General features: G+C 32.6%; 13 protein-coding genes across 25 annotated transcripts in view; 10 read left to right on the forward strand and 3 right to left on the reverse strand.

The window, feature by feature from the left end:
- Nucleotides 1-3,372: 3,372 nt before the first annotated feature.
- LOC105789666 (uncharacterized) lies at nucleotides 3,373-9,929 on the forward strand. The gene is made up of 13 exons (XM_052622964.1): nucleotides 3,373-3,512; nucleotides 3,870-3,912; nucleotides 4,282-4,378; nucleotides 4,780-4,810; nucleotides 5,808-5,897; nucleotides 6,861-7,044; nucleotides 7,163-7,218; nucleotides 7,327-7,416; nucleotides 7,498-7,646; nucleotides 7,849-7,931; nucleotides 8,027-8,155; nucleotides 9,095-9,233; nucleotides 9,355-9,929. The coding sequence occupies exons 1-12, from the start codon at nucleotides 3,373-3,375 to the stop codon at nucleotides 9,110-9,112; spliced, it is 1,110 nt and encodes a 369-aa protein (XP_052478924.1). The 3' UTR covers nucleotides 9,113-9,233; nucleotides 9,355-9,929.
- On the forward strand, nucleotides 5,037-5,727 carry LOC105788647 (KH domain-containing protein At1g09660/At1g09670-like). The gene is made up of 2 exons (XM_052627469.1): nucleotides 5,037-5,326; nucleotides 5,421-5,727. Exons 1-2 carry the CDS (start codon nucleotides 5,132-5,134, stop codon nucleotides 5,592-5,594), a joined length of 369 nt encoding a protein of 122 aa, XP_052483429.1. The 5' UTR covers nucleotides 5,037-5,131; the 3' UTR covers nucleotides 5,595-5,727.
- Nucleotides 9,930-23,147: 13,218 nt separating the features above from the next.
- LOC105789862 (uncharacterized) lies at nucleotides 23,148-24,795 on the reverse strand. Its single transcript, XM_012617183.2, has 4 exons — nucleotides 24,701-24,795; nucleotides 24,374-24,632; nucleotides 24,107-24,301; nucleotides 23,148-23,640 (listed from the first exon to the last, which is right to left on the reverse strand). The coding sequence occupies exons 1-4, from the start codon at nucleotides 24,793-24,795 to the stop codon at nucleotides 23,245-23,247; spliced, it is 945 nt and encodes a 314-aa protein (XP_012472637.1). The 3' UTR covers nucleotides 23,148-23,244.
- Nucleotides 24,796-53,564: 28,769 nt separating this feature from the next.
- LOC105788649 (calcium-dependent mitochondrial ATP-magnesium/phosphate carrier protein 2) lies at nucleotides 53,565-58,187 on the forward strand. The gene is made up of 4 exons (XM_012615614.2): nucleotides 53,565-54,741; nucleotides 56,617-57,402; nucleotides 57,483-57,573; nucleotides 57,719-58,187. The coding sequence occupies exons 1-4, from the start codon at nucleotides 54,294-54,296 to the stop codon at nucleotides 57,909-57,911; spliced, it is 1,518 nt and encodes a 505-aa protein (XP_012471068.1). The 5' UTR covers nucleotides 53,565-54,293; the 3' UTR covers nucleotides 57,912-58,187.
- A 3,030-nt stretch (nucleotides 58,188-61,217) lies between these two features.
- On the forward strand, nucleotides 61,218-62,047 carry LOC105788650 (uncharacterized). The gene is made up of 2 exons (XM_012615615.2): nucleotides 61,218-61,378; nucleotides 61,458-62,047. Exons 1-2 carry the CDS (start codon nucleotides 61,361-61,363, stop codon nucleotides 61,923-61,925), a joined length of 486 nt encoding a protein of 161 aa, XP_012471069.1. The 5' UTR covers nucleotides 61,218-61,360; the 3' UTR covers nucleotides 61,926-62,047.
- Nucleotides 62,048-68,362: 6,315 nt separating this feature from the next.
- Nucleotides 68,363-73,557, forward strand: LOC105788651 (ribonuclease TUDOR 1). Its single transcript, XM_012615616.2, has 16 exons — nucleotides 68,363-68,645; nucleotides 68,862-68,936; nucleotides 69,040-69,153; nucleotides 69,228-69,332; nucleotides 69,417-69,623; nucleotides 69,714-69,932; nucleotides 70,012-70,119; nucleotides 70,422-70,592; nucleotides 70,697-70,894; nucleotides 70,988-71,359; nucleotides 71,458-71,688; nucleotides 71,767-71,955; nucleotides 72,046-72,126; nucleotides 72,204-72,398; nucleotides 72,634-73,008; nucleotides 73,091-73,557. Exons 1-16 carry the CDS (start codon nucleotides 68,487-68,489, stop codon nucleotides 73,289-73,291), a joined length of 3,000 nt encoding a protein of 999 aa, XP_012471070.1. The 5' UTR covers nucleotides 68,363-68,486; the 3' UTR covers nucleotides 73,292-73,557.
- Nucleotides 73,558-74,643: 1,086 nt separating this feature from the next.
- On the forward strand, nucleotides 74,644-75,999 carry LOC105788652 (inositol polyphosphate multikinase beta). The gene has a single exon (XM_012615617.2). The coding sequence runs from the start codon at nucleotides 74,895-74,897 to the stop codon at nucleotides 75,750-75,752; it is 858 nt and encodes a 285-aa protein (XP_012471071.1). The 5' UTR covers nucleotides 74,644-74,894; the 3' UTR covers nucleotides 75,753-75,999.
- Nucleotides 76,000-92,838: 16,839 nt separating this feature from the next.
- On the reverse strand, nucleotides 92,839-100,125 carry LOC105788653 (respiratory burst oxidase homolog protein C). 2 transcript variants are annotated; one of them, XM_012615618.2, is made up of 12 exons: nucleotides 99,295-100,120; nucleotides 99,049-99,205; nucleotides 98,922-98,970; nucleotides 98,731-98,844; nucleotides 98,230-98,655; nucleotides 97,777-98,160; nucleotides 97,590-97,685; nucleotides 97,383-97,498; nucleotides 97,213-97,315; nucleotides 96,986-97,059; nucleotides 93,241-93,803; nucleotides 92,839-93,154 (listed from the first exon to the last, which is right to left on the reverse strand). In XM_012615618.2, exons 1-12 carry the CDS (start codon nucleotides 99,860-99,862, stop codon nucleotides 93,045-93,047), a joined length of 2,760 nt encoding a protein of 919 aa, XP_012471072.1. In that variant the 5' UTR covers nucleotides 99,863-100,120; the 3' UTR covers nucleotides 92,839-93,044. The 2 variants fall into 2 exon arrangements, with proteins under 2 accessions (XP_012471072.1, XP_052483432.1); XM_052627472.1 differs by lacking the exons at nucleotides 92,839-93,154; nucleotides 96,986-97,059 and having other exon boundaries at nucleotides 93,604-93,803; nucleotides 99,295-100,125.
- Nucleotides 100,126-106,212: 6,087 nt separating this feature from the next.
- Nucleotides 106,213-109,431, forward strand: LOC105788655 (protein FRIGIDA). The gene is made up of 3 exons (XM_012615619.2): nucleotides 106,213-107,281; nucleotides 108,189-108,364; nucleotides 108,447-109,431. Exons 1-3 carry the CDS (start codon nucleotides 106,309-106,311, stop codon nucleotides 109,266-109,268), a joined length of 1,971 nt encoding a protein of 656 aa, XP_012471073.1. The 5' UTR covers nucleotides 106,213-106,308; the 3' UTR covers nucleotides 109,269-109,431.
- On the forward strand, nucleotides 109,383-110,610 carry LOC105788656 (uncharacterized). The gene is made up of 3 exons (XM_012615620.2): nucleotides 109,383-109,541; nucleotides 109,701-110,282; nucleotides 110,381-110,610. The coding sequence occupies exons 2-3, from the start codon at nucleotides 109,842-109,844 to the stop codon at nucleotides 110,471-110,473; spliced, it is 534 nt and encodes a 177-aa protein (XP_012471074.2). The 5' UTR covers nucleotides 109,383-109,541; nucleotides 109,701-109,841; the 3' UTR covers nucleotides 110,474-110,610.
- A 13,712-nt stretch (nucleotides 110,611-124,322) lies between these two features.
- On the forward strand, nucleotides 124,323-126,545 carry LOC105788657 (uncharacterized). Of its 5 annotated transcripts, XR_001132116.2 has the most exons (4): nucleotides 124,323-125,348; nucleotides 125,487-125,517; nucleotides 126,084-126,182; nucleotides 126,293-126,545. XR_001132116.2 is itself a non-coding variant. In XM_012615625.2 (2 exons), the coding sequence occupies exon 1, from the start codon at nucleotides 124,468-124,470 to the stop codon at nucleotides 125,326-125,328; it is 861 nt and encodes a 286-aa protein (XP_012471079.1). In that variant the 5' UTR covers nucleotides 124,323-124,467; the 3' UTR covers nucleotides 125,329-125,348; nucleotides 126,293-126,545. The 5 variants fall into 5 exon arrangements, 2 of the variants coding, with proteins under 2 accessions (XP_012471079.1, XP_012471078.1); XR_008193702.1 differs by lacking the exon at nucleotides 125,487-125,517 and having other exon boundaries at nucleotides 126,068-126,182; XR_001132115.2 differs by lacking the exon at nucleotides 125,487-125,517.
- Nucleotides 126,546-128,104: 1,559 nt separating this feature from the next.
- LOC105788658 (uncharacterized) lies at nucleotides 128,105-132,385 on the reverse strand. Of its 8 annotated transcripts, XM_052627474.1 has the most exons (8): nucleotides 131,976-132,382; nucleotides 131,482-131,529; nucleotides 131,255-131,368; nucleotides 129,709-131,069; nucleotides 129,351-129,602; nucleotides 129,055-129,135; nucleotides 128,455-128,940; nucleotides 128,105-128,327 (listed from the first exon to the last, which is right to left on the reverse strand). In XM_052627474.1, exons 4-8 carry the CDS (start codon nucleotides 130,966-130,968, stop codon nucleotides 128,271-128,273), a joined length of 2,136 nt encoding a protein of 711 aa, XP_052483434.1. In that variant the 5' UTR covers nucleotides 130,969-131,069; nucleotides 131,255-131,368; nucleotides 131,482-131,529; nucleotides 131,976-132,382; the 3' UTR covers nucleotides 128,105-128,270. The 8 variants fall into 8 exon arrangements, with proteins under 8 accessions (XP_052483434.1, XP_052483435.1, XP_012471091.1 ...); XM_052627475.1 differs by lacking the exon at nucleotides 131,482-131,529 and having other exon boundaries at nucleotides 128,455-128,604; nucleotides 128,716-128,940; nucleotides 129,709-131,368; nucleotides 131,976-132,385; XM_012615637.2 differs by lacking the exon at nucleotides 131,482-131,529.
- Nucleotides 132,386-141,142: 8,757 nt separating this feature from the next.
- Nucleotides 141,143-144,179, forward strand: part of LOC105788660 (probable serine/threonine-protein kinase At1g54610) — a 4,788-nt gene continuing 1,751 nt past the window's right edge. Inside the window, 4 exon segments of the mRNA XM_012615638.2 lie at nucleotides 141,143-141,779; nucleotides 141,867-142,151; nucleotides 143,321-143,638; nucleotides 143,977-144,179. The exon segment at nucleotides 143,977-144,179 is cut by the window's right edge and continues 25 nt beyond it. Coding sequence (XP_012471092.2) covers nucleotides 141,408-141,779; nucleotides 141,867-142,151; nucleotides 143,321-143,638; nucleotides 143,977-144,179 — 1,178 coding nt within the window. The 5' untranslated portion in view covers nucleotides 141,143-141,407.

Raw genomic sequence — 144,179 nt, forward strand, 5'->3', positions numbered from 1 at the left:
AGTTCATAATCTTGATTTTTGAAGGCAACTCCAATATAGATGGCCCTCTTCGACTTACCTTTGCCCCTTTTATGACTCCCTGAATTGCAAGCCTCATAAGAGAAAAAAGTCATTCACTACAAATAAAAAATAAGTAGGGGCTTAACGGGTCACATTGACGTAATCCCGTTTTGGTTTAAACCTTTCCTTCATTTCCCTATTTAGGCATACTAAATAAGAGACTAAGCTTAAACAATGCATTATAAAATCCATAAACGAACTAGAAAACCCCATGTTTAACATCATCTGTTCCAAAAAACCCACTCTACCCTATCATAAGCTTTGCTCAAGTCAAGCTTAAGAGCTAAATTACCTTTTTGACCTAATCTTCTTTGCTTGAACGTATGCAAGAGTTCATGTAAAACTAAACTTCGATAATGGAAATATAGAATGATCGCAAAATAATAAGAAAGATAAATAAAACACACAGATTTTACTTGGAAACCCTTTCGGGAAAAAACCACGGGAAGAGGAGAAGAAAATTCACTAATGTTGAAAATTGAATGATACAAGAGGAGTTTCTACTACATCTATTTAAAGGTTGAAAAACATTATTCTAATCAAAGTCAAATAGAGGAAGTATAGTTCTATACAGATTCTACTTGTGCTGCATGGTTTCTTTAATAGTAAATTGGGTCACACAACTCTAACAGTTCATAAGCAAGAAGAATATTATTAGTGATCAGTCTTCCTAGGACAAAGGCACTTTGAGATTCATCAGTACAATTCTCTAATACTTTTTGAAATTGATTTGCCACTATCTTCTAAATTATTTTATAGAAAATCGTGCATAAACTGATCGATCGAAAATTTTTAAGGTTTATTGGATGAGCCACTTTAGGTATAAGAACAATATTCGTCATATTTAAACCATCTAGTGAACACCCTCTATTCAAAATATCCAAACAGAACGTACCTACCTCCTGCCCCAGAATGTGCTAATACTTTTGGAAGAACATAGGAAGCCGTCATCCCTTGAAGCTTTTATTGGCACCATCTTTTTTAAAAGTCGTAACTATCTCCTCTCTAGTGTAATAGACAATCAAAGCTTGATTCATATGTCAGAAATACCCTTTCAACCCCCGAAAGAATATGATCGAGATTACCAACTCCCTTATATGAAAAAATATCTCCAAAATACTTTTTGGTAATCTCAATCATTACACTTGTGGTACTTATAAATTAATGATTAATGATGAAATTTGTTTGTAATCAATCGTGGTTGCTTTAGCAACGAATGTGACATCCTAAAGCTCGAACCCGAAGATCGAGTCGGGTATAGGGTGTTACAAGTGGTGTGATATGTGTTTGGATCTAAACGCAACTATAACGATGAGGTGAGAATGAAAAATGATTATTAAAGACATTAAGTTAATATATATAATAAATGCTTAAAATATATATTTTAAAAATAAAATATGTTAAATAATTAAAATTATTAAAAATAATTAATTTTATATTTTATATTAAATTATAAAATACATTTTAAAATTGTATTTATTTCAAATAATAATTTTATTAATAATTAATTAAAATTTTATAAAAAATCATAAATTATATTTGTATTTAATTTTAATTATATTAAATTTTTGTAAAAAGATATTATTCATATTTGTATTATTCATATAAAATTATTTAATTATAAAAAATATTTTTATCAATTTTATAATAATAAATTTTATATATTTATTAAACTAGTATGTATTAGAGGTGCTCATGGGCCAGGCAGCCCGGCCCGGCCCGACGGCCCGCCCGAAATATGGGAGGGTTTGGGTAAAAATATAGGCCCGAAATATGGGCTTGGGCAAAAAAATGATGCCCGTTTAGAAAACGGGCCGAGCATCGGGCACCACTTTTTTGGCCCGAGCCCGGCCCGATATAATAAATATATTTATTTTTTAAAATTTTTTAATTTTAAAATAATTTTAAAATACTTTTTTTATTATTTTTTAATTTTAAAATATTTTTAAAATACTTTTTTTAATTTTTAAAATAAATTTTTGGTATTTATTAAAAAAATGGGCCAGGCCGGGCCAGGCCCGGGCTTATGATTTTTTTCCCAGGTTGGGCTTAGGCAAAATTTCAGGCCCATATTTCAGGCTGGGTCGGAATTTTTTTATGGGCCCAGCCCGTACCCGGCCCGGCCCGGCCCATGAGCACCTCTAGTATGTATACAACTATATATAAAAGGAAGGCCTTTAACACTTGTCCATTTTTTTCGTTTCTCTTTTTCTTACATGAGAACAATATGGGTAAATTTCAATTCCAATTTTTCTACTTTTTAGATTATAAGAATGATTAAATTTTAATTTGATCCTTATATTTTGCTTAAATTTGAGATTTAATCTATATGCTTTAATTTTGACATAATTTGATGTCTTAACTTTTATAATGCCATTAATTAATCTAAATGATTTATTCTAATTAAAATGATGTAAATTTTAAGAACATTACCCTTTCGTTAAAATTCTTTATTAAATTGATTCGTTACAATATTATTTTTTGTTACGTGGATATCAAGTTTATTTTACTTTTTATTTTCAAAATACCACACCAACATAAAATAATTCTAAAAAGTGTCAATAAATAGACCTAAATTTTAAATTTGAAAAGTGGAGAGATTAAATTTCAAATATATGAAGAGTACAAAAACTTTGAGCAAATTATAACCTTTAAATTTTTACACTATATTTTAGTCAATAAATAATTAAGCCAACAGAGTGGAAATTTAATACAAATAAAAAATATATATTTTATATAATGAAAATAAAATGAAAAGGAAAAAGTTCTAGCAAATATTATATAGAAGCAGAATAGGAGTCAAAAGTAAAAAGAAAACCTCGGCGGCATTGCTGTTACCAACCGAAAGGGCCCGTTCTTTTCCCCGTTTCAGAATCACTTTTTCACCCAAACGGCCGTTTCTCTTAAAAGGAGCAAAGAACAGCCTCCTTTTCTCTTCAAATTTTTCCATCAGAAAAGTGCTTCTCTTTAGATGGAGAAGCTAAAAAAATCTCCTTTTCCTTCTGCTGAACTGCTTTTTGATGAAAATTGACCAAATTAACCTATATTCTCCCCCAAACGTTTTTCCCCTCTGCTGGTTCTCTTTCCCCTCTGCTGGTGAGCCGGAGCTTTATACCCAATTTCTTTTCCTCATTTTCGGCTTTCAAAGCTCTATTTTCTGTTATTTGTTCCTCTTCCACTGCAGGTTAGAGTTTCTTTTATACTTCTTCTTCTGTTTAATTAGTTCCTCTTCTGTTTAATATTTTCTTTTTCCTCTGCCGGTTCTTTGTTCCTCTCCTCCACTGAAGAAGTCTCTGGTTCTTTGTTGAATGAATGAAGGTTGAAGAATCAGTGAAGCTGTTGAATATGATGGGAGAAAGAATCTTACCAGGGAGTTATTTTCAATACCCTCCACCTGGTTTTCCTTCTGTTTCTCCTCATAGACCTTCATCTATTCCTACAGATCTTGAAAGGTCAAATTTTTATCACTTTAATCAATCCAATACCATGTTTTTATTGATGGGTTTTTTGTTTTCTTTGTAGGTTTTGCTGGTTTCATATATTATATATGTTTAATGATTGTTTTAAAATCAAGTAAACAATAGCAGATACTTAGCTGAATTATTAACAGAGAAAGAGAAGCTGGGACCTTTCACACAAGTTCTTCCTCAGTGCACCGGGCTTTTTAATCAAGGTTATTGAATCTTCTGTTTTCCTTTTCTTTATCCTGCAATATAAAGATTCAATCACATGTATACAAGTATGAAACACTAATGATTTAAACTAGTAAGGGTTCAATTGATTATCGAGTAATTCTTGACTGAGTGTAGGGTGTACATAAGAGGCAAAGGTTCTGTCAAGGATTCTGTTAAGGTAAAGTCAACTGTAAATTCTTTTATGATATTCATTTTTTCATCTCTCCTCCCAATACAAGGCCATATTGGACTGCAGGTGATGTGAAAATTGCTCGGCTAATCTTATATATACTCTGATCATATGCATCTCCATTTGCATTTCACATGTTTTATGAAGAACTTTCAGTATTATGATCAATGAAATCATCACTTTTACTAAGAAAAGTACCTTGTGAAAAAACAGTTATGCAAAATCAAGGTCTGACCTAATTAAAGACGAGAGTTGGCTTTTTTGTGCGTTTTCTTCTTGAATATAAGAAGACTGAGTTCTCCTTTGATGTTGCTTCACTTGTTATTCATTGACTGCTTACCCATTTTTAACATGTAGGAAGAGAAACTAAAAGATAAACCTGGATTCGAACACCTTAATGAGCCATTGCATGTGTTGGTGGAGGCTGAACTTCCCAAAGATGTGATAAATTCTCGTTTGGACTACGTTGTTGCCATACTAGAAAATCTTCTGAAACCTGTGGTATGAACAAAAGCAAAATTTTATTGTTGTTTTTAAAGTTAGTCTTTCCTTTTTTTTTGTATATGTTTCATATATTATATATGTTTAATGATTGTTTTAAAATCAAGTAAACAATAGCAGATACTTAGCTGAATTATTAACAGAGAAAGAGAAGCTGGGACCTTTCACACAAGTTCTTCCTCAGTGCACCGGGCTTTTTAATCAAGGTTATTGAATCTTCTGTTTTCCTTTTCTTTATCCTGCAATATAAAGATTCAATCACATGTATACAAGTATGAAACACTAATGATTTAAACTAGTAAGGGTTCAATTGATTATCGAGTAATTCTTGACTGAGTGTAGGGTGTACATAAGAGGCAAAGGTTCTGTCAAGGATTCTGTTAAGGTAAAGTCAACTGTAAATTCTTTTATGATATTCATTTTTTCATCTCTCCTCCCAATACAAGGCCATATTGGACTGCAGGTGATGTGAAAATTGCTCGGCTAATCTTATATATACTCTGATCATATGCATCTCCATTTGCATTTCACATGCTTTATGAAGAACTTTCAGTATTATGATCAATGAAATGATCACTTTTACTAAGAAAAGTACCTTGTGAAAAAAACAGTTATGCAAAATCAAGGTCTGACCTAATTAAAGACGAGAGTTGGCTTCTTTTTGTGCGTTTTCTTCTTGAATATAAGAAGACTGAGTTCTCCTTTGATGTTGCTTCACTTGTTATTCATTGACTGCTTACCCATTTTTAACATGTGGGAAGAGAAACTAAAAGATAAACCTGGATTCGAACACCTTAATGAGCCATTGCATGTGTTGGTGGAGGCTGAACTTCCCAAAGATGTGATAAATTCTCGTTTGGACTACGTTGTTGCCATACTAGAAAATCTTCTGAAACCTGTGGTATGAACAAAAGCAAAATTTTATTGTTGTTTTTAAAGTTAGTCTTTCCTTTTTTTGTATATGTTTCAGCTCCTCGATCTCTACCATTCTTCAGGATGAATCTTTGGATAACTATAAGAAACAACAGTTTAGGGAGTTGGCTTTACTAAATGGTACATTAAGGGAAGAGAGTCCGAGAATGAGCCCGACTATGAGCCCTAGTATGTCACCCTTTAACGGTACTGGAATGAAACGAGCCAATTATTTTAGCCAAAAACCTCTAATATAGTTGGAAGATTCTTCTTACTTACAAACATACATATGCAGCATTCTCTCTTGGTGATAATTACTATTATTATTTATTATAAGATAAATTCATTGTATTGTATTTTGACTTAATAATAAGTATTTTTTTTTTCGAAGTCTCATCGTGTCGTTGAGATAGTTTAGATGGATGAACTTTTTTATACTTCTATTCATGAAAATGAAATGGCTATGACAGATGCTTGAAAGAATTTGGTTTTGTGGTGTGGGGGTTGAAGGGCTTGAGTAGTAGAAGAGTCAAACCAAAAGTTACTTTCAAGTCGAGATGGTATATCAGCACATTTTTTTCTTTCCCGAAAGACATGCTTATGCATACTTTATTTTCTTCCCAAAAGACATGCTTAAGTGATGAAAGTCATACAGTGGAGAAGAAGCTACCTTTTGGTTCAAATAACACTCCAATTTCACTTTCTTTTTGTTGATATTCCAAGGTTTTAATGAAGAAGAAATTTATTTCAACGTTTAATTACAAATATACAAACCTAAGGTTGAGAAGTTATTGCCATTTTAGCCTTAATCCTTAAATTTGGTAATTTTTTTAATTTAGCTTCAAAAAAAATTGATCCTTTTAAAACTTTAATCTAAATATATGTAATATTTTAATTTGTTAGGTTTATATTTTCTATGTTATGTTAATATATAATATGAATTATATATTCAAATACATTTTAAAATAAAATAATACAAATGTGTTAAAAGCATTAATTAAAAATAAAAATAATTTTTATAATAATATAATTGTGTCAATATCTAATTACAAATATTTAATTTTTATATTTAAATATAATTTGTATATTCTAATTAAATTTAATAAATAATTAATATTAATTACTTAGAAATATTTAAAATTAATATTATATATTAAAATGTTAACAATAAGTTATAATAAATTATTTTTTTATATTTTTATTAAAATATCATAATATTAACTAATTTGAATATTATTTAAATACATATTTGTTACTTTATTATACCATATCTAAAATGGACATTTTATTTTTTAAAAGCACTTTTTCACAGCAATGCCAAACACTCAAAATTTTCAAAAGTACTTCTCAAAAGTAATGAAGAACTGGCTGTGTTCTTCTGCGCGTTTAAGAAGGACTTTTTCAATAAAAAGTCCTTTTCTTTTAAAAGGAATGAAGAACGGGTTCCTTTTACTTAAACATTTCACCAGCAGAGAAGGGCTTTTCTCAAGATGGAGAAGCTAATTTTTTCTCCTTTTTTTCAGCCTCAAGTGCTTTTGGAGGATAATTGACCAAATTATCCTGTCTTCTCCCCCAAATGTTCTTTCCCCTCTGCCGGTTCCCCAAACGTTCTTTTCCCTCTGCTGGTTTTTTGGAGTTGTATACCCAATTTTTTTCCCCATTTTCGGCTTTCAAAGCTCTTTCCTAATCTTTGTTCCTCTTCCGCAGGTGAGAGTTTCTTTTCTTCTTCTTCTGTTTAATCTAATCATCCTGCAATAAATGTTAGGTTCTATTTTTATCAGTCCAGTTTCTATTTTTCTTAATTTAGTTTGTGTAAATTTTGCAGTCACAGTCTGTTGATGTATTCCCAAAGAAGGCTTTGGAAAGTTTGAGGGATATCAAGTAACTCCTTGTTTCTTTGAACATTGTTTAGAAATTTAATGCAGTACTGCAAGTCTTTTGTCACCAGGTTCAATTGTAATTTACTAGGTTTTTTGCATGCTTTGAAAGGGATATTGGTGCTGTTCTTCTGGAACTATCCAAGGAATTTAACATCGATAGATTCCTTGCCATACAGTTGGAAGCTCTGGTTGATCAAAGGTGTGAAGCTGATTAGTTTTTGCTACTTGTCCTACTTTTTTGCATACTTGCCGCTTCTAAACTGATTTTTGTTTATTGCAGTTCTTATGATGACTCATATCATCTTGCTTTAATATCAGTAATAGATTCAGTTCCTCTGAGGAATTTAGTGGATCCTATTGTCTCGAAGATTCTACTAACCTGCATGAAATTATCTGAGAGGGATGGAAAATTGGTATCTTCTGAATCAAGTATGTCTTATACTTTATCAACATTTTTCTTTCACTTTAAATTTTGTTTCACAGGTGCTCAGGGTGCTATTTATTTACTTTGATATCTTTATTTTTATTACTTTTGGTCTTCATTGGCTAACTGTCTATTGTAGGCATACTTTCTTTTTCCACTGATGCTAATGATGTCATATTTCTTGATCATCTGTGAAATATTTTTCAGTAACCTGGGCCAAGAATGTTTTAGCTACTATTAATAAGAATTATCCATCGCAATTTCATGGAGCTGCTCACGAGTTCCTAGAGGTTAGTTTGACTATCACTCCATATCTTTGCTTGTTTTTATCTTTTTCATGCTTTTGGTCTTATGTTTTTTTTTTGGTCTTTACTTATTCTAATAGGATGCCAAAGTACAATCCAAGAAAGAAGACACTGTGTGTGAGTTCTTGAGTAAAATATTGGACGGGAATTTAAATTTATCAATAGCCTTCTCAGAGTCCAAAATCTGGTTTGCATCACACCATCCTAAGGTATTATTTAGCATCACATTATTAGGACTTTTTGAATTAGTGGAGTTAAGAAATATATATATCACTGAAATATGCAAAAGATATTCATCTGAAATCTTATAGTTCTGTTTACACTATAGTGCATCCAAGCAGACACTCTATGTATGATCTTATTAAGAGTTTGAAGCTGTTGATTTAAGCTAGTAATTCTTGAGACAAATGATTTCAACTATGGCTTCTTTTCTTGTTTCAATCTTCCTTTTTCTCCTTGTCTTATTTTGCTCCCCTTCTGTTTGTTGAACTTTCCCAATCAATTCCATTTCTTGCTTCTTCTTTTTTCTTAAGATGCCCCCCGTCCTTGCTTTCTTCCCATTTTTGAATTTTAAATATGCCATTTTTCTTAACAGTTCCATATTTACAAGTTTGTAAATATGAAACATCCAGCCTGCATTATCCTTCCATTTTTAAAGCAAAGATATTCAAGGTTAATTTAACTGTTCCATTTGGTGATCTAGAGCAGGATATAAGTTAGAAGCTACTATAGAACAGCTCGGTGTTGATGTTGTTGTTCCATTTTTAAATATGCTATATGATTTATTTGCTCTATTGTTCATCTGAATTATAAAACTGCTTGGTAACTGTTAATAAAATTGCCATGTTAAATATGCCGTTTGTTATTATTGCCCCATGCTCCAGCCTTAATGTGGCATGCTGTTTTAAGTAATCAATAGATGGAAATGGTTGTAATAATCCTGGATAGCACCAGATTTATATATTGATTATCAAAAAATTATTCTATGAGCCCAGAGTCATAAGTAATGCAAATGTTCAAGCAAGCAAAATAATCATGTTGCTTACCTCAAGATCTCTTTGTTTCATATTTCATTTGTGGTGCTTTCCACCACCATATAGTTGCTAAGAAGTAGGCTCTGATTATTTTTTGAATTTGTTTAAATGTAGCGTTACATTTCAGCATGAAAAAGAGTCAAACATAGAGCAGGTGGAGCAAATGCAAGCTATGGAGAAGAATCTAATCCGGATGGCAAAAAAGTTGAAAAGCTACGCGCTGAAGTCTTGAGTGCTGAGAAGAAAATGCATGGTAACTTTCTTTTCCTATATAAATGGTACTTGGGACATAATCTGGTTGCTTCTTTTCTTTTTCTGCCACCTTTTCCCTCTGCTAACACTTGCACTGATGTTGTGTTCTTTAACAAAAATAGGAACGGTACCATATGCTAGTGGCTACATGAATCCTGATCCTTCATATGCACCACCTTTTCAAGGTGGCACCACCTATTCTGATGGCTACAGTCGGCCTATAATGCAGACGGATCTTGGGCCAGTAGAGGGCTTAATCCCTTTTGGTAATAGTACCAATGTTCCAGCTGCTATTGCTACAACCGGTAGTAAAACTGTCCCTAGCTTAGTTTGGGGAGCACCCTACGATCCATCATTTGCTCAGAGGTAAACTAGGGGAAGCTGCCTTGAAAGCCTCGCCTTGACCCTGGATTGTTAGCTTTATGCTATTAAAGATATCAGCAGTTAATAAAGCACCACAGATTACAATATGGGCATTCCATATTTTACCCTCAAATTAGCATCTTAGTATCCATTGCACACTAAACTGTTCAATTGAAAACTATGTTTGCTTTTAGAATAGGAGAAAGGTGAAAGAATTAGATCTTCCTTGCATTTGAAGCAATTACAAGATGAATGGCATAGTAGTCTCCAACTTTTGCGCCTGTATATATGATTTCTGGATATAATATTTAATAATTCTAAGTATTTTATTTTATATTCTCAAACATTTAATCTAAGGGGTGATGAAATAGTCAGTTCGATCCATTGTTAATTGAACTATAATTAACTAAACCGTTAGTTAAATTGAGCTTTTTTCTGTTAAAATAATTAATCGAATCGAACTAACTTCAATTAATTTTGTCGGCTTTCTATTTAATTGTTGTTTATATAACTTTTTTTTTCTTTTGGTCCAAAGTTCATACCATTTTGAAACAATTATTGGCAAACATTACACTAAAATGGTAGTGTGCATTAAATCGGAACAAAAATATGACAAACAATGTGCATTGTCATATATTAGAACAAAAACATTATAACATTACATTACAATGACAGTTGGAACGAAATTGATAGGTGTTTAATTAATATATGTTTTAGAGTTAAATTCACACTTAGTTTTAAGCTCTTTTTAAGTGAATTACTAAGTTTAATATTGGGTTTTAGTAATTAGGTTTTAGATTTTAGTTAGATAGTATTATGTTTGTTTAATTTTAGTGTTACATCAAATATTCAAAACTTGGTTTTTCTTCTTTGGTCATTGCTTGGATCAGTCCTGGCACATGCGGTAACCTATATTATTGATTCAGAAAATGTGCATGGTCGAGAAAGTGATGATGACGACGACGACGATGGTGATGATGACGGTGAATCAAACAATTCAAGTGGTTTTGAAATGGAATTAACAAGAGATGCTATAGTTTCTAGTTTAATGAATTCACTTTAAATTGTAAATACTATTGTAAAATTTTTAGTATTTATATTTGGTATATAAATATTATCCCTTTTTAAAACTTTAATCCAAACATATGTAATATTTTAATTTGTTAGGTTTATGTTTTCTATGTTAGGTTTATATATAATATGAGTTATATATTCAAATACATTTTAAAATAAAATAATACAAATGTGTTAAAAGTATTAATTAAAAATAAAAATAATTTTATAATAATATAATTGTGTCAATATCTAATTACAAATATTTAATTTTTATATTTAAATATTTAAATATAGTTTATATATTCTAATTAAATTTTATAAATAATTAATATTAATTACTTAAAATATTTAAAATTAATATTATATATTAAAATATTAACAATAAGTTATAATAAATTATTTTTATATTTTGCTAAAATATCATAAATATTAACTAATTTGAACATTATTTAAATACATATTTGCTACTTTATAATATCATGTCTAAAATGGACATTTTATTCTTCAAAAGCACTTTTTGACAACAGTACAAAACACTCAAATTTTTCAAAAGCACTTTTCAAAAGCACTCTTAAAAGCACTTCTTAAAAGCACTTCTCAAAAGCAATGAAGAACTGGCCCTAAGAGTTGTGGCGAGTTTGGTTCATCTCACCACTAGTTATCCAAAGGGTGTTTTTGTTTAAAAATAATTCCATCTCCCCATTGTTTAAAAAATAATCTATTATATTCCATTATGTTTTATTTTTGGTTTATAAGGTAAACAGTCACAATTATGAAAATTAAAATTAAAATTATTTTATTTTAATTTAATATTTTATAATAAATAGATACTATTATATTTCTAAACTGATGAAAATAATTATTCATTTATAAAAAGATAATAATCGAAAAGTTATTCTTCAAAAATCTTGAAATATAAAAAAATTAAAAAAAAAACCAAATTTATCCTTGATTGGATTTTTTTTATCATTCACAAATTGAGGAAGAGAATGAGTTACCTAACTTTGCATAATAAAGGAAAAAATGATAGAAAAATAAAGTAAAAAAATTAAGATTAAGGGAAATAAATCACATATATATAATACAAAAGAAGGTAAGGGAGCATATGGAAATATTGAGTTCTGGGTTAGTTTTTTGAGTTTCAAAACATTGACTACCGGGTTGTTACAATTGATTTCTCGTTAAAGGCGATAGTTATTCTCGATTTTTTATGCAAAGTTATTATGTATGCTATTACGGGTTCATTTATGCAGGTTTTGTGGAATGGGATCCCATCATAGAAATTCAAGTCAGTTCGAGGTATCCGCTAAGGGTGTCCCTTGTCACCTTACTTGTTTGTTCTCAGTATGAAATGGCTTGGCTACAGTATTCAGTCAGCTGTCAATTCTGGGATTTGGTGACCCATCAAATTAACCAGGTCAGGTCCAAACTAATCTCATTTATTTTTTGCTGATGATTTGGTTATTGCCGAACATGCGGAAATTGAATAGGCTAGAAGAATTAAAAGTATCTTGGAGTAGTTTTGTATCTCATCTGGACATAAAATTAATGTGAGGAAGACAAATGGTTTCTTTTCGAGTGGGGTAGAGGACGAACTAAATGATTCTATCAGTAATGCTCTTGGTTTTCAAAGAGTAGAAAATCTTAGAACTTACTCGGGGTGCATCTTTTTCACAAGAGAGTAACAAACAGTTCTTTGAGGTTTGTGGTTGAGAATGTCAGAGCTAAGCTGTAATGTTGGGACGTTAAACAATTATCGATGGCCAGAAGAGTTACTCTTGCTCAGTCGATTTTGCTCTCAATCCCTAGCTATTTTATGTAATCTATGATGATTCTGCAAGGCATTTGTGATGAAATTGAAGGTATGGTGAGGAAGTTTATTTAAGGAAGTTCGAGTGAGGGAAAGAAGATGACTTTGGTTAGTTGGAAGTCAGTTTGTCAACTTAGGTCTTGTAAGGGCCTTGGGTTAAGGCAAATGAGGGCTCATAATACCTCTTTCTTACTTAAATTGGCGTTTTATTTGGCATCTAATTCTTCTACTCTGTGGGTCCAAGTTCTAAGGTTTAAATATGGGATGAAGGAGAATGTACCAGAGTCTATTGATAGGGGTAGATGCTTCTTTTTTTGGAGGGTTCTATCTAAAATCTGGCTTCTACTGCGTGAGAACATCTTCTGGTTTGTGGGGGACAACAATATGATTAAATGTTGGAAAGATAATTGAATCCGAAGAGTTGGACCTTTGGTTAATCACATTCCTTCACATGGTAACCTTGATCTAGTGTCACGGGGCTAGACCTTTCATCTCGCAAACTGTGCGGCCTTAGGCGATCCGTTTGCTCCAAACTCGCCTAAGTCAGCCTTTACGCCCAAAAGTGAGGATTCCTTAGAATTCCTCCAAGGCACCAACTTGTATAGCGGAAGCGATTGTGCCAAAAGAAGCTAAGCCAAAGAACAATGAAAGAGCGCATAAAGTGTTTGAGTAAATGCTCTCAATTCTTATTCACAAAGAATAATGAAACAATTCAGAGTGAGTACAAATGAGGGGAGGCTCTCTATTTATAGTTGAGCTCCCCAAAACCGACAGTCAAGATACAATTACATCGACGGATGAGATTTAACCATATCCCTTAATTTTAGAGATTTACAAGATAAGCCTTATCAAATCTAATCTAATCTTTACAAGATATGATTCCCTCTATCTTCTAAGATTAGTTACCATATTAGCCTAAGTTGCCATCTCTTCGCTATCGGGCCAACCAGCTTTAATCGACAGAGCTTCTCAATATCTCTTTGAATCGGGCGTTCTTGTGGGCCAAATGATCCCCATCCGAGCAAGACCTCCATTGGATGCATTTGGTGCTCTGGTCACGGGCTTTGAACTGCGGCCCGTGACATTCTCCCCCACCCATTCTCGCAACGTCCTCGTTGCGACTTCCGAATGGCACTAACTTGATTCGCCTCGGTCTCGTCTCGGCGCCTTAGCCTTTCCTTTCCTTTGGGACTTTTGCCTCGACTTACGTCGCTTCTTAACTCGAGCTGTCCTACTCCCTGCATTTACTCTGGTCAACTGTCCCACATGCATCGCTTCCTTTTTCTTGAAGTCTGATGCACCACCCACCTCTCCCATAGGTGGAAGCCTTGTCGATGACTCGGCCAACTCTGACGCTTCACTCAACTTGAGCCTCATTGGTCCCAACTTCACTGTTTTCATCGTAACTCTTTCCTCTAAGTCCGATGACAAACTCACCTCTTCATTGGGTGGAAGCCCCTCCGATGACTCACCAAGCTCAGACGTTGCCTTTCTTTTAACTCCGGCTTGCTTTGGACAGTTCCGCAACTCATGCGGACCACGGCACAAGAAGCACTTAACTCGCTTTTTTTGGCTCCTCTTTGCCCTCTTGGCTTCGGCTTTTCCCTTGCTCGAACCAAGCTTCTTGGGCTCCTTATCTGCTCCATCGTTCCCCTCGATGACAGACTTCCTCGGACACTTCCGTAACCTATGCGGACCATGACACAAAAAGCACTCCACTGGCTTCTTCTCGCTTTTGGCCTCCTTGGCTTCGACACCCTTTGCGCTCGAACCAAGTACCAAGGCCTTACCCACCGGCTTCTCCTTAAGCGCGGATTTCCTCGGACATTTCTTTAACATGTGTGGACCGTCGCAGAGAAAGCATTTCAGCTTGTCCCTTTTCCTCTTGGGTTTCTTCTTCCCAACTCGTGGTTTCCAATTACCACCATTGTCGTCGTTGCCATTGCCATTAACTCTATCTTCCTTGTGATCTATTTCACCTACGCCCCTTTTCTCGGACTTGGAAGATCTAAGCTTATCTTTCCCTAGACCAAGCTTGACCACGGCCTCAACTACCGTCATGGCTTCCGACAGCTTTTGGACACCTCTTTGTTCCACCTCCTGTCTGACCCACGGCTTCAATCCCTTTTGAAAAGCAAGCAATGCTTCTTCATCGGTCACATCTAAAATTTGGAGCATGAGTTCCTTGAACTCTCGAACATACTCCCCCACTGTGCCCTATTGCGTTATTCCTTGCAACTTTGCCCGAGCTTCTTCCTCGGCAAACTCTGTGTAAAACTGTCTCTTCAACTCGCATTGGAACTCTTGCCACGTCCCAATCTCACATTGCCTTTTATCTGTGGTCCTACCTCGCCACCATAAAAGCGCAATGTCAGTAAGAAACATTGAAGCAGTGTTTACCTTAACCGCATCCTCCATGATGCCTTTGGCACGGAAGTAGTTTTCCATCCTCCACAAGAAATTATCCACATCACATGCAGACCTTGTCCCCACAAACTCTTTCGGCTTTGGGACATCCTCGTTATTGAGTGTTGCATTTGCCACTCCTTTTCCCACGGCTGCTCGACACAAGGCCAGCTCTCCCTCGAGCTCCTCTATTCTTGTGCTCAAAGCCCTCGTCGTGGCCATTGTTTCCTCCTTCAAAGCCATCATCATGGCCTCGAGAGCATCGTTCCTATCCGATAGCTTATCCCTGTGTGAATTAAACAACTCGTTTACCTTATCCATGGTGGAACCAAGAGACATCTTTACATAGTCTCTAGACTGCTCCTTCCAGTTTGCTATGCGATCCTCGACCCCATCGAGTGCCTCCTTTACTCTTCCATGGATCCCTCGAGTTTTCCCATATGTTCCTCTACTGCCGATAATGTCTCTCTCAAAGACTTCCTCGCCCACCTTTGTTCGAACTCTTCTTTTGACATCCCAACGGTGCCTTTGAACCAACAACTCGAATATTACTTGGTTCAAACCTTGGCTCTGATACCTCTTGTCACGGGGCTAGACCTTTCGTCTCGCAAACCGTGTGGCCTTAGGCGATCCGTTTGCTCCAAACTCGCCTAAGTCAGCCTTTACGCCCAAAAGTGATGATTCCTTAGAATTCCTCTAAGGCACCAACTTGTATAGCAGAAGCGATTGTGCCAAAAGAAGCTAAGCCAAATAACAACAGAAAGAGGGCTCGCAAAGTGTTTGAGTAAATGCTCTCAATTCTTATTCACAAAGAATAATGAAACAATTCAGGAGTGAGTACAAATGAGGGGGAGGCTCTCTATTTATAGTTGAGCTCCCCCAAAACCGACGGTCAAGATACAATTACATCGACGGATGAGATTTAACCATATCCCTTAATTTTAGGGATTTACAAGATAAGCCTTATCAAATCTAATCTAATCTTTACAAGATATGATTCCCTCTATCTTCTAAGATTAGTTACCATATTAGCCTAAGTTGTCATCTCTTCGCTATCGAGCCAACCAGGCTTTAATCTGACAGGCTTCTCCAATATCTCTTTGAATCAGGCCAGTTTTTGTGGGCCAAATGATCCCCATCTGAGCAACAGACCTCCATTAGATGCATTTGGTGCGCTGGTCACGGGCTTTGAACTGCGGCCCGTGACACTAGAGTGTACTCTCAAGGATCTGGTGAGGGTAGATGGCTCTAGGAATTTGGACATATTCCGAATATGAATTCCAGAAGGCATTATTAATCATATTGTTAGTATACCCCTTCAGCTAGGGGTGAGCAAAACTCGATTCGACTCGAAAAAATCGAAAAAAATTTGAATTTCGAGTTAAACGAATTGATTTATTCGAGTTAATCGAGTTATTCGAATCAACTCAATTTTTTTTTCAACTTTTGAGTTCGAATCGAGTTGAATTTTCGAATTCGAATAACTCGAATAATTCGAATAGTTCGAATATCAAACTATAATATTTTACATTTTTACCCCAAACTCCCAAACCTTTTTACTTTTCCCTCAAAACTTTTACTCCTTTCCACTTTCCCCCCAAAACTTTTACTCTCTTCCCCTCCCAACCCCCCAATCTACCCAAACTCCATTTCCCACCAAAATTTTACTCTCCCATTTTCTTTTTCTCAAAATTTTACTCCAAAAACCCTCAAAACCTTTTATTTCCCCCCCAAATTTTTACTCCCTCCCACTTTTTCCCTAAAACTTTTATTCCCTTCCCATCCCACCTCTCATCTACCCCAAACCCTCCCCTCCAATTTTTTTAATATTTTCCTCCAAAATTTTACTCCCCTATTTACTTTCCTCAAACTTTTATTCCCTAAAACTTTTATTTTCCCCTAAACTTTACTTCTCACCTTTACTCTCAAATAAAAAATCAAAATTATCCAAAAATCACTAAACATAAATAGTAATAATTTTATTTATATCTACTATTTATATTATTAAATTAAATTTCACATTTTATATTATTTATATTATTGAATTGTTTGGTCATATTGAATATTTATATTAAAACTGAATTATTAATTATGTCATAAAATTTTCGTGTTAAAATTTTATATTGTTATCAATTTCACATTTTATTTTTAAAATAACTTTTATTAAAAATCATATTTTTACATTTAATATATGTTTTAATTCCAAAATACATAGTGACAAGAATCTGAAGATAATTGAAACAACTAAGCAAGCAAAGAAGCTAACCAGTATATAAAAAATTAATAAATAAATTACAAGGTGATGAAAGTTAATAAAAAAATTGATTAAGGTGGACAAATTTTATTACGATGGGTGACAGTGGTTACAAGGACCCAAAATTATTTTTTAAAATTTAACTCGAACAAATATATTCGATTCGATTCGAATTCCATCTCAATCGACTCGATTTGAGAAAACTTCAAATAAAGTTAGGATGATAAAATGAGATTCGAAAACTCGATTAACTCGAAAATTTTTTATTCAATTCGATCGAATGCTCACCCCTACCTTCAGCATCTTTTGGCAGGACCAAATAGAATTGGCTAGATGGGTACCTTAACAGGATCCTTTTCTATTAAAAATGCTTATCGGAATGTGTATGAACAGACATAGGACCCAAAGGTTATTTATTGGAATATCCCATAGAAGTACAAAGGGTTCCAAAGAGTTAGGTTCTTCATTTGTCTAGTCTTTAAACAAAGGCTTCTCACAAACATAGAACGAGTGAGACATGGGATCAGGATAGATAGTTCGTGAGCAATATGTGAGCGTGGCTCAGAGGATATTCTTCAAGCCATCAGAGATTGTCCAAGGGTAAAAGATATTTGGAGCCAGATAATTTCGACAAATAGGAGGAGCATTTTTTTTATGGTAGCCTGAAGGAATGACTCATAGATAATTTTCTGAATCATCGTTGTATGGTCATAAGGGATGTGGAGTGGTCTAGCCTTTTTGGATTGATTGCATGACGTATCTAGAAGAACATGAATCTCTTTATATTTTAGGGCATACAGTAGAATGCTAGTGATGTAACACCCCAAAATAAGGCCTAGGAGTTTTAAGGGTATTTTAGGAATTTTAGCCTTAAAGTGTTCAAAATTTTGTGACATGATTTATCAGTAATGTTTTTACTATGATTTTTAGAAAATTAAATCAATTTTTGAAAAACATTTTTAAATACCTTTAATTTTGAAAATAGGACTAATTTGTAAAAGAGTCAAAACTTAGAGTTTTTAAGTGGAAAATAAACCAAATTTCAAAAATCAACTTATGTTCCCTCCATCTTTATAAAACCCACAATAGTTCCTCTCACCCTTTATGCTTTGCCATCCTTTGCTCTTCCACACCCTAACCCCTCAATTTTGATTACTAAACTCTATTCTTTTGATTTCTATCATCGTCCTAGTCATAAACCTCCATAGAAGTTAAGAGAAACACCCAAAAACACCATAGTTTCCTCAATTGTCAAGCTTTCGAATTTTTCAGGTTTTGATCAAACACTCAGTTTTTCATCGTCTAAGGTAACGATTCAACTCCTAAATTGTTTTAAATGTTATTTAGTCTTTAAAACCAAGTTTTTAGCCATTAAATCGCATGTTTTGAATAAAGCCAAAAATTGAGTCATTAATGGTGAAATTCAGGATTTTGCATAAAAATGACGTTTTAAAGTGTTTTTCAATTAGTTTTAACATTAGAAGGTTTCTAAACTTACTTTGAAGTTTCATTAAAAATTTCTTGAGTTTCAATGAATTTTCGAAAAATAGTCATAAAACATGTCGAAAAAGTCGATACCATGAATTAAGTATTTTATTGTAGTTTAACGGTTGGGAATTAGTCGTAGGTGAATTATAAGATGAACAAAATTGATTTTATGTGAAAATATTGAGTATAGATCAAGATATTCGAATTTAAAGTTTGTTATGTTAAAGTTTTCGGTTACAATAGAACATAGCTTAGGCTTATGTTTTGATTGTTTGTGGTGAGTTCTTAGCTGATTTATGAATGTATTGTTGTGTGAATTTATTGTGTTGAAGTTTCAGATTTTATAGGACCTTCTACGAGTAGAGATAAAGGCAAGGAAAAGCTAGTTTGAGCTTTAGGCTTTTCGGCGAAAGCGTAATTGGTGAGTGTTTGGAATAATTGCTTGTGGGCATAATTCAATGTGTTATTTGCGAATTTAGTAGTAGCCTAAACCCCTACTGTAAATTCTGAGTGTAAGCTTTCTCATACCTATGTTTATCTTGTGAATTATATACTTGTGTGAATGTGAATATGTGAATTGGGACGAGATGTTATAACATGATATATGTGGTTATGATAACTGTTGCGAAAATGCAAATGTGTACATGTTATGTATATGTTAAATGTTAGTGGCAATGTTTTGCTAAAAATGCAAATATGTAGTGATAGTGCACGGATAATAGGTAAGTGATATGTGTTTATTTCAGATATTTTGGCCTTGTGATCTTGAAACCGTTAGATATAGTTGGCATGTCATAGGTTTGTTAGTACTCACCTATATGTACAATGATTTTGGGCGTTGAGGCCCTGGGACATGTTGGAGGGATAGGGGAATGTGAGTTAAGCTCCATTCAATGGGACATGTGAGGGGAAATGGGGAGAGTGTTAGCTTTATGCTTCACTTTTTGGATATGTTTGACTTTATGTGTCTATGTGGTGTGTTGGAGATCTGTGGATCCGATGAGTGATGGTAGAGCTCACTTTTATGTTTCATAGCTCAAGTGTCAAATTATCTTAAATTATGAATATATGTGTTTTGTGATAAGTGTTTAAATGACATGTGACCATTATGCAATTTGTCTATAAAGATGTTTTTGAGTATTGTGGTATGTGTTTAAAAGTGAATATGTTTACCATGTAAAAGAACTAGAAAATAATGCACGAGTAAGTATAATATGGCATTAGAGTTGGAACTGTTGAAGTTATGCTATATGGTTGTTTCGTTGATGCTTGATGAATTGTTTTCATGGTAGTTGTTCTAGGCATTCACTGAGGTTGTTAATCTCACCCATTCCCTCCTTAAACCATTGCAGAGTAGTAAAGTGCTGGTGTGAGCGGTGTGGCTTCCGAGAGGTGATCCAAGTAAGTCTATTTGTTATTTTGTATATGTTCTATATTTATTTACATTTTGGGGAATGGGGCAATGTGGTAGACTTGTTTATAGCCATGTTAACTTCTAGACATTTTTCTGGTTTTTGGTTTAGTTTATAAGGATTACATGTAATTGTTATGCTTTGGTTCATGAACATGAGGATGGATTGACGTTACTTTCTCGAACATGATTTTACGACATTGAACTGTTAAGTAGGTCGTTGAATGATTATTTTTCGAACTAATTGGTGTATGATGTTTAAGAACTAAGTTGGAATGGATTAATTACTTATGTGTGCTGCATTTTTTAGGTCTAGGGCAGAGGTATCGATAATCGGATTTTAAAATCTATACCTCTGTGATTTTGAAACGTGCAGGGAGTCAGAATAGAGATTTGGTATCGATACCTTTGCTTGAGTATCGATACTCAAGGTTAAAATATCAATATTTCATGGTAGGTACTGATAATTTTCGAGACTTTAGCTTTTAATTAAGAAACAAAATGCAATTTTGGAATCGTTTTTCCAGGTGGTATCGATACCACTTAAAGAAACTATTGATACCCTAGTGTTAGTATTGATACCTATGGACCTGGTTTGAGAATTTTGTTGAACAGACCTTATGCATGTTTTAATATGTTTATAAGACTAATCAATGTAAGTTTAGCACATGATAATGATAACTAACTAGTATGATTGACTTAAGACCTATGCGAATAATAAACTAATGGATGTTTTGTTAGAATGAGCTTTTACTTGTTGGTTATGACATGAAACAGTGATGTAGCGTCTTGAAATTCAGGCTTAGCGACTAGGCCGAGTATAGGGTGTTACAATTGAGGTCATCAAAATTTCGCAGAGTTTGACCAAATAGTATGTTTCTTATCATAAAGAAGGTTCGACTAAGTGGCAATAGGTTAGGAAGGTAATCCCTTGGACAAATGATTGAGTTTAGTTAAATTATGATGGTGCGGTTAGAATAGATTATGGTAAAGGTGCTTCAGGAGCTGTCTTGCGAGATCGGGAGGGTAACTGGATCTCTGGTTATAATAAATGTTTGGGTTAGTGCTCAGTTTTTTATGTTGAATTATGGGGGATTCTGGATGGTTTGAATATTATGAGGAGTAGGAACTTTGAGAATGTTTTGATTCAAACTAATAGTACAGAAGCACCAAAGGCTATTCATGATTGTTTCATGTCATCCTCGAATTCCTCATTGATTAGGCGAATACATCAATTGTTGAAGGAGGTTGGGAATTGGTTTTTACAATATATTCTTAAAGAGAATAATAAAGATGTTGATTGTATAGTTAAGATGGCCTTTGATAGAGGAAAAGACTTGGTAATTCTTGGGGAGCCACCTAGGGGGATTTCTAATGTCTCGATGTAATGTAAGCTCAGTTTTGTTTTTTCACCAAAAAAGTAAAAGTAAAACCTTGCTGGCATTGCTTTTATAGGTGAGAATTAAGGGTTGTGGTTCATCTCACCACTAGTTATCCAAAGGGTGTTTTTGTTTGAAAAATAATTCCATCTCCCTATTGTGGTGATGAGATTCAAAGGGAGCTTTTGTTTTAAAAATAATCTATTATACTCGATTATGTTTTATTTTTGGTTTATAAGGTAAAAAGTCACAATTATTAAAATTAAAATTAATTTAATATTTTATAATAAATAGATACTATTATATTTCTAAACCGATGAAAAATATACATTTATGAAAAAATAAATAATAAAAAAATTCATTTTTCAAAAATATTAAAATATAAAAGAAAATACCAAATCTATTTTTTATCATTTACAAATTTGGAATGAGTTACTTAAGTTTGCATAATAAAGGAAAAATGATAAAAATAAAGTAAATAAATAAAGAAATAAATAATATATATAATATAAAAGAAGGTATGAGAGCATATGAAAACATTAAGTTATGGGTTAGTTTTTGAACTTTAAAATATATTTTAGTTATATTTAAAGTAGGTCCTCTCTTTATAATTAAGTTTTAAATATGATTTTATTAATTTTAATTAAAATTTATTTTCAACTTTTAGTGATGTATGAGACATTTATACATATATATATATTAAACCTATAATTATATTTGCTCTATTAATGATGTATTAATGCATCAAACGACACATCAATCGATAATGATAATTGCATTTGCTTTATTGAAAATATAAGAAATCCTATATTAATATTATAATTACTTTTTAAAAATGTTCTCCAATATGATAATCGTGATGTATAAAGGGTTCAAAATTATAACTAATACAATATATCATTATTGATTAATTATTACCGATTTTATATTTCTTAAACTGCAATTATAATTACAAGATCTTTTCAAAAAATATAATCATATATATATATGATTACAAAAGAAGGTATAGAAGCAAAACGGAAAATTGAGTTTTAAATACTTTCTTTCTTCTTTTTAATTATATTTAAAATGAGCTTCATTTTTAAATTAAGTTTTAAATATGATCTTCTTGCCATTAACAATAATAATAAATTTTTCAATAATACACAACTTTATATGAGTAATTTTTATTTTTAATTTCTAATATCAAGCTTTTATGAAATTACATGATAGTTTTAAATTTTAAAAATAAAAATAAAAATTTTAAAATGATTTAAAAAGCATATTTTAATATAAAGTATTTAAGGTTTTAAATTTTATAAAAGTTTACATAAATATTAAAAAGAGAGTAAAATATGTTAAATTAATTAAACATATATACCAATAAATATATTTTATTGTACTTTAATTAAATAAAATTTTATTTAAAACTTAAAATTTGAAGTTTTCTAGAAATTTTATTCATATAAAAATTTCACCATTATTAAATATATTTTAATTTATAAACACAAAATCAATCCTTTCAAATAAAAGTAAACTGCTTTTAATAATATTTGTTTTAGTAGTTTTAATGTAGCAATGGTTTTTTGTTTACTTTCCTTTTCCTTCTCTAAACACGAAGCTAGTGTTGATAACAAATTTGCAACTCAAACTATAAGTATATGAGTGAATTGGGTAGGGTAGGGTTTTGTTCAGTTAAAGCTCAACTCATTCAAAAAGTAGCATTATGGGTATAAAAATACTAGAAGGTTGAAGCAAATATGGCACAATCCAGTTTCCATGAATAAAAGCAAAAGCTTTCACAAACTTTTTAAACTCAACAAATCTTCTTCAAACCCTACAATATGTAACCTTTTTTTCATTGTCTCACACTTTCAATTCCCGTCTCTCAGCAAAAAGTTTCCCTGTGACGGCCTCGTTGGGAAGCAAAGCAAGCCAGACGCCGGTATCCGCGGCATGCTCTGCCGAGACATTGCCGGACCAACTTGTCATAGCAGTTCTGACCCATCCCGGACAATAACAATTTATATATATCTTTTCACCTTCTGGTCGTTCAGAGAGTTGTTTAGCCATTAGCATACTGTAAAGATTAACAGCAAGCTTAGATACAGCGTAGTCGGTAAATTTCTGAGGCCATCCACCTGATTGCCATGTATCAGCTTCAACTTGTTGTAGAAATGTCGACACCATGTTGTCAATTAGATCCTCAGATAGAGTTTCTAAATTGCTTAGCTTTTCCCTCAAAGCTTCATCTTCAATCCTCTATCACACACACCAAAAATATGCGTATATATATAAATATTTAGTTTGCATGCCAAATAATGCTAATAGAAATGGACATGTACAAGTTGTGAGAACCTAACAGCTGATTTGCAATAGGTGATCTTCAGTCATGTATTGATAAAAGAATATGAACATTCATTTTCATATTTTACATTAAACACCTTTTAGGAGTCGAAACTTTATTGGTGTGACATTTTGTTAAATTCTAATCTAATCTGTTTTAAATATGAGTAAGATTTCAAGTTTGGATGAATAATCCGATCCTTAAATAATTCTATTTATAGATTTTAAAGACGTATTATCTTTTATATAAGAAAAATTGACAATGCACAAGAAATAAAACATCTTATTAACTGAAATATGTAATATATAATCAAATAATATTGATAATAATAAAACTATTTACTTAAAAAAAAACCAAAACAAAGAGAGATGATTTACTTACACTGCGGCGGCCGTTTAGTTTACCTAGGCGTGAGCTAACATTAACAATACGAGCCCCAGCAGCGGAAGGTCTCATCAATGGAATCATTGCTTTAATCATATTTTTGGTGCCAAAATAATTGGTCTCAATCATCTGCTTCGCGTACTCCATTGAATTTCCAGACACAAGATTGTAGTTAACACCTGCGTTATTTACCTGCCATAATACAAATACATACTTATAAACCAACATTAAAAGAAACCAATCCAAAGTTATATATGTATATACCAGAATATCAACGCCATCATATTTTTCTTTTATCCATTTAGTAAATTCAGAGATGGATTCCTCGTGCAAGATGTCGAGCTGATGGACATCCACATTGAAACCTCCTTCTTGTAACACCTTGGCTGCTTCAATGCCCACACTTGTGTCCCTTGATGTTAGTATTACAGTCAATCCATGCCCCGCTAGTTGTTTTGCAATCTCAAATCCAATCCCTCTATTTGCACCCGTTACTACAGCAATTGTTTCTTCTGACCACCACCTGTACATACATACATAAACTTACAAAGGAAACTAAATATGTTGCAAATAACCAAAGTACGTACGTACCTTTGATGATCAGAATAAGGAATGGTCCTAAGAAGGGAAATCTCTTGGAGTCTCTTTTCCCTTTTCTCACTGGCCTTTTCCTTTTTCCCTGTCATCTCCTTTGCCTCGTTGATTAACTTCAGGTATTATTCAGGAAGACATTAATTAAATAAAAGAAAAAGAAACAAGTAAATATCTATACCTATGTATGTAATAATAGATTAGAGGCACAACAACATGAAGGTTTTCCAACAGCAGATTTGAAATCCGGTATATCTCATCTTAACTTTGTTGGAGAAGTTTAAGGTCAATTCTTGGGAGCTGCTTATTTTTAGGTCCAATCTTCCATCTTTTATGCCTTTAGAAACGCAAGATGCCGTTGCTCATTACTTGATTTCTTTTGCACCACTAATGCGTTCCTGCTTCAATATCAACCAACCAATTTTTTATTCAAAAACTACAAATACTGAATTGATGGTTGGTTTTCTTTTCTTCATAAGTTAAAGGTGTTACAATAGAATTAATTCTTGCGCATGAGAGGGGGGTTGGGAGTTATATAGACGTCAAAAAGGTGTCTACTTAGGAAAAATCTTGTTGGATAAAAATTTATAATAAAGGGAAAAGAATACAACGTGTTTTAGACTCCTACTAATGGTAACATCACAGTACATTTTAAGGTCGACGCATTTTAATCTTGTATACTAATCTTTCAAACGTTGTGGTCGGCAATGCCTTGGTAAAAAGATCAGCCAAATTATCACTAGAACGAATTTGTTGAACTTCTGTATCACCTTTTTTCTTAAGATCATGAGTGAAGAATAATTTTTATAAAATATATTTCATTTTATCACCTTTGATGTAACCATCCTTTAGTTGAGTTATACATATTGCATTATCTTCGTATAAGATAGTTGACATTTTTTCCTACAGAGGCAAATCACATATCTTCTGGATATGTTGGGTTAATAACCTTAACTAAATATACTCTCGGTTTGTCTCATGCAGTGCAATTATTTCAACATGATTTGAAGAGGCAAGAGTTAATGTTTGATTTGTTGAATGCCATGATATGGTTGTACCTCTATATGTAAGTAAATATCCCATTTGAGATCAACATTTATGTGAATCGGAAAAATATCCAGCATCAGCATAGCTTATTATTAGAGATCTTGAATCACTTGAGTAAAATAAACTCATACAAATGGTTCCTCCTAGATATCTAAATACATGCTTAATTTCATTCCAATGCCTACGTGTTGGAAAATTAAATTTTGCTAACAAGCTTACATTGAATGCTAGATTAGATCGTGTGTTGTTTGTAAGATACATTAATATCTTTATGGCGCTTAGATATGCTACTTCAGGACCAAGAAACTCTTCATCATTTTCACAAGGACAAAATAAGTCTTTATTCACATATAATGATGTTACAACCATTGGGATACTCAATGAATTTGTTTTATCCAGGTAAAATGCGTTTAAGATATATTCGGTAGAAGTTGACTGATGAACTTAAATTTCATTTTTTAAATGATCCAATATGTATGTCGAGACAAAACGTTGTTTTTTTTTCAAGAGCTTTCATCTCAAATTCTTTCTTTAAACAATTTATTGTATTTTGAAACTCTTTAACTATTCCAATAATATTTAAATCGTCAATATAAACAACAATTATTACAAAATTTAATCCATACTTTTTATAAAAACAAATAGACAATTTGGATAATTTTATAACTTTCTTTCAAAAATACTCACCAAGACGATTGTAATACATAAGTATAGGTTATTTTAATCTATATAATGACTTATTTAATCGATCAAGAGAGTGAATTCAATTATACTTGAATTGCGTTTTTCAATTTGGTCAATCTTTTCTATTTCACATTCTTCAATAAATTTAGGTTCAAAATCCTCATTTTCTTTTGCTATTTAATAGCAATATTATAAGCAAAAATGTTGTTAACAACTATATTTTTTCGATTCCATTTTTTTCCGGAAGTAACATAGCTTATCAAGACCTCTTCATTATCATTTATTTTCAGTTACCTAAACCTCTTATGGGGGTTTTTTTTTATTAGTTATGTTATCAACCTCTTCTTGGGCACTTGCCTCTACATTATGATAGACTTGTCCATGGATTGAACCACCTGGCCCAGCCCAAAGGCTTGCTCGAAAAGTGGGAGGATTTTGGTAAAAATATAGGCCCGAAAAATGGGCTTGGGCAAAAAATAAGGCTCGTTTAGAAAATGGGTTGAGCCTCGAGTAAGGCTTTTTTGACCCAAGTTTGGCCCGACCCGAATATGCAAAAAAAATGTTTTTTAATTGTTTTCTTGCCTCTTTTTTTTTATGTTTTGTTGCTATTTTCTTGTTGTTTTTTTCACTATTTTGCTACCATTTCATTATAATGTTGCTACAAATTTGTTGTTATTGTTTGGATATTGTATAACTCTTGTTTTATTGTTAATTTTGTTACTATTTTAGAGGCATTTGCTTGTTAAGTTGCATCTATCTTAGTATTATTTAAGTATACGTATTTTTTTAAAATTTATTTTCAATTTTTTAGGAAAAATTTATTTTAATGTTTTTAGTATTTTTGATGTATTATATTTTTTAAAAATTATATTAAAAAATAATATAAAAATTTAATACGGGTGGGTCGGGTTTGGGTTTTAACATTTTTATCTGAGCTGGGCTTGGGCAAAATCTTAGGCCCATTTTTCGAGTCAGGCCAACCCTAGCAAATAGGCCTAAAATTTTGGTTGGGCTCAGCCCGGTCTAGCCCACGGATACCTCTACATTATGATCATATTGAATGTTTGCTCCTCTCTTTTTACGAGAATTTTTATCTTTGGAACCGATTGGTCTTCCATACTTCAGGTGTGAATTACTTTCTTTGGCATTCATAGTTTGTCCTACTAGGACATCAATTCATATTGAAGTATTTTCAGCTAGTACAAGAGATTTTGCAACTCTCTTTAGCTCAATAAATGCATCTGACTGTTGATTAACAATGTTTTGCAAATATATTATCCTTTGAACTTTATGTTCATTTTGACTAGCACAAGAATCTAATTGAGATAATGATAACTCATTCCATGTAATTTTTTTTACCAGTTGTTTTTTTTCTCCCCCTAATGTTGGAAATTTTGTTTCATTAAAGTGACAATCAACAAATCAAGCAATAAATAAATTTTCAGTTAATGGTTCGAGATAATTATAGAAGGAGATTCATAACCAACATATATTCTCAACCTTCTTTGGGGCCTCATCTTTGTGCGTTGTAGTGGAGTAATTGAAATATATACCGCATATTTAAAAATTTTAAGATGGAAAATATTTGGCTCCTAACCAAAAACCAGTTGTAATGAAGAGTATTTATTATAACTTGTTGACATGATGCACACAAGTGTTGTTGCATGCAAAATAGCATATCCCCATATTGTAATAGAGAGTTTTGTTCTTATAAAGGTTGACCTAGCTATTAATTGGAGGCATTTGATAACAAATTTAGAAAAATAATTTTGTGTATGAATATGAGCTACAGGATATTCAAATTTTATCCCAATTGACATACAATAATCATTGAAAACTTGGGATATAAACCCACCAGCATTATCAAGATGGATAATTTAGATTGCATAATCTGGAAATTGTGCTCTTAATTGAATTATTTGAGCAAATAGTCTTGCAACGTAGGTTGTGAGTTGATAATAAACATACATGTGACCACCTAGTATATGTATTTATTAAAACCATAAAATATCTAAATGTTCCACATGGTGTATGAATAGGTCCAAATATACCATCTTGAAATCATTCCAGAAATGCGAGAAATTCAATCCCAACTTTAGTTGGTACTGGTCTAATAATCAATTATCCTTTAGAATATGCAACATATGAGAATTTCTTGAATTTAATAATCTTCTGGTTTTTTAATGATTGTCCAATTGAATTCTTAATTATTCTTTGCATCACAATAGATTCGAGATGGCCTAGCAAATTATGCCAAATAATAGAAGTATATGGTTCTACAAAATTTTGGTTTGTAGTAACATGTGTCTCAGTTGCACTAATATGTGTATAGTTTAAACCTGATGAAATAGAAAATAGTCTTTCCAAAAGACATTTCTTTCCACATTTAGCAATCGTGATATATAAGTACTTAATAGTTTTCTTATTCATAGTCTCAATATGATATCCATTAAGACGAATATCTTTAAAACTCAATATATATCTTTGAGACTTAGTGTAAAATAAAGTATCATCAATGAAAATTTGTATCCCTTTAGGTAATAATATAATAGTTCTTCCGGAGCATTCGATAAGTTTTGAACTACCCGATATGCTATCACTACACCAAAACAGGCTTTTAGCGGCATCTTTTGTGGCGTTTGATAAACAAACGCTGCTAAAAATCGACCATTAGCGGCGCTAATCCTAAAACGCCGTAAAAACCTGAACATTTAGTGGCGTTTTTTAAAAAACGCCGTAAAAGAACATCATTAGTGGTGTTTATATGTAAGCGCCGCAAAATACCTTAACCAAAATGCAGCGTTTGGTTTTGAGGTATATTAGTATTAATGGCGTTTACGAGAAAACGCTGCTAAAGAATAGTATTAGCGCGTATTACAAAAGCGCCAAATATCTTAACCAAAACGCACTGCTTGGTCTTGAGGTAGATTAGAGTTAGTGGCGCTTATTAAAAACGCCGCAAAATATTAGATATAGCGCGTTTTGAGAGAAACGCCGGTAGAGGTAAGTAATCGAGGAAAAAATTCAGCAAACTGCATGCGTTTTATTTTTCCTATTATTGCTTTAGTGGCGCTCAGTAAAAAACGCCACAAAAGATACGGATTTCGCGCCTGTAGTTAACTATAAGTAACTAATTTGCGGCGTTTCCTTTATAAACGCCGGAACAAAAATAAGCAAAACGGCTTCGTTTTGTTTCATTATATTGCTTTAGTGGTGCTTGGAAGTAAAAGACGCAAGTATTTCGGCAAGATGCTTTTCTTGTGTGGTGGAATGTTCGTTAAAACGACGCCACTTTTGATTTCCTGTATTGGTATTAGTGGCGTTTTTGGCAAAACCGCAGCAAAAATAGCCAAATAAAATTTTAGGTTTTACGGTTTAATATTTAAGTTTTATCGTATACGGTTTAGCGTTAATGATTTAAGGGTTACGATGCAAAGTTTTAGCGTTTCGGGTTTATGGTTTATACGAGTTTAATATATATATGCGCTATCACTACTATTCTCGTATTTGATCATAGTTTAAAAGAAGCAGGCGCATGAAATTCAATTTCACTAAATTTCAACTGCAGGAGACAATATTTCAAACATTAAAATTAATAATTAAGGTGATTGTTGCTAAAATCAATGGATACAATGTCGTTTATCATTCTTTCCATTGAAACGCCTTTCAAACTCCGAGTAAATGCAATTTGCCTTTTCTTCGACTATAAAGTTATAATTTATATTTTGAGTTTTAAAATTTGGTTTAATATTCAAAAATTTCGGGATCGATTGGATATTGAATTGATTTATAATATTCAAAGTAAAAACAACGCATAATTAGTAATGTATTGATTTCCGGACATCTCAAGGGTACTAAAATTTTCTATGTATAACTTAGAGCATAAAATTAAAATTGTAAGACATTATTGGAATAGTGTCAATAATTTATAAATTGGAATGCCGATAGTAGTTAAATAATACATATATACTTACATATATAAAATGTAATTTTTTTAAAGATTTGTACAAAAAAAATGTTAGATCTGTGTCATAATTTTAAACTATTTTAATTGAAATGAAATTAATAATTTCATATTAATGCATCAATTTAAAATAATGTCATAACATTTATCCAATTTGAAAATCCACTAAAAAAAGGAATAGTTATAAATATAGACATATAAAATATTATTAAAATTGAATAACTAGTGGCGTTTTAACACAAAACGCCGCAATAGGTAGGCTTTAGCGGCGTTTCTTTTAAAAACGCCGCAAATAAATTTGCAAAACGGCTTCGTTCTGCTTTCACTATATTCCTTTACTGGCATTTTCTGATAAAACGCCGCAAATATGTCTGCAATACGACGACAAAACGACGCCGCTTTTGATTGGATCTAGTGGTATTAGCGGCGTTTTTGAAAAAGCGCCGCAAAAAAGAAATAATATATTGCGATTTCCGTATTAATATTTATAAATAATTGTATGTGGTTTGGGGTTTTAGGGTTCGTTACACAATGTTTATTATTTTAGGATTACAGTTTTGACGATATGGGTTTAGAGTTTAGGTTTACAGCTCGGGGATTTGTGTTCAAGGTTTAGAGTTTACATTTCAGTGTTAATATCAGGTTAGGCAATTTCCGGCTTATAAGATAATGAAATTTAATGTTTTAGGGCTTCATGTTTATGGTTTATGATTTAGCGGTAATTATTTATGGGTTATGATGTTGATTATTGCGTTTTAGATTTAGGGTTTGTACGATTTACAGTTTAGGGTTTAATGTTGTTGCAGTTTTAGGGTTTTTACTATTTTGATACAAAAGTGAAAAAAAATTCGAATACCATGTTTTTTACTTCTTATTATGTCATTATTAGGTTCAGAACCGATAGGGTTTAGGGAAATATATATATATATATATATATGCATGGCACGATATCATGTATGATGAAACATTTTAATATTGTGTACGAGGTAGCGTACGTTATCAAAATTTCCATAATCGAGAGCATAAAATTAAAATTGTAAGACATTATTGGAATGGTGTCAATAATTTATAAATTGGAATGTTGATAGTATTTAAATCATACATATATACTTACATATATAAAATGGAAATTTTTTAAAAATTTGTACAAAAAAAGAATATGTTAAATCTGAGTCATAATTTTAAACTATTTTAATTGAAATGAAATTAATAATTTCATATTAATGCATCAATTTAAAAAATGTCATAACATTTATCCAATTTTAAAATCCATTAAAAGAAGAAATAGTTATAAATATAGACATATAAAATATTATTAAAATTGAGTAATTAGTGGCGTTTTCAATCAAAACGACGCAATAGGTAGGCTTTAGCGGCGTTTATTTTAGAAACGCCGCAAATAAATTTGCAAAATGGCTTCGTTCTGCTTTAACTATATTCCTTTACTGGCGTTTTCTAATAAAACGCCGCAAACTTATTTATCAATTTCAATATTGATAGTATTTAAATTAAGAGTATTTATAAATTTGAATATTTATTAAATATGTATAATTGAAAAACATGTATTCAATCTGTGCCATATTTTAAAATAATAGTATTGAAAAAAATTAATAATTTCATATTAATGTTTCAATTTAAAAGAATGTCCAAACATTTAACCAATTTAAAAATCAATTAAAATTCAAAATGCTTAAAAATAAGGTGAATATTTAGTGGCGTTTTTAACTAAAATGCCGCAAACGGTAATTAATTATTGAACGACACGTGGCCTTTTCACTGACGCGTTTAGGGTTCAGTGGCGTTTTTGCTCAACGCGCCGCAAACCCGTAAGATTAGTGGCGTTTTTTTTAAGCACCACAAAAAAAAATTAATTAAAACGGTGTCGTTTTGAGGGGATATTAGATTTGGGGTATACCCTCGCAGCCAGCCCCAAATCCCTTTTCAGCCAAATCCCTAAGTTTTTTTGCGATTTCCCCTCATCCTTTCCGATTTCCCCTCATCCTTTCTTCATCTCTTTCACACTTCTGTTATTAAGTTTCGATTCCTAGCAAAAAAACCATTAAAAAGGGTCATTACATCGTATTTGTTGAAATCATTTAACATTATTTGCGGCAAAGAGGAGGGAGAACGTGGAGGAACATCATTTAAGGTTTGAATGTCTGATTGTGGTCTTTATACATTGGGTTTTGTCTTATTTTTTACTTTTATTTTGCTTTTTATTGTTTGGGGATACTGGAATTTAAAAAATTGTATTTTTCGTGTTTAGGGCTTTCGGTCTTCGACTGTTTCGTTCATCTTCCTGGAGGTACATTACTGCTTCGATTGTTTAGATCTGGTGTGAACGGTTTCATTGGTTTCATCGGTCTTCAACGGTTTCACTTTTCTTCATCCTGCTGAAGGTACAGAATTCATGGTTTTTTTTTAATTTGAGATGCTTTCATTATCAGTGTAACGAGTTAAATGGGTTGGACTAAATGTCAATATTCCATTTCTTCTCTGTTGGTTTCGGTGAAATAATTTGGTGCTATTTTTTTAGTATGAAATTTTGATGTCTACTTTAGGGTTTACTTTAATAATTTATAAAATTGTTCTGTTAAATGTGATGCAGCCGATTACATTCCCAGGTAATGAATTGGATATATATTGTTAAATTTTTTTAGGTCATGTTGTTATTTAGTATGATGAAACAGTAGTGTTCCATGTACAATGATTTCATTTGTTTGTTATACTTGTGTTTCATCCATTTTCTTAATGTCTTGTTGGAATATATATATAAAGTATACATTGGATTGGGAATCTGTCATTTACCTTCTTATACATATATATACATATATATATATATAAGTGACGAAATGAGATAATATCAAAGTGATACATTAGTAAAGATAATACTCATTTCTCTCTAAGTATAATTTAATTTGCGAATGAAAATATATATTCTGTTCTAGAATCGGTGTTATGATTTACTACCTATTCTTGTTTTAAATTGTAATCCATCCATACTATGTTGCTATGGTATTGTATCCCATTGTGTTGATTTAACATGTTCAATTTCAAAATTAGGCCAGATGGAACGCATAATTTTGAATTATTGTTTTGAGTTATTATGATGGTTTTTTATCTTAATTTTCATATGGATTAAATCCAACCTCTAATATGATTTTAATATTTTACTTAATTGTCTATTTTCATATGTTTTCTCGATTACTTACTATGACTATTTATTAATTTAATAATGTGTGTTAGAATATAATGTTGGGTTACTGATTTCATTTTGTGGTTTGTAAACTAGTAATTCCGTTTTAAACTTTCGATTTATGGTTTGTAAGTGATTCATAATCATCCGTTTCTGCTTGCTTAAATCGCAAGATGTACCTCATGTGTTAGGTTTTATTTTCCATGTTAATATTTTCCAGTGACAACTTAGAAAGGAATATGTAATATGTTCGTAAAAACGCAATCATTTGTGCAAGTAACGTAAAAAATTTGGACGGAAATATATATATATCATAAATACGATAATTTATATTCTTTTACATATTACATATATTAATATGGACATGTAACCTGTATTTAAATTTTGACATAATAATAACATTTTAAATTTTCTATTAAAACCAATAATTATAAGTATTGTTTTATTTTCTATATAAGTTTTCTAAATTTATAAGTTTTGTAAATAATTATTCTAAATTTATTAGTATAAAAATTTAGTAGTATTAAATTTATAAGTTTTCTAAAAAGTGTTCTAGATTTATTATTAATAAAATTTATAAGTATCAATTTTACACGTTTGTAAATAATTATATTTTAAAAAATTTAAATATTTTATTTCTATAAGATATATATTGTTTTAATATACATAACCAAAATAACTCCAATTTAACAATCATACGATAACTTATAAATAATTTTACAGCATACATAACTCTTTGACAATCATTTGCTTACTTAATACATAATAACACAATGCATAATTGGTATATAAGCTTGCATAACTTACATAATAACTTCCATAACGTATATATAATAACATAATAAATTACATAATACATAATAACATAATACATAACTTATATATAAGCTTGTATAACTTACATAATAACTTTCATAACTTACATATAATCGATAATACATTACATAATACATATTAACATAATACATAACTTATATTATAATCTTGCATAACTTACATAATAACTTCCATAACTTAATACACCACTTAAATAACTTACATGGGTTATACACGACTCACATAATTAATATTATACACAACTTACATAATAACTTTCTTACATAACTTACATTACTTACAGTACTTACATAATACATAATACATAACTTACATAACTTACATAATACATAAAAATATATCATATCACAAATTTTCGTAATTCATTTATGGTTATAACTAGCGTTTTAACTTACCCGTGCAAATTATTGTCAACGTCAGACTTCAAGAATTAAGAAATGGACCGGTCTTGGATGAATTTGTCAAGGGTTAGCAACGATTATCGAAATGGAGTACGGTATTTTCTAAATTTTGCATTTCAATATGCAAGCCAAGAGAACATGATTCTTTGGCCCTGTAAGAAGTGTGTCAACATAAACTGGCATTATCGTGAGGTTGTATACGAGCATCTAATTGTTGATGGGTTTGTTCGGGGTTATAAACAATGGTTATTTCATGGAGAATGCCCGCCTAGTACTTCCTCTTCAACGATGGATGTATCTTATTCTGGTACTGCTTACCATCAGTCTGATAGAGGGGATGACATGGAAGGTATGTTGCGGGATGCATTTAATATGCACAATCATGGTGTCCAGTCGTTCCTAGCGGACTTTGTGCCTTCTGATGATTGTAATATTGGGAGAAATGCTTTTACCGAACCGGGAAGTAGTGTACCTCATGAAGAGCCGAATGAAGAAGCGGCAAAGTTCTACGCGCTACTTAATGACATGAACGAAGAACTGTATGAAGGATCAAAATTTTCAAAAATGTCTTTCTGTGTTCGTCTTTTTCAGTTAAAATGTTTGGGAGGGTGGACCGGGAACTCATTAACAATGCTGTTAGAGTTTTTAAGAGAAATGTTTTCGTTTGCAAAAATCCCTCAATCATGTAAAGATATGAAGAAAATGATAAAAGATTTAGGCCTTGGGTACAACAAAATCCATAGTTGCCCAAATGACTGTATGTTGTATTGGGGCGATCGAAAAAACCAACAGTGCTATCATGTATGCGGCCAATCCCGATTGGTTAGTAGAAACACAGAAGATGAGAAGGACGATGAAAATGGTGCACAGTCGAGAAAGAAGCCAGTCAAGATTTTGCGGTATTTTCCGTTGATACCGAGGCTTCAAAGGCTTTTCATGTCGTCGAAGACAGCGGAGTCTATGACGTGGCACCATGATGGACGAATCGATGATGGATTATTAAGGCATCCAACAAATTCTTTATCTTGGAAATCATTTGACAATAAATTTTCAGGCTTTGCAAGCGATCCTAGGAGTGTGAGGCTTGGGCTAGCATTTGATGGATTTAATCCTTTCAAGATCATGAGCACTGCGTACAATACTTGGCCAGTAGTGCTTGTTCCTTACAATCTGCCTCCGTGGATTTGCATTAAGCAATCTTCCCTTATCTTATCTATGATTATCCCTGGTGAGAAAGGGCCCGGAAATGATATCGATATTTATTTACAGCCACTTATTGAAGAGTTAAAACAATTATGGGCTGGTGTCGAGACATACGATGTGCTGAGGAAGGAGAACTTTAATTTACGTACGGCTTTGATGTAGACCATTAATGACTTTCCCGCTCATGCCAATTTATCCGGTTGGAGTACCAAGGGTCGTTATGCGTGTCCTTGTTGTGCTGCACAAACATGTTCGCAATGGTTGTACAATGGGAAGAAGTTTTCTTACATGGGGCATCGTCGGTGGTTACCGGAAAATCATAGATTTAGATTTCAGAGTTCTGTATTTGACGGCACTGAAGAGTTCAGAGAAGCTCCTTCCCAGACCAGTGGCTCTGAAATCTTGTTGATGTTGGAATATATGAATTTCATTTATGGGAAGATGAACCAACCGCCAAACACGCAAAGAAACAGAAGATCAAATGATGAAGCTGATGAAGACTCCAACGAAGAGGACGATCCTAATGAGGCGGACTTGTGGAAAAAAAGAAGTATTTTTTTTAGTTGCCTTATTAGGAGCATCACCTTTTACGACACAATCTTGATGTTATGCATATTGAGAAAAATGTCTGCGAGAACATTGTGGGTACAATTTTGAATGTCGACGGAAAATCAAAAGACAATCTTTAGAGTCGACTTGATTTAGTCCAAATGGGAATTCGGCCTGATCTTCATCCCAATCCATTTCTGAATGGGAAATATCGGTTGCCGCCTTCTATTTTCTAAATGTCCAAGACGGAGAAAGAACTGTTTTGTATGGTGCTGAAGGATATGAAGGTTCCAGATGCGTATGCATCAAATATATCTCGATGTGTTAGTGTTAAAGATCGAAGATTATATTCGCTAAAATCACATGACTATCACATCTTGATGCAAGATTTATCGTCGTTGTTTCTACGATGTTGTATGTCAAGAAGGTGACGTCTTGTATCATTGAACTATCCAACATAATGAAAGCCATTTGTGGCAAAGTTTTGGATGTTCAAGAACTTCAGAAGGTACAGGATCGAGCCGCTTTGACTTTATGCAGCATGGAGAAAATCTTCCCACCTTCCTTCTTCACCATTATGGTTCACTTGATAATCCATCTCCCGCAGGAAGCAATTCTTGGCGGACCCATTTTCTATCGATGGATGTATCCCATTGAAAGGTGTTAATTAAAATTTTTAATTTTTTCCTTTATTCACCTCTATGCCTTTAGTTACAACTTTTGATAATATTGTATATTGTGTTTAGGTTCCTATCCAAATTAAAGTCTTACTGCCGCAACAAGCGATATCCAGAACGATCGATTGCTGAAGGCTACTTGGAAGAGGAATGTATGACCTTCTGCTCAAGATATTTGGAAGATGTCGAAACAAGGTTGAACAGAACAAATAGGAATGCTGGACTCACGGACTATAACTTAGCCGATACTTATTTGTTCCAAAGTTTTGGAGAACCAATCGGCAAAGTTGAAATTGCAGAATTAGATCATTTATCGTGGGTACAAGCACATCGATATGTTCTGTTTCACCACGAATCATTGGAACCTTTACGGAAGTAAGTTCTACAAATTTTATAAATATTTATCAAACTAAAAATTGTTTATCTTCTAACAAAGTGAACATTTTTTTTAACATAGTGTGTACAAACAAATATTGAGATCTCGTTCGCGCTCCCGAAGAACACAACATCGAGATATCAATAAGTTGTTTACAGAATTTTTTTATGAATACAGAATCTTTTTATGAATGGTTAAGCCAAACGGTATGCAGTTGGAGCTTCCGCTTACAAATAATAATGCTTTCTCATAACATTTTTAATTACTCAGTTTACTTTCCATTCAATAGGTTTGGAGTGGGAAGAACGTAAACGACGAAGTTAAATGGCTTTCCCAAGATCCAAATCGAGTGGTTAAAAGATATAGTGCGTTCCTCATAAACGGATTCAGATTTCATACAAAATATAGCGAGAGGTTGAGGAGAACGCAAAATTGTGGAATAGTTGTCAATTCTGCAATTACAAGTTATACTAGTGCTAGGGACAATAATCCTGTCGAGGGAAATATGGAATATTTCGGACATCTTACTGACATAATTGAGTTGGATTATTACGGCAAATGGAATGTTGCCTTATTTCAAGGTGATTGGGCCGATGTTAATACAGCTCGTGGAATTAAGCAAGATCAATTTGATTTTACCATGGTGAACTTTGACCGATTGATTCACACAGGACAACAACTAATAGATGAGCCGTATGTATTCTCATCTCAAGTCAAACAAGTTTTTTACTCAAGAGATCCAACTGATGAGGGTTTGTACGTTGTACTCCGTAACATCCCTAGAGACTTGTTTGACATGGGCAGTGGAAGTAAAGATAACATCGACGACAGATCAAAAACTTTGCCCTTTCCAGAACAAAACTTAAACGATAATATCCCTAGTACTAGTGCACAATTTCAATGGGTTCGTCAGGATACCGATGATATTTACGAATAATGATGTAGTAAGATTTTACGATTGTTTAATTATATGTAATATCATAATTTAAATCTTGGTCTTATTATATATTTCAGCTGTTTTATATGTGCTGTTATTGTTGTAATTAGTTATTAAGTTGTGAACTATTTTATGTATATTGCGATAAAATGCCTAGAAGAAAAATTCTAAGGAAGCATTGTTCAAAATGATCCAAACTTGATGAAACAAATAGTATTGAACAATGACATCAATTGGATCTTGAATGTTCGATTACAATTGAGGATCCAATGAAGTTCAAAGTAATTTTACATTTAATTTACATGCGTGTTGACTTATAGTTGATTTATTTTTCAAATTCTTATATTATAATATACCATTTGTAGCTGAAAATGGTGGGACGCGCAGAGGTCGAGGACGTACGCTACTTAGAGAGTTATACGAGTTAGATCCAGTCGAGCGTGTCAAAGTTGGACGAAACAGTTTTGGTCAGCCTGTTGGATCAGAAGCTCGACTTTTAGCAGGATACGTGAGCATTTTAGCATGAAATCCGAATATGTTGCCTATCAACTATGAGTCATGGCATCAAATGCCCGATAGCAACAAAAACCAAGCCCTCGATAATATTAAGGTAACACAAAATGTTAATGTTATCTGTAATGCTTGGGAAGTAGTTTCATTTATATTTACTTTATTAACTTATGTTTTTTGTTTTTTGTAGGCGAGGTTTGCTTTAGAGGTCTCGGATGCTTATGTAAAGAAGGCATTGGGAAAAAGATGGAGAGACAATAAAAGTACTTTGAAGAAAAATTATTATAAGACAAAACAACCTCGATGAGAAATTGCAAAATGTCCCAGGGTATGTTGAGGTACCAATGGGAAGATGCGGTTAGATTTTGGCATTCAAGAAATGCAAGTATGACGACTTCCAAACTATTGTAATTATTTTGGTTTACAGTATTTTCTATTTACGTACTAAAAATTGCATAACGTAGGATCGTGAACAAGTTGGAAAAAGCAGCAGGCAGAAACAAAAATTCACCCACACAGCCGGGTCGAGAAGTTTTGCATGTGTAGCTGAGGCGGAGGTATTTTTAATTTTTTAATATTGTCAAATATGTATAACTTTCTATTAAATAATATTTTTACTACTATATTGTAAGAACTGTCGTCCGGTCAAAAAGTTGGACGCCTTCAACTTTTTGAAATTACACATAGGAAGAAAGATAGATCTCCCATGACTCCCAAAGCTACTGAAATAATGGTACGTTTACTTAATACGATTTGACTTGTTTTAGTTATTTATAGTGTTTATTTTCTAATGGTTTAATTCATTGCTTGTAATGCGACTATTGTTATGTTGCATATGTTTTTTAATATATAATATTGCGTTCCTAACTATGTGATTTATTTATTACAAAAAACTAAAGGATAAAAAGGCGGAGTACGAAGCGATTGCTTCTAGTGATAGTTCTGTTCATCTTGAAGACATTGATAACCGGATTATTACTAAAGTTTTGGGTCCTGAAAGGTATGGTCGGGTTCGATTTCAAGGATCTTTTGTTAGCCCAACCCAATATTTTGGATCCAGCTCGCACCAATACATGGCTTCTGGGAGTCAGGCTCAAGCTGAAGTTCAGAGGTTAAAAGACCAGATGGCTCGGATGCAAGCGACCACGCTTGAGGTTCAAAGGAAATATGAAGAACTCAGCTACAACTTAAAGAAGAGGCGGAATGAGGGAAGCAAATGCATGCAGTGAGGGAAGCAGAGAGGCTGCAATGAGAGAAGCAGAGCAGAGCAAAAGTACTGACGAAAAGAAGCAGCTTCAGATTATGATGAAGATGTTTCAATGTAACTTCCGTCATAGTGTATGGCATAAATATTTTATCATTTTAACATTTAAGATTTTTACAAAATAATATGAATTCACTTTTATTTATTGATATTAATATTATTTTATTCGTTTAATTTGAAATATTATATAAATTTATTGCTTTTGGCTGGTTTAGATCTGGTTGCTTTTGATTTGTTGCTACAGGAGGGCTGAAAAATGAAAATTTTAATATAATCCCCAAAATAGTGACGTTTTTGTAAAAAAACGCTGCTAAAGAACATGTTCTTTAGCGGCGCTTAGAAAAAAACGCTGCTAAAGAACATGTTCTTTAGAGGCGCTTAGAAAAAACGCCGCTAAAAACCATGTTCTTTAGCGGCGCTTAATAAAAAACGCCGCTAAAGACCATGTTTTTTAGCGGCGCTTAGAGAAAAACGCCGCTAAAGAACATGTTCTTTAGCGGCGTTTTTGTTTGTAAACGCTGCAAACGTTTGCGACGTTTTCGTTAGAAGCGCCGCAAATACATTTAGTGGCGTTAAAAAGCGCCGCTAAAGGCCTAAAAAAACACCGCTAAAGACCTGTTTTGGTGTAGTGTATTAACATGGGCATCACTTATTGTTAAATGAGAAAAAAAATTATCTTCCAATATAGTATGTGTTGTGTTAGTACCGGCAAGACACGCGTCTTCATCGATATTAGGTCTAACAAAGTTATAGTGAATATCTATGTTCTTCATTAAAACAAAAAAAATGAAAATAATCATAGAAAAAATATATAAAACTAAGAAGGAAAAATAAAAGTATACTTAAAATATAAAAACAACAACATAACTTTAAGATAATATCAAATTTTCTAATTTTTGGCATTATGCTTCTCAAAGAAATCTGCCACACCCAAACGGGTTAGATCATTCATGTATAAGGGAATAAGAGTTTCTAAGATTGCTCCAAGTGAATCTTGGTCTAACAAAACTAAGATCTGTTAAATGAAAAGTATCAACAAAGTTAAGAAAAATATTTTGTCTATGATTATCAAGGGGCCTACCTTCTTTTTTTTATCATATTGAGATAAAACTTTACTAAAGTCTCCAGCAAGTAGCCAATGAAGATTACGAAGAGGAGCAACAAGTTTACGATAATTCCAAAGAAGTTTTCTTTCATTTGAACAATGGTTAGCATCAATGGTTGAAGTTAACCAACTGAGGTTGTTGAAATGTAACTTGATAGAGGCATGGATCTCTTGCTCCATATTACATACATAGTTGATGGTGACGTTGCAAGTGACCCATGGCATCCATATGCCTTTTTTTTTATCCAATAATTTTAGTGTCTTTCTAAGAATTAAAGGTGTTAGGGATCAACCCAATTAAGCAACAAGTAACAAAAATAGCGGAATAAATTGAGAAATTGAACACACAAATTTAACGTGGAAAAATCCCTCCAAAGAGGATAAAAAACCACGGCAAATATAATTTTACAATAATGGCAAAAGAACAAAGAGTACAAAAGATGGAGATAAAACTAAACCCCAAAAACTCAAAAATAAAGAACCCTCAAAACGTAAACACAAAATTCTCTAAATGTGTTATGAGTTCTAATCTCTAATGGGTGTATTTTCTAAGGTTATAAAAGAGCCTATTTATAGGCTAAATTCATATGTCAAATAATAATAAAATAATCTAAACTAATCATTGTTTGATTGAAACAAATAAACAGAGTTTAACTAGAAGATTATTTCTCAAATTTGACTGAAATAGAAGTCATACTTAACAAATCTCCACCTTGAATCATATTTCTACAACGCCATCTTTGCCAAAGCTCGCCACGAGCCTATCTTGAACTATGCATGGAATTAACTTACTCGAATCTGTGCTTAGAAACTGGAAGACTTCTAACCCGAGTCTGATTTTCACGAACACAGTGCCCTAACTTTTCAAAACTTGCATCCAAAGAGAACCTCTCTTCAAAGAAATGGTCATACATTTTTCCCTCCTATGACCAAGTTGCCTCTGCTCCAAATGAGTTGACTTTGACTCTATAACAAACGAGGGACGTTCGATTTCAGTAGTCACTATAGAACTTTCCGGAATATAAAGGATACCAGTTCTTTTACCTTTTAACAAAATGAGAGCTCCACGAGATACTTTAATGCCGCTCGACTCGATGTTAATTCTACATCCTTTCAAGTCTAAAATACTCAAGGAGATGGGATTATTTCGTAAATCAGGTACATACCTGACATCTGAGAGTGTCCTAATCGTCCCATCGTGTATCCTAATTTTAACAGTACCAATACCAATTACCTTACTAGATGAATCATTTCCCATGCGCACAACTCCACCTTCAACCGAACTATATGTAGAGAACCATTCTCTATTGGGACACATGTGGAAAGAACATCCCGAATCTAGGATCCACTCGGACGTAAGTTTGGAGTTATTGCTCGTTGACACTAACAAGAAATCATCACCACTTTTATCGGCCAAATTAGCACCATCTACATCTTCCTCGTTACTCTTAGCAACTCTTTTATTTCGCAGTTTATAACAATTTGCTTTGACGTGACCTAACTTTTTACAATAGCGACACCTTTTGTCTCGTTTCTTTGATGTTATCAAAAATGAAGTTTTCCTATCTGCTTTGCTATCCAAAAGAAGCTCATTGTTGAGTTTGTCTCTATTCAACAAATGACCCTTCACATCTTCAAACGAGAGTTTGTCTCTGCCATAAATCAGGGTCTCCCTAAAAGACTTATATGAAAGGGGTAAAGAGCACAATAATAGCATAGCTTAATCTTCATCATCAATATGAACCTCAACGTTCTTTAAATCATTTAAAAGAGTAATGAATTGACTGATGTGATCTCTAAGAAGCTCACATTCGTTCATGCGAAACGTAAATAGACGTTGTTTCAACACTAAACGGATAGCTAGAGACTTAGTTGCATAAAGAGTTTCTAACATTTTCCACAAGGCAGATGAGGTCTTCTCCATCAAAACCTCCTACAATACCGTATTCGTGAGGCACAACTGGATTGCAGACAAAGTCTTTTCATCAAGCTCTTCCCATTCTGTTTTATTGATTCTCAGGCTTTTTCCTGGTAACAACCTTTTTCAAACCGGATTGAATTAGAATTGCCATCATCCGAACTTGCCACAGATTGAAATTTGTCTCACTATTGAACTTCTCAATTTCAAACCTTGTTGCTGTCATATCTGAATGGGTTGATTTATGAAAATTGAACTAGCTCTAATACCACTTGTTAGAGTTTGACCCGATTAAGCAAGGAACAAGTAAAAATAGCAGAAGAAATTTAGAAATTGAACACACAAATTTAATGTAGAAAAACTCCTCCAAAGAGGATAAAAAACCACGGGTAAAGATAATTTTACTATAATGGCAAAAGAAACGAAGAGTAAAAAAAGATGGAGATAAAAACTAAACCCCGAAAACCCGAAAACAAAGAACCCTCAAAACGTAAACACAAAATTCTCTAAATGTGTTATGAGTTCTAATATCTAATGGGTGTATTTTCTAAGGTTGTAAAAAAGCCTATTTATAGGCTAAATTCATATGTCAAATAATAATAAAATAATCTAAACTAATCACTGTTTGATTGAAACAAATAAATAGAGTTTAACTAGAAGATTATTTCTCAAATTTGACTAAAATAGGAGTCATACTTAACAGAAGGGAAGACAATTAACAATATGAGGAACCTTACTAGCTCGAACATTAGTCTCAATGATAATCAAGACATCTGGATGGTGGATTCTCACTAGATCGTGAATCGTGGCAATAATACTTGGGTGCTTAGCACCTCTACAATTCCAAAAAAGCACTGACATTGGAGCAGTTCAAGGGTTAACAATCACATGCTCAAACTGATGGGGTTTGGAACTCTTTCAACATTGGGTAGAGTTCCATTGTATACAGTAGATTCTTTGTTTCGTGGAAGAAGATAAAACTTAGGATACTCTTTATTCTGTTACGACCACCTCCACTATTAATTTGAAAATATGGGGTTGATTGCCCACAAAATGTATCTCCATTTAGTACATGTCTAGAAAGAAAACTCAAATGTGGAATTGCCATTGAGAGCCTTGCAAGTTTTGCATTGGAAATATGAAGATAAGAGCGGTAAGATCAATCTCGTTATACGCATTTTTGGCAACCACCTCCAAGTTTAGTGTATTTGAGGCTTGGCCTTCCAGGCCTTGGTGAGACTGATCTCTTTTATTCCCTTCTGAGTCTAATTCATTCAGGGTAGTCCTTAAGGAATCCTACGGAGTTCCCACAAAGAGAAAAGGATGGAAGAAAGGTGGCACTTCAGGAGTGCTGAACATTTCCCTAAATCGTTCCCTCATTTGCCTCATTTCCATGCATGCTCTCATACACCGACTTGCATTATTAAACGTTTTTCATACACTGATTTGTGTGATATGACCCCGTTTTTATTGGTGGAATTGATTTAGTCTCAAAACCAAACTAGTTTTCTCTTTCCGTCAGGACGAATAGAATTTCAGAAGAAAAATTGGCCTTGTCTTGGAATAGATGAAGTGGTCTAATGTTTGTTTTTTTAGCCAAAAGTCTAAATTGAGGTTTTTGGATCAAGCATTTTCTTATTATTAATAATCATCCAAGTACCATACCTACTCTTTTTTTTTTTGACAAAGAAGCATCGCTAACCTCCTTAGCATTGGCAACAACAACATATGAGGAATTGGATTTTCCAAAGCAATTAAAAGAGTGGACTTAAAGGAATTCAAATGGGGATGAGACTAAGGGAGAAGTTGTAATTTGATTGTCAATACGCCCACAAGAACATAGAATATTTATTCTTTCATAAACAATTTTCTTCGTATAACCCTCAACGGTAACAATTTTGGGGAGTACATCTGTCCAATAGTTTTTTAAGATTTCAACATCGAACTACTCAATTGTAAGTTCTAGAAGTCTTAACCAATCAACCACTGGAGATACAGAAGCTTTGGAAGGCTTAAAATCAGGTTCCAATATTTTCACAATAAGAAAATGCCCCACAATAAGCCAAGTATCATATTTTAAAACATTTAAGTAATCATTCCCATTTTGGGATTTAACTATAAAGAAGTCGAAACGTAGACCAACAAGGTTAATACCTCATTCAGGTTTCCAGATAGTATTGAGTTTGTAAATAAGGAAACAGTACCCATAGTTTTTCCATGAACTTTGACTATAAGTATTATTGCCCATTTATTTCTAATCACAAAGGGAATTTTAATATTTTTGGGGTTTTCATACGAATGGCTATTTTCATCGAGCAGAGCTAAACTTGAAAAGAGGGAGCAACGATTTTGAAAGAATCTATAAGAAATACCTACATTTGGGAGAAGGAAGGGAGAGACTCCATTACCCTTCTCCAAATTATCTTTTTCTTCAATAGAAATGGGATACTAAGAGGCAAAAAAGAGCCAGAGAGCCCCATTTCAAATTGTTCTAATTTGTAATCTTTAAAAAGAAAAGAAAAATAATTTGTTGCTATATAAGTATAGAATTTACTATAAAAACATCATTGCAGTTCTCGTACTATATCTTAGATTACATTTTAGTCTCTTAATTGAAAAAAAATGGGTAAATTAATCCTTCTATTAAAATTATGTTGCTAAATGCTTATCTTGGTGTCATATATATGAGATAATAAGAAATTTGGCCATTCAACTTTACACATTTATTTAATTTGATCATTACTTTTTTTATTTGGAGCAAATTAGCCTTCCACTTTTCATTGCTAGCATGATATTATTTTATTTTACACGTTTCAAAAACAAATGTTTAAAATTATAAAAAAATTTAAGATATTTTTAAAAGTTCAAAAATCATAAATTAAAAATTATATTTTCAAAAATCATGAAAAATGCTTCTCAAAATAAAAAAAATTCTATTTCTTAAAAAATAAAATGCAAAAGAATTTAAAGATATTAAAAATATTTAAAATTCAAACTAAATAAAATAAAATTATTCACCTATATTATACAGCTTAGGAGAATATATAGAAGAAAGATATCAATCCTTTTACTATAATCGGGGAATAAAAAAGACAAATTTGAACTAAATAATTAGCAAACCGGTAGCAATATACTTGTCGGGTGTCTCGGCTTAAAGACCATCTGAAAAGTGGAAGAGTTTGAACAAAAATATAGGCCTTAAAATTGGGCTTCGATAAAAAACACGTTTTCTAAATGGGTCGAGCCTCAAGTAAGTTTTTTTGGCCCAATCTCAACCCGAATTTGCAAAAAAAAAAAATTGTTACTATTTTTTTACTGTTTTGCCACTATTTTTCATTATTTTGCTATCATTTTACGATTACATTGCTACTATTTTATTAGTATTGTTTCGATATTGTATAACTCTTGTTTTGTTATTAATTTTATTACTATTTTAGAGATATTTGATTACTAAGTTGCACTTATTCTAGTATTATTTAAGTATATATTTTTTCATTTGTTGGAAAAAATTTATTTTAATATTTTTAGTGTTAATTTATTTTTATATAAAAAGTAATATAACAAACTTTAATATGGTTGGGTCAATCCGGGCTCGAGTTTTAGTATTTTTATCTAAACTGGGTTTGGACAAAATTTTGAGCCCATTTTTCGAGTCGAGTCCGAACTTAGAAAATGGCCTAATTTTTTTACTTGACCCGACTCGATACATAAGTATAACTTGTGAATGTTGTAACTTTAGATTACCTTCGGTTGGGATTTTATTTGCCCAATAACTTTAGATATGCCAAGGTCTGCCAAAATTGTCCAAACTTCTGGCAATAACTAATATTTTTTTATAAAAAAAGTTATCAAAGTTTTTCAATTAAGTTAAATTCGATTTTGCTAGCTCCTATGATCACTCTTTTAGAAGGAAAAAGAAAAGGTATATAACTCTATAAATTATAAAAAGAAAAAATATTATAAAATAAAAAGACAAAAGTAAAGAACAAAGAAAATATGAGAGCAAAAGAGAAAGTATATTTTATTGATCAATTGGAATATTTACAAAACTTCTCTAAAGCCTCTATTTATATGCATAAGAAGTATAAATAAAGTAGAGATCTAATTCTAATCACCATCAGAATTCAAAGTACATCAAAACTTATCTTCATCTTCATGGACATCCACTTAATAAGATATTCATAATACTCTCCTTTGAATATTTATTGGTAGATAATGTTCCTCGTTAAAACCTTACTAAGATAAAAACCCTGTGGGGAAAAAATTCCTAGTGGAGGAAAAAGAGTGCACATATCTATAATACGCATAATATGTTGCCTCATTAAAAACCTTACCAGGAAAACCCAATGGGACAAAAAATCAATTAAGGGAAAAAGAGGACTGCGTGTATTTACTCCCTATCATGAAAACATCGCATAATATCGCATATTCTATGTATTCAATCTTGAATACTAGCTTTTCAATTGACCATTTGAACGTATTTGCTAAGCATTTATATCAACATTCTTTTGAAAGTCACGAGTGAGAGAAAAATTTCGGAGAAATATATTTTTATCTCTTCATGAGTTTCAACAATAATCACAACAAACTTTAATCATGATCCCTCTATAAAAATACAAATAGGTATTTTGGATCATTTTATAATTCTCTTTTGACTATTATTGACTAAATCAAATTTACCACATATGTTCAAATTATTTTAATTCATATAAATGAACAATTTCTCGATATTTTTAATATGCTTCTAGCATTCTAAATCCAAGAATTTTAATGTAAATTTTACATTATATAGTGATTCATAAAAGGTTGTAACAACAACTATTAGACGCAAGTTAAATCTTTTATGAACTATCGGTTTAATAATATATCTAAATGTTATTTTATCCACCACAAAAGAATATTATATATTTTCATAATCAATGCCAGGGCTTAGCGAAAAACTTCATATTTTTATTCTGCTTTTGCAAAACTACTTCATTTGTACCCTTATTGGCTTTATACCTTTAAATATTTGGACTAGTTCCAAAAACTCCACAAATTTAATTGTACTTGAGTTGCGTCTTTCTATTTTGACTAATCTATTTCATATCTATATTTCTCAATAGATTTATTCAAGATCCTCCATTTATTTCATTATTTCAACAATAATATTGCATGCAAAATCATTGTCGACCAGTTTTATTATTCGGTTCCGCGTTTTCTCAAATTGACATAACTTATCGAGATTTCTTTATTCTCATTACTTTAATCTTCAGTTTCAGTTACCTAAATCTCTTTTGGAGTTTTACTTATTAGTTATGTCTTAGATCTCTTCTGGGGCACCCACCTTCACTATATGACCATCTAGAAGAATTTTCATCTTTGGAATCGATCAATCTATTATTTATTCTAACTGATTGTTCTATTGGGACTTTAATTCAAATTAAAATATTAGATGGTATATAACACTTGGTTATTCTCATTAAGTTTGTAAATACATCTGACAATTAACTTATAATGAGTCGGAAAACTATCGAATAAAATAGTACTCACAAATCATGTCATAATTGAATCTCAAATACATTTAAAACATATAATAATACATGGAGACTCGTAATTAATATATATTCCCAACTTTATTTGAGGATTCACTCATCTTTGTGCGTTGTGGTGGAACAATTAGAATATACACGCACATACAAAAATTCAAAGATGAGAAATATTTAGCTCTTTACCAAAAACCAATTGTAATGGAGAGTATTTATAACTTATTGGCTTGATGTGTACAACACATAAATGAACATAATCTCATGTTGAAAAGAGGAAGTTTAGTTCTCATAAGTAATGGTTTAGACATTAATCGTATGCGTTCAATCAATAATTTCTCTAAATCATTATGTGCATAAATAACAAATTTTACAAAAGTTTTTCAAACTCAATCAATAAAAGACTAAGATATAAACCCATCAAGATTAGTAAGATGAATTGTCTTAATTGCATGATCTGAAATTAATTACTTAAATAAATAGTCTTACAAATGGTAGGTTGCAAGTTGATAACACATACCGATTATTTTGTAGATACATCTACCAAAATCATATGATATCAAAACCATCCACATGGTGGATGAATGAACCTATATTCATTTAAAAATGTAAGACCTTAAATCTCAACTTTAGTTAGTGAGTTTCTAAGAATCAATTTTCATTGAGAACAAGCAACAAATGATAATTCTTTAAATTAAAGAATCTTCTAGTTGTTTAATAAATGTCCATGTGAATTCTCAATTAATTTTCGCATCATATATGATTCAAGATGGTCTAACTAGTCACGCCAAGTAGTAAATGCATTTGTATCTATAAACTTCGGTTTACTTTAACATGCATTTTAATTGTATTAATAATTTCAATATAAATTGTGACAAATTAATAATTTTACTGTCATTACTTTTATTTTGTATTCACATATAAGTACTATTATAACATTAACTACTGAAAATGTCTAAATAATATGAAGTTTATAATACCACTAAATCAACAAAATAAATATAATTTCCAAATAAGTATATGCAATAGTCGCCTGGAATATGGCAAAATCTTCAAATATCCAAAAAGAAATTATTATAAAATTTATTATATTTATTGCAGACATTCACTTCAAGGAATGTACAAAAGTAATTTAGACAATAATGTAAGCATATATCATATTTCTTACCAATAAGATTATATAGATATCATCCGCTTCACTAAGAATAAACATTTGACAATATTTTGAATCATCCATCTTCTTATCACTTTGTCAATAATGACAATAAGTTAAATTTTCATAATTGCTATGAATTGCTACATTCACTTCGTGGAATTGGGCAAAACGGTAGAACAAGTAACTCGTTATTTTGTTTAGCCATAATGAGATATAAGATAAATTCAAAATACTTTTAAAACCCTTTTAACAAGAGTTTTGCATAATCAATAATTAACTACCAAGAATAATTATCTAGGTCATGTAAAGAAACAAGCCTAAATTAAATATATCAATAAAAATCATGTTTCAAATATAAAATATGACATAATGAAAAACTATCAATTTTTTTCCTTTCATAACCATCATCATAAACATGCATGAAATTTAATTTAAAATCTAACCATTCATGCTCATAGAACTTTTCATTTACAATTGCTCATGTCATTTCTCTAAATAATTAACACATGGAATAAAATGTATGAACTACTATCTTTAACAATTCTTTGAACTAAATCAAATTGAATAACCATAAAATTCATTGGTTTATTAACACACATTTGCATACTAGATATGTTTTAATCAAATATATTATTTAATTATAAAATTTACTATAGCGACATAAATAAATCAGTTAATATTCATTTTCATGAATAATGAGATGTTTAAAACAATATGTAACCCATGATATCAAAACTTAAAAGAAGGTCATCTCAAATATTTAAATCATATATCAAGTTGATTTTAAGATGTAACTTTTTTTTCTGCGTTGAGTCTTGACGATTTTATCAAGAAGTAAGCAAATTAAACTCTAATAGTAGACTTTGAATCCAACCAGAATATATTAATAGCAAACTTTGAGAGTGAATCTTATTTTCCAGGTGTATAAGAAGTACATAACCAATGACTTTTCATACATAAGTTTTCTCCCTTACAAGTTCTCATCTGTAATATTTTTCCACGCAATTTTAATTGAGAAATTATTCTGGATATTGTAGAGTTATACTCACAATTTTTTTTTTAAAAACTTACAACTTTAGGTGCATCCAACCATAACACGTTTTAGATAGAATTACCATATTTTATTGCTCACATTTTTCTTTTAAATTATTCTAAAATTTAAGTAGATCTTTCACAGTAAAATATTTTACTTTCAACCTCTTAGTGAGGATGATGACAAAAGAAGATCATAAAGATAGTCACAATCAATTCAATTTATAAGAAGAGTATTAAATATAAACCAATAACCCAATCCTCTTTTGATTCATATGAAATATAATCTTTTCTCATTTACAATATCAATATGAGATTCATTATAAATATATTTTAAAACCGTGGATTAATCATAACAAGATATTAATATATTAACTCTTCTAGAGCGACTAATTTTGTATTACCAAATATTAGAATAATATTGGTTTATATTTTCTTTTACGCTCATTTCAGAGAATGCAATAGATTTACCATGACAAACTTATAAACATCCCAAAAATTCTTTATTTCTTAATCACCATCGCAAACATGCATGATTTTAAATCAAAATCTATCTATTTATGTTGTTATGATTAGTATCCAATTATAATAAACATGATATAATAAATAAATCATAGTAAAATATAGCTAAGATTCTTTAACATCATCGTTATCACCTTGGCTATTATCATGAGCACTATTACAAGTAGTAAAAAATTTTGTTTCCGTAATAACATTTATAATCTAATAGTAAAAAATCATTTAATAAACAAAACTAAAATTTTCGTGTACGATGCTTGAAAGTTTTTCGATATACATTGTACCAAATTTAAATACCACATATATGTTATAAAATCTTATGATGCTCTAATAAAATATTTATAAATTTAATTTAAAAGATATAATATAATCATTCAACAATAACAAATTAATGAGTTAATTAGATCCTATTGAATTTCCTTTTTCCCTCTAAAGCATATTTAATAACAATAATTTAATTATCAAAACATTTTAATCATCCAAATATCATACATACTATAATTTAATAAAAGAATCTTAAAGTAATAATATTTTTTCATAAAATAATTTTACAAAAAACCAATCAACAAAGGAGAAAAACATACCATATAAGGATTATATAAATTTCTTTGCGTAAAAGGGCATAAAAAATTTAGAGATTTATGTGTACCTGAGTGGTTAAAAGTTCTAATGATTACCCATAGTGCGCAAGTCTCAATTGAAATAGCAACAGCTCTAGGAGGCAATCGACAACAGTAAATTTTGGGGTATTTTGTGACTTATAGAGAAAAACAATTAAAAGAGAATCGTGCTGATAACATGTTATAAAATAGGAGAGCAAAAGAGAGAATATATTTTATTGATCAATCGGAATATTTACAAAACTTTTTCAAACTCTCTATTTATAGGCATAAGAAGTTTAAATGAAGTAGAGATCTAATTCTAATCACTATTAGAATTTAAAATACACCAAAACTTATCTTGATTTTGATGAACATCCACTTAATAAGATATTCATAACAAAAGATTTTTTTAATAATTTTCAATTTTTTAAAATTTGTAAACTTTTTTAAAAATTTAAAAAATTTTGTATTTATTTTTAACTTTTATAGAAATTTGAAAAAATGTATTTTTTATTTTTTAATCTTTTTTTCTCATTTTGAAGAGCCTTTTTCATATTTTTTGAATTATAATTTTATTTATAATTATCCGAATATTTTAAAAAATAATTTTTTATAATTTTAAAATTATTTACTAATGTGATTTATGAGACAAAATAATACCAGATAAATAATAGAATGCAAAAGACCAATTTGCTTCAACGGAAAAAGTAAGAGCCAAATTGAAATAAATGTATAATGACGGATAATTAAATTTGTTATTATGAATTACATGTATAATATTAAAATAAATATTTAACAACATAAGTTTAATAGAGGGATTATTTTGCATCTCAATCTAACGTAAAATGATTAGTTTGCCTATTTTTGCAATAAAGGGACCAAAATGTAATCTAAGTTATAGTATGGAGATTGTTATGATACTTTTACCATAGATTTATATGAACAGGAAAGAATATGTTCCTTTCAATAAAATGCATAATGACTTATTTGACCTTCAATTTTACAAAAAAATTATTTTAGCTTTTTTTGTCTCTTTTAACTCTTGAACTTATATTTTTTATTATCAAATCACCCCAAAATGAATAGAAAAATTAATATTTGTTAACTTTGTTGATACATGGATGACATACTAACATTTAATTAATTTTTAAAATTAAAAAATATTTTTAAATCATTTAAATAATTTTTTAATTTTAAAAAGTTAATTAAATATCTTACACGTGATTTACATGCATCTCACATCAACTAAATTAGAAAAATGTTTGCCATGAGACACAATTTTAAAGACTAAAAAAAGTAGAAAATTGAAAGAAGGGCTACAATGACTTTTTTGAAAAGTTGGAGGGCAAATAAATCATTATGCGAAAAAAAATGTTCCTTTTGCCTAGTGGCCTCTGCTTCTTTCAATCCTTGATCCTGTGATTGATAGAAGAAGAAAGCAAAGCAAAGTCATAACAGAAACACAAAGGCACAGAAAAAAGAAGACCCAGAAATTTTAATCTCTTACTGTATCAGATTCAGAGTTGGGCTCTCAAAGAAAGGGATTTTGGAAGGTCTAGGAGCTTTGGGAGCCAATATATGTTATCTCGTTATCTGGACGTTTGAACCACACCTCTTTCTTCTACCTTCAATAATAACTTTCTTTTCTTTTTAGTCTTCTGTGATACTGTTTCTTTGATCGATTCTTTTTTATCTTAGGCAAAAAAACCCATTAAAATGACTTGGAATTGAGATACTAAGCCTGTTCCTTTGGAATTTTGACTCTATTTTTCCTTATTTTGACCTTTTCTCTCTTCCAACCAAACGAAAGTCTGCATCTGTTGTCTTATTTCTCTTAGTAATTCGAGTCTAATTCTTGGATCCTTCCCTTGATTGATTCTTTGGGGTATATTATTATTACTCTGCCTCAAACAAAAGGGTCTTTTTTTTTTTTTTTTGATTCTTTGTTCTCAATTTCACAAAACAGATCTCTTTCTTTCAAAATCTCCATGCTTGCAGAGAAGAAGAACAGGCCCCTGGGGACAACATTCACAGAGAAATAGGTGAAATTTGCTTAAGGTAATTAAAAGCGTTGTCCGTTTTGCTATTGTAATGTCTGGGGCAGCAGGGCAGGGTGTGGAGCATGTAGGCTTGCCTAAAATGGAGGCAAAATCCAAACCCGGATGTTGCAACCCGGTCAAAAAACCGGGACCCGTCTCAATGGATCATGTTCTTTTAGCATTACAAGAGACTAAGGAAGAAAGGGATTTAAGGATTCGAAGTTTGTTCAATTTTTTTGATGCAGCTAATGTGGGATTCTTGGATTATGCTCAGATTGAAAAAGGTCTCTCAGCTTTGCAGATTCCGGCTGAGTATAAGTATGCCAACGATCTGTTGAGAGTTTGTGATGCTAACAGAGACGGGCGTGTGGATTATCAAGAGTTTAAGAGGTATATGGATGATAAGGAGCTTGAACTTTATAGGATTTTTCAAGCTATTGATGTGGAACATAATGGGTGCATTTTGCCTGAGGAGCTCTGGGATGCCCTTGTTAAGGCTGGTATGCTATGTTCCCTTTATTATTATTTTATAATAATTGCGGGTTCTTGTTTTCTTTAGCCTTTTTCTCTTACCTTGACATGTTTGACCGGTTTGTTGAGTTGGTTTCATTGTTTGGGGTTGATAGTGAAATCATACAGTTTGAACTACTCATGGTTATTTGCTTATAAATGGTGAAGTTGTGATCTTATTAATGTCCCTTTCATAGCAGTTGCAACAATTGGCTTTCTGCAGTTTGTAATTCTGTATGTGTTTGCCAGAGAATTTGTTTTCTTTGTATAAAATCTTTTAATAATTTACCAATTGTCTTACTTTTCTTGGAGACTAGTTGAAGTGATTAACACAACTATAAACAGCTGCTGTGCTCAATGATGGGTGACCGTAAAGCAGATATATATTGTTGGTGGCAGATTGCTTTCAGTTTATGATATCCTGGTGCTTAAATCCAGTTGAAACACATGTATAACTTTTTCCTTTTATTTAGATATAATATTGAGATTTTGGTGTTGGTGCCTAGATAATAAGCTTGAGGGACAGTCTTTGGGCCAAAGAAATGCTGTTTATCTTAGTTAAATTTTTGTGAAATAATTAATGCCAAGTGGATTGGGTCATACATTTACCCGGTGTGACATAATTCATTTAATACTTCATGCACGTTCTCTCAAAACTTATCTATGATGGAAGTTTAATTGAATGCCTTACGCTTGCTGTCAGATGTCATTGTGTTTTAACAGCTTTCTCATTTGCACATTAGAGTGGCCAATGGAAGTAAAGAAAGATAAACCTCGACCTTGGAGATCATTGCAAAGTAACAAGAACTGAATTTTAATTGGTAATATAGACTTGTGGCTATGTTATGTGTATTCTCTAGTTCAAATTTCTAAAGCAATTTGGATTAGACTGTACTTGGGTGTTAGCAAGCTTCCGTAGGCAGTTGTGCAAAGCATTTTTTTGTATTGTCTCAAGGAAGATTCTGAGATGGTATAAAGCTTCACATGCAAGATTAGTTTTCTGTTGTGCGATTCTGTTGAACTTATCTTATTTCAGTTCTTAAACCGATGGCATTCGATGAGTTTTGATTCTGGCATTCTCTTGTTAAAAAATCTGTTCTTTTAGTTGCAGGCTTCTCCAAAACCAAAGTATTGGTGAGCAGAAATCTAAACCTTAGGTTCATTCTATTTTAAAGGAGTTGCTATTGAGTGTTTTCCTTTTGCTCTAAAATTTGTTGAGGTACCTCAATCAATCCTACGGTTAGGCTACAAAGGTGATATATGAGCTTTTTTGGCAGGTTTGCCACCATCTAAGGGAAGTATTTGTCTGGCTTAATATTTGAGACATGTCTTGTTGGTATATTCATGTGTCAGTTTGTTTGGCTTGATTGTAGAGACATTGTCTTCTTTTTCTAAAATATTTGCCAATTTGTTTTGCTGGATGTTTGAGACAGTTTCTTGGTTTTTATTTAAGCATCTATTGGTGTCCTTAATGAGAAAACATGTCACTGACTTGGACTTGTGCATATTATAGATGAATCTCATGCTCACTTTTTTGAATCATTATTTGGAATTTTCAGAGATTGGGAAACTGTAGATTTGCTTCTATGATACTCGACATAATGGGTACTTTGTAAGCTTCATGGAAGTGCTTCCATTTGAATTCATTGTATCCAATGAAAAAGATATGATGGTAGCTGTGCATTTCAACTTCTCTGATTTAGTTAGTATAAATATATGATAGTACCTGTGCATTTTGACTTCTCTGATTTAGTTAGTATAAATATATGATAGTACCCGTGCATCATGTGGAAGGCTGATAGTACCCACAGTTGCAGTTAAGCAGTTGTTTTCATCTTATTAGCCTGGCAGTTTGTATTTTGCAGGGATTCAAATTGATGATGAGGAGCTTGCTCGATTTGTAGAGCATGTCGATAAGGACAATAATGGAATCATAACATTTGAAGAATGGAGAGATTTCCTTCTACTCTATCCTCATGAAGCTACTATTGAGAACATCTATCATCATTGGGAAAGGGTTTGCCTTGTAGATATCGGAGAGCATGCTGTTATTCCTCAAGGCATCAGTAAACATGTTAAGAGAAGCAAATATTTCATTGCTGGAGGAATAGCAGGAGCAGCATCTCGCACTGCAACTGCTCCTCTCGATCGCTTGAAGGTGGTTTTGCAAGTGCAGACTACACGTGCTAGTATTCTGCCAGCTGTAAAGAAGATATGGAAGGAAGATGGTGTCTTAGGGTTTTTCCGAGGTAATGGATTAAATGTTGTGAAGGTAGCACCTGAAAGTGCTATCAAGTTCTATGCGTATGAAATGTTGAAGAATGTAATAGGGGACAGTATGGGGAACAAGAACGGTGATATAGGTGCCAGTGGGAGACTTATTGCTGGAGGTGTAGCTGGTGCAGTGGCACAATCCGCCATCTACCCAATGGATCTTGTAAAAACTCGGTTACAGACTTGTGCTTCTGAAGGTGGAAGGGCTCCAAATCTGGGGAAATTAACCAAGGATATTTGGGTTCAGGAGGGACCGAGAGCATTTTATAAAGGTCTTGTGCCATCTCTTCTTGGGATTATCCCCTATGCTGGCATTGATCTTGCTGTCTATGAGACCTTGAAAGATTTGTCGAGGACATATATTCTTCAAGATAGTGGTAGTTTTCTGTCTGCTTCTTTTTGGTTCCTTATGTTTCATTAACTTAGGAGCTTCTGGATTTCTTTCTTGCTTTTGTAGAACCCGGTCCTCTTGTGCAACTAGGTTGTGGAACAATTTCTGGAGCTTTAGGGGCAACATGCGTTTACCCTTTGCAGGTTATTAGAACAAGGTACGATCATAACATAATGTACTACTCCCTTGCTTTCTGGTATTTGTGTTCATCTGCACCATCATATACCGATTTTGGTATTTGTATTAACTTTTTTATTATATTTGCTTTTTGCTGGGATGTATTTTTTTTTTTGTTTTCCCAGACTGCAAGCTCAACGAACTACATCAGAAGCTGCGTACAAGGGAATGTCTGATGTGTTTTGGAGAACATTTCGGAATGAAGGTTGTAGAGGTTTCTACAAGGGCCTCTTTCCAAATCTTCTCAAAGTTGTACCAGCCGCAAGTATTACATATTTGGTGTACGAGGCTATGAAAAAGAGTCTAGAACTAGAGTAAGAGAAGTTTGATGGAGTTGTGTTTGGCAGAAGTGAAAGTAGAGGTAATGACGAATATATACCGATAATAAGATAATTAAACAAGAAGTAACACTGATTGTTTTGAGTTATATGATAGATGATGATTCCCCTTCAGATAATGGGGTGCATAGTTTTGTACTAAACAATTTTTTTCCCCAAGGCTTATCTAAACAAATGTTGAGAAACGGATTATGTGACATAATATGTCTGACTTCCAAGTTTATAGATATGAAAATGGTACTGTTTGTGGTGAAAATGCTTAGTAATGGTTCTTTGTCAAGGAGACAGTCGGGTATTATGCTGGTTTTCTTTCTGTTCTTTTTTAAATGAAAATTTCCATATAACGCGAAATAATAAGTCATATTTTTACGTTGCTCCAACATTTCATTCTTCTTTTAAGTGGTTGTATCCGATACATATATATAACACATTAGGACATGGTATGTAGGGGTTATGACTTTTCAAAGGTTTTGTGGAAATCCTGAACAAATTGAGCATACACCTCCACATCTTAGGGTATAATGATAAAGCTCATTGCATTTTTTAGGAGAAAATACAAGTTCAAACTTTAGAGATGATATTGTTGGGAGAGGCAGTTATAGCTCCTTAAAAGGACAAGTGTGGTACGATACAAAAAAATCATAAAGAACTTTAATATCAGTTACATCGTCATTTCGTATGGTGATCAAAAGCATTTTAATATGCCCAATAACGCCCCAAAAGTTTTTATTGTCATTAATGGTAATATTTCAAGAATGGAAATCATAAAATTTCTAAGAGAAAGAAATCAAAATAATTAAAAATATTTGTGGATTTAATTAAGTGCGAAAAAGAATATTGAAAGTGATAAGATATAATTTATTTGAGATATTAGATTTTATTTGGAAAGTAAGACTTTGACTATTTTTTCAATTTAGGAGGTTGAGTAATTTATAGAGAAATATTTTTGTTAATGAAAACATTAGTTGTATGATAATCATTGGATTAAACTTTAGATTTAATCTTTGCCATTAAAACTCATTAATTTATGCCTTTGGATTTAAAATATCATGTGCAATTTTGTCTATTTATTTTGAAAGGATTTGGACAATTTTAAGAGTGATTTCTAACCCCTAAGTTCTTGGGTAAACTATAAAAATAGTCATTTTTGTTTGTTTTAAATTATATTTTAGTCACTTATGTTTGAAATATTACGTTTTAGTCACTTACTTTATCGTTTTATTATAAAGTGGTCACTCTACGTTAAACTCCATTACCTCTCTAACGGTAGTCCAAATGAATTTTAAATGCCAACTTGGATGTCCAGCTACTAGGATAAAAATAGGTTTTTAATTAAATAAATTTAATTTGGATTGCCACGTAAGACATTCAAGTTGGCATTTAAAATTCATTTGAACTGTCACGTAGGACTGCTATCAGGGAGGTAACGAAGCTTAACGGTAGAGTGATCACTTCGTAACAAAACGATAATGTAAGTGATTACAACGTAACATTTCAAACATAAAAGACTAAAATGTAATATGAGACGAACAAAAGTGACTATTTTTATAGTTTACGCTTAAACTTCTGGCAACCACTGGATTTTATACATGGTTTTAAGAGATAGAAAATGGAGAGAAAAGTAGTGTCTTTTTTCACTTCATTTTGATCTCCCACTTGAAGCCTTCTTGAAAACCCATGAAAAATATTACATTCTACATTTTTCAAAGCTTAGAATCTATGGATTTAGAAAGTATGGCATGTTTTATTTTAGTAAAAAGCTAAGTCGAAAAGATGTAATGATTGTATGTAATTGAAAAAGGAAGAGGGGAGATTAGGGGGTGGTGGATAGAATATAGGCTCTTTTGAATTTCATATTACCATGGAATCTCTTTATTGAGTATTTTAGAAGTCACAATTTATGCAGTTCAATTAATTTCAAAATAAAATTATTAAGAAGTATGTAAATTAGACAAGAAAATGAAAATTACTATGAATTGTTATAATGTATGTGTGTATATATATATACTAATTATTAATTATTTTTAAAAATATATACCTTTTCACAGATAATATGAAAATTTTGTTTTAAATACTATATAAAATATGATTTAATGTATCACTTTTAAAAACTATAAGTATTGTAAAAATACTATATTGTATAATATAAAATTTTAAAATAATATGACTATTGTGTAAATTTCAAAATCATATAAATAATTTATAACTATCTATTTTTAATATAAAAATTTATATTGAAACATACTATGTTTTATATTCACTAATAGATTAATATTTTCTAACATTAATCTAATTATAGGTTTTTTTTATCATATCTATTCTTTTTTATAACTCTTCCTAAACCCTTAAATTGGAGGATAATGCGTTTCAGTATACTCGAATTCAAATCCTTCTACACTAGCAACAATGCCGATGCTAATCGAGCTAATAGTTAATCGTGATTAATATTATTTTTATGTTAATAAAATAAATTGCTTCAAAAGTAATTTCTAAAAATAAATATATTCAAAATTAAACTAAAGGAAGATATTTTTATTGAAATAAAAAATGTTACATTAAATAGATTTTCTTTAAACTATTTCGGTTCGTCTTTAATAATGATTATCGGTTAAATTATCAGAATAGTCACTTTTATTTCTCTCAAGTTACATTTTAGTCACTTATGTTTGAAATGTTACGTTTCGGTCACTTACGTTAATGTATTGTAATATTTTAGTTACTGAGCCGTTAATTATCATTAATGATGTAATGGTAAGCTGACGTGGCACGTTAAATCATCATTTCAAACAAAAATTTTAGGTTAAATTATACAATTGATCCCCATATTTTTTTCATTTTAAACAATTTTTTTCTTTTATGTTCTTTTAAATTTCCCTTTTTTTCTTTATTTTCTATTCTCTTCTGCTTCTCCCTCTATTTTCCTCTCTTCTCGATCTCTTTTAACGTAAAAGGAAAAAAATTAAATTGCTCAAAACGAAAAAATTATAAGGACCAATTGTATAATTTAACCTAAAATTTTTGTTTAAAATGATGATTTAATGTGCCACGTCAACTTACCGTTACACCGTCAATGAAAATTAACACTCGGTGACTAAAATGTAGCATTTCAAACATAAATGACTAAAATGTAACACAAGGAAAACAAAAGTGACTATTTTGACATTTACCCATGATTATATGGCCAATGAAAGGAGAGATAAAAAAAGAAACAAGAAAAGTGTAGTTGAATGACGTGTAGCCTCAGGAGGCTTCCATGATGCGAAACGTGTACACTTGAAAGAATGGATAAGTGTCTCTTCACTTTAGTTCAGTTCTCCTCTGTCCAGAACTCTCTACACTTCTCCATCCATCCTCCTCTCCTTTCTTATTATATAAACGAATAAATCCACCCTGAAAGTTATCTGTTGAAAAGGAGCTTACGATCAAACCATGGCATCTAGATCAATTGTAAGTTTTTATTTATTATTTTTACTTTCGATTTTCTCTTTTGGGTTGCATTAAAACTTGTTTCCTATGATAATTGCAGGGTTGTTTGAAGCAGTTGACGAATCCTTTGCGAGGAAAGGCGAGTTATGCGACCTCAACGCCACCGAAACTGAAATCCTACTCACCAACAGCCGATTTTGGCTACTCTAAAGATGCTAAGCCGCCAAAGAAAGTGAGGGGCGATATGGTGCCGGTGTACGTAGCAATCGGCATGATAGCGCTGTCAACCTCACTGGGCCTTCACACAGTGGTGCAACAGCTGAAGAACTCGCCGCATGTGCGAGTTGACAAGAAGAGAAGAGAGAGTTTACCAGAGGTGGAGGAGCCTGATCGAGTGCTGGATGAAACAGACAGGTTCATCAAGCAGTCGTTTTTCAGGAAAGTTGCCCATATTCAGAAAGATGACGATCACTTCGCCATTGATGATCCAACACGGGCTGACGTGTTTGCTGTCACTCCTACCTCGAGGGCTGAAACTCTGAGATCAGTTGGTGTTCTTGATGGCTAATGTTATATTTAATTTCCAGGCTTTTCTGGGGGAACGTTCTAGATATCTCCCTATGGCTCATCATCGAATGTTGTAAATATACAGTAAAATAATGGGGTTTCAATAGTTGGTTTGTTGCTTTACTTTGATGCGATGCCGTGTCGAATGGAATGTTGAAAAAATGGATTGAGATGGCCAAGAAAGTATTGATTAATCATAGCCATCCAACATTTCCTTAACCCGAGATACAGGCAACGGATTGTTCTATTTTCACGTGGAGAAATCCCCTGCCCCCGCCCATCATCACACATTTTATTATTAACAATTTACAATGCATTATTTATCATAATATTATTATCAGTTTTAATAATTTTAAATCGTCAATTTATGACATAATTCAATTAATATTATTATGACTTCAAAATTATTTTTTAATTTTAAAATTAAATAAATTAATTATTTTAAGGAAGAATAAAATTAAATAAATTAATTATTTTAAGGAATAATTTCGATAGTTATTGAGCATAATTAATAATTTGAATTTTACATAAATATTTACATGAATAATATATTGAAATATACTAATACGTCTAGAATTTTTATTCTACTTCTTTAAAGAGGATAATGCATTTCGTATTTTTTTTTATATTTGTAATAATATCGTGTCAATCGAGTTAAGACTCGTTAATACTTAAAAGAAAATTTTACATCAATTGATAATGTACTGACAAGCATGAAAGTATCATTAGTTTTCCTCTTCCCATATTTATTTTTGTATATATAAATTTCATTAGTATAAATTTTGTTTAATTAAAATTACATTTGGAGCAAATCCTAATACATTTGTGTACAAACCTCCTTTTATCTTATTTTTATTTGTATTTACTTAAGTTGTACCATTTTTTAGTTAAGGGTTCTTCCCATCCCTAAACCCAAAATTTACTTAACCATACAATGGTTGATACAAAGAAAAATATGTAAGATTAATATATACAATATCATTTACAAGAATAATTTCACAGTATACATCTTGAGCTTAATGGTTGTGATGGAGACATTTATTATGGTTGTGCCTGACGTTTCTACAAAGGCCATATCTTTTTGGTTCGTCTGTTTCTCTCAAATCCATCTCATTTCGAATTCGACTTGACTGCAGTCGACCTTGCAGCTAGCATCACAATCCCAAATTCGGTAGCAAAACAAACGTAGGAGTAGGCAAAATATCCTAATATACCTCATTCCTCATTCGAGGAACTCATGTCTCCAAACATTGAAGATTTGATCAAGTTTGTACACATCATCCACGTATTTCATATAGTCGGCACAAGAAAGGGCATATGCCGCAATCGCATGAGCACACGAAAATCGGAGTGCTTGAAACCTTCTGCAATCGCACTACCTTTGCTTAAGGTTGACCCCATACAATGTATTTGGAAAAGTTGTACAGTGCCTTGTAAATTCATACACGTGGAAAGTTTCAAATTCACGCGATATACATTTAGCCAACATCGAGCGTGCTTTTCTACGATTGTCCTCCATGGCTTCTTGTAGTTCCTTACAGAAGATGTGACTTGCATTCACCAATGTTTGATATGTCTCTCCCATCGTCGCAAACAACTCACTCAATCACCAATAAGTCGAAGTGAACACAAATGTTATGGGCAAATGGCACATCCCTTTCACAACGAAATTCACGACATCCGCCAGATTGGTAGTCATATGCCCATATTGATACCCTTCAATGTATGACTAAGCCCAAGCCTAAAAGGGAATGTTATTGAGCCACTCCGTTGCTCTTAAATGTTTGGCTCCTAACTTCTCCAACCTTTGATGGAACCGATGTCTTTGGAACTTGTACCTTATCGAAAAAATTGGTCATTAAATATCTTCTATAGATATAATAATCAAGTATATACCCATGTTAACAACTTCTTTGCACTCATCCACATTGTGGAACTCTCTCATAAAATTGCAAGCAATGTGTTGGATGTAGTGTACGTGATAATCATTCGGTGGGCTCCACCATAGTCCCGCATTGCCATACTACAACTATGTTTCCTTTTCCACGATTAGACATCAAACATTCACTAGTTTGTTTAACTACATATAGGTGCAAGTTTCTTAAGAAAAATTCCCAAGACCCCATGTCTTCTTTCTCAATGATGGCAAATGCGATCGGCAAGATTCTCCGATCCTCGTCTTGCACAACCACAATCAACAATATCTAGATGTAGTTCCCATACATCCAAGTCCTGTTTACTTGCACCATGGGTTTGCAATATGGAAATGCTCGGACACAACTCTCAAATGTCCAGAACATCAGGTGAAATATCCTTTTACCTTCAACTATTTGACTGGATGAATCGAGTGCATTGGGAGTCTAAGTTTAACCACCATACCTAGAACGAACTCCCACAGCACAACTATTGATCTCTGCAGTTTGTTGTAGGAATTTCCCCAATCACCGTACAATTCCTTCACAGCCTTTAGCTTCGCTTTCTATGTATTTAGGTATGCGACGGAGTATCTGAATTAGGACTATATATCAGCTATTAGTATTGACACCGGAATTTTCGGATTCACTCTGACCAATAGGATTATGCATTTGAAAATAAACTTTGATTCCAATTTGCGATGATCCCACGTTAGCCGTGCAGTTGTGCATGTATGAGGACCCTTATATTTTCGAATTTCCCAAATTTGTTTCTTTTTCATCAGTGTTGCCCTAATCCTCCATTTGCATCTTTCATTACCTTTCTAGCACTCGCCAACATATTTTGTCGTCATAGAAATGACAACGTTGTAATCCACATTGAGTTTAAAGTTATGCTTCTTAATTACTCCTACAATGGCCTCCTTCGTCGGGAATTGTAAATCCATGCATAAATCTCTAGGATGCACTTTAGAACGCATCACGTGGGCCGGTAATATATAAGGATATTCGGGAAACTCTACGACATGCATTGTATTTAAGTCGATGTTAAACATATGAGCCGTAGGTTCATATGGTGAAAGAACCAAACTGAGACTGTTGGACTAAGCCCTAGTTTCAGCAGTATTCTGTTGGACGCCTTGGTCGGAATCAAAATCATCATCATCTTCTTCAACATTCGCTTCCTTCAACACATCGTCTTCGTACGGATCACTAGATTTAGAATTATTTCCATCATTGTATGTAACATCAACAGACACTTCTTTTGCATTTGGCTCAACAACATTTTCGTTAAGGTCTACTGTTGTATTTTGAGCACACCCATATATAAATGGTCATGCAGAGTCATACTATCCTCTAATGGGACATTTAGATTGAAATCCAACCAACAAATTAAAGATTGTCTCCATTGAGACTCTGATGGCACCTCTACGTACAACTACTGCAACTCATTTTGTTGACCGACGGGGTTGATGGAAATATTCACAATCTGTTTGGATGAGCTAGGATTCTCAACAATCGCATTCACCTCCTCCTCATCGTCCAATTCCACATATAATTTAGCCACATGATTTTTCAGATTTGTCATGAACTGCTATCATTATCTCTACATCTTCACCATCGAAAATCTGAAGGTAGCTAAATGTGACAAGATTTAATGATGTCAGAAATCTATAGAAGATCGTAGATATTGTCCTCTCACTAGGGTAAGTAAAACTCAATTTGATTCAAAAAAATAAAAAAATTCCGAATTTCGAGTTATTCAATCTTTTTGAGTCAACTCAAATAAGTAATTTGAGTTTTGAGTTCAAGTAGATTGATGTAAATATCCCTTTGGTTGTTGTCAATTTTGAAAATGAACAAATTAGTCACTCTCTCAACAAAAATTACAAAAAAAATTTAAAATAATTTTAAAATTCAAAATAATTATAAAAATTTTAATATATATTTTAAAAATTATAAATTTTTTAAAAATTAAAGAATATATAAAGAAAGTTAAAATTTTAAAATTTTGCAATATAATAAATTTAGGGACCTAAATAAGTTAATTAATAATTCAAGTTTATCATAGTACTAAAGTATTTTTTTTCTTATTTTACTTTGAATTTTTTTCAAATATATATTGTTTCAAATTTAAGTTCTTAACATGGAATTGGTTATACTGTACAAAATTCTAATTTAACCTATTTAATTTTTAATTTAACTTGAACAAGGCCACTCAATTCGACTCTACTTAATTTTATTTCACTCGATTTGATTCGAAAATTTTTAAATTGAGTTACGATGATAAAATAGGATTCTTCAACTTGATTAATTCAAAATTTTTCACCCGATTTGATTGAACGCTCACCCCTACCTCCTACAATATGCTTAAATTTTACTACTAATCTTCAATTTCAACCCTTCAAGATCAGCTTTTTGTTTCAATCTCGCACTAATATTATGCCTTGATTCGAATATAGCTCTGGTTTAGTGGGTTTCTCGAATTTGTTTGTTGTAATACACCAAAATTGCAAACTGGTTATCTGCAAAAGATACTAACTTATTAGTTTAAAAATCATCATATTCATATAATGAATTAAAAAAAAAAACAAATTTTCTTTACCTAAATCTCGAGGATTTTTGTATTGCAATAAATACTTCAAACTCCAACTTTTATCTACAAAACTAATTCACTTTTTTTTTTTTCCTATTCTAGGCGACAGAATCTGATCCATTTTGTCAAATTAGTCTATCAAATCTCGGGTTCAGTGGGCCTGAAACGCCCTCAAAATTGATCTGTTGGAATTGATTCCCCATTTCTAGTCTGATCGGGTTTGACCACGTCCCCTGTTTCATGATTTCCAACACTTAAAAAATCATTTTTTTTATAAAAATGACTCAAAACTTTTAATTATTTACGAAAATTATTCACTTTGAAAATTATATACGTAAATGACCTGTTTTGAACCGTAAACGTCGGCGACCTCATTGCCTTTGGCATCACCACCTCCATTTTTTAAAAAGAAAATAATTTTTTTTGGGTGCAGTCGTTGCCAATGGCGGCATTAGACTGAAGTATAGTTATATAAAACATTCAGAGACCTGATGAAATAATTACCCTTTTAGATTGGATGAAAAAAGTGGTGGTGCCATCCCTCTAGCCGCACCAATTAAATGCTTTTAAAATTTTGATCTATTTGCATGTTAGATTTGTCCCCTTATGAAATTAAATTTAAATAGTCCTTAAAATATATAAAATAACAAAAATAAACTTATTTCAAATTTTATTTAAAAAACAATAAACTTAAAAAATATAAATTTTTATTTAAATTACTCAGATATATCCTCAAGAATTTCCTCAAAGTCAAAAATTCTTATTTAGAACTTGAGAAAGATTTTTAGGGATATATTTGGGTAATTTAAATAAGGATTTTATATAGTTTTGAAGTTTATTGTTTTTAAAAATAATACAATTTGAAAATAGTTTATTTTTGTTATGCTTATATTTTAAGGGCTATTTAAATTTAATTTTAAAAGTGGACAAACCTAACATGCAAATAGACCACAAGTTTAAAAGCGTTTAATTGATGCGACCTTCTTTTATCCAATCTAAAAGGATAATCGCTTTATCAGGCTCTTGAACATTTTATATAATTATACTTCAATCTGATGCTACTAATGGCAACGGCGACACCCAAACAATTATTTTTCAAAAAAAATCGGAGGAGGTGACACCAATGACAATAACATCACCGATGTTTACCGTTTAAAATGGGTCATTTACGTACATCATTTTTAAAGTGGATTATTTAAAAAAAAAGTTTTGGGTATTTTTATAAAAAAAGCCGAAAATCCGGTTGAGTTGGCCTGAAAAAAGTCGGCCAGAGGTGACCCCTCCCTGCTGACGTGAGTTGATGGGATTGACATCACTGTTTTCCGAGTAAAAGAAGGCAATCATCAAGAAATGATGAGTTTTAAATACAGCTGACACAACCCAGTGGCGCTGCCAAATTCAAAACATGTCTGTTTTATTGGGAATGATTAAAAGAAGAGTAAGGCATGAAACATTAAAATAGGAAATTAAATGTCACATATGTCAACTTTAGAAAATGACAAAATTAGATATTGTACTTTGATGTTATTTTTCCAAAAATATTGGAGGAGGGTATTTTTAATCCCCATTTCGATATTGCACCCGCGCCAGCCTCTCCTCTCAACATCTCACCTCCTTTGTGTTTTCATACGGAAATATAAAACCAAGTCTCACTCTTCATTTTCTGATAGATCCAATAAGGCTTCAATTTTCCTCAACCTACACCCACAATTATCCATATTTTCTTTTTGGTATTACATATGTTTCGTTTGCATTTCTATAATCTGACTCTACACCCAAGCGCAAACTTATGATCAATTTTGTCTCTACATTTTTGTTTTCTAGCTGTTGTTTGATTTGATCAAAGGGCGTTTTAAATCATTTCTGTTATTAATATTTCAATTGTTGGTTGTTTTGAAGTTGCAATGAATTCGGATCTGGGTTCTTTTTGTTTTAAAAAAAAGTTGAATTTTGTTATTTAGAATGCTATTAACGTTTTTGGTTGTTGATTGAGAAAATGATGTTGAACTGAAGTGTTTCGTTATTTTTGATGGTAGATCTTTAGCTATTGAGAATGGCGGCATCAACTGGTGGGGGCACGGGATGGTACAAAGGGAAAGTCAAAGCAGTTCAATCGGGTGATTGCTTGGTAGTAATGGCCTTGTCCAGTAACAGGCCTGGACCACCACCTGAGAAAACCATTACTTTGGCATCTCTCATTTCTCCTAGACTGGTAAACCTCAATTAGATATGCTTTTCCTTTTGGCTTTGATGCTGTTGAGTTTAATGATTTACTTGTTTGGATAATGATTTTGTTGAATGACAGTCACTTCTAAACTATAAATTAAATTGGTTAGTTTTTATAGCTGCAATGGCCTAAGAAAAACGAATTCCGTTCACGTTCTTCCCATTGAAGCTTTTTGTTTTTTTCGTCTTATCTTATTAATAGGCCCGCAGAGGGGGTGTTGATGAGCCATTTGCTTGGGATAGCAGAGAATATTTGAGGAATCTCTGCATAGGAAAGGTGCTTCGACTTTTGAATTTTTCTGGTTGTTGTTGTCGTCGTCATAGAGGACATTGGGCTGTTTAGAATAAGAGTGACCTAAATCAATCTATTCTTCACTTAGGAAGTTATTTTCAGAGTTGAATATTCAGTACCAAGCATTGCCCGGGATTTTGGCTCTGTATATCTTGGTGACAAAAATGTTGCAATGTTGGTTGTCTCTGAAGGCTGGGCAAAGGTAATTTTCTTTTCAGTATGTTATAATACGTGAGAAAGGTTATTCTAGTTTTCAACTGAGCCAGGTTTGTACAGGTTAGGGTGCAGGGGCAGCAGAAAGGGGAAGTTAGTCCTTATGTTGCTGAATTGTTACATCTTGAAGAACAAGCCAAACAACAAGGTCTGGGCCAATGGAGCAAGGTTATCTCTTCAGTCCACCACTGAATGTCTTAGTGATTTAGCAAAGAGTAGTTTCTAAGTGATCATAATAATTGTGGGTTGTAGGTACCTGGTGCTGCAGAGGCTTCTATCCGTAATTTGCCTCCATCTGCCGTTGGTGATCCTAGTAACTTAGATGCCATGGGTCTTCTAGCTGAAAACAAGGGTAGGTCAATGGAAGCTATAGTTGAGCAGGTTCGTGATGGTAGTACTGTTCGAGTGTATTTGCTTCCTGATTTTCAGTTTGTGCAAGTGTTTGTTGCTGGTATCCAGGTGCACATTTTAAACATTTTTCTTAAAAAGATTCCATTCACCTTATGATAAACAGATTTTAAAATATCTATAATTTTTCTGTTAATTTAGGCCCCTTCCATGGGTAGAAGGGCTGTTACAGAAACTGTTGTTGAAACAGATTTGACCTCTGATAAACAAAATGGAGATGTTTCAGCTGATGAGCCACAGGCTGACTTAACATCTGCACAGCGGCTTACTGTCTCGTCCGCACCTTCTGCTGAAGTTTCCCCTGATCCTTTTGCACCAGAAGCTAAATATTTTACAGAAGTTCGTTGTCTGAATAGAGATGTAAGTGAATGTATGCTTTAAATTGACTTGTGTTCATGCATTTTGTATAGTTACTCTAAATTCAAGGTTGATTTTGTAGGTACGCATTGTTCTTGAAGGTGTTGACAAATTCAGCAATTTGATTGGATCAGTTTATTACCCGGAAGGCGAATTGGCAAAAGATCTCGCTTTGGAACTTGTGGAAAATGTATGTTCTGGATTTCTTTCTGCAGCATTCTAGCCTATCAATTATGCCAACATTGAATTATGACTGAACTATTAGTTTGTAGTATTCTTTTATTTGGACATTGAATTATTGCTAAACTAGTTTTAAATGCTATGTTATGTACAGCCTTGGTCTATAATCAACCAAATCTTTTATTTGCTTATAAAGCTTCTTTTCATACTAATGTCTTAATAAAACGTCTTTCTTTTCTTGAACTTATGCTCATGTATTCTGAATATTGTCTTGCTCCTCTCTCAACCTAACCATTACCTCTCAAACCAAAGGGTCTAGCAAAATATGTTGAATGGAGTGCTAATATGATGGAAGATGATGCCAAGCGACGGTTAAAGGCTGCAGAGCTTCAAGCCAAGAAGACTCGGTTGAGGATCTGGACAAACTATGTACCCCCAGTCACAAACTCCATGGCAATCCATGATCAAAACTTCATAGGAAAGGTACTAGCAAAAGTTTTTGCCATTAAATTTTCATGTTGTATCGTAACAATAATACAAGGTTCTTGGTTTTCGTAATTAGTTATAATTGTATGGGTTTTTCACAGGTGGTGGAGGTTGTTAGTGGGGACTGCATTATTGTGTCTGATGATTCTATCCCATACGGTAGTCTTCTTGCAGAACGCCGAGTCAATCTTTCAAGCATTAGATGTCCAAAAATGGGCAATCCTCGTAGAGATGAAAAGCCAGCTCCTTATGCTCGGGAAGCAAAGGAGTTTTTAAGAACGCGCCTTATTGGAAAACAGGTTTGGATTTTTTTTTTCTTTAAAATCTTATTTTGGTAGTGCTATGCTATTTAGGAACCCTTATTTATAATTTTTCAAAATACTTTTTGTCAGGTGACTGTACAAATGGAATATTCCAGGAAAGTCACCATGGCGGATGGAACTGTGGCAGCTGCTACACCTGCATCTGCAGATTCAAGGGTAATGGATTTTGGCTCTGTCTTCCTCATGTCCCCTGTTAAGGGTGATGGTGATGATGCTTCTGCAGCAGTCCCATCTGGAACTGGTAACCAGCAGCCTGGCTTGAATGTTGCAGAGTTGGTGGTTGGGCGTGGCTTTGGCACAGTGATAAGACATAGGGATTTTGAGGAAAGATCAAACTATTATGATGCCCTTTTGGCTGCTGAATCACGCGCTATTTCTGGGAAGAAAGGAATTCATTCTGCCAAAGATCCACCAGTCATGCACATAATGGACCTTACAATAGTCAGCAATCCATCCTTTATGTTATTTGTTTTCTTGCTGGCATATTTTCATTTCTTATCTGGATTCTAATTTTCATATGCTATCTTGCCTACATGCAGGCATCGGCCAAGAGAGCCAAAGAATTCATGCCGTTTTTGCATCGAGGCAAGAGGGTTCCAGCTGTTGTAGAATATGTCCTAAGCGGTCATCGTTTTAAGTTGTTGATCCCCAAGGAAACTTGTAGCATTGCCTTTTCATTTTCTGGTGTCAGATGTCCTGGTCGTAATGAGCCTTATTCAGAAGAAGCCATAGCACTGATGAGACGAAAGATCATGCAGAGAGATGTGGAGGTATAGGTTTCTCTTTGAACTGCTTGTCTGCCATTTAGTTTGTTATTCTTTTTACAAATGAATATTTTTTGTACATAGATTGAAGTGGAAACTTGCGATAGAACTGGAACATTTTTGGGGTCTTTGTGGGAGTCTAGAACCAATATGGCAGTAACACTCCTTGAGGCAGGCCTGGCAAAGCTACAAACTTCATTTGGTATTGACAGGATTGCCGATGCGCATCTTCTTGAACAGGCTGAGCAATCTGCTAAGAACCAGAAACTAAAAGTAAGAAGCAGTGCCATCTTTTATCACCATTGTTCATTTGGTAATGCTAAATGAATTGCCTATATTTATCTTTAAACTTTTTCTTTCTAGATTTGGGAGAACTATGTGGAAGGAGAGGAAATTACCAACGGACCAGCCGTTGTTGATAACAAACAAAAGGAAGTGCTAAAGGTGCTTTAGGAACCCAACTAAATAATTGTATTTGAGTATGTCATGAACTGGTGAATAACTTTCATTGCTACTTTCAGGTTGTTGTTACAGAAGTAGTAGATGGTGGAAAATTTTATGTCCAGACAGTGGGAGATCAGAGATTCTCATCGATTCAGAAACACCTGGCATCTTTAAGCATTCAAGAAGCTCCTGTGATTGGTGCTTTTAATCCCAGGAAGGGTGACATTGTCCTTGCTCAGTTTAGTATGGATAATTCCTGGAATCGTGCACTGGTTAGTTCCATGTACTTGATTTTGAATCCTTTTAAGCTTTATCTATGTGTGCATATAATATTGGTGTCTTGTGGCAACAGTCTTTTTCACTAGATAATTGGAACTATGGTTATATCTTATATTTTTTGTGTTGGGGCCTGTTAAGCATCATCTTTGTATGGCATTTCATTCATGTAGTGTTTCACCTTTCACTACTGATTTTTTTATGAATGCATCCTTGGTTTGAGTTGTGAAGATTGTAAATGCACCTCGAGGAGGAATTCAATCTCCGAAGGACAGGTTTGAAGTGTTTTATGTTGATTACGGGAATCAAGAAGAGGTCCCATACAGTCAATTACGACCTCTTGATTCAGTATCAGCTACTCCTGGGCTTGCCCAGTTATGCAGTCTTGCATTTCTTAAAGTTCCAGTGCTTGATGATGAATTTGGTACTGAGGCTGCCCAGTTTTTGAGCGAGCAGACACTAGGCAGTTCACTGCAGTTTACTGCTACTGTAGAGGAAAGGAATACTTCTGGCGGAAAAGTGAAGGGACAAGGAACTGGTACAGTTCTCATAGTAACACTGCGTGCTGAGGAGTCAGAGCTAAGTATTAATGAAGCAATGTTGCAGGTTTGAGCAATAAGGCCCCTTGAATTATTGTGTTATAATATCATGGAAAGCTTATGATTAGTGTCCATGGTGTGTTTTTCAGGAGGGGCTTGCTAGGTTGGAGAAAAGGAAGAGACTTGAAGCAAAGGAGAGAAAAGCAATGCTTGATGAATTGGAGAAGTACCAGAAGGAGGCGAAAACTGCTCGGCGGGGAATTTGGGAGTACGGAGATGTGGACTCTGATGATGAGGAGGATACACTTCCCCCACTTGCAGCGGCTAAGAAATCCGGTGGTAAGAGGTAGTAAAAACCACAAAATCACTTGAGACTTTAAATTAATTCAAAGCGTTGGATTTTATTTATAATTCGAAGAGTTAAAATTAAGAGTAGGACAACCTAAACTAGAAATTGCCATTAGTGAGGGAACAATTTTTTTAATCCCATGTAAATAAGGGGAACGGTAGCATTTGTCCTCTCTTTCCATGCCGGATGTTACAAACATTAGTTTCCCCAAGCCTTTATTTTTGGATATTTTTTATCTAATGCTATCCAATTTTTCTTTTCTGAAAATTTCTAATTGGGACATTCATTACAAAAACCTATCAAAACCATATAATTTTAACCCTAATCTCAAATTTAGTCTCATTGTTTGCATTTTTTTGTTAATTTCTTATTTTGACCTGACTAACACGTTAAACTTTTAAACATGACATACAACAATTCACACATACTTCATGTTTTTTTTTTGTTCTTTATGAATATTAATAAACTTATCAAATAATTTTTACTACTCCATTTCAAATGGTATAAATGGTTTTCTTGTGAAAAGTCTTTTCACAACATTCATTTAACATCACATCTTTAATTTTAGTTTCCAATTTTAAAATAAAAATATTTTTATATAATATTAAGGATAAAATTTATATAGTTTGACCTCGTACCAAATGAATGTTTGGTAAAACTTCAACTATCGCTCCATTCAAATTAAAATATACCAAGTTATTTATTAGACTTGCTTTAATTTTTTATATAATTTAATTATTTATTAGATGTTTATTACACTTTGAATATATATATTCATTAAATATTTATAATGACTTAAATTATTTTTCACTAATTAAAAAATTTAAAAATCATCTAACCCTTTCATTAAATCAAATGATAAATTCTATAAAATTAAAATTTGATTTGATTTTTCATCAATAAAACCCTTCACTTGACTCAAATAAATACCAGATATAAGACATCATATTGGTTGTTGAAGCAGCCCAAACAAAACTAATCAAATATTCATCGATTTTAAAATTATAACATATATAATAACTACACGAGAATATCTTAAATGAAAATAAAACTTGAACAGGCTTTAGAATGATAATCTAAGCCAAAAATATATAAATAAATTAGTACTAAATAATAATAATAATAATAATAATTATTGTTATTATTAGTTTATGAAACGACATTTTAGTTTTAATTTGCTTTGCTGTGGATGTTGTAATTAGAAGAATAGGTAAAATCAGCTCCAGATATTTTTCAATGCTTTTTTTGGCCATTGGACATGTATCAGCAAACATAAATGGTAACAGTAAGCAGACAGAGCTCTGCGGAGTTCCACAGCCTTCTTCAAGAACAAGAAAACTCAAAATGAAAAGGAGCCTAGTGGGCAGCACCAACGTGTTTTATTCGAATAGACATGCCTGCCAGACAATGGGCATGGCATCTTCTCATTCACGCATTACATCACATCAGAACGTGATTCGAAGCCAAGCTACGCTCCTATCTTCAACTTGGATTCTCTCTTAAACTAACGCTAACCTGCCAATGCATTGATCAACATGTTTAAGTTCATCAAATATTGAGTGTGTTTTGTGTTTGTGATTCAGGTCACCCCCAGTTTCTACATCATGTTTAAGATTCCAAAGCATCAGGTTGCTGGTCATCAAGCCATTGATGGAAATCTCGGCCCGCTCGTAGACGATTCAGGACGTTTCTACAAGCCTCTCCAGGACGATGAACGCGGCACCACGGAGCTGGCCTTCTATCGATCATTCTCTTCCAAGCTTCCACATCACATCCGTGGATTCTTTCCTGTTTTCTACGGCACCCAACTTGTGGAGGCCTCTGATGGGTCTGGTTTACGTCCCCATCTTGTCTTACAAGATATAACCTCCAATCACCTTAATCCATCTATCTTGGACGTCAAAATCGGTTCCAGATCCTGGTACCCTGAAGCATCCGAAGATTACATCCAAAAGGCTCTCGAAGGAGACAGATTAACTACTACTGTCACCTTAGGGTTTAGAATATCTGGATTGCAGATATATGAAAGCAAGGAATCGGGATATTGGAAGCCGGCAAGGAAGGAAGTCAAGAGTTTTAGTGCCGATGATGTTAGATTAGTTCTGAGGAAGTTTGTTTCATCAAATCTGGAACCGGAACCGGATTGTTGTTTTGCTTCTACCATATATGGTGGTTGTTCAGGGATTTTGGAACAATTATTGGAGCTGAAAGCATGGTTCGAGGATCAAACGGTTTACCATTTTCATTCATGTTCTCTTCTCCTCTTGATTGATAAAGAATCGGTTTTGAATGGAAGGACAGTACCGTTTGTTGAAGTTAAACTCATCGATTTCGCTCATACTGTGGAAGCTGAAGGTGTTATCGATCATAATTTCCTGGGTGGACTATGCTCCTTTATCAAGTTCGTCTCTGAGGTTCTCACAGATTCCAAAGTATCCACAATCGAAGCTAGTTTTAATTAAAGAACCTGAGAAGTAGTAACAGAAAGTGATGAGTTATCTGTTTCTTGACTTAAAGCTATGAGAGAATGTTGTCAAATAAGTGAATACCTTTGATGTGTTTTCATATATGAATCGGGTTGTGTTTATATTTTCTCAGTAGAGAAGGCCGAAGGGTTATATGAAAAAAAAGACCTAAAAATGGCTAGGTAAGGATGTGAGTCGCCAATGGATAGTATGTCATCTATATATCCATATTATCTTTAAATAATCATCTTCGTCCAATATTTTGCTAAATATTTCAACTTTGAAAATTAAATAAATAAATTGTAAATAATATGGATTCCAATAATAAATTTGGATATCTTATTCCATTATTAAATATAAATAAGATACAATAACAAATTTAGCTTTTAATATTTATATATTTTATCACTTTGCTCATTATTCGCTTTTTTTATCACTTTAGCCATAACCTTTCAAAATTTAGTCAAACTATTTTTTATGGGTGGAAAATCTGACTAAACTATTACAATTTTAATAGCATTGATGTCGCAACTCACATGACATTCTACATTTAATTTACAACTAACACCGATATATTTCCTAAAAGATTATTTAATCAACTTTTTTTTTAAAATTTATTGATTTTTTTATGAATTATGCGTGAACAGCCACATGAGTGCTCATGCCAATGCCATTAACTTTTTACAATTCAATCAATTTTTTGTCCAAAAGAAAGTAATCTGAGTAAATTTTGAAGGTTGAAGGTCAAAATGATAAAAAGAAGAAGAAGAAGAAGAAAAAGAACTAAAGTGACAAAATAGATAAATGTTAGACACTAAATTTATCATTATGCAAATTCTAATAAGGAAATTTCTCTTTCCAAAATCAAAGTAGGATACTATTGCAAATAATAAATAATGAAAGACCCAAAAGATCCAAATCCTTAAAAAGAAAAGTAAATTACACTAGTAGTCACTTAACTATTAGTAAATTTCTTTTTTGATCATTCAACTACGAAAAGTTATAAAATGGTCAGCCAACTATTCATTTTTTTTTTTGGTCACGAACTGCTAAATTACTAATGGAAGGATAGCTTAGCAGGTTTTAAAATTGGTAAATAACAACTTTAACCCTTAACATTTATATATTGTGTCAATTTAGTCTTGTTTCTAAAATATATGACCCTCAATATTTACAAATTGTGTATTTTGGTCTGTTTTGTAGATTTTTTTTCTTTCACTACAGGAGAAAATGTATATAGCAGTGCAAGTAGCGGTGTTTTTAAATGAAACGCCACTAGTTTTTACAATTAGCGTCACTTTGTAACATTATAAGCTAAAAAAAGAACACTACAATAATCTTATTTTGATGTAGTGTTTGTAACATTGAGGGTTAATCTTAAAAGAATAAGAAAAGATAAAATTTATTATCTTTGATTTTTGAGTATTTTCATTTTTAGTATATTTTCAATTAAATTTAGCTTATAAATTTATTTTTTAGCTTTTCAGGTGAAATGGTCACAAAGAAAAGAAAAACTACAAAAAAAAAGTACCAAATTACACAATGTGCATATGTTGAGGGTTAAGTTTTTTAGAATCAAAATTGTAACGACCCAAATTTCAATACTGTTGAAAAACGTAGTTTCAGAACCTCATTTCTGTAAACTAAGCCTGTAAACATAAAACAGGAAATTTTACGAAGTTATTATGAAAACATATTGAAGTTCGATTAAGTAATTTAACTGATAAAGTGGTTAATTAAACTCAGGGACTAAATTGTAAAAGTTTAATCACTATTGAGTTTTAATTTAGAAAAGGCTTGGGGACCTATATAGCAATTATCTAAAGGACCAAAAAGGGTAATAAACCAATTTTTGGCATGAGTGGTTTGCTGTCAAATGTAGTAGTTAATTTGAGTCATTTTCGCACTTAAGGAGCTTATTTTATAGGCAATTTAGTATTTTACATTACATTTCCGATATTTAGTACTTAGAATTAAATATTAGTAAAATAAGTGTTTTTAACACATTTTGTGAGTGAGGTGACCTATTAGGCCGACACGGACCTTAGGTAGTTCTAATATATTCAATTGAGTGTGTAAGGTGAAAGATTAAAGGCCCAATTGATGTGGAAGCAAGGGATGAATGATGCACAAGCTTCCCAGGACGTCAAAGCACAGAATGAATGACACAAGGCAATTTTCACTTGTCGTGTCACGCCATAGAAATTGTATGTCATGACATAGGTCAACTTGCTGCCCAAGGATGCTGAGACTATTTTTGTCCACACAACCAACCTTATATGAAGACCTAAAATATGCCAAATACCTAATTTGGGCTGCCAACACTTCTTTAACAGCCTATTTTTAGTGAAATTAAAAAAGTGGTTTCAAAATCACAAATTTGATGAGTAAATATTTATTTTAGTATTATTTTAATGTCTATGGAATCTTAGTAAGGTCGTATAAAATTTTCATTAAGAAATTTTGAAATTTGCATGCTTAATTTCGTGAAAAGGACTAAATAGTAAAAGGTGCAAAAGTAGAGTTCTATTAGTTAAAGGCATCTATTAGCTATGAAATTAAATTTTTAAGGGATTTATATGGTAATTAAACCATTATTATAAATACTGGGCAAAGATGGACACTGAATAATTGAATTTTTATGTTATAACAAAGGTTAAACTAGTAATTTAATAAATTAAATTAAATTAAAACAAAGTAAAAATGGTAACTTCTAATTTGGTTTCTTCCACTGAATATTGAAGAAAAACACCATTTTTGGTGATTTGAAGGTTCGACCAAGAATTCTCTTTGCATTTGAGTGATTTTTTATCACGTTTTTAATTATTTCTATGTTTTTAAAGCCGTTGTAGCTTAATCTAGCTAGCCTAGGGACTAATTTGCAAAAATGTTAAAGGTTTAGGGTTTTGCCATGAATGTTCTTGCATGATTTTTGAATTTTAATGAAAGATTATGAGTCCTTGTTGTTAAATAAACAACTTTTGTAAAGTGATTTTTGATGAAATTATCATTTAGAGACTTAGTTGTAAAAGTAGTAAAATACCATGATAAATTTGTGAAATGTTGAGTTGTATGGGGTTTTATAAGTCCCTGGGTAATTCGGCTAGCATGAAAAATGGATGAATTTGCATAAATGTCAATTTACGAGCTTAAAAACTAAATTGTAAAGAAGTTAAAATATTAGGGGTAAAAGTGTAAATTTGTAAAAGTATGGATTTTGGATTAAATTGAATAGTATGATTATTAAATGAATTGAATTTGCTTATGTAATCTAAAGCCTCGAATTAGTGATCTCATTTTTGCGTCTTTGTAATCGAGGTAAGTTTGTATGTTTAAATAACATTTTAATGTTATTTTGATATATATGCTATTGTATTGTTTATCATGTCATGAAACAATAGACATCCAACGACATTTTGACAATTATCGAGCCCCATTTGATACAAATGACATGTCATTAGTGCTACCATGTTTCGGGTGCTGGTCTTGAATATCCTATCGATGGCTAAGTTTCAACATTTATTGCTGATACTCATCAGCTTGTGTGAGTGGCATCGTATAGCTTACATTCCAACCGTCAGCTTGTGTGAGCAGAGCCATTTTATGGCTTGAGTGAGCAACGATGTAAAGGAAAAGAAAAAGAATGATTTTGACAATGTGTTTAGCACATTTTATGTGAGCTTTCCCGCGTATCAGATATTATTCTAAGTGATTCAACGGGCATGCAAAGGGAATGAACGGTAAGTGTTCTAATGGTTATGTTATAAACATATGGAAAGGATTATGTAAGCTTTCCTGCGTATCCGATATTATTCTAAGTGATTCAACGGGCATGCATAGGGAAGGAACAGTAAGTGTTCTAATGGTTATCTTATAAACCTATGGAAAGGTATGAAATGATCTATGAATGTATATCTATGTTTATGGAAAGTATGAATCCAATGGCATTATGTTCATGTAAATTTACCTTACCATGTGATAATTCAAGTGAATTATCTGTTAAAGCACTAACAATTGTTATTGATGATGCTCAGGCTTGTGTCAAGCTATTGGTTGGATTGTATCATGTTTAATTTTAAAGTTATACATTGAAATGGTAAGTTATATTCATGTTATATGAACTTACTGAGCATTATATGCTTACGTAGTTTTCTTTCCTATGTTTTATAAACTATCGAAAGCTCGATCAGTTTGGAAGCTCATTGGAGACCTACCACACTATCCAGCGATTATATCGATAGATTTTGATGCTTTGGTCAAGGTTATAATGGCATGTATAGGTGGACTTATGTTTAATGGCTAGTTGATGTTTATGGCATGTAAATGTTACTTTGAATTTGTGGTATTTTTGGCACTTTTAATACATTGTGGTTGGGTGTTAATATGGTCAAGTTGATGCATGATTTTATGACCAAAGTGGTAAGTGATGGTATGTTTGTTATGTGATCAATTATGGTATGTTTTTATATGGAATTAAGTTAGTTGTGTATGGTTGATGTATGGCCAACTATCCATAAGTTTAAATGTGTTTAATGGTTTGTAATTGAGGTGACTTATTGGCATATTATTTGTATAGATTAATGGTTGAGATAGGTGATGGAAATGACTTCATTTTGGCCAATTTATTGTCCATACTGCCCTACGGCACAGTCGTGTGTCCCCTGTAGGTTTTAAAGGTTGCAAGTTAGGAAGTTACATGGTCTGACACACGGGTGTGTGGCTTGGTCGTGTGACCTAAGTTAGAGAGTTACACGGGCACAAACATGGGCTAGGGCACAACCGTGTGTCCCTATTTTGATTGTTCCACTGCCTGAGACATGGGCGTGTATCTCAGCCGTGTGAGTCACACTGCCTGGCCACACGGCCATGTGACCCTTGTAGTTTAAAATTTCTAACTTTTTCCTCAACGTTCTAAATGTTTCCGATTTAGTTCTGAATTCATTTCTAAAGTGTTTCTAAGGCCTTGGGGGCTCGATAAAGGGACAAAGTGCATGAATATGAATGATTATGCTATGTTAAATGAAATGATTGGAAATGTATGTTTTTACATTACGATTTTATGGTAATGCTCCATAACCTTATTTCGGCAATGGATAAGGGTTATGGGTGTTACAACTTCTATAAATAAGATATTAGGGGTTTGATGTAACTAAGTCATCCTAAATGCACTCAAAAACCCTAGTAGTTTAGGAGTATGATAAGATTTGTTTTCTTTCGGCTTTTCATAACTATTTGTTTTTCCTCTTAGAATCAATTTCAATCCAAGAGTTTATTTATATTATTTAAGTATTTCAGTTTATCTATTCTTTGCATTCAATATATTTCTTTATTCCAATCAATCAATTTGCTACTCCGTTCTCCAATCGATATCAAATCATAATTATTCTAATCTCGTTTCTCTTCCACTTCAATCGTGTTCTTCACACGATTTATTCAATTGAGATTATGAATAACATAAGTGGCTAAATCCCTAATGGGAGATTAACGAGTGGATGAGAATGTGATTAACGAAGGATTTAGGGTTTTCCTTATAGGGTTATTGGAATAGATTATATGTTCTTAAACCCTAGACTTGACAACCCTAGGAAGTTATCATAGGCTAGATGAGGTCGGGAGATAAGCAAGTATCAACCAATCGATTAATTAGTTAGACACAACTGGAGTATTTAAATCGATGAAAAAAACATGTGCAGACGATCTACTATCAATAGACGCTCTCGTAACCTCCGTACACGAATCTTGAACTCTATATTCTTCACTTAATGGCATGAAATCTTCAGGTCACTCCACATCAACTAACTCAACAAACTACTGAATCATTTCAGTGTTGAAACTCTCAGTCCGACAATAAAGCACGAACATTGTCTCCACGTCTTCATCGTATACAAGTTCCATCTCGATAAATTTGATGGGATTTGTAACACCCCTAACCCGTATCAGATGTCAGAACAGGATTATGGAGCATTACCGGACTTATATATCAAACAAACAAACATTTCATTTTCATCTCACATTCAAATCAAAAACCATTCTCAAACAATAATATAATCCCTAATACGAGCTCTCGAGGCCCGAAATAGACATTAAAAACAAATCGAGACTAAATCGTGAACTCAAGAAATTTTTAGGAAAACATTGAAATTTTTAAAAAGTACAAGGGACACACGCCCGTGTGGCCAGGACGTGTGGGCATTCGAAATAGGGACACACGACCATGTCCTAGCCAGTGTTCGCACCTGTGTAACTTACTGACTTGGGTCACACGGCCAAGATACATGCCCATGTGCTAGGCCATCTGAAAATTAGAGGGTATACTGACTTGTGTGGACAAAAATAGGTCATTTTTCAAGTCATATTTCTCACCCAAATTTGTACTAACCTAAACACAACCATTTGTGTATGATCAAAAAATAAATAGGCATTCAAACCAACCAAAATCAAGCCTAAAACATGCAATATCATCACCAACAACTATAATGCTCTTATGCACCTCAATTGACCATTCAAAACATGTCAATTATGTTACCCAAAATCCATCCAAATGGTCAACTACATATATGCACCATTGTGTCTAGAACTTAGCATGTATATCTCTTATCAAACTCATCTATATGATACCAAAATACCAATTCATAACTAGCACACACTTAATTGATAAACATGCAATAATTTGACAAGGTCATTTACACATATATATACAACAAAATCTTCCTAAATACAAGCCAATTCAAATGGCTAAAACATAAAAAAAACATATAAGCTACCATTAACCAAATAACCTATACATGCCATTAAAATCAAAATGCATAACCGAAAGTACCAAAGTAGCCGATAGATAGTGTGATGAGATCTCCGACAACTTCCAATCTGAACGAGCTTTCGAAACACTATAAAACACGAAAAATAAAATAGAGTAAGCAATTAAGCTTAGTAAGCTCGTATAATACAGAATTTAACTTACCAGTTAACCACAATCTAGGTAAGAAAATCAAGCATATCACAACTCAATTTGGCCAAAAGCCTAATACATATTCATCAATCAAGTTAGCCATGTAATTCATATAAAAACCGAGAAATCATGTATAAGTTCAACAACCCTTTAAAATTTCATATACATATAAGATTTATGCCATATATCCATATATCATATATAAATCATTTCCATGTAATTCATGTAAACACTTATGCTAGTTCGTAATGAACTCGTGTAAACTCGTAACAAAACTGTGCCCGTTGAACCACTTAGAATATCGTTAGATACACGGGTAGTACACACAAGGTGTACTGAACCGTAGTCCATCAATTCCTGTACATGTATGCTCATTCGAGCTATAAACGGTAAGCTCCTCCAAGATAAAATAATGGTAAGCTCATACGAGCTGAGAATCGATAAGCTCTCACGAGCTACAAATCGGTAAGCTCATACAAGCTGTGGTGTGTCCGCAACACATGCAAGACCTCAACCATAACGGTAACCTAATGACATGTCATTTCCTACAAATTTCTAAGGTTCAAACGGGACTCGGTATTTGTCATACGTCATCGAATATGCATTTAGTATTCTTTCATGGCAATTACTCAATTCAAAAACACATAATTTAATTTAAAACATATAAATTTAAAATTTAATTACAAGAACTTACCTTCAATTCGTTCGAAGAAAATCAATCGATCACTTCAAAACTTTATCCTTTCCCCGATCTAATTTCGTACGTCGCTTTTCTTGATTTGTATAATCAAATTTAACTAATTCAAACTTCATTCTAATCAATTTAGTCCAAAATTTAAGTTTCGGCAAAGTTACCATTTTTCCCCTATATTTTTGACTTCTCTACAATTTAGTCCCTAGGGTCATAAAAATGCAAAGTCATTCAATTTAGTGCAATTTCACTATAGTCGAATATCACTAATGTCCTTAGCAACCCCACATTTCCTTTATTTCACAATTTAACCATAAATATTTCACATTTTTCAATTTAGCCCCTAATTGACAAGTTTATCAAAAATCACTTAACAAAAGTTGTTTAACTCACAACATAGATTCATTTTCTTCCATTCAACTTCACAAAAAACTAACATGTTCTCATGGTAAAACCCTTGGTTAAGCTACAACGATCTCGAAAACATAAAAATCATTAAAAATGAAGCTAAATTATACTCACATGCAAGCAAAGACTTGGCCGAATCTTGAAACCTCTTTAATGGAGTTTCTAAGCTTTATTTTCAGTGAAAAGATAAAACTAGAAAGATGATACTTTGGCTTTTCTTTAGTTTAATTAACATATTTACTAAATTACACATTTAACCTTAAATTAAACCTAAAAAATTACTTAAAAGATGTCCATCTTTGTCCACTAGTAATGTTAATGTTCTAATTACCCTATAAGGACCTCCACTTTAAAGTTCTATAGCTATTTAATACCTTTAGCTAATATAACACAACTTTTGCACTTTATGCGATTTAGTCCTTTTTATCAAATTAAGCATGCAAACAATAAAATTTCTTCACGAGATTTTAATAAGACACTACTAACATGCTGTAAATATTAAAATAATAATAAAATAAATATTTTAACTCCAGATTTGTGGTTTCAAAACCACTATTCCCATTTCACTAAAAATGGGATGTTACAACTCTCTCCCCTAAGGAATTTTCGTCCTCAAAAATCTTACCAAAGAGTAGGTTAGGGTATTATTTTCTCATAGTCTCTTCGGGTCCCCAAGTAGCCTACTTTATCTCTTGACATTGCCAAAGAACATTCAGTAAAGCTATATTTTTGTTTCTTAACTCTTTAATCTCTCGTGCGATAATTCTGATCGGTTCTTCGTTATACGACATGTCAGGCTGAATCTTAACCTCCGTCGAAGAAATTATATGCGAAGGGTTTGATCGGTGCCATCGTAACATAGATACATGAAACGCATTATGAATATTTTCTAATTCGAATGGTATAACTAGTTGATGTGCCACTAGTCCTATTCTCTCGATAATCTCATATGGTCCGATAAATCGTGGACTCAACTTCCCTTTGCAACCAAATCGAAGTATTTTCTTCCAAGGTGATACTTTCAGAAACATTCTGTCGCCAATTTGAAATTTAATATCTTTACATTTCAAATCTGCATACAGTTTCTGTATATCTAAAGCTGCTTTCAAACTGTCACAAATCATTTTCACTTTTTCTTCAGTTTCTCTGGTCAAATCAACCCCGTGTATCTTTTTATCACTAAGTTCGGTCCAGTATAATGGAGTTCTATATTTACGACCATATAAAGCTTCATACGGTGCCATCTTTATACTTGATTGAAAACTATTATTATATGCGAATTCAACCGATGGTAAATATTTTTCCCAGTTGCCTTCGAACTCTAAAACACAGCAACGGGACATATCTTTGAGAATCTGAATCAGTCTATTAGATTGATCATCGGTTTGAGGGTGAAATGCAGTGCTAAAATGTAATCGCGGACCCAAAGCCTCTTGTAACTTCTTCTAAAATCGTGTTGTAAACCGCGGATCTCTATCCGAAATAATATAGACTGGCACTCCGTGTAATCTGACAATCTTTGAAACATATAACTCAGCTAATCTGTCAAGTGAAAAGTCTAGACGTACCTGAATAAAATGTGTGGACTTCGTCAAACAATAACCCATATAGCATATTTCTTTTTCAGTGATAGGGGTAACCCCGATACGAAATCCATCGTAAATTTATCCCATTTCCACCCCAGTATCATCACTGGCTATATAAGTCCTGAAGGCACTTGACGTTCAGCTTTAACTTGCTGGCAAATCAAACATCTGGATACAAAGTCAGAAATCTCACGTTTCATACCCCACCACTAGTACAACTATCTCAAATCACTATACATTTTGTTACTCCCTGGATGAACAGATAAGCTACCACTATGAGCTTCTTGCAAAATTTTCTATACAAGCTCTAGATTCTTTAGTACACAAACTCTACCTCGGAACAATAAACAATCGTCAGGTCTGACCTGAAATCCAAAATCAAAAGTCGACTCACACTGTACTTGTTTAGCTTGCAATTTGTCATCATATTTTTTAGTTTCGTAGATTTGCTGAAGAAACATCAGTTTAGCTTTTAACTAGACTAATATTGAGCCATCATCAGACAAAGTCAATCGTGTACTCATTACTCACAAAGCAAACAAAAATTTTCTACTCAGAGCATCTACAACTACATTCACTTTCTCCGGATGATATTCAATCACTAACTCATAATCTTTCAAAAGTTTGAGCCATCTACGCTGTCTCAAATTCAGATCTTTCTATGACATCAGATACTTTAAACTTTTGTGATTGGTAAATATGTGGCATTTTTCACCGAACAAATAATGTCGCCAAATTTTCAATGCAAACACAATAGCAACCAACTCTAAGTCGTGTGTCAGATAATTCTTTTCATACGACTTTAACTGTCTAAAAGTATAAGCTATCACTTTGCCTTCTTGTATTAAAACACATCCCAAACCGTTCAACGATGCATCACTGAAAATCACAAATCCTTTACCTGACTTAGGCTGAACCAAAATTGGTGCTTTGGTTTACAGTGCTTTCAACTGGTTAAAACTCTGTTGGCATTTCTAAGATCCGTCAAACTTCACATCTTTCTACAATATTGCGTCATCGACGTAGCTATCATTGAGAACCCTTTTACAAATCTCCAATAATAGCCAGCTAATCCTAGAAAACTTTTGACTTCGGATGTGTTTCTTGGTGGTTTTCAGTCAATAATTGTTGAAATCTTACTCGGATCAACTCTAATGCCTTCTGCCAATATAATGTGTCCCAAAAACCCAACTTCTTAGAGCTAGAATTCGTATTTGTTGAATTTAGCAAACAATTGTTTATCTTGCAAAGTTTGTAACACAATTCTCAAATGCTCGGCATGTTCAGACTCGTCTCAGGAATAAATCAGGATATCATTAATAAATACCACAACAAATCTGTCCAAATACGGCCTGAAGATTCTATTCATCAAATCCATAAATACTGCAGGAGCGTTAGTTAACCCAAATGGCATAACAAGAAATTCATAGTGTCCATACCTGGTTCTTGATTGTAACTTTCTTGAGTTGTCAATAATCGATTCACAATCTCATTGATCCATCTTTCTTCTTAACGAACAAAACTAGTGTACCCCAAGGCGAGAAACTAGGTTGTGCAAAACCTCTATCTGTTAACTCTTGCAACTGAGCTTTCAACTCTTTCAACTCTGTAAGAGCCATTCTGTACGGAGCTATCAATTTCGGTGATGTTCTCGGTACTAACTCAATAGCAAACTCGACCTCTCTGATCAGTGGCAACCCAGTAAGTCTTCTGGAAACACATCTGAATATTCACAAACTAGTGGTACTGATTCAATCTTTGATTCAGACACTTTAGTAACCAGTACATATGCAAGGTAAGCATTGCAACCTTTTCTCACATATTTCTGTGCTAGCATAGACGATATCACAATAGGCAACCCACTCGAATTATCTGATTCAATATGAAGAGTCTCACTATTCTGACATTTTAATACAATAATCTTTCGTCTACAGTTTACAATGGCATCATGCAGAGTCGGCCAATCCATGCCCAAAATTACATCGATTTCATCAAACGGTAAAAGCATCAAATCGGCCGGAAAACTGTAACCCTGAGTCATCAAAGGACAATTCCTGCAAACTTTATCAATTATGACATACTGACCTAAGGGGTTCGATACTTTAACCATGAATTCAGTGGACTCAACAGGTAAACTCTTACTAGACACTAACTTTGTACAGACATAAGAATGGGTCGATCTGGGATCAATCAAAGCAGTTACATCAGTGTTATAGAAAGAAAAAGTACTAGTGATAATATATGGTGTCGCTGCATCTTTGCGAACGTGAATAGCGTAAGCTCTAGTTGGCGTCCGTGCCTCGGATCTCACAGCCAAATCCTTCGTTGCACCTCGACTACCACTCATATTTTTATTGTTTTGAGGTGGTCTCCCTCTAGCAGTTGTATTATTCGGCCTCATGGTTTGAGCTTTTTCTTTCTCAGACTTTTCAGGGCAATCTCTAAGATAATAGTCAAAGGAACCATATTTGAAACATGCTTTGCTTTTCACTCGACACTCACCATAATGTGGCCTGGTACAGAGTTTGCACTTAGGTTTAGTATTTCTAATACTACCCACACCTTCTACAGACGTAGCTTGGGGTTTAAAACTAAAGTGTCTCGCATCTCTATCTCTATTAGAATGCCCCACAAAAACAATAGAACGATAGTGATGTTATTTAGATTTCTTTGATGCTGACTGATGTAACTTTCCCGTAAATCTCTTTCTCGAATCTTTAACTTCTAATTCAACTTTTCTCTTTTCTTTACTAAGCTCCTCAGCTTTGTACGCTCTATCGACTAAAACAATAAATTCTTTCAATTCTAGAATTCCAACTAAAAGTTTGATGTCCTTATTCAACCCATCTTCGAAATGTTTACACATAACAACTTCATTTGGAATGCGCTATTGGGCATATTTACTCAATTTTACAAATCCTCTTTCATATTCAACTATGGTCATATGACCTTGTTTAAGCTCTAAAAATTTTTTACGCTTTTGGTCGAAGAATCATTGACTTATATATTTCTTTCTGAACTCAGTCTGGAAGAATTCCCAATTGACCCGCTCTCTCGGTACTACTGAAATTAACATGCTCCACCACTGATATGCGGTATCCTTCAGAAGAGATACATCGAATTTAACACATTCGGTTGGTGAACAAGGTAACTCATCGAAAACTCTGATCGTATTCTCTAGCCAAAACTCGGCTCTCTCAAGATCATCATCAATTGTAGCCCTAAACTCTTCGGCCCCATATTTGCAAATTTTATCTACAGGTCGCTTACTCAAGCATACAGGTTCTGAAACTTGAGGAACTACGAGAACCGATTGGGGAAAAGGTGGGGGTGGAGGTTGTTGAGCAACCGGATTAGTTCAGACAAACTCAATGAACCACTCGTTCATTATTTGGAAGAAGGCTTCTTTGACCTCTCCTCCTTGGCCTTCAGATATATGCCTAAATCCAGATGACGCTGCTCCGCGAATAGAGGCTGGCGCGTTACTTTCTACATCATCGGAGTCTGCTAGATTGGAATCCATTACTATAAGAAAACATGTTTTAAAAACTGTCAGGAGATATCACACTATCATAGGTTATATAATGACATGTATAGCTAGACTCACATATGCTACATTAGTCTGAGAATCGACTAAATCGTAGCTCTAATACCAATAAATGTAACACCCCTAACCCGTATCCGATGTCAGAACAGGGTTACGGAGCATTACAAGACTTACAGATCAAACAAACAGACATTTCATTTTCATCTTACATTCAAATAAAAAACCATTCTTAAACAATCATATAACCTCTAATTCGAGCTCTCGAGGCCCAAAACGGACATTAAAAACAAATCGAAACAAAATCGTGAACTCAAAAAATTTTTGGAAAAATATTAAAATTTTTCAAAGTGCAGGGAATACACGCCCGTGTCTCAGGCCATGTGGGCATTCGAAATAGGGACATACGACCGTGTCTCAGCCTGTGTCCATGTCCGTGTAACTCACTGAATTGGGTTACATGGCCAAGCCACACGCCCGTGTGTTTAGCCGTGTGAAGCTAGTGACTTGTTTTCTAAAGAGGTTACAAGGGACACACGACCATGTCACCTGGCCATGTGTCACACACAGTTGAGACACACGCCCGTGTCTCTGCCCGTGTTGACAAAAATAGGACATCTTCCAAGCCATATTTCTCACCCAAATTTGTACCAACCTAAACACAACCATTTGTATATGACCAAAACATATATAGGAATTCAAACCAACCAAAATCAAGCCTAAAACATGCAATATCATCACCAACAACTATAATTCTCATATGCACCTCAATTGACCATTCAAAACATGTCAATTATGTTACCCAAAATCCATCTAAATGGTCAACTACATATATGCACCATTGTGTCTAAAACTTAACATGTATATCTCTTATCAAACTCATCTATATGATACCAGAATACAAATTCATAACTAGCACACTCATATGATAAACATGCAATAATATGACAAGGTCATTTACACATATAAAAAAAATAAAATGTTCCTAAATACAAGCCAATTCAAATGGCTAAAACATAACAAAACATATAGGCTACCATTAGCCAAATAACCTATACATGCCATTAAAACCAAAATTCATAATCGAAAGTGCCAAAGTAGCCGATAGATAGTGTGATGAGATCTCAGACAACTTCCAATCCGAACGAGCTTCCAAAACACTATAAAACACAAAAAAAAAAAGAGTAAGCAATTAAGCTTAGTAAGTTAGTATAAAACAGAATTTAACTTACCAGTTAACCACAATCTAGGTAAGTAAATTAAGCATATCACAACTCAATTTGGTCAAAAGCCTAATACATATTCACCAATCAAGTTAGCCATGTAATACATATAAAAACCGAGAAATCATGTATGAGTTCAACAACCCTTTAAAATTTCATATACATATAAGATTTATGCCATGTATCCATATATCATATATAAATCATTTCTATGTAATTCATGTAAACACTTGTGCTAATTCATAATGAACTCTTGAAAACTCGTAACAAAGCTGTGCCCGTTGAACCACTTAGAATATCATTAGATACACGGGTAGTACACACAAGGTGTACTGAACTGTAGTCTGTCAATTCCTGTACATGTATGCTCATACGAGCTATAAACAGTAAGCTCCTCCAAGATGAAATAACGGTAAGCTCATACGAGCTGAGAATCGGTAAGCTCTCATGAGCTGCAAATCGGTAAGCTTATATGAGCTGTGGTGTGTCCGCAACACATGTAAGACCTCAACCATAATGATAACCCTAATGACATGTCATTTGTATCCTACAAAATTTTAAGGTTCAAACGGGACTCGGTATTTGTCATACGTCATCGAATATGCATTTAGTATTCTTTCATGGCAATTACTCAATTCACAAACACATAATTTAATTTAAAACATATAAATTTAAAATTTAATTACACGAACTTACCTTCAATTCGTTCGGAGAAAATCAATCGATCACTCCAAAACTTTATCATTTCCCTGATCTAATTTTGTACGTCACTTTTTTTGATCTGTATAATCAAATTTAACTAATTCAAATTTCATTCTAATCAATTTAGTCCAAAATTCAAGTTTTGGCAAAGTTACCATTTTTCCCTTATACTTTTGATTTCTCTACAATTTAGTCCCTAGGCTCGTAAAAATACAAATTCATTCAATTTAGTACAATTGAACCATGAATATTTCACAATTTTTAATTTAGCCCATAATTGACAAATTTATCAAAAATCACTTAACAAAAGCTGTTTAACTCACAACATAAATTCATTTTCTTCCATTAAACTTCACAAAAAACTAACATGTTCTCATGGTAAAACCCTAAATTTTCAACCATTTTGCAAATTAATCCTCGGGCTAGCTAGGTTAAGCTACAACGATCCCGAAAACATAAAAATTATTAAAAACGAAGCTAAATTATACTCACATGCAAGCAAAGACTTGGCCGAACCTTGAAACCTCTTCAATGGAGTTTCTAAGCTTTATTTTCGGTGCAAAGATGAAAATAGAAAGATGATACTTTGTCTTTTCTTTAGTTTAATTAACATATTTACTAAATTACACATTTAACCTTAAATTAAACCTAAAAAAATCACTTAAAAGATGTCCATCTTTGTCTACTGGTAATGTTAATGGTCTAATTACCCTATAAGGACCTCCACTTTGAATTTCTATAGCTATTTAATACCTTTAGCTAATATAACACAACTTTTGTACTTTACGCGATTTAGTCATTTTTATCAAATTAAACATGCAAACGATAAAATTTATTCACGAAATTTTTATATGACACTACTAACATGTTGTAAACATTATAATAATAATAAAATAAATATTTTGACCTCAGATTTGTGGTTTTGAAATCATTATTCTGATTTCACTGAAAACGGGCTGTTACAGGATTTGACTAAACTGGGAATTTGTAGAATAGTTTCAACATCCTTCTTCCACAACATCCAACAATTTTTTCAGTGATACTTTCTTTCATATCATTAACTGACACATTTCTATTAAATCTTATTACTATCTGTTGACGAGATTAAAAAATACAACCAACTGTGTTCTTAAAATTACTCCATCAAAATACACATGTACGTAGAATTGATGATCCATCTTCAATACTAAATCTGTAAAAGAAATTAAATTTCTCAATAATTATTTGAAAAACAAGATTTTACTGTAAAAAATATAATAAAATTAAATTAAATTGTACTTACCTTACAAATTCTTCTTTGTTTTCTCTTTTTCTGCAAATATTTTTTTCCTTTCTTTTTATCAATTAATTGATAAACTGTTCAGGAAGGCTTTGTTTAAATAGGGTCTGGTGCCACTTGACAGCGTCCCTCCACCTAGGCATTGCCTGATAGCATCCCTCCACCTGGGTGGTGCCTGACAAGTCTCCTCCACCCCTCCAACCCTCCAACCCAATTCAAACTCGTATTTTACCTGTATTATGACAGGTAATATTGGTACCGCCATTTAGGTTGGTACCACCAATAAAAAATGATTTTTTTAAACCCTATTATGGTATCATGATGGCCTGATGATTGTTGGGAAAAAAAGTGATGGTGCCAACTTGTAAAGCATCATCCATGGTAACTATTACAAACATACTAGTTTAGTAAATAATCTCATGTACATCTCATTTGAGATAATTTTTTTTTTTTTTTGGTATTATTAAGGTTGAAAAGCCCATTAGCAAAAGAAAAGCTAAGAGGGTACCATATGTTGTGCTTGTGCAAGCGCTTGAGCTTACAGGATTGAGAGCCTGTAGAAGACACTGTTCCTTGTCCTTACTTATTTGGGTCAAATTGTCTTTTTATATAAACTCATTAGGATCGGCCTAGTCCTTTGTTGAGCAATAGTGTATTTGAGCTAAGCCCAATTTTTTTGGTCCACCAGAAATCCCAATCAATAAGCCAATATGGTGGTCCAACTTTTTATTGATATTTTTGATAGATAATAGAAACATGTTATAGGTGGTCAAGAAAAGTGGGCCGAAGAACTTTATACAACCAAGACAGAAGTGGGATCAAAGGTGTACACAAGTTTCTCAAAGTGAGCTTTAGCTTAAGACTATCATTTTATTATTTAACCTCGTCTCCTTATCCGAAAAGTGGATTAAAAATTCTCCTTATGGAAATCAAACTTGGTGGAGGTCTTGTGAGAGAAATCTGAAGCTAGCTGGCTTAGCACCTTGGTTAGCGCCGGTGCCCCACAATAAAACACACCTGCCAATACCATTTCCCCAACTATTTAATATTAAAACCATCCGTATTGTGTTTAAAAATGGTTAGTTCAGCGTAGTAGTACGTACCAACTCGAGCGTTGTTGTGATTAACAGCAATGTGTTTGTAGACACTGCGCCAATTTGGCTTGGCGAAATGCGATTTTACACGTGTACCAGAGACGACATCGACACCGTTTTTAGCATGGTTGAGAGACTGGAGCATGGTGATGAGCGCAGAGCGAGCATCACCTTCTTCGTAAACACTGGTGCAATAGTTATGGAGCTCAATGACATGATCATGGTCCATTTCAGCTACTTCATTCATGATGCCTTTGAACCAATCAAAAGAGCCTTGTTCCCTTGTTACCCAATAAAAGTAAGCCCTCTTTGTCTTGAAGTTTTCTCTTGTTTTTGGATTTGGTGGAGATCGAGAACTCGTTTTATTATTTATGGCAACCCCATTTTCCAGGGCACTGCTCAGTTCTTCATCTTCATCCTCCGCCATGGATCTGATGTTGTGTACAATGTCCTTGACAATGCTGATCATGGGGGTTGCTCCAATCCCCAAACCCACTAACAAAACCACTTCATATTTCTTGTAGTCTTGTGCTGGTGCTCCATATGGCCCATCGATTAGCACTCTTGGGAATCTGTACATTTCAGTCATCAATCGAACATATTCAGCAATCTATTGCTTTTCCTTTGTCATAAGCTAAATGTTTAAATTGAGGCACAACCTTGTTCATAAAGTTTAATCCATCATATAAAAATCAAACATTTACACAAGTGTTTAAATGAATATCTAATTTTCTTTTAAAATAATCAAGTAAGGGTTAAACTTTTTGAAATTAAGTGCTCTACTAAAACTTTTTAAATGGAGCATATCAAGTTCCAAATTATGATTTTACTTCTTTTTTTAAGTAATATATGATTCAACTGACACCTGTTCTATTCTAAACATGTCGACATTTACTTAATTTTGATTACAATTATTAAGTTAAAAGTACATGAAAAACTTTTATTCAAGTTTATATAATCATTCTGAAAATTATAATTATTATGTAATCCCTAAAATGTTAAACCCAATAATTTGAGCTACAGTGGTATGAAAAAGAAGTAATGTACAGCTAGAGATGAAAATGACTATATATATATTATTCTGTTGGTAGGGACATCCACTTTCCATCAAAGGAGGTTTGTGACTGCCACTATCTAACAAGGTGAAATATCCAAATTTTCTTCATTGGCATGTAGCATGAGTCAAAGGTTTTGATTGCTAATTTTCAACAACTTGATGCTATTGTTTTTGTGATATGGAGGTGATTTGTAAGTTACGTGAGATAGGCAGGCAGGGATAAAATATGGCCCCGTATTTCAAGGAGAATAGACAAACAACGAATATAGCATTGCTAAAACACTGAATGGGCACCATGAACATCTTCGCAAATGCGTCAAGTGGACAATTGTTGTATTTTTAATTTTAATTTTTAAATAAATAAATTTTGAAGATTTTATGTATGAATATATATATATATATATATAAATCAAATAGACCTAAAAAGCTTTAAAAAAATCATTCTCTTTTGTACTTTTATTTTCAAATTATATATATATATTTTAGAAATATTAAATTTTACAACTTATTAATTAAAATTCCTTTTTCAAGAGATACACGGTTAGCAAAATTCTTAAATTTTAAGTATATATGCATAAAGTTTATATATATTAAAATTGATAGATTATCTATTTTACAAATATATAAAAATCAATTTTAAATTAAAATTTTATCTCTTTAATATATAAAGTAAAAGATATATAGAAGAAGTATGGTATAAAATTATTTTAAATAATAGTATTACAATCTCTTCATTTTATATTCTTTTATTTTATTTAAACCTAAATTAATAAATATTAAAAAATAGTATATTCCTTTTTAAAAATTATTTTATTATATTCTTTGAAAATGTCTAATGTGATACTTGAACTACCAATATGCATTTTATTATGGTACTTGCACTTTCATAAAATGTCCAATGTGGTACCCAGTGTTAACATTGTTAGTGAGTTGCTAAACCAGCCAATTAAAAATCCCGCATGGGTAATATTAGATGATGTGAAAAACTAAATCAAACAAAAAAAATTAAAGTAAAGTAAATAAATAAATAAACATATGATTATTATTATTTATTTAGTTTTTCATATCATATTATATTACCCATGTAGATTTATCGATTTGGAAAAAAATCTACATGTCGATTTTTTATTGGTGGTTTAGTAATTCATTACGATGTTAACATTAAATACCTTAATAGAACACATCTTGATAGTTTTAAAGTACAAGTACCATAATAAAATAGATATTGATAATTTAGGTACCACATTGAAGTGCTAGTATCAAATATGACATTATGTCAAAATTTTATTAATATGATGTTAAAATATGTTTCAAATAAAAAATTAGTAAAATAGTTACCGATTAAGTAAATGATGAAGAACATAGTAGTAAATAATATCTAACCAATTAATCACATAAAAGTAAAATGTAGTAATAAATAATTTAATACACAAACAAAAGATATTATGAATAAAATAATAGTAAATGATATATAACATAAAATAATAATTGATAATAGAAAATAATAGTAAATTTTAGAATTACGAATATAAAATTTTATATGTCTTATTTATTAGTACAAAAGTTATATTATTTCTGTGATCAAACTTTATAATACCTAATTGATTATATCAAAAGTTATAATTAAAAAATTAATTTTACAATTAAATGATGAATTATATGTTTTAAAATCGTCACATCAAAGTCATAAATAATAAAAATATAAAAATATTTATATATTCATTTTTTATATTTATTTATATTTTGAAAATATATATACCTCTTAATGATATTTATATAAAAATTACTAAATTAATTTATCATAATATCACATGCTTGTGTAGGTCATAAAACTATTATATATATAGGCATAATGATTTTTGACCCTTTAATTTTATAAAAAAATCATTTTAACTCTTTATTTTATTTTTGTTGAATCACTCCAAAATGGATAGGAAAATTAATATATATTAAATTTACTGGCATGGCATACACATGAATTGTCATGGGATGCCATATTAGTAATTAATTGATTTTTAAAGTAAAAATGATAAAATTATTTAAAAATAAAATCATTAAAAATGTAAAATATATTTTTAAAATTTTAAAAAATTAATTAACTATTTATATAGCATACACGTAGACTACCACGTTAATAAAATTAACAAACGTTGATTTTCCATCCATTTTAGAATGATTTGATCAACAACAAAAATTCAAGGACTAAAAGAGAAATATATAGATATATATATATATATATATATTGTAAAACTAGAATGTCAAATAAGTCAATATTATATATACCTATATATATTTATATATATTATGCTAAGGGTGCATGGGGTAAAATATAGAGCATTATGCAATAGTGGACCAGCTGGGTTTGTGATGGGGACGTGAACAATTATGTGCCTAGATTGCATCAATTTGGCATATCCTTGTTAGACTATCTCACATGAGATTGTCACTCATTCTCAATTCAGCCATGCTCCCTCACTCCTCTTATCAATGTTTCAACTATTCCTCAGAATTGGGTATACTATAATTCACTTGCTCTCCTTTAATTATACCACCACTAAAACAAGCAAATTTGTGTGCTAACTTTTCAGCTAACTCTTATTCACTGCATGTTAAATTATTAGACCCCTACTTTAATGCTTCATCAACACCATTAGTTAAGTTCAGAGATACTTTTTCCTGGTATCAATCTCAACTTACTCTGGGTTGTTGTTTCCTTGCAAGCAATCGGCTCTAAGGAGGCCACTTTTGCCATTAGTAGGTTGTTTACACACCTGGAACGGCATTTTCCGTGATTAAATTTTATGGGTTTTTCATCGAAAGAAAAGAAAAAAAAAAAAGTCATATGGGTTAGGTAGGAACTTGGGTATTAACAAAACTAATCTAATCTAAATGTTGGAAAATAGAGGTAAGGTAAGAGAAGTTACTTTTGAAAATACAGTCCTGAGTTGTCCCGTCCAGTCACCAAGTGTCCTAATATGAACACTCACATAGTCATCTCCCGGTGCAGAAGTAATGGAAAATGGGTGCCTGTCTCCATGTGAGAAAAAATGGTCAGGCTTGAGTCAATACAATTACGGGCTAAGAAAGCTCTTACCATTCAAATGGCGACACAACATCGCAATTAACAAAAATGTATTGTCCACTCTTGTATCTAAATCCACGGGGCCTTGACATGTGAAGTGCTAGTACATTTCCAGGATAAACAGCAACCTATTAAGTTTTCAACAATACAACTATAATGGTCATACTGGGATTCAAACTTGAAACTAGTTTTATAATCAATTAAACTAAATTTGCTTACCTTTTGTATGGTAACAGCCTCGATGCTTGATCTAAGCAATCTTGTCAATCTTTCACATATATATAGGAAAACTGGAATTGCCAAGTACATCCAAGTCTGTCATTTCCAAAAAGGGAAAGAAAAGTGAGTTTTTTGTTTAATGTATATTGAATATCTGGAATTTAAAGTGATTATATTCATTGCTTACTGTTTTCTTGTACCATTTCTTGGTCAAGAAGAGCTTGATTCCATGCGCGATGAGGAGAGTATAAACAATGACAAATAAATGGTGAGAATACCAGAAGGCATTGAAGCCAGTGAGCTTGTTTAGAGGCTTTGGAAGCTTCATCCTACCCCGCCTGAACATAGGCGTGGCGAGCGTGAAAGCAAAGGCCATTAAAACCACCATTATAACCCCAGTTACCCCTTCAATATGCTTCACAAAATGCCAGTAGCTCTTGGCTTGTTCTCCAACATATTTTTCAATTGGTTCATACTCATCAGGTGTGGCATGAAGCAGTCTGGGAAAATCACATGCCAAATGGGAAATCCCATGTATGCCAACCCCAATTGAAATTCCAACTGCAATTACCTGTAATGAAGCAATCAAATGAACCCCATTCATTCAGTTCTTAATACCAGAAAACATGTTCCTTGTTACCTTATGGAAGTTGAGGTTGTCATCAAAAGGAACAACAGCTCCTAACTTGGTCTTGTTCCTTAACCAGGTTATGGTGTTACGACAGACTGGTAGCAATATCAAAGCCATGTTCAATTTAAGTGTCTCAGCGGCACCTTTGGCAAAGCAAACACAATGCCCCATTACTTCAAACACATCTTCCCTCTGTCGATACTCGATATATTTGTATGTAAACAGACCACACATGGCCCCAATCCAGAGGGCCATCACCCACACTCTCTGCCAGTTATCTAGCAAGAAATACATGGTGTCTCGGTAGAATCTCCTCACTGGGTTGTAGTCATATGTAGGCTTAAGCTTCTGGCTTAGCATTTGGCTAAGGTTCCGGCTTTCTCCTCTTACAGATTGGTCTGGTCCTTGCAACAGGAGCATTTCCAGATTGTGTATCTGCTTAAAATGAAAAAATCCTGGTCACTGAAATGAAGCCAAAATGTAATGGTACTCGGACTAGCTTGAATTTACCATGATGAATCCTAGGTTGTCAGGGTCTAATTCTTCCATAATCAAGGCTGCATATTCCTCAGCTTGTTTCTGGATGTTTGAGAGTTTGTTTGCAGAGGCACTGAGACTGATAATCTGTAAAAGTAAGTCAAGAGTGAGATATAAATTATATGGTCAGCTTTCTTGAATTTGCTGCAATTAAGGTCCCATACCTCTTTAACTTCCTCCTCAGTAATTCTTCCATCTGCATCTTTATCCACCCTGCAACTCGAGGTGCATGATTTATTGATAAAACAATTAATCTAAGAAAAGTTAACAAAAAGAAACGGCAAAATTTACATGTCAAAGAAAGTTTGAAGCCTGGCATCGAAGCTTTGATTCGAGATCTGATCCCAAAACTCTTTGAGGTGAGCCTTATCAATGGAATCAAATTGAAGGTTTCGTTTTCGAGCAAGAGCATCAAACAACTGCCCAGCAAATTCCTTTGACTCCATTCCTGCAATTGCATTTGAAGCACGTCTGCAACTATTTAGTCCAAAACTCAATAGTTTAGATTTGGATGTTGATTATTATTTCGAAACCTACCTATGCATTCGCCAAATCGTGAACGAGGCAAAACTCCATTGTTAGAAGCAGAAATTTCATCAAACAGCTTCTCCACAGCAACCCATCCATGTCCACAATCAGTCTTGCTTATAAACTTAAGCCCCTTTAGAGCATGAGCTACTGCAGACTTTGTCCTATCAAAGCGAGAAGGCTTCTTGGATAACGATGTTAAGCGCTTCAATTCTTGTCCCACTTGCTTAATCTTTGCCGAAGCATTCCTCACCATTGATGAACCCACGCTAGATTTCTTCTCAAGACCTTTAGCCAGCAAAGTTAGCTCAGCGTCGTCTTGCAAATCATCTCCATTTGTTGCCTTTAGACTGTGAACCGCCACGGAATCATCGCCAACGTCCAGGGTAATCTCAACATAGTCATCGCCTTTGGAAGAACTTGAGCCGGGGAGGTTAAACCGGGAACCTTTCCGCCCTGCCCTTTTGTTCAAAGAGCCACTCAATGGACCGATATGGGGCACTTTATCGGTTCCTAAAACCTCTTTGCCAGAATGATGATGGTGATAAATTCCATCATCTGAACTCATTTTCTGCATGTAACTTGATTTCAATTCTCCCAGTTAGCTCAGTAAACAGAATGAAAACTAGAAGAAAACATAGACAATTATCACAAATCTTTTAATTGGCTACTTGTCTCTGCATGTGAAGGGAGCAACCAAAGTTTGTCAATATATACAGAGCTCACGGTAAAATCTTCAACAAGGGTCGACAAATGAAGGTTTTAGTTTGACCAGGCACTCATAGTGCTCCGTAATGGAGGTTCAATGTGTCTTTGAGTTATTATCAGTCGACAATGATCTTACATGTGCTTGAAACACTAGCTTAAGACCAATAGTTTAAAAAATTTCTTCCTTTTTTGGGTGGGGTGGTGGTTTAATGTTATTATTTGCATCCATTATTGTCCTCGACTATTTGGGGGGTAAATATGTGGGTTGGGATTTTGCTTTTTTGGATTTAAGTTTTTCTTTTTGAATTATTTTAGATTAGGATATTTTTAAGTTTAATATTTTTAATTTTTTCGATTTTTTATTTTAATAGGAATATTTATGTTTATAAAATATGTATACAAATTTCATAAATATAAGTAATATTATCATATGGTATGAATATGAATTTTATATTCAATATTTTTTATTTATATATAATATTTATTATAGTGTAAATTAGTAATATATGCCATTTTTAGAAAATAATTAAGATTTTAAGCCATTTTTTTATATTCAGAGAAATAAATTGATTTTGAAAGAAAAAACAGAAAATACATCTTGCAAGAAGCGCTTTTTTGCTAACGTGACTGAAAATGCATTTTTTTTAATAACTTGATTTATAAACTCCTTTGGTCAAATGGTTAAATGTTATTGGTTTTATTTTTGAGTCTTGGTTTGATTTTTCCCTACTAACATTTGTATTTTCTTATTTCATGTTGTTTTAAACTTTTTTAATTTTAACTAATAAATATATTATTTTCAAGTTTTTAAATTCATCTTTTTATTAATAACTCTTTTATTTTATATAAATAAATATGTATTATATAATAAAATATTATTTTTTATATATTGTTATGTTAAAATATTTTTAAATAATAACTCCTTTAATTATATATATATATATATATGTAATAAAAATAATTTTGATTTTATAATATTAGAATTTACCATACCCACAATGTAGGAGGAGAAAATAAATATTTATTATATAAAGAAAAATATATCAAACAAATTAGTTTAAAATAAAATATATTTTAAAAAATAATAAATAAAGGAGTTATTAATTAAAATATTTTTAACATAATGATATACATAATATATCTTATTATATAATTACATATTAATTATTTTATTTATATAAATAAAAGAGTTATTGACTATCAAGGTGAATTAAAAAAGTTGAAAACAATATATTTATTAATTAAAACATTAATTAAAAATTTAAAACATGAAATAGAAAAAGATTCGAATACGTGACTCAATATATTTAATCATCTAACAAAAAACTAATTATGTCAAATTAGTAAAGAAAAGCATTTTGTAAAATGAGTACTCTCTTCAAAATCAACCTATTTCCCTAAATTTGGAAAGAAACTGCTTAAATCTCTAATTAATTTTTAAAACGGCTTTCTTTTTTTCTAATTTACCCCTATTTTGTGATATGTAAATGAATTTTGTATGAAATATTTTTTATTTATTTACCTGCAATATGTATGATCATATGATATGCATATAATTTTTGGGCAAGCCACACAAATAGTCATTTAACTATAAAAAATTTATTTTAGGTACCCAAAATAAAAAAATTTACAATTTAAGCACCCACATTATATAGTTTGGTCATTTTGATCACTCCCATTAAACCACAAAAGGCAAGCTAATGTGGCAGTTAAAAAATCGTAAAATAATAAATTTAGCTCTCAATTTTTACATATGATAGCGATTTAGTTATAATTTTAAAAATTAATCCTCAAAATTTACAAATGGTCTCAATTTTATCCTAATTCTAAAAGTTCAAAAGAAATGTATAAAATTTAAATTTTATATTAATATTAATATTAATAATAATAATAAATAAATTTCATTAATAAAGGTTACAGTAACAACTAGTCGAAGATGTGATGCTCAGAATATATTAATAGCGGAAAGTGAGTAGTGAGTAATCCATAAATGGCAAATGTAGATTAATCTGTAAATTTTGGTGTTAAGGAATTAGGGTCTCATAAGCTAAGAAATCGAAGTATTCAATATAAACATCCAGATATGAGCTAATATTTTGAACACCAACCTCAACTATTATTTTGTGTTTAATTTTATGTAAGATTTATAGTGATAGAATTTATGGGTTCTTTTTAGCACCCTTTTTCTCTTACTTTTACTTATAATTGATGCAAATTTCAAATATATGGATTTCTAATTGACTCATTTCCATGCAAGCTTCCATTTGTTCTCCATTGGGTGTAAGCAATCTTTCATAAGAGTATTCTTAGTAGGCCGTTTCAAAATCAAAGCATCCTGCCCTGCTCAAGCATTCGGTGTTGGGATGCGTGCAATATAAGAAATGATATCATTATCCAAATAATTCCAACTACCATCACCAGTCCTCACCTCCCTGAGAGTAAAAGAACCACCAATAAGAGTAGTGTTATGAAAAAATTTAATCAAATGACCAAGCTCCGTGATCCAGGTATCACCCATTGATCAAACCTTAGCAAGGGATCTCCAAACAAAAAAACACTTACCTCTCTAAATATCTACCGAGTAATTTTCTGTAAACTTACTCATAAAGCAGATAATATCCCAATTTAAGTAAAAATGACTCATTTTGTTCCTTGAGACGTCGAAGACCTAATCCCCCATGAGAGAGAAGTTGACAACAATCAATCCAATTAACCAAGGCTAACTTATGACCAGCTGCAAAACTCCGGGAAAATTTCTCAACTTTAAGATGTTATTAAAAAATTAATTAATTTAGCTACTAAATAAAAAAGATTCCATAAATTGTATTTCGATTTAAATAACAATCACTTTTTTGGATTCTTTAAATTGTTATTATTTTTTAAAATGATATGTGAGTAAATCCTTATTTTACCTAATCAATTTTAATATTGTATAAGTTTTTTTATTACTTAATGTAATTTCAATATTTATGTGGAATGGAAAATAATTTATGAACATGTTTTTTTGCAAAATTTAATGAAATTTGAAGGTTACGAATTATATTTTAAAATAAAGTTTTTAATAAAAATAAATATATAGTTATTTATGTTTATGGTTAAAAATTTTAAAACATGTAACATAATTGTTGAAACCAATATTATAAAATTATTTTCTATGTAATTTTTATACATAAAGGCATAAGTACTGAATTTTTTAAGTTTTAATAAGCTTAATAATAATATTTAAATAATAAGAGTCAATACATACTTGTTATGAACTTTAAATTTGGAAATATTTAATTGAATAAAATGTTTAAGAGACTAAATGTTGGAATTAAAAAAACAAGGAAGTAAACTTGATTCGATTCGAAAAAATCGAAAAAAATCGATTTTTGAGTTAAAAGAATCAAGTTATTCGAATTAATCGAATTATTCGAGTCAACTCGAATTTTTTTCTTCAAATTTAGAGTTCGTATCGAGTTTGGTTTTTGAATTCGAATAACTCGAATAAATAGAATATCAAACTATAATATTTTACATTTTTACCCCAAACTCTCAAACTTCTTTACTTTCCCCCAAAACTTTTACTCCTTCCCACTTTCTCCTCAAAATTTTTACTCCTCTCCCATCCCACCCCCCTTCCCCCCCAAAAAAATTTGCTCTTTCAACCCCCAAAACTTTTTACTTTCCCCCAAAACTTTTACTTCTCACCTTTTATCCCCAAATCAAAAATTAAAATCATCCAAAAAATCCCTAAACCTAAATAGTAATAATTTTATTTATATTTACTATTTATATTATTAAATTAAATTTAAAATTTTTACTATTTATATTATTGAATTGTTTAATCATATTGAATCTTTATAATTTTTATTAAATTTGATTTATTGACGATGCTATAAAATATTTGTGTTAAAATTTTATGTTGGTACCAATTTCACATTTTATCTTTAAGATAACTTTTATTAAAAATCACATTTTTTTATATTTAATATACTTTTTAAATTTTAGAATACAAGTGGCAATAATCGGAAGATAATTGAAGCAACTAAGCAAGCAAAGAAGCTAACTTGTGTATAAAAGATTAATAAATAAATTATGAGGGGATGAAAGTTAATAACAAATTTGATTACGGTGGTTGATAGTGGTTATAAGGACCCAAAATCATTTTTTTAATTTAACTCTAACAAATATATTCTATTCGATTAGATTCGAATTCCATTACACTCGACTCAATTTGAGAAAATTTCAAATCAAGTTAGGATAATAAAATAGGATTCGTCAAAAACTCGAAATTTTTTCATTCGATTCGATTCGATCGAACGCTCACCCCTACATGGAAGTGCTGATATTGTAACGTTGGAAACGCAGAGGGACCTACTAAGGGAATTAAACCCAAACTTTTATATATAAACGCTATTTTAGGTGGATTGCTGAGTGGGAAAGTGTATAATGAAAACGCAGACTGAGAGGTAATAAGGACTATTAATTGAAAAATGGGAATTAAGTGAACTAATTCAAAATTATGTACGGATTGAGTTGGGAAATTTAAAGGTAATCAATGTAAAATAATAACAAATTTGACTATACTTTTCCTGTTCTGTATTTTGCTATATTGTATAAAAAAAAGTTATTAGTTATATGTATAAAAAAGTTAGTATTTACCGATAGGTGGTTGGGTATAAGGATAAGACATATTGCACTTTTTAGGGGAATGTAGATTCAAATCTTGAATATAACATTTTTGGGAAGATCAACAGCCACGAACCCCGAACATGAAAAAAATAAACATGCATAATATATATAAAAAAAAGTTAGTATTTACTTTTTGTCCACAAGCTTGATTAGAGATGTCACTTAATTTACTATAAAAATAAAAAAGAATTATTTCTTCATTTAATATTTTCAAATTTGGATGTTAATATTTAGAGTTTCAATAGTTTCACAAAAGTGGTGCCTTCATGAGCTATTTCGAGAATGGTCCAAGCCTCATGAGTAGAATCTACACACCATTGAATATTACATTCAAGGTCTTTGAGTAGTAATTGGTTGATTTGCTTTCGTTAGTGATTTCAAGTTTGATATTTGAACTCCGTTAATTGAGTATGTGGTCCCCAATCTAATAAAACAACCTTCCAAGCAATTTCATCAATTGATTTTATGAAGGCTCTCATACATGTTTTTCAATAGGCGTAGTTAGAGCCATCAAGCATGGGTCTCAAGATTGTTGTTTCTTCCATCTCTTGAGCAATTCAATGCCAAGATCTTTAAGTGTTTAGCTCTGACATCACTAGAGAATTCATTGAAGTTGATTGTTAGTTGCATTTTCAATTGTAACTAGATGAACAATGAAAAGAGTAAAATAGAGATGAACATAGAAATTATTTATGTAGTTCGAAAGCTTTTTCTACATTTATAGGGTCTTCGAAGAGAGTATTCCACTATCAATTTGCAGTACAATATGTTATTTAAAATCATTATGGTATTAAATAATAAAAGCTTCTATTAGAATATTATACATCGACTAGGGCATGAATATTTCATAATTGAAATTTATTCATTTGATATTTGTGAACATTTTTAATACATATATTAAATATATTTTCTAAATATCAATAAATCTGAGCAACACGTCGAAACAAATTAGCACACACCAGTTCTAATAGAAAAACCAAACATCCATCAATTTTCTTTGCCAAGCATTAGATGTTCTCAGGGTGACAATTTGAATGGCAGATTCAAATATCCAATTTATTTTTTTTTATAAAATTGGATATCGGGAATTTGACTTTTATTTAGAGTTGAATTTTAAAATTATTACCTATTGCGGATTTAGAGCGAATGGGACAAATATTCTGTATATACATTATCCAAATAAATATATCCGAATCTAATGATTATAAAAAAAGCATATTCTAATTTCGATTTTTGCGGATTTGAATATTCGAAAAATGAATAGAAATTTTGAAATAAGAAATTTTTATTAATTTGGATATCATATGATTAGTAATATTTGATTCATATTCGAATTTGAATAATGATATTTAGAGAAATTTATAAATTAGAATTAAAAATAAATGAAACATATATGTGGATTAAGATTCCATCATATTGAGTCATTTTGGGAGCATAAGCGTTTTATTACTGAAAGCCGAATAGGCCCAATGCCACCCCGTTGTAACGGCCAGCAAAGCCCCAAAACAAATTTATGAAATAAAAATCAAGTAAGAAAGATCGTATAAATTACTCCCCCTTTAACTGCAACTCGAAGAGTTTAGCTTCTGCGGCTAAATTCGCCATTAAAGCCCTTCTGCTCTCATCTACACTCCTGCTCTCATGGCCAAGCCTTCCCAGCCTTTCCTCCAACTCAATTCCCTCCCCTCCATCAACCAAGAACCTCTTCCATCGCCGCTGTCCCTACCACCGCCGGAACCCCTTCTTCAACCGTTAGCGGTTCTCAAAACCGAACCGGAACATCAACAACAACCGCCATCACCACCACCACCACCGCAGCAACATGGGAAACCCCATTTCTTGAAATCCATGGACGACCTTGCCTCCCTCTCCTCCGCAATCCACGCTTTCCAATGCAGATTCGACGACTTAACCAAACACCTCGATTTCATCAACCAAGCCATCGACTCCAAATTGTATGAACCGCAACAACAAAAACTCCCAGAAATTGAAACCCAATCCCCGCCCAAAGCAACGGAGACTGATGGTGAAACGGAGAAAAAAGGACCCGACACAGCTTCTCCTCCGAAATCCTCGCGTTCTGAAATTCAAAGCCTCTGCGGGACGATGTGTAGTAAAGGACTTCGCAAATACATTGCCACCCATTTATCGAACGTTGCTAAGCTTCGAGAAGAAGTTCCTGAGGCTCTAAAGCTTGCCCCAGAACCCGCCAGATTGGTTCTTGATTGCATTGGGAGGTTCTTTCTACAAGGAATAAAGGCTTATGATAAGGACTCGCCCATGATTCCGGCAAGGCTAGCTTCGGTTTTGGCTTTGGAGTTTTTCCTTTTGATGATGGGAGGGTTTCACGCTGAAGGTAAGGTTAAGATTGCGGGAAACCTTAAGGCAGAAGCGGAGAATGGAGCCATTGCGTGGCGAAAGAGGTTGATTAATGAGGGTGGATTGGCTAAGGCCAGTGAAGTTGATGCTAGGGGCTTGTTGCTTTTCGTTGCTGGTTTTGGGATTCCAAAAGTGTTTCGGATTGAGGACTTGGGGAATTTGCTGCGCTTGTGTAATCTCAGGGCTATTTCGGATGCCTTAAAGGCCTCTCCCGTACTCCCTGATAAAATGCCTGGTATTTGCACGTTATTGCTTATAAAGTTGTGATTTTGATGGATGGAGCGTCATTGTTCTTATATAGTAGTTAAAAAATGTATTTTGACGCCTGCTTTTTAGTTTTCAAAGTATGAAGGCTTAATCTGTTCAAGGAGTTTGAATTTTGCCATAGTTTTATGTATATTATGATCCCATAGGTTCGTGGTGGAGTGGAGTGGAGTTTTTAGCAAATGAATTATGAACTACCATTTTAACTATAAACTTTATATTCTTTGTTTTTGAGCCTTAGAATCTGTTTTCAGCCGTTGGCCTGCTCTGAGCTACCCCAAGATTTTGTTATATTCATGCCTGGAGATAAGTAAATTACTCTATCATTTAGATGATGTTTGGTCTTACTTCATATAGCTAGAAGATTTGGTTTCTAAATGAACTGCGATTCCTACATAATGAATTGGTGATCTCTGTTAATGGATAGAGAATGTTAAGGGTTTGGAGGAAGTTAGCTGCTAGTTAAATGGTGGATTTTTCGAATACAAGTGGGGTCTAGAGAAAGAGGCTTTATTGGTCCGTGTATATTAGGTTCTGTAAACTTCTTTTTGCTCATGATGTCTCTGTTATTATAGTGCAAGACTTCCTTATTTGAATCTTCTTGATGTTATGAGAGTTTCATGATATTGAGGGGGCAGCAGGGCTATGTGCTCAATGGCCTTTTCTTGTAGAAAAAAATAGTTTGGAAGAATGTATTTAACCTTTCAAAGGAGAATTCTCATAGAAATTGGGCATCCTTTTCTTTATCATATAAAGGCTGTGATGAACTAAATATGGCTGCATCTGATTTGTAATTGATATGATTATTATTAATAATTTTTTTCATTGGGAGTCGGGATGGATGGTATTGGGTCTTATGATACTTTTGTCTGCTTTAGATATCATAGAGGTTATGGCGAAGAATGGAATGCATGTTGAAGCTGTTGATGTTGCTTCCATCTTTGGGCTTGAGGATAAATGCTCCCTTAAGAAAATTTTGACTATATTCTTGCAAGAGTCTGCAAAATCATTCAAGAGGGCAAAGCAGGAAGCACAAAATTCTCCCTTTGCACTGGTATTGTCCTTTTAATCTGCTGTCACACTATCGTCATGTATACATTACTTTATATTGCATTGATCTTATCATCACTTTGCAGAGAATGGCTAATGAAAGACAATTAGATGCTTTGAAATCCGTAGTCCGATATTCAGAAGATTGCAGTAGTGATGTAGCAAAGTTTCTTGGTTCGTGGCAAATTGAAGAGAAGATAGTCAAGTTGGAAGAAGAAAATGCTGAACTGCATAAAAGGATAGAGGAAAGGAAAATGATACCAAAGAGAAAACTGGATGAAATGGGGTCCTCGAGTAGGGTTAAGAGTCAAGAAATGAAACGTTCACGGTTTGCCACCATAGGGTCACCCTTGCCTAATTCTTCTCATGTCAATGGGTTGCATGAGCAACTTGCTACTAGTCTCACTGAAGGCATGAGGTTGTACGAAAGTGCTATTTCTGGTCGTGTCGCCACTAGTTATCCTGCTGCATCAGCTGTACCACATGGACTAACTGTTGGTTCTTTACCTCGAAATGGAGTTGCCCAGATGGTAGGAATAAATGGTGTTGGAAGCAGCAGTATGATGACGAGCATAGGTGCCATCTCAAGAAGTTCTTATTCCAGGGCTCATGGGGAGATTGAATTCAATAAGGCTGAGCAAACGATTAGTAGTGCTCTGCCATATGGAGGACGGCGACAACACTCAGGTGGGCAATCCGCCACATCCATGAGATTCGCTAGTTTATACGGGTCATCAGCATCTATAGAAGGCTTTGTTGGTTTGCCCGATACTACTGACAGGACATCAGCAGATCTATATCGGTTTGCTGATTCTATAGGGGAAAATGAGCCTTACAGCAGTAACTCTCACCGGTCTAGCACATTGCCAAATGTTGCGCCTGTCCATCAGTCATCCTATATGTATTAGTAAATAATAGTACCTAGTTGTGTCTTTCATTTTACTTAATAGATTATAGAGAGAAAGATTAAAATCCTCTATGTTCTTTTTGTTCCTTTCGAGCCAGGAGGATACTTAATCTGATTACTTGTTTATATTTATCGCAATGAAGGCAATTTGTTGAACCGGATAAGCCAATGTTATTGTTTTGTGTTCAACTTGGATTGTCAGAGGAGTTTGTTGTTTGGAGAGGTCGAACTGTCGTACTGGTTGGGGTCATGGATCACCATCTTCTGCGAAAAGGCATGTAAAGGCCAACGGCTGCCATTTCTTTTCTTGAAACACCATTTGGTACTTTTTAATAATCAAAACGACTTTGCGTTGTTTTGATTCCAGTTTCAAGCAATACTTTCGGAGGAAATCCCAGAATCATCACTTTCAATGTCTTCCGTGCCTTTGCAGTTGTCCGGATTTCTCAATGGAAGCACCATTGAAGTTGAGGGTGACACTGGGAATTTGCAGTTCTCTTTCAAATTCAATATCCTGCATAACAAATACTCGCCCCATAATCAAACTCACTCCCGCTTTCCGAGTTTGAATTCCATGGAGAATAACATGTCTTGCCGGAATTCAAGTTCCTCTTCCTATCAAACTCCCAAAAGAGGTCAACAAATAGAAAATCAGACTCTAGAGAATGAGAACCATGGGGTTGAACTTGAAAATAACGTAGAGTCAGAGACAAGTAAGAGAGGGAGTATAATGACAAGGCTAAGGAGTGGGGCGATATCTCAGGTGAAGTACAGTTGCCCTCGGATTTCTGGTGAGAAACCTAGTAGGACAATGAAAGAGAAGAGGAAAAAGAAGGAAAGGGCAGACATTGTGCTCGACAAATTGCTTCAAAGGCGTACTTGTCCTGTTAAGCCATGCAATTCCTATGTATTCTTTGTAATGGCCAGTTGGGATTCGGTTCAATCTTCTTCTTTCGGTGACGCAAGCAAAAGACTGAGCCAGAAATGGTGCAAACTTCCCCGTCAGCACAAGAAGGTTCTGCTTTTGAAATCTCTCTCAACTCGCATGCTAACGATCATAATGTTGTTTTGCAGCTATCATTTAACTCTCCGCTCTCAATCGTATGTTTGCAGATATACGAGGACATAGCTCTAAAAGATAGCGCAAGGTATAAGAGACAGTGCATGCTTTTGAATTGCAATGACCAGGACGTGCTCAAGGCATAAATCTCACAAGACAAGGACACAGTACCAAACAGGATATTTGAGATGAGTAGTTGTTTTGATTTCTGACATTTTTATGTATGGGAAGACATTTAAATTCACTTTGATTTTAATATAAATATTTTAGATATTTAAATTTATTCCCAAAATTTAGGTTAACATGTTTTTTTTAAAAAATTTATTATCGCTTCCACTATATGACTATCTAGATTTATTATTTTCATCTTTGGAATAAATCGATCTACCATGCTTTCAGCAGGATTACTTTCATTTATTCTAATAGATTATCTTATTGAGACTTTAATTCAAATCAAAATATTAATTGGTATATAACATTTGGTTATTCTCATTAGGTCAGTAAATACATTTAATAGTTAACTTGCAATAAAGTGAATTATTTTTTGAACTTCTAGTTCTAATTACTTTCTACGATGATCTATGTTGACACCATTTTTTTGATAAAAAACGGGTTGACTTGGACTTTGAAAAAGAAAGCGAAAATGGGAGTCGCCACCAATCCTTTTTTATGAGGTGTGATCGGGTCACCTCGTAAAGCGGTTGTTTTTAATAAACGATTTAGATTTTATTAAAACAACGATTTTGGTCCACGAAATTCAGAAACACAGGTTCGGGAGTCGATTACGCACGAGGAAGGGTTAGCACCCTCGATACGCCCAAAATTGGTACCTAGTTGATTAATTAGTGTCCTTGAGTCGAAAATTAAAAGCTCGAAAAGAATTTAAAAATACGATCCTTCTTTATATTGCGTTATTTAAAAATGTTTTAATTAAATCAAAAATAGAAAATACCTCCTTATCTCAAAGTAACAAGATGTCACACCCAGTAAGTTAGGACCCGACATCTCATATTTTGAGAGTAAGTTTGCATTTCACTTTTTATTTAAACCTCATTTATTTTAATTTTAAAAGGATATTCGGTTACTTAAAATCAACGAGAAAAATCGAAGCTCAGTAAGTTAGGGCACGATTTCTCGAATTTTCTAAATATAGAATATTGCCTTTATTTTTTGAAATTTTATGTGTTTGAAATTTAAAATGATATTTTGCTATTTGGGTTTAACGAGAAAATCGAGACCCAGTAAGTTAGGGTACAATTTCTCAAATTTCTAAAATGCAAAATATTGCCTTATTTAGCAAAATTCCATTTCGAATAATAGCGGGTAATCTATTTGAAGGTAAGCATTTGTTTTGTTTGGAATAAAATAAAGTAACCTAAGTTGGATAACTATGTCGGAGTTTAATTTACAATATGATAACGTGAAATAACAATATAATAATAAACATGGAATAATGATACATAGATAATTATGCAAATGTATGACAATAGTATGAAGATAAGAGTAAACTAATTATGGTACACACAATGACAATACACACTCAACATACATTATTTGAATACTAGTATTAAAATTTAAAGACGAATGAATTAAGTAGCATATAACAATTTCAAAATGAGTAGCATAAAACAAATCGAACAAATAAAATGTAAAATAATTTTAAAAAAGATATAAGTGAGCTTTGAATAAATAGTATGGAAAAGAAATTTAAAATCAATTATATACAAAATAAATTTTAAAAATATTATGTATGAAAAATTTTAAAATAAATAATATCTGTACACATAAAAGCTTAAAATAAGACAAATCTTAAAATAGATAATAAATAAAACAAAAAAACAGATAGTAGTTGAAAAAGATACAAACTGGTTTAAAATAACTAGCATATATAACATATTTTAAAATGAGACAAAATAATGTATAAAGTATTAAATCTATAAAAACATGAAATAAGTAAAAATAAAGAAGTTTGGAAGCGATCGGTATAAAGAATTTCACAATAAATGGCAAGAGAAACAATTTAAATTACATAATACATATAAATTTGAAATAAATAAAATATATAAAAGACTTGAGATAAATACTAGTCAATCTAAAATAGTTTAAAATAAAATAATATATAAAAGAAAATCTTAAATAATAAAAGAAACAGTTAAAAAAATACAAAAATGGTGTTAAAAGGTTAAGGATGCGATTGAAATCATAATAAAATAAAGGGGCATAATTAAAAGTTTAAAAGAAATGGAGCAAGGGATTGAAATGATAAGCTCTGAGGACACAAGGGACTGACTGTGAGAATTTCCCATCCCTTATGCGCATCATTGGAACAAGCGAAAACTTATGTGGCCAAAATTAAGTAAATGGAAAAGTGCATCGAATGTGCCCCAGAATTGGAAGGACTAATCGCGCAAAATACCCATTAGGGTAATAATAAAAGCAAAAATTTTACTCCTGCCGTTTCATTCTTTTGCAAAGAACACACAAAAAAAAATAATAATAATAAAACAAAAGGGAGACTCCTTTTCTCTGCTAGGGTTCCAAGGTTAGGAACCCCGCTGCCGTCACGCCTCCTCACTGCCCGGTGGCCGGAGCCATGCGAGGGCGCCTACTATCGGCGCATTGAAGCGCATTCAGAGGTCGAGGCTATGGAACGGGGAAACAAAGGGAAAGAGAAAAGCTTTGGCCCCTCCTTGAACCCAAGTCCGGCGACGGTGGAGGACCATCGACGGCAGGCCTAAGGGCCGATTCAGGTAGCTTCTTTTCCTTTCTTTTTTGCTATTGATTATTTTTAAGATCGATTTGCAGAAATAAAAAAAATAAATACGCAAAAGATAAGAAAAAAAATGAAGAGAAAGCAATTCAAATCAACCTTTTTAAATCTTGTTTTCTATTTTTTGATTCCAATATCTGTGTGTTCGTAAAAAAAAAATTACAATGAGAATCCTTTGGCTTTTATAGTCGTATTACACCCGTTTTATCTTCATCTTTTTGTTTTTTGCTCTTTACTTCTTTGTAATCCTCTGTTGCTTTGCATTCACTCCTCTCTGTAGGTGTCAGAGGAGGCCAACGGTGGTGGCAGAGGCATGCGCGAGGAGGGCCAGCAGATCGTGCGGCGCTAGGGCATTGGGCAGAGGCATGCGGCGCGCCCCTAGGGTTTGCTGTGCCGTTCTGCCAAAACTGTTAATGTTGCGGGCTTGGGTTAATTTGGGCTTAGGGTTTGGTTTGGGCTTGTTTGTAAATGGACTTTTTATTTTTGGGTTTATTTTTATTTTGTTATTTGGGCCCCGGGCAGAAATTGGGTCTCACAATCTAGAAAATAATAATTCATTCCAAGCAATTCATCCAATTATTATGTTTCTCCCCCTAACGTTGGAGAAGTTGTCAAAACAAAATAGTAATTGCCAACTCATATCATAATTAGATCCCCAATTTGTTCAAAATATCTAATAATAAAAGGAGATTCATGATTAATATATATTCATAACTTTCTTTGAATACTCATTTTGTGCATTATGGTGGAGTAACATGAACATATATCACACATTTAAAAATTATAAAATGGGAATTGTTTGACTTTGACAAAAACCAATCGTAATGGGGAGTATTTATCATATAACTTAATGGCACGATGTGTACAAGTGTTGATACATGTAAAATCTCATATCCTTAGACAAAAAGTTTTGTTCTCAATAGTAATGATTTAGCTACTAACTAGAGTCATTTAATCATTAATTCTATTAAACTATTTTATCTCGTATAAATAACAACCTTTGTGATAGTTATTCGTATCGACAATCTAACATATATTAATCATTGAAAGCCTTAGTAATAAATGAAAGTTTTCAAGAGAGCATTTAATAAAACTATTATGTATTTATTAACTAAATAACTGAACTTAAATAGAGAAAAGAGTCATAACCTAATTGGGAAAATAATTCCTTATTCTAATAAACTACTAAAAGATGAAATAAAATATTCCTAAAATATCTCTAAGATTTATCTACCTAAATAAGATTTATCTGTCTAAACAAATTTAAAATATATCCCCAAAATATATGGGTTTACATATTTCAACTCCCTCCCTCAAGTTGGAGCATATATATCAATCATACCCAACTTGCTTACAAGAAAATCAAAACTTGTCTTAGAGAGCCCTTTGGTGAGTATATCAGCAATCTGTTGTTTTGAAGGAACAAAAGGCATGCACACTTGGCCTTATTCAATCTTCTCCTTGATAAAGTGTCTATCAATCTCAACATGTTTAGTTCTGTCATGCTGGGCTGGGTTGTAAGCAATACTAATGACAGCTTTGCTATCACAGTACAACTTCATTAGTGAACTTATTGGTTTCCTCAGCTCTTCCATTATTCTCTTTAACCACATCATTTCACATATTCCTTGAGCCATTGATCTAAACTCAGCCTCTAGACTACTTCTTGCTACAACACTTTGTTTTTTGCTTCGCCAAGTCACAAGGTTTCCCCAAACAAATGTACAGTATCCAAATGTAGATCTTCTATCTGTTATTAAGCTTGCCCAATTTGCATCTGTATAAGCTTCAATTCCTCTTTGTTCGGATTTCTTAAAGAATAAGCCATTTTCAGGTGAACTCTTCAAGTATCTCAGAATCCGAAACACTGCTTCTTCATGTTCCTCTATTAGGGTGTGCATAAATTGACTCACTAAGCTCACTGCAAAAGCTATATCTGGCCTTGTATGTGATAAGTAAATTAACTTACCAACTAATCTTTGGTACTGTCATTTATCAACTAATTGACCTTTTTTATTTCTGAATTTTATATTTTGATCAATTGGTGTGTCAGCTGGGCGACAACTACTCATCCTAGCCTCTTTTAAAAGATTAATCACATATTTTTTCTAAAAGACCACAAGACTCTTCTTTGATCGAGCAACTTCCATTCTAAGAAAGTATTTCAAAGGACCCAAGTCTTTGATCTCAAACTCCAATGCTAGATGCTCCTTGAGATGCCTTATTTCATCTACATCATCTCCTATAAGAATGATATCATCGACATAAACTATAATAACTGCTATTTTACCTCTTTGTGAATGTTGGTAGAACATTGTGTGATCAACTTGCCCTTGTAAGTAACCTTGTTTTTTAACAACTTGAGTGAACAGTTCAAACCAAGCTCGAAGAGACTGCTTTAAACCATACAAAGATTTCTTGAGCTTACATACTCTAGTTCCAAAATTTTCTTCAAAACCTGAAGGAGGATCCATGTAAACTTCTTCTTCAAGTTTCCTATTTAGGAAAGCATTCTTCACATCAATCTGATGTAAATACCAATCAAGATTAACAGCAATTGATAAAAGAACTCTAACGGAATTTAATTTGGCTACTAGAGCAAATGTTTCAAGATAATCTATCCTGTATGTTTGAGTGTACCCTTTAGCCACCAGCCGGGCTTTGTATTTATCTAAAGATCCATCCTATTTGAATTTGGCTATGAACACCCATTTACAGCCCATTGTTTTTTCCCTACAGGTAATTTTACTATTTCCCATGTACCTTTTTTTTCAAGAGCTCGCATGTCCTCTAAAATAGCCTCCTTCCACTCAAGAACCTGTAAAGCATCTTTTACATTTTTAGGTATTTTCACAGTATTAAGACACGAAACAAAGGCTGAGTATGTTGAAACAAGGCTTTATAAGATACAAAGTTATACATGGGATATTTGACAACATTTCTAACACATTTTCTTTTAGCAATTGGAATATCTAAATCAAGAAATTTCATTGACTAGATTATGAGCTTTACCTGGGCTTTTGACAAGATCTTGCAGGTCGGATTCTTGGTGATGAATCTGGTGGATTCCACTTTTTTAATTTCGGTTTTTTCTTGAGTAAGCAATTAACTCCTTTGGTTGTTCTTTATTCTTATTATCAGACTCTACACCTTCATACTCATTTTTATTAACAACATTAACATCATTAATTTCTGTGTTAATCATAAAATTGCCTTCCCCGTTATTAGAATCCCTATGTTGTATATTCCTAATCTTTTCTTGATCAATTATAGAATCTTCCTTACTATAATTCCCTCCTTGAAGATTAGAATCAAAATAAGATTGCGTTTCAACAAATATGATATCCACGGTAACAATAATCTTCCTATCAATTGGATCATAACATTTGTAACCCTTTTTATTAGAAGCATAGCCAACAAAGACACATTTTTTTGCTCTAGGATCTATTTTACCTTGGTTGTGAAGATGAACAAAAACACTAAACCCAAAAACTCAGAGGAATAAATTTGTAATCAATTTAGAGTTAGGAAAGTTATCCTTAAAAAGACGAAAATGAGTTCTATAGTTTAGTGTTTTACTGGGCATTCTATTAATGAGATATATAGTTATTAACAAGGCTTCGCCCCAAAGATAACGTGGTACCTGACTAGTGAATATCAAGGCTCTAGTTACTTCCAAAAGATGTCAATTCTTTCTTTCTGCAATCCCATTTTGTTGTGGTGTATTTGTATAAGAGCTTTGGTGGACTATTCCATGTTTGGTTAAGAAAACACCTAATTGGTCACTAAAAAATTCCCCACCATTGTCACTTCGAAATACTTCTATTTTCACACCAAATTGTGTTTTCACCATAGCATAAAAAGATTGAAACACATTTTTAACTTCAGACTTATCTTTTAATATAAACACCAAACAAATACAAGTATGATCATCAATAAATGTGACAAACCAACGTTTTTCTGAAAAAGTTGAGACTCTTGAAGGTCCCTAAACATCACTATTAATTAACGAAAAAGGTTTGGAAGCTTTATATTTTTTAGGTGGAAAGAATGACCAATGATGTTTAACCAATTCACAAAATTCACAGTGATATGAGAAAGACTTTTATTTTTAAATAGATCAGGTAACAAATATTTTAAATAGTAAAAATTAGGATGTCCAAGCCTATAATGCCAAATCATAACCTTATCAAAACCAGAAACAGAATTTAAACATAAAGTAGTTGTTGTTGACTTAGATGGTCGTCATCAAGAAAGTAAATTACACTAGATTCTTTAGCATTGCCAATCATCCTCCCCGAGACCATGTCTTGAAATTACATAGAGGAGTTAAATATAACATGACAATTCGAGGATTAGGATAATTTACTGGCCGATATGAGATTACAAGCTAGATTTGTCATATGTAAAACATCATGTAAAACCAAGGAAGACGAAATTTTAACAGTGCCTTTCTCGGTAATTGTCGAGAACGACCCATCTACTACTTTGATCTTTTTGTTTCCTACATAAGGTGTGTAAGTTGAAAAAAGAAAATGACTACTAGTCATGTGATCACTAGCTCCAGAATCAATGAACCACGTGTTTGTTTTACAAGGCTTGACACTGAAAAAAATAAAAAATTTAGTACCTGATTGGGCAAAGGAGGAAGAAGGATTATTGGATAAGTTAGGAACAGAAGAATTCATCCAAAACTGTGGTGATCAAAAAAGCTTGTGTAGATGCTCTAATTGTTCCTTAGTGAATGGAGACCTTTCCAAAGAACTTTGGCCCTCATAATGTCCATTAGTTGTTTAGAAAGCTCTACTATTCCCTGATTGCGAACCACGACTATAGCCACTCTTTTTTTTCCATTCGTTGATTTTTCATGGAGCTTTCAACACGTTTATCGAGTGTGCCAATATTTTTTGTAGTGATCTCGCCAATGTTTTTTCTTTTTTTCACTATCATCATTTTTTTAATAGTTACAAGAGCAAAATTATCATTATTAGCTTTAAACCCTGGCCTTAACATTACTTTTCTCATTGTCTCCTCTCTTCTAACCTCAGAAAAATCTCACAGAGTTTTGGAAGCGGTTTTTTTCCTAAGATCCGATATCTCACTTCATGAAATTCTTTATTTAAACCAACCAGAAACAAATAAGCTCATTCATTCTCTTCTGTTTTCATAGCTTTTACACCATCTCTTGGACACTCACATTCATCATTATAACACTAATCCAACTCTTGCTAATTAATAGACATCATCTCGTTATAATAAAAAGTAACTTCCTTTTCCCATTGTTTAGCTTTCTAGAGTTTTATTTTTAACTCAAAGATCTGTGAAGCGTTTTCTATATCTGAATAGGTGTCTTTCACAACGTCCCAAACATCTTTAACAGTCAAGAGCAAAAGAAAAGGTTTACCTATAGATGCTTCCATGAAATTAATAAGCCACTTAATTGTCATAGAATTTTCTAACCTCCACTTACTCATCTTTGGATCGCCCACCTGTGGTTGCTTGACTTCTCTAGTTAAATGACCTAGCTTGTCACGCCCATCAATTGCTAATTTTATGGACTGCGACCATTCTAGATAATTCTTGCCATTTAGCTTGTGAGATGTTAGTTGAAAAGAAAGGTGAGACACCTTTGTCCCTTCAATCATTGTACTCTCGATAGTTGTTTCAACGGTAGAACTTTCTTCTTTTGTTTGATTGCTGGATCTCTTATCTCCAGTGAAGGCTGTTTTAACCATGATGTTGCTAGAGATTTAAACTAGCTTAGATGCCATGAAAGTTTTCAAGAGAGCATTTAATAAAACTGTTCTATATTTATTAACTAAAGAACTGAACTTAAATAGAGAAAAGAGCCCTAACCTAATTAGGAAAATAATTCCCTTATTCTAATAAACTACTAAAAGATAAAAAGAAAATAATCCCCTTATTCTAATAAACTACTAAAAGATAAAATAAAATATTCCTAGAATATCTATAAGATTTATCTACCTAAATAAGATTTATCTATCTAAATAAATTTAAAATATATCCCCAAAATATATGGGTTTACATATTTCAACAATAAACTCATCATAGTAAGAATTGTCTCAATTGCATAATTTAAAACTTTCAAATTTGAAACTAATTATTAAACAAGTAATCTCCCAATAACAGGTTGTGAGTTGATAACTTGCAAATGATTATGTAACACCCCTTACCCGTATTCGACACCCAAATAGGGTACGAGGCATTACCGGAGTTTACTAATTAATTTTCAGACATTTCATTTTTATCTAGCATTCATATTTATAACCAATGGATAATGTGATATATATTTCCAACAAGCTTCCAATCCAATCGAGCTTCCGATAATTATTTCAAAACATCTAATAATTATACATATTACCAATAATAATTCAAGTCCAATAATAAAACACACATATATGCATATAATATTCATTACCAAATAGCATTCACTTCAATTAAAATTATACAAAATATAGTTCATATGAATTTAACCGGCTAAATTGCGAAATACCAAAATTGAGGTTATTTTGAAAATTTCTATTTTCTCAATTTCCACCCAGTCATAATCTAAATTAATATTTCATTCAATGTACTAATTTAAATAATAAAAAATTCATTTCATGTAATTTGGTCACTTTTGACATTTTTTACAAATTTACCCTTAAAGTTTCACATTTGTTCAATTTAGTCTCTGAACCTAAAACATGTAAATTGGTCATTTTAATGAAAACTCATGCTAGTTGAATAATCATATATTTTGCTCCTCCTCCTCCTCTCCATTCCACATCCTTAATGTATATAACATGCTTATAGGTAACATTATCTATAATTTCACCATTTACTTATATATTCATTCAAAGCTGTCCACTTGAGTCGTAGTCACTAAATTATTTATATCTTGAGATACAAAACTCAAAATTAAGATCCGTTAATTTTCTCTGAAACTAGACTCACATATCTTCTTACCATAAAATTTTCAAAATTTTTGGTTTGGCGAATAAGTACAGTTTATTCTTTAAAATCATCCATGTTCTGCTGTCTGACAGTTCCGACCCTTCTTTACTAAAAATTACTTATCTCCTCGTACAGAATTATAATGATGTTACCGTTTATTTCTATTGAAAATAGACTTATTAAGGATTTAAAATATAAATTTAAGCCTCTAATTATTTTTCTCCAATTTTTATGATTTTCCAAAGTCAGTATAGGGAACCGAAATCATTCTAATCTTGTGTCACAAAATCTATTATATCTTATAATCTACAATTCCATTGCTTACATCGTTTCTTGTATGAGAAACTAGACTCAATAATATTTAATTTAATATTTTGTTCACCCTTTAATTCAACTTATACGATTTTTGGTAGATTTTCAAAGTCAGACTACTACTGCTGTCTCAAAACTGTTTTAGTGTAAAATGTTGATAACTAAATTTATAATACTTTCCTTTCCTTTCTCTTCAATATTTTCCATCACTTTCTCTTATTTCCTTTAATAACATAACAAGAATATAGAACCTTATATAATGAAACTCTTCCTTAACATTAATTTTCTACTTTTCCAATAATATCAAACTCAAAAGTATATAAAAATCTTGATGTTCTTACCATATGCCATTGATTTCAATCTTTAACTTGATTTTTCTCCCTCCTCCAGCTTCTATTTCTTGAATCTAACTTGATATTCTAGCTCCCCATAGTCTCCCTGTTATCTTTCTCTCTTGATGGATATGGAAATTCTTTTGATTTCTAAGTGAAAATGGTGAATTTTTGGTAAAAGGACCAAATTGTAAAGAAAAGAAAGAGTCTTTTCTCTTCATACGTTAGTTGCATGGGGAAAAAGATGATTCTTCATCTTTTCTTCCATATATATATACTAAATAAATTAATAATAAAATAATAAAATATCATTTAAAATCTAATTAAAATATTAATAAACTAATATTTATTTATTTATTTAATCTAAAATATCTCCAACATCATCATTATTTTCTAGATTTCTCTTTCTTCTAATTGACCATTTTGCCCTTTAGATCTTTTAAAATTCTATCCTTGAGTCATCACTTAATTTGGTAAAATTATAATTTAGTCCCTCATAATTCTTCATCTATTCAATTTGGTCCCAAGTCATCCATTTTCCTTAGTTTCTAGATTATTCTACCCTTAAAATATTTATACTATTGGTCCTTTAACTTTTCATTTTACACTTTAACCCCTAAACTTTTGAGTATTTACTCTTGGGTAACAAAACTTTTCCCACTTTTGCAATTTAATCCTTTCTTGAATTAATATGTCATAATATACTTCCCAATGTTGACCTAAATCAATTACCCTTTTATCACTTTATTTCCTTATTTTTCCATATCGGGATATTATCTTACTTTCTCATTGTAGAAATTTTCCGGATATTACAATTTCATAGCTAGTTAACCCTTCTAGCTGCTAGAATTCAAATTCTACATTTTATACAAATAGGTTCTTTCCTTAATTAATCACTAAATCGATAAAATTTTCATATCAGTATTTTCGTGTAACCTTCCTATCATAATGCAACCCATGTCATAATTTTAAAATAATTTTTTTTTCTCATCGGATTTGTGGTTCTAAAACTACTGTTCCAACTAGACCTAAAATTGGGCTGTTACAGATTATTTTGTAGATGAAACGTATATCAAAATTATATCAAAACATCCACTTATTGGGTAAATGAATTCATATTTCTTTCAAAAATTTAAAATATCCAATCTCAATTTTTGATGATGAGGTTGTTGATAAATCTTATTCTTTGAGAACAAAAAGCACTTGAAAAATCTTTAGAATGGATAATTTTAGGTTCTTTAATAAATAGTCATGTAAACTTTAATCTGTTGTGTCATTATTGATTGATATGGTCTAATTGGTAATGTCAAGTAACTTATTTTAACTAGTAAACTTCTAGTTTATCATCGCATGTGATTCAACCATACTATCATATGCATAGTACGAACTAGAGGAAAAGCGATAGTTTTATTATACAAACTTTTAGCCAATATAATAGTGTAATAAATAGAAATGAATCTTTCTCTCATTCATAGTCTTAATACGATATCCATTATAGTATATCTTTTTAAAGCAAAGCAATTTCTATAAGATTGATTAGAACATAATACATTAATTGTCATTTTACTTCTTCGGATGACAATGTATTAGCTCATATGGATCCTTGAATTAATTTTTAATACTAAAGATTAATATGTTTCATTACCGCATTGAGTATAAGGCAACAATATGTTAGCTCTTCTAGAGTCTTAAATTAAATTTGTACTACAAAGAATTAGTTTGAAAAAAAATGTTTTTTATCTCTAAGAATAGTATGCATTTCTAGTTGTGAGATGAATTATGTAATTTGTTTTTGGAAAACCAAATAGCCCATAGCAATAACTGTTAGCTAACGATTTGAATTGCTCATGATGTTGAACCTACTCATAAACCAAGACCTAAAGTCTTCATTGTCTCTCCCCGCAGGCCTGTTCAACCCAAAGCATCCTAGTTGTGATTTCTCCTAGGACAGCCATGGATAATATGCCCGTTTGTTTTAACACCGGCCTCGCATCTCGGGCAAATAGCTGTATTCTTGAGCCTTTTAATCTGCAAATTATGACAGCTAAGAACAGAGTTGTTAAAAAACTCCAATTTATAGTCTTTACTTTTGGGGGAACTCTAGTGCCCCACAAAGCTTATTAGGATTGTTACTTTCAAAGCGAAGTCTCTGTAATTCTTTGTAACCACTTCGAACTGAGTACTCCACTTTTGGCTTACCTGACCATGTCATCAATCTCAATTCGAGGAATTGGGATGTTGACGATACACAAGGCATCAACATCACAAAAAATCTCCCAAATTAGAGGTACATTTCATTGCTTTCTATCTTGCACAAAGAGATCTTTTACCAGCATAATGTCTTGGTTAAAACGAGGAGTACTGACCATATTATGACCTTCTCCAGGTAGCCAATTATCTTTCCAGATTTGAATTCGGCTGTGATTACAAATATGTCATTTTGTCCCGCTTTCCAGATACTACGCCAAGGTCAAGAAGGCTAATAACCCAATCTAGCTTCCATAAAAGTGGTGTTAGGATAATACTTGGCCTTTAAAACGCGTGAAAGTAGCAAATAATCGCCATCCCTAACAAACTTGAATCGAGCCAAGCCCCCCATTTTCCTTAAGGTCACAAAGGGTATTCCAAAAACACCGATGAATACCCTTTTTTATCATGTCCTTTTTGCCACCAATATTTTGCAATAATACCCTCTCTCTTTTAAACTTATTCTTAACTATTGCATTCATTAAACTGTTACATTTCCTTAAGAGAATAAAGTAAAATAAATAAAATGAGCTTTTATATGTGCTGATAAATTCTTTATTTAAAAAATATCACAAAAATAACAACAACAATAACAATAGTTTTCCTAGCTCAAACAAAGTTTAAAAACTCAAATTTTATATCAACTAGTATGGTTTGTACCATGCTTTAAGTTAATTATAGAGTAAATATTATACTCCAAGTCTCTCGACTCTTTGTGGATTCTTTGTAAGTTTGAAATTTAGTTTTCATATTTTTACTTTTAAGAATTTAGTCTTTCTATTTTCAAATTTAAAATTCAGATCAATTGTTAACACCATTAAATTTTTGTTAAATTCATTGGTTTAATATTTTGAAATTAAAAAAATACCCATTCAGTAGTCATGTAACAAAATGGTATTGCAATGTGGAAAATAATTTTGACAGTATTTACAAGCTGTTAAAAGTTACATAATCATTTTAATCAAATTAAAGTATTTAGACTAATCAATGATATTGTAGAAGTTAAGGTATCGAATTATTTGAAAATTTTGAAGCATTAAAATTAAATTTTAAATTTAGGCGTAGCACAAAGACCAAAATTGAAATTTGACTACTGTTATATATTCTTAAAATTGAGTATAGCATTGTGACCAAAATTAAAATTTTACCATTTTAATGAAAAAAATGTGACACGTGTGTTTTATATAAATATATTAACATAGGGGCTAAAATAGTTGGGTGACTAAAATGAAAGCACCAAGAACTTTCTTTTCAGTGACTAAAATGAAAGTACTCTAAGAGTTGAGGGACCAAAGTGTTAGTTTACCCATAAAAGAATTGGTAAGGACAAAAAGTAGGAATATATAATTTTGAGCCACCATCTCAACTCACAGTGTCTTCAGCTCAACTCTGTTCTTTCTTCTCTTCATTTATTTCACTTTCCCTCAATCCAAACACTAAACCTCTCTTTCTTCTCCTTCTACTTTTCCTTCCACACAATCTTCACAAATAAAACAAAATTGAGAGGTGAAGTAAAATAAACATGGCGGACATACAGCAAGCAGACGGAGTGGAAGGGCCATTGCCGGTAGCTTCATCTGAGACGGTTGGATCGAAACGCCAGAGACGTCCAAGCGTTCGGTTAGGCGACATCGGCGGTGAGCAACCTTACGATTCTCATGTAAGAAGACCCTCCTCTTCTTCCAAGCAATGGAAACACCACTCCAACAACCTTTCCTTAAATCCCTCACTCGCCTCTCCCAATTTTAAATCTTCCAAAACTCGCGCCCTTACCAACCTCACTACTGATTTCAACGCCACCAACGACACCCTCGATGACCATACTGAAGCTCAGAACAATTTAGATGGCGTTTCAATTGGTAGCTGGGGAGTCAAAGATTCCACGAAACGAGGCCCCGCCACGAAACGGCCTCGGTCCAATTGGGTTCCCAAAATCGATGATGCCAATGGCAACAATAACAACAGTCATGTGGAAACAGAGGACAAATACAGTGGCAGCAAAGATAACGAAAATTTCGACATGGAGAACTCGGAAAGTCCCATGAAAGAGCAGAGTCCAATTCATTCATTGGATAATTTGGGTATCGACGGCAACGAAAGGGAAGTTCTTTACCCTGGAAATAACCAAAGATGTCCGATTCGGACCCGGGTTTTCGATGGGGTCGATTTATCTGCTCCGTCTTGTGAGGAAGATGGGGTTAGTATATGGTTGAATAGTTTGGGTTTAGGAAGATATGCCCCGGTTTTTGAGATCCATGAAGTGGATGATGAAGTTTTGCCATTGTTGACATTGGAAGATTTGAAGGATATGGGAATAAATGCAGTTGGTTCAAGAAGGAAACTGTTCTGCGCAATCCAGAAACTCAGTAAAGGCTTTTCATGACATTTATCACCCATTGCAATGTAAGAGTTTTGAGCCTCATTAACCTTTTCATGTTTAACTGTTTTTTTTTTAATGTAGTGGAAGTAGGAGAATATATAGGGCCTTTTTGTTGTTGTTGTTGTACTATATGAATCTTATATCTGGTGCAATTTTTGCAGTGCATTGTTCTTATATGGTGCTTTTGTTAAGGTAATACTAACTATTTGTTGAGAACTTTAATGGAAGACATGATACAATATCAACTTTTCTTTTGGTTACATGAAAGCGCTTGACAAAATTAAGCAATTTCAATCATATTCTTGTGGTTTTCTCATTTCTTTTCTTGTTGTATAGTGAAGTACTTGATTATGGCGTGTTTGTATGGAAAGTTGATATCAAGGAATAAAGCATTATGTCCTAGGTGTTTATTTACTCTGGCTGTCTTTCCTATGAAACTGTTTTTTTGAATCAACAATAGACTGGCTATTGATATTTGAGCTCCCTTGGTAGAAATTTTTGCTACTTGAGCATCTTTTTTTGAACATATGTATTTCCATATCATCTCGACTTACCTCTCACCATGTTCTTAGGATCAACAATGATGTTTTGAGTTGCCTTGTTTTATCATGGTGTTATGTAAATCTTTAGTTGGCATACATTCACAACTTTATACGGCCTAAATTCTACATGGATATCTGAATCTAATTTATCTTCATCATTTCCTTTTTCTTCTCTCTGCCTGGCACAACTTGGTAATTAGCATACTTCTGAAACAGTGATAGTATGGACAAGACTGGAGTCATTTCAGGCTTCAGCATTTCATATACTACTTGACATATTGTTTGCAGTTCTTAGAGTCCGATACATTACTTAAGGTAGGATATGGTTTTGTCAACCACGAAGAAAGAAACAAATGAAATACGAGTTGGTGCTAGAAGGATTAGATTTCTAACTGTGTTTTTGTTTATTCTTGAATTGTGGATAGGTATTACTGAAAAGAATCCTTGGGGTGAGAAGAAACGTAGAAACTCTTTAAGGAAAACCCAATTTTGTTTTCTGAAATGTCTTTCCTGTTAGATTCTTGTTTGATTTGTGTGAATGGACTTATCCACTTCCTGTCAAGTGTAAACCAGTCAGGTTTACTTGACCTTCATTCAAAGGCAAAGCCAGTTTTGGTGCCTGTTTTAGGAGCTTACGCATGATGCATGAATGGTTTTTCAATTATATTGCTTTTATGATGTTTCATCTATGTTACTCAGATTTGGGCCTGCATGTGTGTCTGATACAGATATATACTATTTTTTCATGTATACGAAGGATCTTTAGTCATATATGCACTGGACATGGCATGAGTACTTCAACAAAAAATGAAAAATGGGAGTAACATGGTATTTCATATCTTCTTAATATCCAATTGCTCATCTAGAACTCGGAATGAGATATAGATATGAATAAGATGGAATATGTTTAAAACATTAATATCCAATTGTTCATAAACCTCTAATCTGTTAATGAGCTAACATTGGTACAATTCTTTTCATGTCTTTTATCCAACAATATATATGATTATATATATATATATATTATAATCAAATTTAAATAAAATTAATTTTATTTAGGCTAAGTAAGATGAACCTGAATTACTTACAAAATCTTTTAATCAAATTGGATCGAATATGAGATCAATTGTGAAAAATCCCCATCCAAATCCGGTGAATGAAATGAGCTGAAAGGGTAATTCAACTTATGGACGTTGGAACAATGATGTTTTCATAAAATTGGAATTCATGTTGGCCCATTTGGGAAATTTACTTTGTTTAAAATTACGTTTTACTCACTTAATTTTTAGTTATTGATATTATTAACTATTATATTTTAGTCACTCATTCATTAATTTTCTTTACCCTTAATAAATGATGATATGACACGTGAATTTAAAGAGTTAACAATGAATTTGAAGAAGCTTTTAAAATGACTTACATATTTTTGTTGTTCATTATATTACTGAATTTTCTATTTAATTTTTTATTGTTTATAAGTTTATCACATTTTATAAAAAAATTGATTTTACTAAAATATTTGGTTAAATAAAAATTTATCATAAATAAATAATAATCTGATTCAATTAAAATACTTTTATTAAATGAATTTATATAATAATAAATAAATTAAATTTTATATTGAATTATTTTATATTTAAATTATTATGTTCCCATTAAAAAAGAAGAAAAAAAAAAAATGTTACTTTAGTTTTATATAACAAAATTCAATTCTTTATACAATAAATAACTTCATATTTCATAAATAAAATTTTATAAATAATAAATTTATATAATTTAACCTAATATATTATAATTATATTAATTATATATTACCTACAAACTTTTATGATCAATTTATTGACTATTAAGAGATAAAATAAAAATTAAATAGTAAAGAGTTTAATTACAATGTATCAATTTGTACAAATTCTTTAATAATGAACGGGAATTTTTTTATTAATACTATATTTGAATTATCAAAATAAAATTTTTATATTATATATATTTATTATTTTGAGTAATATTACTTTGTATGAAGTAAAACTAGTTTTATTGGTTTAATTATTATTTGAAAATTTATTATTATTATTATTATTATTATTATTATTATTATTATATAAAGTTGCAAATAGTAGGCCATAGTTTCTATAGAAATCAGTATTCATGGCCCTATTCATAAAAAGCTCCGAATTTGATTCCATCATCTCAATTGCACCATTCATGGCTGAAAGTCAAAGCTTTAATTTGGATGCATGTTTTGAGAAGAGTAAAATGATGATGATGAATAAATGGAATAGTTTGATTATTGATTCATTATGTACAAATCAATGGCCACTTTTAAGGGCTATACGAAACAGACTATATTCACAGATATGTACAGAAATCTCAACACAGCCAATACTTGTGAAGCTTGGCCATGTTTTAGCTGCTGATGTCAAAGTACTTTGGATTCGACGGAAAATCGTACTCCACATGTAGCTGCAATGTCAATTTATGGGATTAGAGACAAAGAAATATAAAAAACCGTCAGTGTTCCTCAACTCTCTTCACTGCATGCACAAGATATGGATGTTTTCTCAAATACGAAAAAGAAGACACAACTTACCTGACCCTCATCAGCATCTGACTGGCGCTGCGGGAAAACCACTCTCATATCATTGTACAAGTAGAAGCGTCGCTCCCCTTCCATGTTCATGTTTCCTGCAGGTGCAGACAGAGGATCGGATTTGCACCTTCGGACAGCCTTTGAACATTTCTTGGTGGAAGAGCATAAAAAACGGAGGTGAAGTGCATAGCGAAGAACACCAGAACCGACACTACTCTCATTGACCCTTGATGAGCTATGTACAAGTTTGTTTAAACTCACATTGCTATTGTCTGATGAACTGCTTTCTTTGTTACGGATGTTAAAAACTCCGGAACCACTGTCTAAGTCACTTTCTATATCTTTCATATCCCGTTCAGGATATCTAGGAGTATGTAATATTCCGGTATTAGGATCCGTTTTTGTCTCGGTGCATTTGCGGTTTTCTTTTCCTGGCATGTTAGTTGCAGCAGCAGGTGCCAAAGTAATCCTTTGGCGCATAAATGTCTGTTGTTAAAACACGGATATAAAGTGCCAGAAAGAGAGAAGGGTGATTATACAGTCAGTTCATAATAGTAAAGTTTTTAAGTAATTCAAAGGTTATTTATCTCTACAATGTACCTTCGTACCAGCAGGCATGTCGGTCAGATCGTAGTTACAAAGGCAAGTGTGAATAGGTGTCTTTTCTGGATTGCTCAACACCTGTGAACACCAAATTGCAAGTTACTCATGACTGTCAAGCTATACTACCAACTGGTATAATAAGCCTATATAATAACCTTTAATCAACACCTAGGAAGCCTGTAAAATGTTATAGATCAAATACTTGATGCGTCATCAAACGGCCATTAACCGACAGTATTTGAAAATAAGATGATAGATTGATTGGGAACGTTCTCAATGCTAAGTAACATTACCAATTGTATCCGCCCCTTCATAGGTACACGAAGGCGACTCTTTTCAGCTTGTGAATTGTCAATGCTCAGGCTCCGTTTCATTTGTGGGCCTCTAGACTTGTTTGTGGAGGTATGCCTAACAAGATCAATTGATGAATAATAGAGCAAGTAGTTATCTCCTTCAACACTAGTTACTGCAAATGGAAGTTTCTGTGATTGCGGAGAGAAATTCCCACCCGCGATACTGAGAATAGCGAGGAAACCATCAATTCTCTGCATACAAGTAACCAAAAAAATGAAGTAAAAATAAATCGTGAGTTTAGGCAGAGTCTTTGGATGAAACACACACAACGCCTTGCACTACAACAGTTTTGCTAACCTGACTAACTTTTCCGGATAACAGCCGACCAGACAGCAGTGACTCCTCAAATGAACCAACCAAGGACCTTCTAGCAGATGGTCCACTACTAAGACTTCTAACCAATTTGCCGCTTTTAGGAGCATGATTCAAGTTCTGGCCCCATTTCAAAGCAGTTTCCCAGGTAAGATCAGGAGAACATGGATCAGACTTATTCTGCAAATCATCAAAATGATGAAATGATTTACCATACAATCTGAAATCTTCTTCTGTCTGAACAGATACTGTCCCATTAAGAGATTGCTCCAGCTCCTTGAATGTCATATAATCATCATCTAACTGTTCCACCATATCCTTGCATCCTTCAGCATATTTTGTTCTTTCAATAGATTTTGGACCAAGAGGAGACAAAGATAAGGGAGGTGAGCCTGCCTTCTTAATAGGAATTGTGATAGCCGGTGTCTGGTTCCTTCTTTTATTTGTTTCTCCAAAATAACTTAGCCCTCCGGAAGGAGGTACAAGATGACTGCCATATTGCAGCTCCTTATTCTTAATTAGAGGAACATCAGAGAGGACCACTGAGTTTGCTTGAGAATTATCAACAAGTGAATTCTTCCATTCCTGAAAACAAGATGTAGAACAGATTGCAAGGTCTAAAGAACTAGAGTTGCTAACATGAGCCTTTTTATGCTCTTGTGACACATAAATACTGCAGCTTTTAGTTCCGCTGTTGAAACCACTTTGGCTGATACCACCACCGATATCCAGAGCATCATGGTTAAATTGATCAGGGCCGAGCATTCCACTCAAAGGAGACAATAAGCGCTTCCTTGCAACTGAGCCATTAGACTCAGCTACATTACCGTTTATGCTAACAACAGTGGAAGTTTGGACTCCATTGAACACATCGACTGGAGAATGCAATGCCCTTGCTTCAAAACCGAGAATTCTAGGAACAGGTGCCTGAATATTCTTCCCATTTTTATGAGTGAGCCAGCCATTTTGTTCCACAGTACCGATTTTCAGCTTATAAATGTTGGATCTACCATCTTTATTCACATTCAATGTTTCGCGTTCCTTTTGAAGCTCCCCAGTGGTTTTTATTTGCAGATCTCCAAAAGCTGAACGAGGCAAATCCACCTGAATTTGATTTCCTCCAGGCATCCTTATTAAATCACAGTTGCTCGCACCAACAATCCTGTGTGGGGTCTGCACAAATGTGCACAGCGATGCAGCCACTTCCTCGGCAACACCACTAGAGGAGACTTGAGGCAACCCCATTTTTAGCTATCCGTCTCCAAAATTCAAAGACCTTCGCAGTTACTTTGTTATCGACTCTTGAGCACTTTATTCTTTATGGATATACATGAATGCTTGACTTACTAAAGCAACAATGGAATTCAAGTTGCCCTATGTTATCATAAAACTAATAAAATTCATAGATGAAAATAAAAAAAGGATAAAAAAACAAGGTCAACTACTGCATTTTTGTGTATATGGCACAAGTATCATTAACTATCAACTAAACCCACCCCTATTCCAGCAGCTATTTCACCAAATTGTGCACCTGAATTCAGAATCGGAGCAGAAAGGTTGAACACAATATCTAACTCCATCCTAGCAGCCTGGCAAGGAAAGTGAAATAGGTAGCCCATGCTTTGCCAGACTCTAATATATCATCCTGCACACAGTGCCAAGAATCAGCCAATGATGGAAGAAAATGTGAAAGAATAGAGACATTATGTGTGTGTGTATATATATATATATATAATTGGAAAACACCAGAATTTCTACTTATTATGGCCACCAATCCTGTTCCCAAGCATTTCCACAGACAAGAAGCTAAGAACAAAAAGGAAATTCTCAGAATAAATTCTTTGCATATAGGAATATTTCCAAATAATATATACTATTGCCAATCTACCAACAGAACAAACAATCCAACAACAATCAATCACATCAAAGCAATGGTAATTGGAAAAAAGAACTAAACCCCAAATACAAACAATCATAAATCTTTATTTTAAACCACAACAAAACCCCAATCATAATATGGGTTTGGGTTTTTGTTGATTTCTGCATTCAGATGAAGAGATTTTGAGAAAACTTTCAGCTCTTTTCTCTTCATCTTCTAAACCAATCAAATAAAATATATTAAGAAAACTATACAACTTCAAAAAAAAAAAATCCAGCTTTGAAGGATACAGGATTCAGAAAACAATAAAAGCCAATAAATTTGACCATTCCTATATAAAAAAAATGAAATTCACAAAGCAGAAATAACATACCAGTAAAATTCCTGATGATCAAACACAGCTCAAAAACTCAAACCCAAACCCAACAATCTAAAACACAAAGAAAGAGCAAAAGAATAAAAAACCCATATCTTAATCAATGAAACTTTTCTTCTTCCTTCTTTTTCTACTGTCTTCAGCTCTCTTTGCGGTTCTTTGCATTTCCATGTAAACTCTCTCTATCTCTATCTCTATCTTTTTACCTATGTTACCGATATGTTTCTAATATATTATCTATCTATATATTTTAACCTTTTTCTCTTTTCCCTATGTACAGTGTTGCTGAATTATTGTCAGCCTCCCAAAATCAAACCAAAGAAAAAGAAAAGAAATGTGTGTCAAGAGTTAGCTGAAAAATTCTTGGTTGGCTGTAAATTTTCTTTTTTATTTCATCAAAAACCAAACTCACATGCTCCTCTCCTTTTTTAAGTTTTAATTTTAAGAGCCGTCTTTAGTTCAAGTTGCAAGGTAGCGGCTGTCCTTTGTCTTGCCCTTACATTACATGTCGTTGTGTACGTTGTTTTCTTGGTGTTAGTTTAATGTATTGAATGGCCCCAGTTAGCCATTGCCACCCTTTCTAGGCCTATCTACTTTCGTCTCCCTAACCACTACGTGTTGGTTTATACTTTATTCCCCTACTTGTGTCTATCACCTTTCCACCTCTCTTAGGAAACGAAATATATATACATATATATTTCACTCCTTTGTATCTTATATATATAAAATTTGAAGTTAGGATTGATGAAGGTTATATAAAAGTATAGTAAAATATTAAAATATATATAGTAAATTTTTAAAGTTATTTGTGCTTGTGTAATATAAAAATATATTATCAGTATATCAAATACTAACCGCATAAATAATAAACATAATATTATATTGAAGGAAAGAAGCTACACATATTATATGACATCCTAAAATACTTTTAAGGAAAAAATAGTTAAAAAGTTGTTTTTTTTTAATTTAGGCTATTTTTTATTGTTGAGGAAAATAGGTTGCTTTTGCACTGGTAACTAGGGGTGTAAATAAAACACTAGTACTTGTAAGCTATTTGAGCTCGACTAAAAAAAATTCAAACTCGGTTCAATAATTATTGAGCCAAGTCCAAGCTTGAGTAGCTTAAACTATCAATTGAGCAGAATTCGAGTTCAAAAATACTTGACTCAAACGGCTCTCGAGCCTTATCGAGCTTTTCATATTTTCATATTATTAACCTTAAACTTAATTATTGAAGTGAGCTTGAGTACAAGAATTAGTAAACGAGCTTAATCGAACTCGAATAGCTTGATTATATCTCGAATTGAGCTTGAGTTTAAAAATAGATATTTGATCGAGATCAAACTAAATATTAAGCTCTAAATTCCGAGTCGAGCTCTGCTCAGCTTGATTACACCCCTACCGTCATCAGCCACGCAAACAAAAAGCGTGCTCTACCATAGAGATAAAGAAACATTTGTTGGAGTAATGAATAGATAATACTTTTTGCTTGCGTGGCAGCGTCCCTGCAAAATCATCGACCATCCACAAAATTGTTGGATCCCAACAGTTACAAGATCAGGACTGTTGGATTAAAATTTATATTTTCAGTAAATTTTTTGGAATATGGGTTTATTTGAATTTTTAACTTAATTTCATGGTTAAGTTAAATTTTTATTTTGCTATAAGGTCTAAATTGAATTTGAATTTTGTTTTAAGGATTAAAATGAAAATTCACCTTTTTACGATTATTGGTTTGTGCGTGTGTTTGTGTTGTTATTATTATTATTATTATTCAATAGGATATATATATATATATATATATATATATATGTATGTGTGTGAGATATTAGAATTTTGTTAGACTTCTATGAAGAGTTTTGCGTTATTATTAATTAAGAATTTTGGATATTATTAATTTAAGTGTAGATTTGGATGGCGGTGCGATGCATTTAACTTATTCTTTTATCTTAAACTATAATATTGTTTCAATATCTAATTTTATTGTTATAATTATTTTATATTAACCGTGAGTAAATCGCGTTTATTTAATCTCATTTTAAAACTTTTAAAGAAGAGAGAAATTTTGGTAAGGTTAAAATTTTAATGTGATAAGGGAATTAGAATTTTGAAAGTTGACTCAACTTTTCAACCAGTCAAAACCCACCGATTCCTTTTACCAAAAATAAGAGAGCTCCTTGTTTTGTACCAAGTTATCACCGCCTCTTGCTTTGCTCCCAATAACCTAACCATACCACCATGCCACTGCTAACTATCATCCACACCAATTGGTCGTTCCCTTCTCGCCGCTGCCTTGCTCTTCCTTAACCTGTCAAGCCACGACCATGTACCACAAAGGTTGTATACTACTTGCTTTAGTTTGTTGCTCCAAACAAAGCTGCCCTTCCAAAGTTGTTGACTCGTTTTGAATTGAGGTGACTAGTTGCTTTAAACTATTGGCATTTGAGTTAGTTTTTCATGGTAGTTAATTTGGCTTGAACGGTGATTACACTAATTTGCATATATCTACGTTGATTTGCTACATTTTAATATTAATGGGTAATTTTAATTGTGTGAGATTAATTTAATTTTATGTGAAATTTATTTATTACTACTTTTATAATTTAGTCACTACATTTATTAGTATTAGATTAAATTAGAAATTGATTTGGCTTAGAATAAATGAAGTTCGCTAGATTAAAATCAGATTAATTAATTGCATGGGATTGATCACTTAGTTTAGTTTTAATAAGATATCTATTTTTTTATAATCCGCATGTTGTAGAGTGTAGGGTCTCATCAACTCTTATTGTTTATTGTGCGAACTACCTTGAGCGTATGAGAGTATTGTTATTGTTGCATTTTGCTCATTTAGTGTGATGGTTAGTCATTGATTAAATTGCATTTATCACGCAACTGAGTATTTCATCGATTGTTTGGTGTTCAGTTGGACACTCGTGTGTCTGAATGTCTTTCCTTCTTGTGTTACTTGAGCAAAATGGTTAAATGAACTTGAACATTGAATCAAAACCTTATTTGTTATTTATTGAATGTCTTGATATTGTTTCATTGTTATTTATGATCGTATTGTGTGTTTGGAAACTTCTATTGAACGTGATTTTCATTAGAAACATTACATGAATAAATATGTTGTATATGATTGCAATGATTTTATTTTAACTATAACATTTGTAGTTTAAAATGTATTGGATCTCTACTGAGTTGTAAAAAGCTCAACACTTGGGTTTTTAATTTCATGCGCAGGTAATAGGTAGTTCATGAGCTCGTGATCGTGTAATATCGCCAAAGAGTCTCCGCAATCTATATTCTATAAAGACAGTTTTCACTTAGTTTAGCACTGGGGTGTACTTAAGTTCACCAAATTAGTTAGCCATTTTTTATATCGATTAAATAATGAGTTTTTTTATTGAGTTGTGTTAATTGATTTTAATATTTTTCATAAGCATAATTTTTGTTAAATGATTTATTATGTGTCATAAATTGTTAAACTGTATATTTTAGTTTATAATGATTGAACGATTGGCTAAGCTAATCACTTTGGCGACCATCATAATGCTTTAGATCCAATCAAGTTTTCAAGTCGAGTTTGGAGTGTTACATCAATGGCAAAATCAATTTTAAAAAAAATAGAAATATTATCGTTTGGACCTCCCCTATAAACTCTTCCAATTTCATTTCATTCTCACTCAATTTTATCAATTCAAATCTCTAAATTTCATTCTCAAATTCATTTTCTCTCAATTTTCAATCCCAGTCTCTAAATAAATTTCAAAATATTGCATAATGTAATCTAATACACGTTGCAGGTTTTAAAAATGTCAATGTCGCTAATTCATCTGGATCATAAACACATTTCTTGCATCTAATTATAGATGGTAAGAAAATATTGTTATATATTTTTTATTTTGTTAATATCGTTATAAATTTGTTGAAATATTTATTTAGTATTTTAATTGTGTCTTGTGTTTACATAATTAGGATGAAGATTAAATTATTCAGACATACATATACAATTAAGTGCAAGAGCAGCACATTTTATAGAGCGGTACTTGAATGAGGCGAGATTCTTACACTCGTCCTGCATGCTTGGTGGGATTAAATTCTAGCCTACTCTCTTATCAATGCTTTGTTGGAGAGATGGAGACCTAAAACTCACGTTCCATCTTTCATGTGGTGAGTGTACAATTATATTTGAAGATTTGACATTGCAACTCGGTCTATCGATTGATGAAACAATCAAGTTTTGCAATTTTGAACAACAAAAAAGGGGGGAGGGGAGTATGGATTTAAGGGAAGAGCTATGTGGATGAAACTTTTAGGGATAGTTTTTGCTAAAAATCTCGGTTTATTGCTATGGATAATTCATACTACCTGCTTGAGTATAGATGATTTCTATGAATTTTCTTTTCATAATGTTAAGTTTCTTACTACATTAATGATTGATTTCATAGTTCATCTTTCTGGAGGATTAATTAAGGGGAACTTTGTTATGAAGATTATTTTTAAGAGATTGTTGCTATGCTTTTGGTAAAAAAATTAAAATCGGTGGGGAGATTGTTAATTAGTGCCATTTGCACATCCAATGCAATGCCAATTACAACTTCTCTTGCAACTGGGTTATTATACAACTTGCCATTTTTTATTTTTTATTTTTACATCTTTTTACCCAAACGATTCTAGATTTTTCTTACATCACCTTAAGGATTTTAATTGGATCGTGAAGAAAATTAGTCGAGAAAAGATTTCTTTGAAGACTTTTGGCGTAATTAAATTTCCTTAAATAAATGTATCTTATTTTTTAAAGAAGTTTATTCCCAAAAGATATTTGGATATTTGATTCCTTTTTGAAGACCTATTAGAGCACAATTCAAGAGGATTGAAGTTCACATTGATTGAAGTTCTTTAAGCTAATGAACGCCTATTTAAAGAAGACTTATTAATTTCATTATGTATGTGAGATTGAGAGCATTTATTTGTTCATAAGGAATTTGTATTTGTGCATATTTATTGTAAACATTTTTTTTTTGTTCAATTCAAAACTAAGCTTCCAAGGGAAAGTCTTAGTAAGAAGAGTGGTTTAATTAATGTATTGAAATGATATTATAATTTGGTGAGTGAGTTGAGCTTAAATCATATCTTATACTACAGATTGATAGTGGATTACTCTTTGAGTAAGGCCCTGCACAGATAAAATGTTCTTCCGAACTGTGTAACCAACTTCTATGTTCATCTCTAATTTTACTCTTCTAGTGATTAAAGTCAATTGTCACTGAATGTGCGAATGATAGACCTCTTTGATATAATCTAATACATAATTAAGGGGGTGATGAAATTAGTTAGCAACAAATTTTTCAAAAACGGACCAATGGTCGAATCAATCAAGTCATCCATTTGTCGGTCTAACCAATTCAATTGGTTTGACCAGATCATCTCGTTTAATTAAATAAATTATTAAAAAAAATAAACAAATTTGATTTAATTACCTATTCACAGGTTAACTCATTCTAATGACATTTTTCGAATTAATCCATTAATAAATTTTCGATTCAATTAATCTGACCGATTAATTTGATCCAAATAAAACATAATTGGTTACAGTTTGAAGTCTTTCTCTTTCACCAACCAAAGCAAAAATTAGTCAAAAGATAATAGATCAACATGTTGGACTCTTGCTCTTTGAAAAGGACCGCTTGAACGAGAAAATGATTAATGTTAATTGAAATTAAGGATATAGCAGCAAAGACCAAGGTTTTCACTACAGATCGAGGTAATTATCAATTAATTTTTAAGTCTTATTTAGGCTTATATTATATAAAGTATTTTGTTGTGTGTCTTCAAGGTGAGGAGAATTGAGTATTTATAAGACATAGTTATTGTTCATCGAGGTGATGTCCGAGGTAGATTTCATGCATGTCAACTTGTATATTGTCCTAGACTTAACACATATTCACTGATCCACTCGTTTGACTTTGCACTCTCTACTTGCGAACACTTAGGGACATGTGAACGAAGCTCGCGGACCCCCCTCCCCCGCGAACACTTAATATATAGGTCGCAGATCGGTAATCCAAGTTATAATCGGGTTTCAGGTCGATAACGAGAAACATCGTAACCGTACTAATGGACACAAAAGTCTTGGAGAGTAGCCAAACCCTACGGCCAAGAGAAGACTTTTTATTTTTTTTATGGAATTATTATTAACCTAAATACCTTTTACGATTTTTTTAATAAAATTTTCCGTCAAAATAATCAATTTATTTTCCACAAATATTTTATTCCTTCTTAATTGAACAATGAATCATCAATATCTTCAATGGCACCGCTAAATACTTTTCAGTTCATACTAATCGCTTTTGCCAATGTCCCAAAGATTTGAGAATTTCTCATTCTTTTGGTAAAATTCCCATGTAGGCCCTTGTACTAAGGGTCGGCTTATATTTTGTTCCTTCTCTACATTAGATCAAGGAGCAAATTGAATCTTCTATTAAAAAATTCATTCATTCCTACTATTAAAAATTAGTCTATGTACGTCAACATGAGGTGCATGTGGCACATCACATGTCACTGACTATTTCGTTAGTCACGTCAATTTTTTTTAATATCACAAATAAATGAAATTTTTAAGAGGAAGGAACAATATGATCTTTGATCTAATATAAAAAGACTAATTTATTCATTTTTTAATAGAGAGAGCAAAATACAATCTAACTCCAAATATAAGAGTCACTATAATACTTTTACCCCTCTCTCTCTCTCTCTTTTCTTACCATGCATTTTCTAACATCTATAATCAATAATGCGAAGTGTAGGATATAAAATATTTTCGAAAGTAAATAAAATATCTTTGTAATTAAAAAAAAGGCTTCAAATGATCGATTGATTAATATTAACTGAACTACCATTAATCGAAATTTTAAGATTCCTAATCATTAACGAATTAATTTTTTTGAAACCTATTAATCGATTGAATTAATTGCGGTTAATCGAATTAAACGAAATTTGTACATATTTCTTCTTTTGTGTTCAAACAAGTTTGAAACATAAAAAGAAAATCCATGACAATTTTTTCTTTGTTTTTAATTTAGAAATTTAAAAGAAATAAATAACACAACAATGCTATAGAAAACATACTAACAAACATTAATTTTAATTATATAATATATTTTTAATTTTTATAATACGCACAAGACCCTATTAGCATGCCAATCGTATTCTAACATTTTACTAAGTTCACACAGACATTTTTTACATATAAGTATTACATATCCCTGTAATTATTCATATTTCATATTAATTTACATGTTTGTATTCAGTCAAACTTTCACATTTGTACCTTATACTATTACATAATAATCAATTATCACATAATATTTTGATTCAGTCCATTTTAGTCCTACATGCCAATTCGCTAATACTGATAAATATATGAAATCAAACGTAAAACCCATTACAAGAATATTTATGAATTCATTAATTTTTATATATTGGGCTTATATAATGTGTTGGACCTATTTATAATATATTATTAATAATTTTAGTTAATTCGATTAATTATCTATTTTTGAACCGAATTAATCAATAACTAAATTTTCCAAAAACTTTTAACCGACTTTAAATTGGATTAGATTCGATGAACCGATTAATCAAATTAATTCAGTTAAAACCAAATTTTCTGTTTCTCCTTAGTTCGTCAAATTGGTATGTTTACATTTGTTTTTTGTTTTGAACTTTCTGATTGTTGTATTACAATATTGCAACAAAAATGTGGAATAGTTTACTTCACTTCAAATAGGAACACTCAAACACCAAAGATGTTTACGTAGGAAGAAATGGGAAGCGATTAGGGTTTTATAGTGTGGAAGTGAGAGTAGGCTCGGGTCTGGTTCATACAAGGTATCTAGATTAACTTTTAAATTCGGGTTCGATTCGGTTCGAAAATGATTTATTTTTTGCTCAAGCCTGACTCAATTTTAAGAAAGGTAAATCCACGTCCGACCTGGCCACCCATATTTGACTTTTTTAGAGGAGTCTTTATTTAAAATTAATTTTTTAAAAAATATAATATACTAAATGCACTGAAAAACTAAAATAAAAGTTCTCTAACACATTAAAAATACATTAAAAAGTATTTATTTTAAAAACACTACCATGAATATAATAAATATTTTATTAGATTAAAACCACAAATAAATATAAATAATTTATTGTATGAAATATAAATTTTAAAATTTTATATTTTGGGTTAGGTTATTTAGTTGGGTAAGTTTTTTTTTTTTTGTTTTGGGAGATTTGGGTAATAGGTTTAATTGTTATTGTGTTAGTGATTTAATATAAATATATACATAATTATTATTTAACATATATAATCTATATAATGTTTTTTATGACATAATATATTTGAGTCGGGCCGGGTCAAACTCAAGCAAAAAAAAATCTTATCCAAAGCAAAACCTATATAGAAAACATACTTAAAATTTTATTTAAACTTATTTTTCGAGCCATATATTTTACCTAAACCTTTGTATTTGCATACACACAAACTCATGAACAGATTTAGTAAATTTGTAGTGTATTTAATTTGACTGGTTAGATTAATAATAAAATAAATTCTTTAACCAAACCTTTCAATTCAAAACTCGAGTTTTACGTGTTCGAAGGTATTTTGTATGTACTTTAAATCTTGACTCCTTATATGCATGACACAAATTAGTGTGGTGATTTGACATCAAAATTAACACATGTGATGTCAATGTATTTTGAAAAATATTCTAAAAATAATTTTCCCTAGGCATAATAAATAATAAATTTTCTGGTATAAAAGTAAAAACAACTTTCACTCTTCTCATCTTAAGAATAATGTAGTAAGTAAATTTATATTTGCGTAATGTTATTGGAAAAATAATATTTTTAAAATTAAGTGGTAAAAAATAAAATTCAACTTTCCAACTTACAAAAGTGTGTTTTTTTCCTTAGAATGATGTTGTGTAATAATTAATAATTTGAACTCAAAAGGTTTCATCTTTTGTGGAGTTTACTTTGACTTTTGAATCCCGTGACGTCACCCTTTCTTACCTGTCCATGGCAATTCCGTAGTTGTTGTTAAAGTCAGCCCCCTGTTTCAAAACCCATAATAATTTATTCAAAATTAAACCAAGAAAAACAACTAAAAATCAAATCACTTTCACAGTCGCCTCACTCGTCTCTCATCTAAGCTTAAGCTTACCTTTACCTACTTCAGCCGCTCTTCCCTCTCTCTCTCTCTCTCAAACTTCCCTGAAACTTCAACCCGCAAAAACGCCATTCTTTTTTTTCTTCTCACTCCGCCAAACGGTGTCGTTTAACCGTCAGGGCCTGTTGTTTAGCTAAAAGCCTCTCTACTGGGTTTCCGTTTATCTGAATACATTGTCCCCATGCATTTGTTTTGAGAGAATGGGTTGCGTCTTAGGAAAGCAATTGCAATCGTCTTCATCGGATCGCCGGCGGCGGAGAAACAGCGAAGCTCCACCAAATCATTCGCGTGCTCGTCGTCGCCGGAGCTCTGACGAGTCATCATCAGTTGTTTCAGTCATCGATGCTGTTGACGGAGCCATGGATGTCAAAGGACTGGAGGGGAGAAGACAACAGCAGCGAAAAGCTAGACATACCAGTGATTTCCCGGTGAGCGTTCCGGCGCCGGAGACATGGCGGATGACACTGGACTTGAACCAGAAAGGGTGGCCTTCGTGGTTGATGGCCGTCGCTGGTGAAGCCATCCGTGACTGGACCCCGAGACGTGCCAACACCTTTCAAAAGCTTGACAAGGTATCAACTTTTGTTTTTCAAGCTTTCGTTTTTATAATCATGTTCAATTTAACAATTTTGAGCTTTTTTCTTTCTTGGGTTTTAAAGATTGGGCAAGGGACTTATAGCAATGTGTACAAAGCCAGGGATCTACTAACAGGGAAAATAGTGGCATTAAAGAAGGTTAGGTTTGACAATTTAGAGCCAGAAAGTCTAAAGTTCATGGCTAGAGAGATTCTTGTTTTAAGAAAGCTTGACCATCCCAATGTAATCAAGCTTGAAGGTTTAGTTACTTCAAGAATGTCTTCTAGTCTTTACTTGGTTTTTGAATACATGGAGCATGATCTTGCTGGCTTAGCTGCCTGCCAAGGAATCAAGTTCACTGAGCCTCAGGTAACATTCTTTCTTCAAATGGATTCTTACTTGTTCTGTTTTTTTTTTACTGCTACTACTGCTTTTGGTTGGGTTTGTTGGCGCTTGGGTTCATTCCTTATTTTGTTCTTGCTTACCTAACTGAGATTTTGGGATTATATGATTCTTGCACTTCTTTTGCTCTAGTTGTTGTGGGCTTTTGATGTTACTCTTATGTATTTCTTTAGCTACTTGGGTCCCATACCTAGTGGTTTCTAATCCAAATTTCTCTTTTTGAGTTTTTTCATATCTTTGTTTTTGTACTATTTTTTTTTGGTATGCAAATTCATGGAAATATCGTGCTTCATGTAAATTTCTGGCGTTGGAAGTTCAAATTCTGTCATATCTTTATTTGAACAGTTTCTAGATGGAATGAACGAGAAATGACAAGAAAAGGAAAAAAAGAAGCTACTTTTTAGATGCCTAAGGAAACTAAAACCTCTACGCATTTTTCTTTTTTAAAGTTGGCTGACAGTATAGCTGCTTAGCTATCTTCTGGTTAATTCTTTGAAACTGAACAAGGTGGTAGACTTGTAAACATATGAATAACCACCAGTTTGTTCATATCATTCTCCATTGGCGGCAAATGGGAAATGATAATTATTTGCCATAATTGATTCTATGGGAGAATATCTAGGCTTTTCTGATAATTATGGTAAACATCAGTGATCACTTCATGCAAGGCTATAATTATGTCTGTTGTTCCTTTGTGATAATTTGTCACCATTTTGAAACCAAATTCCTTTGAAATAAATATTTCCAATCAGAGAAATTTAGAAGCATATAAAAGTTTCGTGTTTTTTTTTTTTTTTTTGCTTTAGAAGGTTGGTTAATCATGAAGTCAGATTTTTGTTGCATGATGTAGAAAAGTCCAGAGAAGTGACATTAGTTTATATTTATGGTGATATATATGAAGGTATTCTAGGAGTAAATTAGAAATAGTTGAGCCTTGGAATGATCATCTCAAATTAAAAGCTTAACTTAAAGACAGAATTGAGTTTAGAAAGGAAGATAGGAATTCTAATGCAAGGCCGGCTATGGATTGTGGCATGATGCACCTGTCATTGTCTGTGTTTCATGATGAGGTTTACGTGGCTGAAGATTTTAAATTTGGATGATCCATTTATTTGGATGTATCTTCCCTCTGGCAGGTGAAATGCTATATGAAGCAGTTACTATCAGGGTTAGAGCATTGCCACAAACAAGGTGTTTTGCATCGTGATATCAAGGGTTCTAATCTGCTTATTGACAGTGAAGGCATTTTAAAAATTGCGGATTTTGGGTTGGCTACTTCTTATGACCCTGAGCAGAAGAAACCCCTGACTAGTCGAGTAGTCACTCTCTGGTACCGTCCACCTGAACTACTTCTTGGGGCAACTCATTATGGTGTTGCAGTTGACCTCTGGAGTGCTGGCTGCATTCTGGCAGAACTGCTTTCAGGGAAGCCTATAATGCCAGGAAGGACAGAGGTATTAATTTTTCTCTTTTTCTTTTCTTCTTCGCTGAGTTTTTGAATTCTTCCTATCTTTTCTTTTCTGTGAATCTGATGGAATGCAAGTGGTATCGGTCATGTAAGTACGATTAGAAATATTTGGTCTTCCTGTTTGTTGCTTATTGTATTTGTTGTGGAGCCGCCAGTGTCAAGTCAGATGAATATATTACGTGGCTATGATGTCTAAAATCTAACTATCAGGTGTTTGTTCCATAACTAGAGCTTCTTCTAATTGGTTTAGTTATGTAATATAATATTTTCAATTTGTTGATAAAAATTTTCTTTCCTTTTATTGGGCTAACGTCCTATTTATAGGTTGAGCAACTGCATAAGATATTCAAGTTATGTGGATCCCCTTCTGAGGAATATTGGAAGAAATCCAAATTGCCAAATGAAACACTCTTTAAGCCGCAGCAGCCATACAAACGCTGTATAGCAGAAACCTTCAAGGATTTTCCATCTTCTTCTTTACCTTTAATTGAAACTCTGCTTTCGATAGACCCTGAAGAGCGGAATAC

Source organism: Gossypium raimondii, chromosome 2 (genome assembly GCF_025698545.1).
Source record: "Gossypium raimondii isolate GPD5lz chromosome 2, ASM2569854v1, whole genome shotgun sequence".
Lineage (NCBI taxonomy): Eukaryota > Viridiplantae > Streptophyta > Magnoliopsida > Malvales > Malvaceae > Gossypium > Gossypium raimondii.

What these genes read in the sequence shown, in the direction of transcription:
- LOC105789666 (XM_052622964.1), top strand. Translation starts at nt 3,373, where the DNA reads ATGAAGGTTGAAGAATCAGTGAAGCTGTTGAATATGATGGGAGAAAGA. An exon ending in CTGTCAAGGATTCTGTTAAG is followed by an intron (nt 3,913 to 4,281) that starts GTAAAGTCAACT and finishes TTTAACATGTAG; the next exon opens with GAAGAGAAACTAAAAGATAA. An exon ending in CAAAGATGTGATAAATTCTC is followed by an intron (nt 4,379 to 4,779) that starts GTTTGGACTACG and finishes GGTGTACATAAG; the next exon opens with AGGCAAAGGTTCTGTCAAGG.
- LOC105788647 (XM_052627469.1), top strand. Translation starts at nt 5,132, where the DNA reads ATGTTGCTTCACTTGTTATTCATTGACTGCTTACCCATTTTTAACATG. An exon ending in AAAATCTTCTGAAACCTGTG is followed by an intron (nt 5,327 to 5,420) that starts GTATGAACAAAA and finishes ACCATTCTTCAG; the next exon opens with GATGAATCTTTGGATAACTA.
- LOC105789862 (XM_012617183.2), bottom strand. Translation starts at nt 24,795, where the DNA reads ATGACAGGGAAAAAGGAAAAGGCCAGTGAGAAAAGGGAAAAGAGACTC. An exon ending in ATGATGGCGTTGATATTCTG is followed by an intron (nt 24,302 to 24,373) that starts GTATATACATAT and finishes GTATTATGGCAG; the next exon opens with GTAAATAACGCAGGTGTTAA. An exon ending in AACTAAACGGCCGCCGCAGT is followed by an intron (nt 23,641 to 24,106) that starts GTAAGTAAATCA and finishes TGTGTGTGATAG; the next exon opens with AGGATTGAAGATGAAGCTTT.
- LOC105788649 (XM_012615614.2), top strand. Translation starts at nt 54,294, where the DNA reads ATGTCTGGGGCAGCAGGGCAGGGTGTGGAGCATGTAGGCTTGCCTAAA. An exon ending in GGATGCCCTTGTTAAGGCTG is followed by an intron (nt 54,742 to 56,616) that starts GTATGCTATGTT and finishes TGTATTTTGCAG; the next exon opens with GGATTCAAATTGATGATGAG. An exon ending in TTGCAGGTTATTAGAACAAG is followed by an intron (nt 57,574 to 57,718) that starts GTACGATCATAA and finishes TTGTTTTCCCAG; the next exon opens with ACTGCAAGCTCAACGAACTA.
- LOC105788651 (XM_012615616.2), top strand. Translation starts at nt 68,487, where the DNA reads ATGGCGGCATCAACTGGTGGGGGCACGGGATGGTACAAAGGGAAAGTC. An exon ending in ATCAAAACTTCATAGGAAAG is followed by an intron (nt 70,593 to 70,696) that starts GTACTAGCAAAA and finishes GGTTTTTCACAG; the next exon opens with GTGGTGGAGGTTGTTAGTGG. An exon ending in ATTCCTGGAATCGTGCACTG is followed by an intron (nt 72,399 to 72,633) that starts GTTAGTTCCATG and finishes TGAGTTGTGAAG; the next exon opens with ATTGTAAATGCACCTCGAGG.
- LOC105788652 (XM_012615617.2), top strand. Translation starts at nt 74,895, where the DNA reads ATGTTTAAGATTCCAAAGCATCAGGTTGCTGGTCATCAAGCCATTGAT.
- LOC105788653 (XM_012615618.2), bottom strand. Translation starts at nt 99,862, where the DNA reads ATGCAGAAAATGAGTTCAGATGATGGAATTTATCACCATCATCATTCT. An exon ending in AGAAATGGTACAAGAAAACA is followed by an intron (nt 97,686 to 97,776) that starts GTAAGCAATGAA and finishes TGGAAATGACAG; the next exon opens with ACTTGGATGTACTTGGCAAT. An exon ending in GTTGTGTCGCCATTTGAATG is followed by an intron (nt 97,316 to 97,382) that starts GTAAGAGCTTTC and finishes ACATGGAGACAG; the next exon opens with GCACCCATTTTCCATTACTT.
- LOC105788655 (XM_012615619.2), top strand. Translation starts at nt 106,309, where the DNA reads ATGGCCAAGCCTTCCCAGCCTTTCCTCCAACTCAATTCCCTCCCCTCC. An exon ending in ACTCCCTGATAAAATGCCTG is followed by an intron (nt 107,282 to 108,188) that starts GTATTTGCACGT and finishes TGTCTGCTTTAG; the next exon opens with ATATCATAGAGGTTATGGCG. An exon ending in AAAATTCTCCCTTTGCACTG is followed by an intron (nt 108,365 to 108,446) that starts GTATTGTCCTTT and finishes ATCACTTTGCAG; the next exon opens with AGAATGGCTAATGAAAGACA.
- LOC105788656 (XM_012615620.2), top strand. Translation starts at nt 109,842, where the DNA reads ATGGAGAATAACATGTCTTGCCGGAATTCAAGTTCCTCTTCCTATCAA. An exon ending in TTCCCCGTCAGCACAAGAAG is followed by an intron (nt 110,283 to 110,380) that starts GTTCTGCTTTTG and finishes GTATGTTTGCAG; the next exon opens with ATATACGAGGACATAGCTCT.
- LOC105788657 (XM_012615625.2), top strand. Translation starts at nt 124,468, where the DNA reads ATGGCGGACATACAGCAAGCAGACGGAGTGGAAGGGCCATTGCCGGTA.
- LOC105788658 (XM_012615637.2), bottom strand. Translation starts at nt 130,968, where the DNA reads ATGGGGTTGCCTCAAGTCTCCTCTAGTGGTGTTGCCGAGGAAGTGGCT. An exon ending in TATCCGGAAAAGTTAGTCAG is followed by an intron (nt 129,603 to 129,708) that starts GTTAGCAAAACT and finishes ACTTGTATGCAG; the next exon opens with AGAATTGATGGTTTCCTCGC. An exon ending in TGAAGGGGCGGATACAATTG is followed by an intron (nt 129,136 to 129,350) that starts GTAATGTTACTT and finishes TGGTGTTCACAG; the next exon opens with GTGTTGAGCAATCCAGAAAA.